Source organism: Panicum virgatum, chromosome 3N (assembly GCF_016808335.1).
Source record: "Panicum virgatum strain AP13 chromosome 3N, P.virgatum_v5, whole genome shotgun sequence".
NCBI lineage: Eukaryota > Viridiplantae > Streptophyta > Magnoliopsida > Poales > Poaceae > Panicum > Panicum virgatum.
The window spans coordinates 17,763,649-17,904,490 of NC_053147.1; the positions used below are offsets into that span (position 1 = coordinate 17,763,649).

Sequence of the window (140,842 nt, forward strand, 5' to 3'; positions counted from 1 at the left end):
CCCCGACGACGGTGGCATGGTTCACGGCCTCATGCGCCGGTGCATGCACGGGACGTACTCGCGGAGGAGTTCGTGAACGACGCCGTACAGTTGACCGCGAGCAGGGCTTCTTGCTGCTGCTGCTGACGCCGCCGCTGCGTCTGAGCTTGCGTTACACGGCCGCGAACAGGTTCTCCAGTCCAGGCTATACTGCCATTTTGTTTATCATTTTCCTCTCGAAAGTAATTTTTTTTTCTCTCTTGACGTTTATTAACGGAGAAGGATCTGGTGGGTGCACACCAATGTTCCTGCGGACTTCCAAGACGCTACAGACAAGCAGCAGACTAGCAGAGTGAGGAACGACCAACCGTACCTCATCCCCTTTCAGGTGCGCACGCGCTGAATCGGACCTGCACGACGAGGACGTTGATCTCTCGCCCGTCGAAACTGCAAAGCACACCACACCAAACCTCCTTCCCCTGCACCGTGCATGCGCTGAGTCTAATACTCTGCTTCGTCCAACTATCTCTCCTACTAGCACTAGTACCAGCAGGCTGGAGCGTCCTCGAAGTTGACCAGAACTTGTCCGAGGGCGCGGGGGAACGGGCGGTGAAAGTGTCATCCGCCCTGACCGGGAGGTGGGAGTTGACGGGCGCGGGTGAAACAAGCACAATTTTGAGGTTGGGGACTTGGGGTGCGGACTGCGAAGGTTCATCCGTTAGTTACCCGCGCGTTCCCACCACGCGACGCGCGAGAGGAGAAGTCTACGCCCATCCGTCCAGGCGTCCACACCACATAGGCACCGCAGGCCCGCCGCATTAACCACGCGCGCGCGCGTGCCCGCCCGCGGGAAGAGACTTGCTTCCCACGCCTTTTTTTTTCTTTTTTCTTTTTGGCTTTGGCCTCCGGTGTCTGCCCGTTTTCCTAATTAATCCACCCCGCGCGCCGCGCTTTTGCCGCACGCCAAACATCTTCCCCCATGTTCTAAACTTGCAATCTTTAAAACACGAAACGTGGGTCATTCTCTGGCACGAGACTGGGCCACGTCTATAGTAAAAACAGAGCCGTTGGATCGGGCACGAACGGCAGGAAGCATCCCTGGCCGACTCCGCCCTCCAGCTCGGCATGCGCCGCAGGCTGCCTGCTTGCTCCTGCGCTGCACGGGCGCCGTCCTCGTCCAACAGCCACACCGCCGCCTCCATCCTGTTCCTGGGCGCGGACGTTGCAGCCCCGGGCTCGTTGGCGGAGGATGCGGCTGCACCGCAAGGAGCCTGCTCAGGGAGGATTGGAGCCAGCGGACGGAGCAGCGGAATAGCCAGCGCGGGGAGAAGAGGCGACGCATGGGGACAGAGGCGGGGGTTGCTAGAAGACGATGGGACCACCGGCAAAATCCGCCATGAGCGCCCATCCATGAACGGATTGCTTTAGCCTCGACCTCCGCCTCCGCACCAGGGAACCTCCCCCACCCCTCAGGCGGAGCCCTCGTTGATTGCAGCGGCTCGCCGTCGACGCAAAGAAGCCACCGTCGCCGCCATGGCCGGCCCTCATGGTAAGCTGACCCACCCGGCCCCTCTTTCCTTAGATTCGTCGCAGAAATGGAGCTGCCGTGACCTGGCCAACCTGACGCGCCCATCGGCCGCTCGCGTTCGCGGCCGAAGTAGCCGGAACACGGCCATCGACGCCATGGCCGCGCCACCTGCACTCCGCCGGCCGGATGCCGCTGCCTGGGCTCAAACCTGCAACCTAGGCTCAAACCGAGCAAACCTATTGGGCATGGTTAGTCTCGTTGTCCCCCGCCAGCTCGCCGTCCCTCCTCTCTCTGGTGGGGCGACCGTCCTCCCACCTCATTTCCGGCCTCTCCAATTCGCAGCCCCCTCCTCCCGCCCGAGTCGCACAGCAGCGGCTGCAAGGAGGAAGAGGACATGCCACATGGGCACCACACGAGGTGGCAGGAGAAGCGGCGGTACACACCGAGCATCAGACTCCATTGCGCCTCTATCAGCTGCTGTACACCAAGTGCTCAATCAAATGTCTGTGAGACGGATCTTTCATCTTGAGCTGCTGGCTTGGTGCCGCTCTTCTCCATAGGCACTTTCGTATGCTGCTCTAGGAAACATATAAGCAACTGGCCAAGCCTCTTTTCGCTGCGAGATGCGCTTGTCTGAAGAAGATGAAACAAGCTAGCTAGTTGATGCATCCTAACACTTCTGCATACAACTGATTTTCCAAATCCATAGAAAAAATAATGGCGGATCACAAAATTTTCAATCTTGTCATAAAGCTTTACTATGTGCTACTCTCCAATCCGAAATTACCAACCAGAACATATTTAAGATTAATTATTTCTAATGCTAGGACAAGTTATAGAGAAAAATAAAATGCTGAAAGCACATATATTGGCCACTGGTCTACCCATTTCTTCCAAGTTATGTGGAATAGCTATGTGTGTCCCTTGGGCATGATTCAGAAAAGCTTACCTATTATTCATGTTGAAGCACTGATTGATTCAAGTTCTGGAGATGAGAGTGCCAACAGTTGACTGTGTCATTAAGCATGGAGGGCAAGCAAATCCGATCTGTCAGTTGTGTCAAGCAAGTGATGAATCGACAATACACCTTATGGCCAAGTGCTCATATGGAGAAGTGTGGAACATGGCGGTGGCATGAATCAACCAGTGATCCCCCAACTTAATGATGTGCATCAAATCAAACAATGGTGGCCTGAAACGACTGCTGCAAACAACATGCAATCACACGTGCAAGTCATCATATACACAGCGCAGAATCTACGGAAGGAGCTTTGTCGGCGGCTGCTCGAAAACAGGACACAGAGGCCCTCATAGTTCCAGAGGTCATCATGCCAGACCTACAGAACTTCAGTTTAGTGCACTTGGAGCAGGAGTAATCGGTTGCCGTTGTACATACGCATAATCTTCTTTTCTTTAGCTTACCCAAATTGTAATTATTTTGCTTCCTGCTATAATGAAAAAGTAGAGCACCTGCTATTTTCCTAAAAAAAATTCTGATAAAGAGGTTGCCACTGCCTATTATTTGATTCTGATATCATATCTTTGTCCTATTTATCCTTAGATTTTGTTTTCTTGGAGCACTCTTGAGATTAATGTTAGTTAATTTGCTCACCATTTTTACCAAGAAATTATGCTTCTGCATTTAAAAGGAGATATACATACAACAAAGATCAACAAGAAAATATTGGACTCTTGCTATCTTGGCTCTTTGATTGGCAAGTTTATTGGAAGTATTTTATTTGTCACAAAATCAAATGTAAATACCTTATTTAATTGGACAATTCCTCACTTCCGCAATTGTAGATGGTGTAAAGTTTTAGGTGATCTATAATCTCAATTGTTTGCAAGTTGTACCAGAAGAGAATAATTATTAATCACAAATTTTCTGCAAATGGCCAGGTCCAGTTGGCGCGGCAACGCCGCGCCATAGGTTTTCTAGTCCTCCCTAATCCCGGGCCCCAAGCACGACTCCCTCCTCCTATATATATATAAACGCACCTGCCACCATCCACAAAAATACTCAGCACGAGCGATATAGCCAGCTCGAGACAAGTCAGGAGCCACCGGGCCAACAGAAACCACCACCACCAACAACGAGACGCAACAAGCGAGCAAGAACCAAGAAGCTAGCGGAGGAGGAAAGAAGGGTTGGCGGCGATGGCCGTGAGCAGCGGGAGGTGGACGCGGGTGCGGACGCTGGGCCGCGGCGCGTCGGGGGCCGAGGTCTTCCTGGCCGCCGACGAGGCGTCCGGGGAGCTCTTCGCGGTGAAGGCGGCGCCGGCGCCGGCGTCGGCGGCCGCGGAGGCGCTGCGGCAGGAGCGCGGGGTCATGTCCGGCCTCCGCTCGCCGCACGTCGTCCCCTGCCTCGGCGGCCGCGCCGGGCGGGACGGGTCCTACGAGCTCTTCCTCGAGTTCGCGCCCGGCGGGACGCTCGCCGACGCGGCGGCGAGGCGCGGCGGGCGGCTCCCCGAGCGCGACGCCGCCGCGTACGCGGCCGACGTGGCCCGGGGCCTGGCCTACGTCCACGGGGCCGGCCTCGTGCACGGGGACGTCAAGCCGCGGAACGTCGTGATCGGCGGCGACGGCCGCGCCAAGCTCGCGGACTTCGGGTGCGCGCGGAGGGCCGGGGCGGCGGGGGCGCCGATCGGCGGCACGCCGGCGTTCATGGCGCCCGAGGTGGCGCGCGGGGAGGGGCAGGGCCCGGCCGCCGACGTCTGGGCGCTGGGGTGCACCGTCATCGAGATGGCCACGGGCCGCGCGCCCTGGAGCGGCGTCGTCGGTGACGTGCTCGCGGCGGTGCGCCTGATCGGGTACACGGACGCCGCGCCCGAGGTGCCCCGGTGGCTCTCCGCGGAGGCCAGGGATTTCGTGGACAGGTGCCTGGCGCGGCGCCCGGGCGACCGGCCCACGGCGGCGCAGCTGCTCGAGCACCCGTTCCTCGCCTCCGCCGACGCCGCCAAGGGCGAGTGGGTGTCGCCCAAGAGCACGCTGGACGCCGCATTCTGGGAGTCCGACAGCGACGACGAGGACCAAGACGCGTCGTCGTCGCAGAGCACCGCGGAGAGGATCGAGGCGCTGGCCTGCCCCGCCTCCGCGCTGCCGGACTGGGACGCCGAAGAGGGCTGGATCGATGTGCTCTCCACATCCGGCGAGGCGACCGCGCCGGCCGCCGACGGGGACAGTTGCGCCGCCCGCGGTGCCGGAGGCGAAGAAGAAGCGAGCGCGGAGGCCGAGCCCCGCGACATTGATGCGGACAGCGGCGACGGCGCCCACAATGCAGGAGGAGCTGACGGCCCAGCTGAGCACGAGAGGCACCACCTGTGTGCGCATTCACCAGTCTGTCATGACCAAATCCCATGTAAACCACTTTGTGACACATACAATGCAATGAATTTTGATTCCGCCCAAATCTTGCTCTGTCCATCCCCATTCCTAGATTCAGAAATTCGTGTTCGTTCGAAGGTGCTCTGTCTCTCCGGCGTAGGAGGGTGCTCGCGCGAACGACGTAGTCCCGTTTTCACACGTAGCGCTGTAAAATTCACTGTAGCCGTGACTGTGACTCTGACGAGGAAAAAGCGCGCAGGAACCCAGCGGCCAATCCCCGGCCCAGCTTTGAGCTTCCCTGCCACGGCACGCGCCGAAGGTTCCAACGCGGAGGAGTCACTCGCGTCGACACGGAAAAGCGCAGCGTCAGCGAGGACGCAGAAAGGGTCCTCTGTCTTGCCATTCCGGGGCCCGCCGGCTGTGCTTAGATCCGTAAAATAGTGGTAAAAAGGGTTATATACTTATATCGAACACTGTAACACACTGTAGCACTTTTTATTTTTTTGGTAATTGTTGTCCTACTATGACCTAACTAGGCTAAAAAAATTCGTCTCGTCGTGTACATCAAAACTATACAATTAGTTTTTTTATTTACCTACATTTAATACTCCATGCATGAGATAAAAAATTTGATGTGATAGGTGAATAGTAAAGCTTGGAGAGAGAAATTTTGGATAAACACAGCCGCGGTCAAAAAAACCTCCGGACTCCGTAATCGTAACCCGGGGGGTCCAGGAAAGGCCACGTGCGAGCCGGCCGCCGGCGATTAAAAAAAAAAGAAGCCAGCAGAGGTGCCCCTTTTACAAGTAATCGTCGCGTCGCGTCCTCCGGTTGCTTCCTCCGGTGGGAGATCCCGCCAGGGGATGGGAGGGAGGAGGAGCCGAGGGATATCCAATATCCTGCCGTGAGCGCCCGGCCGCGGTCACCGCTTGCCAGTGTGCCGCGGACTCCTCGCGCCCTTCTGGAACGGTGGCGTGTCGTGTCGGCGCGGGATAAGGGAGCTGGAGATGGACGCAGTTATAGTGCGCACAGTGGTCCGTGCCCACCCGACGCCGAAGCGAGGAGACCCATGCCCACCCAGCTGCTGAGCCGTTGGATGGACTTCAAGATTCGCGGACGCCCCATACCTAAGAGATGAATCGTCAATTAAAATAGTCATAACCGTGCGCAAATGAAAAAGCGTTCACACGGAGCCTCTGCCGCGTTCACACAAAAGCTGGACCACTGTGGCGACAGGTCATCACCTCTCTCTAGATCCTTCTACCTGCGCCGGCGTCTGCTCTCCTGTGCCTACATCTTTCCGTCTCCGTTGCCCCCATAGCAAAGACACCTCGAGAAAACAAAGAATGGCGAGCGCAAGCAGTGGCAGAAGCTCAACCCGATCCAGCGCTTGTGGAGGACGCGGCGGCGATGCGGATCGAGGAACTTCTTGGTCCCCTATTGCGTATCTGGAGGGGCCCCTGGAGTATAAACCAGCCGTGTACTGCAAGTGCAAGAAGAAAGCGCCGAGATGGATTTCCTGGAGCATTATGAACCCTGGGAGGAGGTACTATGCCTGCATCAACCGCCGGGTAGGTGCTTTACCTCCTGTACGAGAGTAGAATTTGGTTGTTTTCCGGTTCAACCAAAATGTTGAATGTAGATCTGATTACTACAGGCGGGCGGATGCGATTTCTGGCAGTGGCATGATGAAGGCAGCACTACCCCATTCGTGAAGCAATTGCTGATAGATTTGAGGGACAAGGTTTGGGCTTTGGCTAAAGAGAACGCAGAACTGAGAGATTCTTTTGCTGACGCGAGATCAGGAACGGAACAACAGCTTTTTGGGACACTGCAGTGGACTGCCTTGACGACAGCTCTAGCAGATAAGGAGTCCGAAGTCTTTTCATTAACTGGCAACCTGAAGAAATTAGAAACCCAAAGGCAATTACTAGTGGTAGCAATAATTGGCTGTATGTGTATTGTTGTGGGCATGCTGTTTACTTAGTACGCCCAGTAGCAGATCGAGTTGGCTTAGTACGACGAGCACAAAAAAATATGAGCATGGACTTTAGTAGCTGGAACATGTAGCAGATGCAGGGGTGGCTTTAGTGCTGGTGAGTAGCCAAGTATATGCCTAGAAAATTTAGGGATGTTATGACAATGAACATGGTATCCGTCTGATCAAATTTGTCTAAGTTGTTGTCGGCAACGATGCCCTGTCTTATAACACTGGGCCTTCGTTATAGCAATTCGAGTGGGCATAACACATTGGCTTTGAAACAATGTTGTAGGTGCGAAATCCAGAAAATGTAGAATTCGTAACATGTAGCTCTTGTTTTTTGCTTTGAATACAACTAGCAGCATTCATTGATGGTCCCCCCCCCGGATATTGGCATATGTCTGCCAATAATTGTCTGTAATGACAGACAAGATCCTACCCTAATTTTACTCATGGAAAACGTGGTTTAGTATAAACTGGGACATATCCTAATTTCAAAAATGATGCATTACTTCCAATTTGTTCCCAAAAAGAAATGAATGTGATATTTGCAATTAACACATAACACAAGCAAGCATGTATAGAAGGCTAGAAAAAAAAGCCTCAAGTTCCGCCAGGAAAGGTGACTAAAAAAAACGTTGGAGGCAAAAACATTATCGTCAGGAGTTCCCATTTTATATTGAACTTATCTCTTATTCCTGCAGACATCATTTTCATTAAAGAATTGAGGAGCAATCTGTTTTTCGGCCTTATATATAGAGTTGTTAATATAATTGGGCATATATATATAAAGTTGTTAATATGATTAGCCATATATAGAGACTTGTTAATATGCAGGGGTTCGGGTGGATGCGGGCGACCATGATGTGGTCCAGCATGACGTTGACAAGGTAACCCACTACACCATTCGGTAACAGAATAATAAAATCCACACGAAGATAGTTTAATTCCATTTCGTCCACGGCAAGAGTATATGCCTCTGATGGGTCTGGAATGGGTCTGAGATGTATTGTTGTAGTAGTGATGGTAGAACTTCACCCAAAATTTGAATGTTGCACTTGTAATTATGTCAAAAAAACCCGGAAAGGGACGGTAAATATGGTCAAACATGAGATTCCATAAGTAGTGTTAATTCCTCAGGAAGAAAAAAGGAAAGTGTGCATCGAATCAACTATTTCCAAATGCGTTTCATAGAAAATAAAGAGCAGTGCACCCCCATACATATGAGTACAAAGGCAAAATGGTGGCATTTTAACATTATGGCCTTATTTGTAGGGGACGTCTGCGTAAATTCTAATTGCTGTAGTCAATAGAACTCCTCCAAATATAACAGATTGAAAATGATTGTTCACTCCTACAAACAAACCAAACGGCATTTTATAAAGATTTGTCCTGTACGTGGTGTCAAATGTTATGGCATCTCCAAACTGCTCATAGTCACTTTTGTTCTTCCCCGTGCACCATAACATTGACTGAAGCCTCCCATCTGTATCAACTCTGAATTTTACTGACATTCCTGGGTCTGCATCCTTCATCTGCTGCAGAAGCTCAATTGTCTTGCCCAAATCATTTCTCATATTTTCCTGTGACAGCTTAGCACACACATTCCTAACTGTTTCTTTTCTTAATGGCACTGCATCAACATTCCCACCAGCACCAACAAGAGAGCACACGCGCCCTATGCTTAAATTGTTATTCCTTAGTTTCCTAATGAAATCCTTTGTCAATGCATCTATTTGGTTATGAGAATTCCACTGCTTATTTTCAGCATAACTATCAGACAAGTCGTGATTATGTTCCTTAACAACTCTGCTGATATACCAACCATGATCATGAGTCCTTAGCAGCCTTATCATTGCCGGACACCCTCTGCGACATGTTCTTGTGCTCCCTGCCGTGCTTTGCCCCTGCATTGAAAAAGCAAATTGTCTGTTTAATACACAAACACAACTTAAACTTCGCAACAAAAAAAGAACCTGTAAGTTGTCGATTGTCACCTGACATGAGCAAACAATATCTTGCCTTGTCCGATACTTGTTTGAATTTTTCCTGCTCCTTCCATACCGAACCCCAAAACCAATCTCCCAGGAATACAAGTTGTAGAAGTCCTTGGCCTCCTCACAACTGTTAAAACTGGTTCCTACAACTGGCTCAAACACGGATTTGTTACTTCTCCCTTCACCTGCTCGCAATGCTTTGCTAACTGCACTTTCTTCCCAGGGTGCAATTCTCGCATCTGGACCACTTATTGCCCTCCTACTACATAACATGCAAAAAACGAGTCCATGACATCACCCCAAATCCAGCAATTTACTATATTAGCTCCCAATTACCATACCTTATTTTCCATGTACATGATCCCTCTTCCAACGTCGAGTTCACAATAACCTCATGACCGCCCGGTTCACCATCCCTGCTAGCCTCTGCCATCCCGATTTGTCCTGGCTCTTCCATATATCCCTTGTGTAGATTTGATCTGAAGAATCGCTTTGACACCGTCCTCTGATTGCATTCATGCAATCATCATCACCAAAATCCTACTTTACCCAATGATGCAAAACCGGAAAAATACTCACCTCTTCAACCGGAAAAACTGCGTCGAGCAGCTCGTCATCTACATCCTCGACGACCCCGGCGTCAGCCGCGTCTTGCGCGAGGCCGGCTTCTCCAGCGCCGAGGTCAAGGCCAACGTCGAGAAGCAGGCGGTGATCTCGTCGTCGGAGCAGTCGTCGAACACGGCAAACAGCGGCGCCAGCGCGTCCCCGAAATCGCCTAAACAGGCCAACAAGGAGGCCAGACTAGCAATTGTCAACGCGTTCCCATTGGGAATGGACACGGTTCTCACTTCTTTGACTTTTGTGTCGTCCACCAGGAGATTAAAATTACAATGACAAGTTAGTACTCAGTAACCTCAAAGGCGCAGCGCACGAATCTTAGCGCGTCGATTTGATCCCAGCCTTTGGATACCGCGTGGGCACGGGCCGCTGTGCGCACTAGAACATTTACGAGCTGGAGATGGCTGCTGGCTGCGCTGTAGGATCGCCGCCGCCGCCCCCCGTGCTTTCCAACGTTTTCCAGACTGTGAAAGGGGTTATCCGATGCCCGGCAGCTGCTGGGTCCACACGGCACGCACAGCGCGCCGCCAGCCGCGCCCGCCCGATCCCGCACCGCGAGCGAGCGAACGGTGCGCTCTGCCCTCCTCGACACCTCACTCGCCCTGGCGCGCGAGATCCTCCTGCTCTCGCATCTGTCGTCACCAAGACGCAAAATGTGCGACGCGATTGCCGTGTACAGTCTACAGTGTGTGGTCACGCTGAGCCGTACCCCAACAGTTTGGCAGATGCGTGCGAAAAAGCTGGGTTTTTGATAGCTAGATATTTTTTTTTGAAGAGCATAGCTAGATATAGGATATGGTCGCCATGCGACGGCGGCGCGCGGCGGCAAGCGCGTCGGACCCGGCATGGGCGCACCGGGCGAGTACAAGTGGACGGCGCCGCGCGCCAGGCGAGCACGCACACCGCACAGGCCTGACGTTGATCCGCGGCGGTGGGCAGAGAGCGCGGAGCGAGTCCACGGTCCACCACCGTCCACGGGTGACCGGGGCCATGCGGCCGATGCGCATCTGCCGCCTCCGGCCGCCGCCTCCTCATCTGATGATCTGATTGCCATTCGTATCTACTACCTGAGTGGTGGAGCCCGCGGCTTTTGGATTCCTTCGAGCGCTCCTCAGGCTGATGACTCGCTCGCCGCCCCGCTATGGCTTTTTCCCCGGGCGGCTTTCTGTTGCTTTCGCCGCCTTTCCCCTCCCTTCCAAGCAACGTAGGGGGGCGCGGGAGCGGGGTTAAGGAATCTTCAAGGGCCGGAGAGAGAGATCCGGACGGTTAAACCCGATCGCCGTCACGCGTCGCCCCCTCGCCCGCCGGCATCACTCATGAGGAGAGTGTGCGCTGGATTACGCGGCGGGGCAGTCCCGGATCGATCGATCCCGTGACGTGACATGATGATTCGTAGTACCAGGAGCGCTCCAGATATTTTGTTGTTTTTGTTGTGCTAGAGTGCGGCTAGGCAGCTGAACGCTTCTTGCGAGCCAAGCAAGGCCAGGTACACCTGGTGGTACCTGATAGGCGAGCTAACCTTACTACTACTAGCTCGTGTCAACTTGCAATCAGTAGCCAGTCAAGCAAGCACTGTACCGGTAATAGGGTCTTTAGTGTAAGGGTCACAGAAACTTCCATCACACTGTAGAGTGCAGGTACTTCCATAAATCCGCGATGAATCTTGGCAGCCGGTTAAGTAAAGCTTACTGTTCCAGAAATCAAGCTACAGTAATTGTTTATATGCCGTTGAGGAACAGGGGCGTCGCTCTGAATTTGCGAACGCTTCCCTTTGCAACAACAGTTGACCCTGACAAAAATATCCCGAGTCTCCATACCAAACGAAAACGTCCCATCCCATGCAGGGCAATCATTAGAACCCACGATCCCAAACCGATCGCTAATGATGAGCTCGCGACTAAACAAATCCGGTCACTGATCGCGTACTCCTACTTACCGCGGGGGGGCTTGGATCCCGGCGAGAGATTGACCAGCTCATCAGCTCGATCGACCGGTTGGCACGGCGAGCTAGCGTAGCCGGCCAATCATGAGGCGGCGAGCTAGCTAGTCGACCGGCACGCCGCAGCAGCACCCAGCATGTGTGTCGTGGTGGCGTGCAGCCCACCGAGACCGAACCGGCGCATTTTTTTTAAAAAAAAATTGGCGTGTGCCGTATCTCCTGGATCGCCCGGTATCGATCGGTAGGCCAGCGGCGCCGTGCCAACTGGATCGGCGAGCGCTAGCGTCGCCTAGCTGCTGCGTTTACGTGTTCCGAACCACGTCTTCCCGCTTCGCTTCGGTTCGGTTCGGCTCGTGAGCCCCCACATGGCTGCGCGTCGCGCTGCCCACATGTCGGGTTGTTTTTGGCTGCTAGTTTTGGGTGGTGTTGGGACTTGGGACTGGAGGAGAGACCGGCACGGGAAGAACAACGACCGACACAGGCTGATGATCTCACCGGTGTTGGTGCCATGGTTGGGCCTGCCGCGGCATCGTCAGGCTGTGTTTAATTCGCGAAAATTTTTAGATTTGAGTACTCATTGTTATTTAATAATTAATGTCTAATCATAAACTAATTAGGTTTAAGAGATTCATCTCGTCATTTACAGTTAAACTGTGTAATTAGTTATTTTTTCAACTACATTTAATATTTTATATATATATCCAAAAATTCGATGGGACGAGTTGGCACGCAAAACTCGATGTCCGAATTCATCTGGTCAGAAGAGATCAAAATGCATTTCTTTTTTGTTCTCCTCCACTGAGGCCTGCCGTTACGCGCTTCTGAGTAGACCCGTCGCTCGATCCTGAACTCGCTTCCAGCGCCGTTCAGAAACATTTTAAACTGACCGATTTTTTTTTCTGGATCATTTGACGAGAGCAAATGCAGAGTTGGGTGTTGCGATCCCATCTGCCACACCGCTGTTCCCTCACGTTCACCAGCTCACCCCAGCGACGCTCGCGAGGGGGACAAGTGTGCTTTCCACAACGAGAAAAGGAGGAGAGCGAGCGGCAACAAACACTGGCTCCGCCTGCGCTTCACACCTGTCAAAACTGGCAGGCAGTCTACTCCACGGCCGAATTGAACCTACCCCACCTGTACTTCGCCAACTCTCGGGCACCAGGTGCGCCACCCAGGTGGCAGCACCAGCACGCCCGGGCGCGGCTGGGAGAGAGAGCGAGGCTGCAGCCTAGCGGTAGCGAGGTTGGATCAACCACGGCTGCTGCTGCTGCTGCTGCTGCTGCTGCATGGCTTGCACCTCGTAGACGTGGCGAGATTCGTGTTGCGATGAGCATGCCGTCCGACGAGAGCGGATCACTACGTGGGTGCCTAACACGGCGCGCGTCCAGCTTTAGCTTGTCTTCAGAGAAGTCTCGATGTGTCACTGTGTCTCGATGCGTGTTGGACAGAGAAGTCTCGATGTGTCACTGACTCTCTGTGCTGCCACACGGCTTGCTTCTTGCCTCGATGCACGACCGGACGGTGGTGGGACTTCACCACATCGTATCTGTGTACATGTAGGGTGGGTAATGAGCCATTGCTCTAGTGGTCTCTTCACAGCCCAACAAGACTCTTAAATTATTTAATTTAAAATTATATAAGATTAGAGCACTGTCCTTTTAAACCCCGGCTTTTAGATTTTCTAATTCAAAATGTTGGGCCCTTTACCACCCCTATGTACATGTTTCGGCGTGGCTCCAGCACCTTGTACATGCATGTTTGAGCAGACCCGGCCTAAGAACAAGTTTTATACTTCCATAATATACTCCTAAATGAATATCACCTCCTGATTCCCTACTAATTGGGTGGTTGGATTTTGAGTAAATTTCTTGTATGCCATTAAAAATTCAACTCATCCTCTCTATACCATAAAAAATTAAGATATCTTTTGATGCCACTGATTTCTGCTTGTATTGAGTAAAAAATTAGATAGCATTAGACTCAGAGGCACTTCAGATATTTTACCACTTGCTTTGGAGAATCAATTCAAAATAATCAGAATTACCAAATATCCAACTTATTCAAATAGTTAATTCTCTAGACAGCTTATTTATCACAGAATATTAGTTTTTTGAAAAGCGATCCAGATAAGCGGAAATAAACAATCCTTAGTTAACAACAAAAAACATACAGCTGCGTGGACAAGTTCTGCGTGTATTCAGTAAAAAAAATAGATATCATCAGACTCAGGGGCACTTCAAATATTTTACCACTTGTTTTAGAGAATTGATTCAAAATAATCAGGATTACCAAACACCCAACTTATTTAGATAGTCAATGCTCTAAACAGCTTATTTATCACCGAATATAACTTTTAAGAAAAACAAGATCCAGATAAGCGGAAATAAACAAGCCTTAGTTAACAACAAAAATCTTATAGCTATTGTCCTCGTGTACTAAAAAATGTTGTAGCAACCAATAAATAGCAATAATAAATATTGTAGTATCCCCGCGGTTCTATTTCTTTCTTTGAATAATTATTTTTCATTCTCGGGCTACGCGACGTTGCCACCAGGAAATAGTTGCAGAACCTGTGAAGCTTCCTTTCAAAACCGACACGCGTAGTCACCGCATCCAGTCCGAAATAGCCATCCGCCCTCGTTTTCCGCTTTGCCCTGCCCGCAAAACCCACGTTCCGAGCGTCCCACGCGGCCAAATATCTGGACCGGCCGCGGCCGGGACCCGCCCCGCGCGGCCCACAGGTCAGCCACCGCACGTGGAGAGCCCGAGCCCCCGACGCCTCCCGCTTCACCGCATTCCTCACGTGCTCTGGCGAGCGCGCCACCGAACCGGAACCCGCCACCGAGTCGGGCTGGCACGCCACCGAACTCGTCCCGGCCTCCTCCTCCACCCACGCTTATAAATACGCGGCCCGCGGCCGGGTCGCCGGCATCGCGCCACGCAGACGCGAAATTCCCGAGACCTAAGCGCAAGCCCCCCAACGAAACCGAAAGGAAATCCAGTGAGGGATCACGAGTTCCACCGAGATGGCGACGGACGCGGGCAGCGGCGGTCGCCGCCTGACGCGGCTCCGCACGCTCGGCCGCGGCGCGTCGGGCGCCGTCGTGTCGCTCTTCGCGGCGGGCGACGAGGGCGAGCTCCTGGCCGTCAAGTCAGCGGCCGGCGCCGCGGGGGCGGCGCAGCTGCGGCGCGAGGGCGGGATCATGGCCGCCCTCCGCTCGCCGCACGTGCTCCCCTGCCTCGGCTTCCGCGCCGCCGCGGGCGGGGAGTTCCAGCTGCTCCTCGAGTTCGCGCCCGGCGGCTCGCTGGCCGACGAGGTGGGGAGGAATGGGGGCCGCCTCGCGGAGGCCGCCGTGCGGGCGTACGCGGCGGACGTGGCCCGGGGCATCGCGTACCTCCACGGGGAGGAGTCCGTGGTGCACGGGGACGTCAAGGCGAGGAACGTGGTGATCGGCGCCGACGGGCGCGCCAAGCTCGCGGACTTCGGGTGCGCTAGGCGCGTGGGCTCCAAGGGCCCGATCAGCGGCACGCCGGCGTTCATGGCGCCCGAGGTGGTGCGCGGGGAGGAGCATGGCCCCGCCGCCGACGTCTGGGCGCTGGGATGCACCGTCATCGAGATGGCCACCGGGCGCGCCCCGTGGACCGACCTGGACCTGGAGGACGTGGTCGCGGTGGTGCGCCTGATCGGGTACACGGACGCCGTGCCGGAGGCGCCGGAGTGGCTGTCCGCGGAGGCGAAGGATTTCCTGGGCAAGTGCCTGAGGCGTGACGCCGGCGAGCGGTGGACGGCGGCGCAGCTTCTGGAGCACCCGTTCCTGGCATCCGCGGGCTGCGGCGTCAAAGCAGAGGACGCGAAGACCAAGTGGGTGTCTCCCAAGAGCACTCTGGATGCCGCATTTTGGGAGTCGGACGCCGACGACGAGGACGATGAGATGCCAGAGAGCGTAGCTGGCAGGATCAGGGCATTGGCAGGCCCACCCTCGGCCTTGCCGGAGTGGGAATCCGACGATGGTTGGATCGAAGTGTGCGGCGGTTGCTCTGAACTTTCTGACGCCGCGGCCGGTGGCCAAGAAGTGAAATTTCCAAGCGCGCAATGTGAATTTCCCAGCACGGCGGTGGCGGCATCATCGGAGCAGGGGCACGGTGAAGTTCCTGATGTTCCATCCGTGGCTGCGCCGCCAGCCGAGACGACGAGCTACGAAAACTTCTGGGGGGACGAGTCCGAAGCAGAGCTGGAGACTGAGCCTTTTGGCGCTGACTTGGATGTTGGCGATGATCCTGTGCACAATGTAGGCGCGGGCGATGCCTATGTGCATCAGCAACAGCTAGATTTTCATGTGAATTTCACCAGTAATCCAATTGTACTTCATATTGGTATTTCTGAAGAAATAACAAAAACTTCCTTTTATGGTCATATATATTGCCCCCTTTTCTCCTCCTCCTCATTTCGTCTTCAAATTTGCCCCTTTACTGCCCCCAACCTGACAGAATTAGGAACCATCGAAAAGTATACAGGAACATTTCATCGAATCCTGCGAGGATCTAACAATTTCTCCTTTGAAGTTTGAAGTATCCGCACACAAAACCGTATCCACATGAAATTGAACTGAGATTAGTAGCGTGAACTCGATGCGGCATCACTGTCCTGTAGAAGAACGATGACCTCTAACAATAATAACCGGCCTATCCTATCCATTCGCTGCAGTAACCGTTTGAGCGTTCATCCTGGGAAGGAACGTACGAAGTGACAGCAACCGTGACCCGAATCAACGCCTTTTCGACAACTCACAAATCCAACCCAACCGCATCTAATCCACACCTCCCCATGTCCAAACCCAAAGCAACACCCAACCCCAAAGAGCTTGGACAATCTCACGGCAACTTTGGGGGGTGGGGGGGGGGGGGGGTGCGTTGCCGACAAATGTGGCAAGGAGCAACACGCCCGCGGCCCTCATCATCTCATCACAATTCACAGGTGTACGCTGCAAACACAGCTCCGTCCATTAGCTCCAGAAAGGCAGAAACACGCTCGAGCCCCTGGCCTCGCCCCGCGATCGTGTCATGTGGCAGCATGGCGTCGCCGCTCGGTCCTCCGGCTTCTAGAGTTTTAATTTTCTTTGTTTTCCCCGGCAAGAAAACGCCGGCGCCGTGGACGCGGGGCCGTGTCCGCGCGCGACGCCGTCCAAGTGGCGCGCGCGCGCGCGGGCAATCCCCAGTCGCCACCCCTCCCTACTAGCCTGCAGCGAGCCAGCGAGACCGCGAGAGGAGGGGTTGAGCCCAGGAGCACGGCAGCAGGCGTACACGTTTGCTAGGTTGTTGGAATGGAAGGAAAGCGATCCACCAGGACATTTGTCCAGGTCCTCTGGATGAGCTCGCCAATGACCACGTGTGTGAAACAAAACAAAAGGTCTCCTTTTGGAGCTTCTCCAAGTGCTCGTTTCTAGATCGTTTTTTTCCTCCAGCCAGTGATCTCTTTTTTGTTGGCACCGTTTAACTTTCTCCCGTTCTAGACTAACCGTTTACTGCTGACAATGTGTGTCATGCAGGAGTAGTACACCGTATCTAGATGTCGTACTAGTGCCATTTACTAGTAAACCCAACGTTTTCTGGCGATCAGTTGACCTGCAGCTAAATGCTACTCCTACTAGAAAACGAAAACGAATCGGGCAGGATGGAGCGGTTCAAGTCTTGCGTTCACTTCGCACACGCACCAACTGTCACTGCTCACGTGCCGTTCCAGAGTGGCCCTCAAGAAACGGGTAGGGAGCTCGAACTGTCAACAACCTTGGCATGCACGTGTCAGTGTCACTCCCCCTCGCCTTTGCGCTTTTGATCGATCAGCCTGCCTTGTGCTTGAATTCTCGAAAAGAACTTTATTTGAACCAGTTCGTTCCTTGCTCCTTAAGGGAGATCGGTTTGGGAGCAGTAGTGGTGCCCGTGGCCTTGCTGCATCTGGACTCTGGAGACCTGTACAGGTGTACTAACTGTTGACACCCAAAATTGGCACGATTCATGTTTTTTTGGACAATCTGGACAGACCGGTCAGACCTCTCTTCTAAACTGGTCAGACCGGTCTAGATAAGTTTGTCAAATTGCCAAATGGACTACACCATTGCGTAGATCTCGTCGAGACTATAGAAATGCATATATAGAACGTCCAATTTGGAGTCCGGATGAGGGAGTTATGCCTCCCGGAAGACCTGCACCCCGGTCTGACCGGTCCAGAGCGGTCAGACCTGTCCGGAGACCGGTCAGACCGGTCCGAAATGCCCAATCCGAGTTAGGAGTTATATTTTGACACGGGATTTGATAGGGTTCCGACTTCTAACGGGTACAGACCTCCCCACCCTATATATATGAAGGGCCACGGCCGATTGAGGGTAATCCCAATCGAGTCACACATTTATCCTTTACTTTTTACCTCCAAACCCTAACTTTTTCAACCCCATCTGCTGTTCTTCGCTCGTCTCTACGGCGTTCGAGGATGTTCTGAGCAGGGTTCACCAAACCGGCCGGAACCGGTCCGGTTACCGCGGTTACCGGTCTAACCGGCCCGGACCGGTTCCGGTTCCGGCCGGTTTTAAACCGGCCCAAATTCAAATTTTAAATTTGAATTCTAAAAAATGGAAAAATCCCAAAAAAACCTTAAAAATACTTCAAGTTGCGACGAATTTAATGATGTCAAATTTTTTCAAATATTCGTTCATTTAGTATACTTTGCGAGCATTTGAAGTTAAACAAAAAAACGTGCATACAAAAATATACAAATACAATGTAAAAATAGTACAAAAAAGAGTTGGAGGGTTCATTTAGGCTAAAACATGTTATACAAACATTCATTTAGTATACTTTGCGGATATTTGAATTTAAACAAAAAAAAGAAAAAAATTAAATTTAGCGTGTTACCAGTCAAACCGACCGGTTACCAGTCAAACCGACTGGTAACCGGTCAAACCGGACCGGTAAACCGGTCTAACCGGCCGGTTAGCCGTTCGAAACCGGTATAACTACTGGTTTTGAATTCAAATTTGAGTTTGACCGGTTTTTACCGGTAACCGGTCAAACCGGACCGGTTAGCCGGAACTAGGCGTCGGCGGTTCGGTCCAAACGGTCGGATAAAAAAACCCTGGTTCTGAGTAGCCTGCTGATCTCACAGCAACCCTAGATTCACGAGCTCCGACGGGGTCCCTCCCGAGCTCATGGTTCTAGGTCTTCGCCGTCTTCCTGGAGTACCGGTCTGACCGGTCCGCTATACCTAGGGCTGGGCATTCGGTTCTAACCGAACCGATCTCGGTTCGGTTCCTCGGTTCTTTTGAAAATTCGGTTCCAAGAAAATAGGAACCGATCGGTTCTTTTCAGATATAGGAACCGACAAATTTCGGTTTCGGTTCTTTCGGTTCGGTTCCGGCTCTAACCGAAAGAACCGAGTGTTCACAGAATAAAAAAAAGATCTCGGGCAGTCAGGCGGAGGGAGCCACCGCGGGCTCGCGGCGCCGGCGAGCCACGCACGCGCTGGCCGCGCGCCTGCTGGGGCCTGGGGTGGCCGCCGCAGCCGCGCACGCGCTGGATCCGCGCGCTCCGGGAAGAGGAGGTCGACGGAGGAGCTGAGGAGGTGCGTCGTTGGGGTCTTGGGAGAGAAGGTGCGAGCGGCCGAGAGCGTCGTCCTCTGCCTCCTCCACTGCAAGACCTGCTGCCGTGAGCTCCTCCGGGGGCAGGCGCTGGGCGTGGGCAGCCGGGGTCGGCGAGCCGCGAGCTCTGGCCGGTGGGCGGTGGCGAGCGAAGCCCAGCTCTGAGGGCGCGCGTGGTCGGCGGGGGGGGGGGGGGGGCGGGGGGCGAGGGAGGCCGGGGGCGGGGGTCTACGGCGGCCGGGGGCGAGGGAGGCCGGGGGCGAGGGTTTGCGGCGGCAGGCGCTGGTGGTCGGGGGTAGGGGATGCGGCGGCCGGCGCTGGGGTTGAGGGTTGGGGATGGATGCGGACGTCAGTCGGTGGCTCGGTACGGGGGCCTGTGACCCTAGTTTGCCTTAGTTGGGCCGGTGCTGGGCTTGATGATTTAATGGGCTGGGGTGGATGTGCATTAGTTTGGTTCTTTCGGTTAACCCGGGAACCGAACCGAATTAACTGAGTAAATTCGGTTCCCGAGAAGAAGGGACCGAACAGGAACCAAAATTACTCGGTTTCGGTTCTTTCGGTTTCGGTTCTCGGTTATTTCGGTTCGGTTCTCGATTAAATTTGCCCAGCCCGAGCTATACCGGTCTAACCGGTCGGCGCAGGGAGGCTGCTGGTGTTGATCGTTTTGACGATCTTGCTGCGCGTTCTAGCGTGTTCGAGTGTGTGACCAGATTTTGCGTCAACACACTTTTTGGCGACTCCGCTGGGGACAGATTAATCTAGTTTTTAAACCGATCTATTCTAGTTCTAAAAGAAGATGGGCGTCATCACCAACCTCGACGAAGGCAACATCTCCATATCTATCGAGGAACTCAGCGAGGAGGAGCGCCAAGAGTACTTGGTGGTCAGGGAGCACTTCAAAGCACAATTCTTAAAGGGATTCAAGAAAAATCAGCAAGGCCAGGTCACGAGGGTTCAAGACTTTGTGATGCCCTCCTTCACGCTCAAGAATAAGCAAGTCGAGGTAATAAGCAATGTAAGCACTTCATCTTCCGACTTGTTATCCAATTATCATCTATTATGGATAAAAAATTGCTGATATATATAAGCCCATGAATGATTTAAAAGATCAAATAGATATCATGAAAAAAGGCAAATCCGTAGATGATAATTATGCTTTCCAAACTGCTAATTCATCGGCTACGCCAGCATCTGTTCAAGAACCACTATATGGCATGCCGACGAACTATTTTGCTGGGCAAACATCACCATTGCAGCTGGTACAGTCGAATGCGGCTGGACTGGTCAAACCGGTCCAACAGACTGGTCAGACCGGTGCGATGGTGGTCAGCCCAGTAACATCTACACCGAACACGTCTACTCTTTGCTCGGCAATCCTTAGCCGAACCAATGAGATGACAAATTATGTGCAGCCTTCTCCTTCACAAGAATCTGGTTCTCCACATGAACCGATTTTTGTTAATGTACATGAAAATTCTGCGGGACATGCACCGATAAGTTCAGTTCAGAGGATGGTACAAGATAATCCTATAGAACATCGTCTTACTTCTGTAGCACAAGCATCCACGAGTGGTAGATGCAAAGCCGATCCCGCTAGGTTAAAAGAGGATCCGGCTAGCGCGATGAAAACTAAATTCGGTGTGGATATAGGTAATTCTATATTATACCAAAAGCCATATCCTGCTGAATTTGATTTAGTTTCTTTTCCTGCTGGTTGGTGTGTTCCTGATTTTGAGAAATTTAGTGGTGATGATAATAGAGCACCTTGGGAGCACATTGACCAATATATCTTACAACTAGGAAAAACTGGTTTCCATGAGGCTTTGCGCATTCGCTTGTTTTCATTATCTTTGACTGGAACCGCTTTTTCTTGGTTTTCTTCATTGGCCCCGAATTCTATTCAATCTTGGAATCAGTTGGAACGTAAGTTTCATGATCGTTTTTATAATGGGCACAATGAAGCTAAACTGTCGGATTTGGCATCGGTTAGGCAAGGCCAAGATGAGCCTGCTTCAGATTACTTCCGAAGGTTTAAAGATATCAAAAACCGATGTTTAAATTTAACAGTTTCTGAAAAGCAATTGGCTGATTTGGCTTTTGATGGTTTGCATTCTTATTTGAAAAAAGAACTCGAAGGCTTTGAGTACCACACTGTTAATTATTTGCACATGAAAGTCTTGAGTTTAGAATTTAGACTCCAGAACACAAAAGATGTCCATAATACTCATCGGTCCATACATGTTGATTGTAAATCTGATTCGGACGATGAGAAAAAGGATGTTGCTGAATTCATATGGCCATCAGATGCTAAGCCATGTTCTTGTTCATCGCTTAAGCCGATTCCAAAGAATCGGCAAGAACAAGCTCGTTTCACTTTTGATGTTTCTAAGTGTGATCATATATTTGATGAATTGTTTATAAGTGGAAACATCAAGTTGTCTCATGTCATACCGCCGCTTGAGGAGCTGAAGCGGCATGCATATTGCAAGTGGTATAATACTTTTTCTCATGCAACTAATGATTGCAATATCTTTCGTCGAAAAATCCAATCGGCCGTTAATGAAGAACGATTGGTAATGCTTGAGGTAAAAGATGACAAGACATCATTCCCTGTCCATACGATTGATTTGGATAATGTCAAGGTTCTCATTCGGTCGGAACAAGCCGAAGGAGCAAAAGGGGAAAATATTATCATTGGTGAGCCAAGGCCGAAAAATATCAATGACAAGATTCAGGCTAGGGAAGTGACGATGGAGAAGACTCCTGATGGAAAGGAGTCACTAAAGATCACTGTCAAAGCTTCAAGACCCCGGGGGCAAGAAAGTTGCTCTCAAAAGACGAGTCGGCCTGCAACTCAGGCACGACCGGTCAGACCGGTTGCCTCAACCGGTCAGACCGGTCAGACAAAAGGTCGGCCCAGAACTTTCAAGCCTAAGCGCCCGGATGGAGGTACTCGGAAGGTTAATAAGTCGAAGGTGCAGGGGAGTTCTACAAAGCAGAAGCTCACCTTCGCTCAGCTACTGCACAAGTACACAAAGGCCGTTCCAAAAGACCGGCCACTAAAAAAAGGACCAAGTTCACCTTCACGTCAAGGCAAGCATTCTTCTCCTAGGGGAGAATCCAGCAAGCGTGCACTACATTATTCCCTTCTCAGAAGGTGTATGCTACTACGCTGTCGGCGTCACCGGCATCGGGTTTTTCTTATCCTACATGGGGGCATGAAGGAATTTGGATGTATTGTTATCCAATGCTATACCCACCATCTCACCATAGGGAGGAGGATCACAGAAGACCTGTGTTCGGCAAGGTTGCACGACCAGTGCATGACCAATTGAGATCCAACCAATCAGGTTAGAGGCGGCAGCCTGCACCGGTCAGACCGACCGGTCTCATCAGAGGCCGGACAAAACTCATTCTCCAAGACAGGTTTACCGTGTCAAGGAGAAGAAAGAAGAGGTACAACCCACTATTGATCCAGAGAAAGCTAAAGCCGATGATATTGTGCAAATCGGCAATATCAAAGTGGTTGTCAATGATGCGGGTACAAGACCGATCGTTTTTGGTAAATCGGTCAATCCTTCTATTCAAAGGCCGATCATGGCTAATGATCATGAGGCTAGCAGCAGTAACTCGACATCAAAGTACTTTCAACCAAGATGGTGTCCTTCGGGGTTGACTCGTACTCAAAGAAGGAAGCTGCAGTGTCTACATGCTCAGGAGAAGAAGGAAAAAAGAGTTCAAGAGGCTGAGGGACAAACAATCCGACCACTACAGACCAATGGTCCCTCAAGCCAAGGTATGGAGGGTCAAAGCAGTTGACCAGCCAGCACGACCGGTCGAACCGCCTCAGGAGATCGGTCTGACCGGTACAAGTGACCGGTCTGACCGCCCAGAGCAACCGGTCAGACCAGTTGAGGTTGCAGTAGAACAGAAAGCCGAATCGGCAATGTCTGTTTCGGTTCTTTGCGATGGAGAAACACCGCTAACATTCTCGGTACAAGGTAATGAGGAGCTAGTGGATCATGAGGCTACACCAAAAGAACAGCAATATGAAGCTCGACGACATTTAAGTGCTCGAGGGGCAAAATATTGGGAAATGATAATTTACCTCATGAAGTTTCTATGCAGCAGATCAGTTTGCAAGGGGCTCTCAAGACTTTGATAATGTATTTGAGGTCTTGAGCTGGTTGAAAATTGCAACATCAGTGGATAAAAGCCGAATTAGAAGTTTTTCAATTCGAGCTAGAAAATTAGCAAACTATTTGTAATAAGGCATATTGATGCTCTTACTTCTATTCTTCGGTTAAAGAATGAAACCGAATTTACTTGGGGGGCAGAATAGCAAGAGGTCTTTGAAAAGATCAAGGTTTATTTGTCTTCACCACCTGTGCTCAAGATGCCTAGGAGAGGGGTTCCTTTCAGGCTTTATGTGGCTGCTGAAGACAAGATCATTGTGGCTGTTTTGACTCAAGAAACCGAAGACAATGAGTATGTCATCACTTATATAAGCCGACGACTTATTGATGCGGAGACAAGGTATACTCTTACTGAGAAGTTATGTTTGTCTCTCTATTATGCTTGTACTAAATTGAAGCATTATCTACTATCTAGTACTTGCATAGTAGTATGTCAAACCGATGTTCTCAAGCGCATGTTACAAAAGCCGATTTTAAATGATAGAATCGGCGAGTGGGCTTATGCTTTAGTTGAATATGATTTGGCTTGTGAATCCTTGGAATCTATGAGAGGCCAAATCATAGCGGATTTCATTGTTGAGCATCGGATTAATGATAAGCATGCTTTGGGAATCGGCTATGTTACTTGCACACCACAGAATTATATTTCGATAGATCGGTTTGTGATGATGGTCAAAGAATTGGTGCTGTCTTGATTTCTCCAAGTGGTGGTATTCTGAGTTCTCAAACCGATCAAAGGAGGATTGCATAAATAATCAAGTTGAGTATGAAGCCCTCTTATTTGACTTGGAATTTTTGCAATCTACGGGCGTGAAACGTGTTGAAACCTTTGGTGATTCACTTCTGATGGTGCAGCAAGTATTCGAGGTATGCTAATGATATAATGGATATTTAAATGCATATCTTGACAAGTACCTCGATATTATTTCTTCCTTCAACGAATTTGTTATAAGATATATACCAAGGGAAGAGAATGGACAGACTATTGCTATGGCTAAGCAAGCATCTGGCTAATAAATTATGAAGAAATATTTTCATATTCAAAAGCCGATGCAAGCAAAAGCCAGGTTGCAGGATCTGGACGAACCGGTCCGACCGGTCGATGCTACCGGTCTGACCGCCTAGACCGGTCTGACCGGTCATGAGACCGGTCTGACCGTCCAGACTGCTGGAGACACCAATTCGGCTATGAAAGGTGATTCATCACTAAAGCCGAAGATCAGGACTAGAGGGTTCCTGTAATCTCCTATCTAAAGATCTTGGTCGCGGTGTAGAAAAGGATATTTGGTGGATAACAGTTAAAAATGTTTTAGTCAACGATAAGCTCTATCGTTGAATAGCCGAATATTTATTTCTTAAACGTTTGAGCTCAGATCAGGCCAAAGTTGCCATGAGGAACGTTCATGAAGATATTTGTGGTATACATCAATCGGCTCCAAAGATGAAGTAGTTGTTTAAAAGAGCCGATTTGTACGAGCTTGCCATGATGTCTGATTCTTTCAAGCAGTATAAGGGATGTGAAGAATGTTAGTGGTTTGCCCACTGTGTTGATACATCCTATTATCAAATCATGGTCGTTCCGAGGTTGAGGATTTGGATTTCATTGATTAAATTAATCCTCCATCTTTAAAGAGTCATTGCTTCGTGTTAATTGCTACAGATTATTCTACTAAATAGACTGAAGTGGTTCTTTTGAAGAACATGATTCACAGCCGAGATAATTTATACTCAGGCTTATCCTACTTGCACCAGATGACATGGTCATACACACTATCGTCATTGAAAGCAAGAGGTGATTAGTGCGTAGGTGCTTCTCATTGTTCAAGTGTATTTTTGGGCTTTGAGAAATGTTTCTTGGCACGCAAGCTTTACCAAGAAACAGGGGGCATATGTTGACACCCAAAATTGGCACGATTCAGATTTTCTGGACAATCTGGACAGACCGGTCAGACCTCTCTTCTAAACCGGTCAGACCGGTCTAGATAAGTTTGTCAAATGGACTACACCATTGCGTAGATCTCGTCGAGACGATCGAAATGCATATATAGAACGTCCAATTTGGAGTCCGGATGAGGGAGTTATGCCTCCCGAAAGACCTGCACCTCGGTCTGACCGGTCAGACCAGTCCAGAGCGGCCAGACCGGTCAGACCGGTCCGAAACGCCCAATCCGAGCTAGTAGTTGTATTTTGACACGGGATTTGATAGAGTTCCGACTTCTAACGGGTACATACCTTCCCACCCTATATATATGAAGGGCCACGGCCGATTGAGGGTAATCCCAATCGATTCACACATTTATCCTTTATTTTTTACCTCCAAACCCTAACTTTTCCAACCCCATCTGCTGTTCTTCGCTCGTCTCTACGGCGTTCGAGGATGTTCTGAGTAGCCTACTGATCTCAGAGCAACCCTAGATTCACGAGCTCCGACGGGGTCCCTCCCGAGCTCTTGGTTCTAGGTCTTCGCCGTCTTCCTGGAGTACCGGTCTGACCGGTCCGCTATACCGGTCTAACCGGTCGGCACAGGGAGACTGCTGGTGTTGATCGTTTTGACGATCTTGCTGCGCGTTTTAGCGCGTTCGAGTGTGTGACCAGATTTTGCGTCAACACTAACAACATCCCGGAGAGGGACCAGACAGACGAAAGGCAGCAGGGCAGTGCATGGCCACCAAACTGTACCCACAGCTTGCAAAGTCTCAAGCCAAGCTTGCAATTGCGTCCATGGTCCAGATAGGCGCCACGCCGCAGCCGCGTGCGGCGCTCTCGGCTCTTCATTTGCTCTGGTTTGACGAATACCATCATCACCTAATCTGACTTTCTCAGAAGGTGGTTGAGTCCCCGGGATCTGAACTAACGCAAACCGCCGGTCTGATCATCAGGCGTAAGGCCTGCGTCAGGCGTCGCGTCACCCGGCGAGGTCAGCAGTTCTCATCAGGTCAGCCCGGCCCGAGAGTTCTTGGAACCACGGCGCCAGTGCAGGAGGTCCCGTATATCTTCCCTGCGTCGTCAGCGCTTAACTAGCATCCCCTGCTGTTGACGGTGGCCGTGCGTGGCGCACAGAACAGAGTTACGGGCCCTCTTCGTCTCCCGTGTCCTTTCTCCTCTGGCAGCTTTCCAAGTCAATCCCTTCTCGTTTCAGAACTTTCCGGCCGGGTCATTCCTGGCTGGCGCGGTGCACCGTGCGAATGAGCGTCCGCCGGTGAAGGTTGAACCAATACCCGTAGACTAGTGTATTTTTTTCCCCCGGTCCATAAAGCACGAGCTTATAGTAGTGTTGCAGCACTATGCCAGTTACTATCTTCCTGAACTGCGTTGGTTACGAACGTTTTTTTCTTTCTTTTTCTTTTTTTCTTTTTTGAGAATCGTTGGTTACGAACGCTGGGTCGGTGGGTGTGTGCTGCAGGCTGCAGAATGGTCTGAAAGTCTGAAACCGTCGCCTTTTGCAGCCCGAAATAAAATTACTGTCTACGACACACATGTCCTTTCCTTTTCTTTTCCTCCGTGCTTATCCGGAGCGGCATCTCGTTTTGCATCTGCCCGTTCTTCAGGAACAGCCAAACTATGGTGAGAATGTTATCCTACTTGTGCGTGTTGAGGCTGGCAGTGTGAAGGTGGCAGGTGAAGACCGGCGAGTCAAGTCAACCGTCAGGTGCCGGGTTGTGGTAACGGCCGGAGGCAGGCAGCACGGACTCGCTGACCCTGGGTTCGTTGTAGTTGTAGTTGTAGCCATCAGGGTCATCACCCATGAGCTCACATTAGGGTCGCGTTCTCGGTGTCTTTTCTTCCGTGGAGTTTGCAAATGCGAGCTTGCGAACCTTCGTTTGGCCTGACCATCACTCGTCGACGGCGGAGGTCGTAGCTACCGCTACTGCGGTAGGGAACGTGTTTTACGTGGTCTGTGGAAGTACATACATGCATGCCGTGTCTGAATCAGCAACCCTGACACTTCAGACGCAGCGGTTCTCTGCCTGCTGTTGGCAAACCGAATTCGGTGCTAGATGCAGAGTCTTTCTTCTCATCAGAACTTCGTTATGTACTGTTGTTCAGCAAAAGGGACTTGGTATGGAAGTGACGATCTTGCCCTTAAAAGGAAATTGAAGAACGATGGCTCGCGAATCAAGAGCCTAGACTTCAATTTTCAACTTCAAAAATATAAAGTATTTGACAAAATGTGGACATGTATGCAAAGCTTTCTTTTCCCGTTTCTTTTTCTTTTTTCTTTTTAACCAGAACATGTATGCAACGCAAGCTTTGGTGGGAAGAAGACGGGCCAAAATTCGGAACCATTGCGAAATGAATTTGCAAGGCCTGCTGCCGGGTTAAAAGTTGAAAGGCTATACCCGATGAGAAAATTGGAGGAGAACCCAACAAAGTTGGATATACATATACACCATACAAATGATGATTATAATCCAATAAGGAAAAATATGATCTACTCCCTCCTTTCCAAAATATTAGTCGATTTGACTTTGTTCCATGTGCATAGCAAAATTTATGTACCTAGAAAATCTAAAACGACTAATAATTTGAAATGGAGGTGCATAACAAAAATTATGCATCTAGAAAAGCCAAAATTACGAATAAATTAGGATAGAGGGAGTAGAAGTTGGATTATGGGATTCAAATCTTCATAAAATGCAGTAGAAAAAGAAATATAGGCACATCATGATAATAATAATAATAATAATAATAATAATAATAATAATAATAATAATAATAATAATAATAATAATAATAATAGGATTAGAAACTACTCCCTCCTTACATATTTATAAGAGATAGTATAATATAGTACGTTCTCCTAAATAATATTTTGACCATTCATTTATCATGTATTATATTATTTATAGTTATAAACTTATAATTATAGTAAAATATTTTGATTACTAATCCAATCTTATAAAATTGCACTATAAAAATAAAAATTAATAATCAAATTATTGACCAAAAGATCGTAAAATTTAAATTTTAATATGCGTGTGCACCTTCTAAATAAATAGATGGAGGGAGTATATCATGTCGAGCGCAGAACTGGACCATGGTGTGTTTAATTCACTTTGCATTTTGCGTTTTTCAAGGGAATCTTCAACATTTGAAGTACTAAATGTAGACTAATCGCAAAATCTCGTCTGTAAACTATGAAATGAATCTAATGAGTTTAATTAATCCATTATTAGAGCATGTTTACTGTAGTATTACTATAACAATTTAGTGTCCAATCACGTCCTAATTAAGCTCATTAGATTCGTCTCGCGATTTACAGTCTATTTGTGTAATGCGGTTTATTTTTTGACTATATTTAGTACATTATGCAAGCTATTTATAAAAATTTTACATTTTACCTTTAAAGCATCTAAACACGGCCCAAAAATGCCGTACGACAATTAGCCCTTGTTCTACTGGGTGGGTTCAACGCGACCGAGTTCAACCGAAACCACAGGCCACTCGTTCCTTCCCCAGCTATTGTAGGCTCCTCTCCCCCCACCCTCCCCGCCGAACACGCCTCCCTCTCCCTCCATGCAGATCAAGGCATCCTTCCACCGCAGCTGCGCCCCTCTCCCTCCTCTGGTCGCCCTCGTCCCCCCTAGACTGGCGTGGAGTGGAGATCCTTCGGAGTTCCGATTGGTTTCTTCTCTTGCTGGTGAGGAACACGGGCTTGCTCCGATTGGGTTGTGCATTTTGTGATTCTGTTCTGCGGAGTCTTGTTTTTGTTTTGAACCCCCAAATCCAAATCTTTCGTTCTGCCCGGAATGGAATTCGTGCTGCGTGGGTGATTACTGTTGCATTCTATTTCATTTTTTATTTGCATTATAAGCGCAGCATTGTTAATCTGTTCTCATGGAAATGTCAAACCGTTTCAATAACGTTTCAGAAAAAAAAATGATGCCCAAGATTTGAAGGATCTATATGCGCAAAATCACATATTTGTTATTGTGATCAAACTGGACATATCGTATTGTTATTCACTGTATAAATTTCTCTGATATCATTGAGAACGACGTTTCATGTCAATTTGATCTGAATCCCATATTGTGATGCCGAGACCCCAATGTTACTCTGGATGTGCAGTTGCAGGCGATCCAGACTCAATTCCTGAAAATATATAGGATGTTGACATGTTACTGTTTAGATGACACCAGATGATAATGTGAGTTCCAAAACGCATTCCTTTTATTCTGTTTTGACTGAGCACGTGCTTGTGTGCTAAACAATTGGAAGTATAACACATACACCTTTTTTATGTCCCCAAGGCCCTTATAACTCTCAAGAAAGGCAGCAAGCTTATCAAGTATAGCCGGAAGGGAAAACCCAAGATTCGTGAGTTCAGACTTTCTAGTGTAAGTTCTTACGTGCACTGTTTTATAATACAAATCTTAACTCCTCAAATATCTCTTTACATTAAAGAAATAACATCCCTTGATGGTTCTGCATTACAGGATGAAACAACATTAGTTTGGTATTCCCACAACAAAGAGAAGTGCCTCGTACTATCTTCTGTTTCTAGAATCATTCCTGGACAGAGAACTGTAAGCCGAAACACCACCTTACAGTTACCAAAGAGTTAGATGGTTACTTTGCTGCTATGCAGTCACAATTAAAGTTTTTAATGACAGAAAAATATTATGGCATAGGGTCTCAGACATTTCAAATGGACATAAATGAATTCATCTTTTTTTGCCAGGCTGTTTTTAGGAGATTTTTACGCCCTGAGAAGGACTACCTATCATTTTCTCTGATATACAAGAAAGGCCAACGTTCCCTTGACCTGGTAAGATGTAGATGTTTTGCTCTCCTTTTTTCTAACGAAGTAGTGGTAAAAACTCGGTGTTAAGAGAAGGAGGCCATGAGAAGCTACCTAGTGCAGCTGGCTAGTGTCCTTGGGAAAGAGCTAGCGGACCAGGGTTCAAATCTGTGGGTACCTCGATAACATGAGGGTTCAAACCTGAGTGTTTGGCAAAATGTGGGTACCTCGATGAGAACTAGTTGCAAGTTTCATTGAGTTTTTGGCCAACCAGGGTCTGGCGCCCCCTATTTTAAGACAAAACCAGGGGATCTCATTTTCCTGTGGTCGAGTTCTTTGGGTATATCTTATTCTATGATGTGTGGAAGACATTAGTAACATGGGATTCTAGCTGATCTACAGGTTTGCAAGGATCAAGCTGAAGTTGAAGTCTGGTTTTCAGCACTTGAGACACTCATTACTTCTACTTCAGGCCGTAAAAGTTATTCGACTGATGGTCCAGGTGATAGGTTATCAGTTTCTGATGTGAGTTGGTATTCTTGAATATTGGTCACATTGTTTAAAATGAAATCAAATATGTTATAATTTCTCTCTATGCGGTCTAGTTTAAGTATTTGTGATTGGATTCAGATTTCATCACAGTAAGCTTTATTTTGAAGTCTAGTTCTTTGAAAAGCCAGCACTAAGATGCCTGAGAAGCTGCATTTGTATTGTATTGTGGCACACACATAAATCATGGCATTTTATCCTACTTAATTTTACAAGGTTATACTTGTTATCTAGAAGAGACTAACTTAATCGTGGATGCGATTTATGGCTGTCAGACAAAACAAAGCATGGAGACACCGTTTGGTTCTTATTTCTTCTGTGTATTAGCTAGCCTCTAATAAACTACTGTTACTTAGTTATTGTTTATCCACTTAACCTTCTTGTTTCAGCTGGACTCTGCCTTACCTTTGGTCAAAGGTTGCAGAATCTTTGAACTAAATGTTTCTTTCCTTTTTCTGTTCAGGAAGTATCACATTACCAAGATAGCAATTTTTATGATACGACAGTAGATATCGCCTCAAGTATCACACGTACTTTTAACTCTGGTAGTTACAGCACAACCAATTCTGTCAATTCAGCAAAAGCAGATGTTGGATCGGATCGTGCAAATATGCTAAGAGCAAGTACAGACGGTGGCCGCATTAGTATTTCCAGCAGTGTTCCTAGTTCTTCAAGTCAAGGTTCTGGACAAGATGACATTGAATCCCTTGGTGATGTTTATGTGTGGGGTGAGGTCTGGACTGATGTGATCCCAGCAGAGGGATCCTCAAACTATTTGTGCTCCAAAGCAGACATTTTAGTTCCCAAACCTCTGGAATCAGATGTTGTTTTGGACGTACAGCAGATAGCCTGTGGTTCCAGGCACATTGCTCTGACTACTAGGCAAGGAGAAGTATTCGCATGGGGTGAAGAACTTGGAGGGCGGCTTGGTCACGGGACTGATGCAGATATTAGCCGTCCTAAACTTGTTGAAGCCTTAGCAGTTTCAAATGTAGAATATATTGCATGCGGGGAGTTCCATACTTGTGCTGTAACTGCCTCTGGTGACTTGTACACTTGGGGTGATGGATACTACAATGCTGGATTGCTTGGACATGGTGCCGGAACTAGCCACTGGCTTCCAAAACAAGTCTCAGGACCCTTAGAAGGGATTCAGATTCTGTCTGTTGCATGTGGCTCGTGGCACTCAGCACTGACCACGTCAAGTGGGAAAGTTTTCACCTTTGGTGACGGGACATTTGGTGCTCTTGGACATGGGAATCATGAAAGTGTTGCATACCCAAAGGAAGTCGAAACTTTGAGTGGATTCAGAACAATGAAAGTAGCCTGTGGACTCTGGCATTCCGCAGCAATTGTGGAGACCAATAATCAGACAGGCGTGAATGTGGTGTCCAGGAAGCTATATACCTGGGGTGCTGGGGACAAGAATCTCCTAGGTCATGGGGATAAAGATGCTAGGCTAGTTCCTACATGTGTTCAATCTATCGTTGATTATAATTTCCATCAGGTGGCCTGTGGACATAGTATGACCATCGCCCTTGCTACATCTGGTCATGTTTTCGCAATGGGAAGCTCTAGCAATGGTCAACTTGGGAATCCAAAGTCTGATGGTAAACAACCTAGCCTGGTACAAGATAAGTTATCAGGTGAATTGGTTGAAGAGATCGCCTGTGGTTCATGCCACGTTGCAGTATTGACTTCACGAAGTGAAGTATATACATGGGGGATGGGGGCCAATGGAAGGCTGGGGCATGGTGGTGTGGAAGATAAGAAAAAACCAACCCTTGTGGAAGCATTAAAAGATCGTCATGTTAAAAGTATAGCATGCGGTTCAAATTTCACTACCTGCATTTGTATACATAAGTGGGTTTCAGGTGCAGATCAGTCCGTATGCTCAGGTTGTAGGCAACCATTTGGCTTCACAAGAAAGCGACACAATTGTTACAATTGTGGGCTTGTCCATTGCCATGCATGTAGTTCAAGGAAAGTACTGAAAGCTGCTTTGGCACCTACTCCTGGCAAACCACATCGTGTATGCGATTCATGCTTCATGAAACTGAAAGCTGCAGAGACCAGCAGCAGCAGTTCATATCACAAAAGGAATGTCAATGCCCGTCGATCCGTTGATAACAAAGACAAGTCAGAGAGGCCAGACATAAGGCCTTCCAGGCTTGCAACAGGATCACCAGCAGAACCACTCAAGCAAGCTGAGACAAAAGCAGTTCGAAATGAGATAAAACCAGATCCCATGTCCATGATGAAGGCATCCCAAGCTCCTTCCATGTTACCTTTTAACAATCTTGCTTTTGGTGGAACATTTGGTCCAGCTAGTCTAAAGCCCATGGCAATGGCAGCTGCAGTGCCAATGGCCATGCCTGTGCAACCATCTCCTTTCACAAAGAAGCCAAATCCACCTGCAGCAACTCCTCTCTGTGGTACTGATAACTTGAAGAGGACGAAAGATGTGCTGAATGAAGATATAACAAAGTTGCAATCTCAGGTCTGTTTTAGAATACTGTATATTTTGCCACTTTTACCATGTTTAGCCGGCGCTAATAAATTTATTGAACTTTTAATAGGTTAATAAATTGAAACAAAAATGTGATGCCCAAGAGGAGCAACTGCAGAAATCGGAAAGAAGAGCTGAAAATTCTGCCTCTATAGCTGCAGAAGAGTCTTCTAGGCGTAATGGTGTCTTGGAATTCATTAGGTTTCTTGACAATGAGGTACAGTATTAAAATAGCTCTGCATGATAGATAGATAGATACACAGCTCTTGAGCTTGGATGATGACATTAAGTGCCTACCCCCTACCATGCTGCGTGCGTACTTGAGACCCAATAGTCTACCCTTTTATTCTATTCCATTTACAGTACCAAGACTTCTATAATCCAAATAAAATACAAATAGGGGTGTGCTTTAATGATGTTGAATGTTGTGAATGAAACAAGCATAATGGTGAAAGCATTTATTGTTAACTTGGAACATAGAATAACATGAATCAATATAAGCTTTGTAGTAGCTCAAAAAACAAGGGTCGTTTCCCTGTACATGTTTACCGGATCTGTCTTGGATGATGCTCACTGTATCACGTCCGGTCATTCTTCAGCTCAAGAGTATTGCAGATAGGGTGCCCAGTGATGCTGCTGACAGCTTAAAAGCCTTGCAAAGCCATTCAGAGAGGTTTCTTACTGGGCAAGGTATTCATCCACCGGAAGTCACAGGTGCCGATAGACATGCTACGGCACATCAGAGGTCAGCAAGCATGGGCAGTCTGGTTTTGTCTCAGGATGGCAGCACTGGAAATGCTGGTAGCTCGGCCGCTTCCTTGACGAGTGAATCTCCATGCCACCGTATCATGGAGAACAGCTCGAGAGCTAATGGCGACTTTGCGCCAAAGCTTAATACTCACGGAGAAGTGCAACTGATCGAGCAGTTTGAACCAGGGGTGTATGTGACACTCATCCAGCTGAGAGATGGTACCAAAGTATTCAAGCGTGTCAGATTCAGGTAACCTAGTTGCCGCATACCCTCGTTCTGTACATGGCATTAATGTCCGAACCTTCTCAGGTCCAATCACTTTCATAGTACATCCAAAGCACTCCATAACTTTCGCTTTCATAGTTTCCAGGAGCTGATCATTTACTCTCCTTGTTTTTCCCCCCACGATCAGCAAGAGGAGATTTGCGGAGCAGCAGGCCGAGGAATGGTGGCGGGAGAACCAGGAGAGAGTGTTCAGGAAATACAGCCATCCGACTAACTAGGCGTCATCCAACACAACATCCCGGCATCGTGAAGAAGTATGATCATCCACCTTCTGAGCTTGGTTGCAGACGAGCTATTGGATGATGGCGCTTTGATCGGTGCTTGAAGGAAGCCAAGTCCTGGCACGTTGATTCGAGCATTGCTCCTGCGGCTGTGTTGCGGTGTTATAAATTACTAGATTAGATTGTGAACTGGGAATGAAGATACTGACATGTGTGTTCATCCTTCTTTGCGCCTGCTTTACCGAACATGGCGGTTCGTGGTGCCTTTCCTGACAAAGCGACAGTAGCTTGCTGTGAAACCTTTCTTCACACCTCAGACGATTTGCTGTTTTTCGCAATTTTGATATCCATTCATCCTTTTGTTAAGCCTAAGGGTATATATAATGTTTAAGGTAGTACTATTCTTCAAGCAAATGCATGTATGCTTTAGTCAATCTGTGCCGCCACGTGTACGTACTTCAACTTCGATCATACGTTTAGTCCCGCATCGGCCGCGCAGGTGGGTTTACCGCCAGATATAACGCGCGACTCGGAGACCTCCGCGCGGTTGCTAGCACATCTATGGCTGGGCATTTGGGTTACCCGAAAATTTCGGGTTAAGTTTTTCGGGTTTTTAAAATTTTGGGTTCTGAAAACTGCAATCCGAAATTCGCTAGAAATAATCAAAACCCGAAAATTCGGGTACCCGACATTTCGTACAGGCATCGCCGGTGAGGGGAGGAGTGGATGGGGGCCGTGGGCGGTGGCCTCGTCCTCTCCCCGTCCCCGCCCGGATCTCGCCTCCTCCCCTCCCCATCCTCCGCCGCCGCGAGCACCGGTGCCGGGCTGCCGGCCGGGCCTCGCCTCGTCGGCGCGATGGACGGCGGCGGGGAGCCGCTGCTCGTGCCGTTGGGCATGGGGCGGCGGGCGATGGCGCGGTGGGCGGCTGGGGCGGCGCGGCGCGGGTAGATCGGGTATTTCGGGTACCGTGGCCCAAAACCCGAATTACCCGAACTAATTTCGGGTACCGTGGGCTGAAACCCGGATTTGGGTTCGGGTTTTTCGGATTCGGACTTCGGGTATCGGGTTTTTTGGCCAGCCACAAGCACATCTCATCTCATGTTTGTAATCTGCCCGGTGGCGCCTCCCGCAAAGGTGCGCGCCACGCCACCTCGACCTGCGGGTACTAACACAAATCTCATTGGCTAATAGATTCCGCTGACGATGGAGGGAGATGAATATGATGATGGCTCTCCAGCCCAACGCATAGGCGCCATCCTGCAACAGGTACCGTACCTCAGAGAGGGAGAAACCATGGGTAATTTCAGGAATTCGCTAACCGATGAACAGGCAATTCCTTTGCAGGCGGCAGCCTTTTTTTGGTGGTTCTGGTTATCTTTTAAAATTTTGTTTGTTTCTTATATATATGTACAACAGAATTGATTGAATATTTCCTTCTTTTTTTTGTATTTGAGTGCTCGTGGCCCACGCAGAAATTTTGGTAGTTCCTGGTGACGTTGCCAGGGGTTGCAAATTTGATTCGTGCCAGCGCATCGGATTTGATGAATACTCCAACAACTCCGATGAACTGAAAACATGACAACAGCCCTGAACGCACCAAGCACTCAACAAGTCGTACACCGCGGCAGATGCAGCACGCAGCTCAACTGAAACGGCAGCACACAATGTATTCATTGTCAGCACGCTATCGGCTTTGCGACGATGCAACCATGATTACAGCTACAGCTTAGGCTAGCGCAAGTGCTAGGTACCTCTTCACAGGGTAGAGCATACAGTACAAAACACCTTGGCCTTTGGGCTTTCGTGTCCTAGCTCGTCGAATGTGTAATAACAGACATGAAGAGCCCGAAACATGAAGGGGCCGAACGGCACGCCTATTATTTACTACTATCAATTACACACTTGAGACTTCTACGGACCAACAAAATATACATACATACAACACATTAGCCGCAATCCAATATACACGAACGGCTCTGCGTGTCAAGAACAGCTAGCTGCTCCGCGCCCAGCTCTTAGAAGCAGAACTTCTTCTTCTGCAAATGCCATGCACATACAAGTGACTAAGATTAGATGGGGCAGAGAACCATACTAGAAAGAAGTCATATATGTACATCTTCAATGATGGAAAAAAAGGAATTGAGCGTGGGAGATCTGTAACGTACACGGAATTTGATCAGGTCTTGCTTATCAATGTACGCGAGCAGCTCGTCCTGTCGCATCAAGGCATCATAGAGGGCCTGATCATGGATATGGTTTAGATAATTAGTTCAGAACCTCGACACCTTATTTGTAAAAAAATGGAAAGAAGTCTTTCCATGTAAATGCAACAGATGACATCGTCTGTAGAGTAACAGCCAATTATAGTTCTGTAGTTTATGTTGTGCCGACTGAGACCAATCAAGGACATAAAACCTGCAACTTTGAACAAAATAAGCTTACCTTCTTTGTGGAAATTAACTCAGCCTCCAATGCATCCACACGGCGGACGGCTGCATTGAGCAATTCTTCCTTTTCAAATGGCATCTCAGACGGCTTTGTCTCAAGCACCTGCACCTTGTCCTCCAGCTCACCTAGCCGTCTCAGCATAGATGAAAGCACATCCTTTTCTGTATAGGATGGGGCAGGAGACGGAGGTCGGAACTCCTCCTTGTACTCCAGTTCTTGAGGATACTCAACATGATAGTCATCATGCTTAACAGATTGGTTAGAGATCCTTCTAGCCATCTTGCTTGGAACAGAACAGAGCATGGCAAAAAGGGTCATGACCAAGACCGTCAGCCACGTGATTATTTGAGCTCGAAGTCCTTCGAATGTGCCAGGCAAATTTCTCAAGGAAAATGAACCTGGTGGTGTGAGAATATAAAGGGTTTAGTACACAAATATAGAAAATAGCTTTGTGCATATGCAATTATGTATCACATGTTGCTGTAATTTTGAGAGCTACGTCCTTATACCAGAGGAAACTTTTCGGTTGTTTTGTAAGCTGGGGCCTTTGAAGTGCCTTCTTGAAAAATGAAAGAAAAGAACTAATCGATCAAAGGATGCAGCTCAAAATTGATATGAATGCAAGCACATTAGCATAATGATTAAAATGTCAAGGATTGACAAGTACATCAACCTGTAGCTACTTTTGCTAGTTAATTATCTATCCATAAATAGTTGAGCATCTTGGGTGGGAACAAACATGGACTAGGAGTGGATATAAGTTTGAACAAAAGTCAAATGGATACAAGAGCTTGACAATAACTATATAACCACATAGCATACCAGAGGAAGAAGCTTGTAGACTAGCTCTGGGACTACCCCATCCATCATCAACAACCTTGTCCACAACAGGAATGCTTTCAATTGAAGCATGAGCAACAGATGCTGAAGCATGTGCGGGCAATTTTGACTGGAGATAGCAACAGAGGTTACCCATCAATAACTATGCAATAACAAAAGTGGCAATAGCATTTTAAAGAAAAAGGACCCAAAGTTACATTCCATACATGTTTGGAATGGAAAGCATACTGGGTTAAAAACTTGTATTGCTAGGAAAAGAAAACGTTTACAAAATATTACTCAGCATAATTTAGTGACCTGTCATCAATAACCTTTTGGCCCTTGGTGGTGTTTATAGCCAAGATGTTACTGATGCAGATTATTTTAGTCATATCATTATCAGGTTTTTAATCATACACTAAGGGTTAGCCACTTGCCTCCTCGTGAACAGGGGTCAAAATAGGGTGTGTGATCAGATTCCTTGACGCCGTAGGAGATGTTACGTCTTCCACTTCAGACCCAGATTCAGCAGATGCATCACTGCCTTTTCTCTGCTTCAGTAAAATAATGGAATAAGTACTGAGTGAGGGTTGAGAATCATGTCTCTAAAAATTTCTAAAGTAAAGCATTTTTATAGACTTACAGCTGGGTACTCTGGCCTAGCATAACTAATTATCTTTCCATCAGTGCTGGATATAGTCACAATTTGCCTTCCGTAGTTTGCCTCGCCATTGAGAACTCTCTGGAGATATTCAAGATGCATCACTTTAGTACTAAGACGTTTTTCTCTAGCTGGATATCTCATCTGGAAACATCTCCCTTTTATTCTCTGATGTTTAATCATGTTTATTTTTCACAAGATTGGGGGTCGTTATGGCAGGATATTTATTACCTTTATTATTTCGGGATCCTTCCAAGGACCTTTGTCAGATTTTTGACAACCTCCATGTTCATCACACTTGCATTTACCACCAAGAAATTCCGGCAATTCACTGCATGCATGTAACTAACAGAAATTAGGATGGAAGCCGCCAACACAAATGTATGGCCAAGAAAAAGGATACTGACCACTCATCAATAATTTCAAGCAATTTATGTTGGTACTTATTCCCAAGAACCTTCAAGAGAAAATGAGAAATGATGAAGGGTAACTATAATGTGTATAAAAGCACTCAAGAAAGATGCAATCAAATCATTGCTTAACAAAGCATTACATACATGAATCTTGGAAGCAGTTTTTGGATCAAGGAACGATTTTATTGTGTTCCATAACATCTTGAAGCCTTGGCCAGCATTAATTATATACATTCGGCACAATGTCTGTAACAGAATCCAAAATGCTTTAGGAATTCAACAATGGGCCAAGATAAATATAATGACAAGAAGAAACTTTGAAGTTAGTAAAATTATACATGGAAATATTTCATTGAAAAAGTTTCAGATGCTGGACTGAAATTTGTCGGGATATCTACCTCTGGGTAGTTATCACCGTCGATCTTCTGCAATCGTGCGACTAATTCCCTTGCAGATTTCGAGAAGTTCTTGAAACCCTTCATTTAAATAAAAGAAGTCTAGAAATATTAGTGATGTGGCTTTAAATATAATGAACGATATTTTGCTATGACATAATGTGACATACCACTCCTTGCACATCCAAAATAGTCGTAGAAGAGTCTATGTATTTTTTTGCAGTAATTGAGCAAGCTGGAAATCTCATCTGGAAACATCTCTCAAACTCCTTGACATGGTATCTCACATACCGATCGATGGTTGTTACCTGCACTAGCTTGTTTGCATCAACTTTTCCTATTAACTCTATGTAGATAGGTCTACCCTCTTTATCCACCCCATGATAAAATTGTGGGTAATACTTTGTAACTTCATCTAACTCGGTGTAGTCAAATTCCTGAGGTGTAGAAACCAATAAGGGTCAAAATACAGAAGTTACTCCGAGCAAGACTAATAAAGATGACATATTTTGATACACCATCTATATTTCAGCTTTACCTCTATTTTGTCGGTCCCGAATTCCTTCCTCCACCTAAGCATGTCTGACCACATATTCTTTGCTTTCTCAACATCAAATTTCCGCGCTTTTAGGAACCTGTAATGTGAATGAGATCAAATGAGAATCCCACTCAACTAAGTTGATAGCCAATTTCTTTCTAGACATGATCCCTTAAGCGCATAAAGTTTATTGGTGCAGACTGTGCAAGCCTACGAAGTTTATTTTGGGGCTATTGGGAAGGTATGTAAGGGGAAGAATATATGCAGCGTAAAGATAAATCAAAACCTGTGAACAAGGAACTCCCTGCTCTTTTGAAGGTTCTTTGAAGGAAAAAAAACTGAAAAAAGTAAGTGTTGTACCTCAACATCATGTGATAATCATCATGCTGTTGTGGCAGCAAATCCTCATCAATTAAGCATTGCCGAAATGTCTCGACATCTTGGAGCTCTTTAATATCCCTTATGTCCTTGATGGAATCCCTAGGTTCATTTTTCTTTTTGCTTCTCCTTCTCAAGGAATGCCTGAATTTATTCCCCGCATTAATTGCTTTTTTCTTGAAAGAGCCAATTTTAGTCTTCTTATCTCCTTCTGAGTTGTCTGCATCAGATCTGCTCTCTTTCCTTTCATCGTTATGTACAAGACCTTCAAAACATGCACATGCTGTCTCAATTTCCCATATCCATATCAAAACAAAGAAAGCTATTTTTTTTTGAAATAACAGTAACCGATAGTTGGGTTCGACTAGACAGCAAATGATGCTTTACAGGTAACTGGAACTGTAACCCGTCTGTTACATCAATGCTAATCCGGAAAAGGGCAAGGGGTTAATACAGGTATTAACTTATTGGTTTGTACATGTTACAGGAATTGATACATGTATTAACTTATTGGTTTGCACATGTTACAGGAACATTGCTACATGTCGATTATCAGCATTCAATGACTTGGGTTCAAGTTTGTGGTTATCCTTGATGATTAGAATCGAGAACCAGCTTCGAGCATCAGCTATAAGGTCGTCTAATGAGACCAGGTAAAATTCAGGCAATTGGCAAATAACATACTATATTGATTTCTCCCCCCTGTAACAGAAGTAGGTTGGGGTTTCTAGCCTCAAAACCAATAAATCTACAACCTTGTATCAGCAATAATTCTTATGCCTTGCGGACTCCGGTAATAGCATCTGCTAATATATCAATTATTTATCTTTCAAAGAAAGAAGGGAGAAAATCGACAGCATCTGCTAATTCGTTGGGAATCGATTCATAGTGTCCCAAGGGAAAGAAGCGCTCATACTCACATGGCCTAGCAAATCGATCGAGGGGTCCTGACATCCCCTCCTCCGGCTCCAAAATCGGTCCTCCGAGCAAGGCCCAACCTCAAAATCACCTGCAATCGGCAATTTGTGCGAAAAGCACTGTGATTAATGAACTGCGCGGCAAACGACGAAAATCCAAACTATTTTCCAATCAACATGTTTGATAAATTGGTGCATGGGCATGGATAAAGCAGCTCGGAGGATTTTGTGGGGTTCTTACCTGTTTCAGTTTTGGATTTCGGGAGCTGATTTTGTCCAGGACCAGGAGGGAGACCAACCTCTGCCGCTCTGCATTTTAATGGGTGGGAGACTCGGGAGGGAGAAGCGAGGAGAAGGATTCCAATCACTTCTCAAGTGGACCCGGCTCATAGACTCGAACCAGTCGAATGACCGAGCAACTGTAGGACGCCCCTGTGTTCGGTCCATGGACCAAGCTCACCCAGGTGTCTCTGGAAGCGTATAGCGGCCCGATTTCGGGGGGCCCACACGCAGTGTCTGCAACCCGTAGACCGCGTTCAAGGAACGTGTGCCCGTGATGTGACGCGTGGACGAAAGTTTGGCCAGGTCAGACTTGATTTGTTGGAGGCGTTGGACAACTCCTAAGCTGCTGATTGTTCCATAATCATTATTTGGGAATGGAATTCTACCTGCATCCAAAATAAAATATATACGATGCTACTTAGGTATTACAGACCACTTCAGTGCTTCTATCATTTTTATTTTTGTGTGTTTCAAGATGTACTTACTTTATGTCGTGTTACTTTGACCGATGTGGTTATTTTTACCTTGGTATAAAATTTTGCTGTTTTTCTTGATCAGTTGTGACTGCTGCCATGTTGCTAAAATAGTACCGAAAATTTAGTTTGAATTCTTGACCAGAACAACAACAAATTTTGTCTGCCAATACATACTGGTTACCTTACATTAATTGTCGCCTGTTCTTGAACATACAAAGAAAAAAAATGCTAATATGTGGGCATGTGGTCTGCTCGCAGCTCATGATCATTTCACCTTGGTAATTCATATTTCAATCAGGCACCGTAACTTTGAACTCTGTTCCCGTGGCATTAATTCCCTGATAACTGTCAGTACGGTAGGCTGCCATTGTGCTCCCTTCGGCTACAGAACAAACAGATAAGCTACGGAGCTGATTGACTGCTCGCTGGTATAGTGGTATGTGTTTTCTGCTGGCATCAACACAGCACAGTGACCAAACAAATGGGCAGATCAATGGGGTCGGAATCGAGGAAACTTTTTGTCCACGTCTTCCATTGAACCTATGCTACCTACCTGAGTATCTTTAGTTGTTCCACTGATTGCAATCATACGTGAACCCACGTTAAAGCAGGTTTTGGCTGTCATCAGTCATCACCTCACAGGCTCACACAGGAACGGGGTTGTTGGTAAATCAAACAAGCTTGTTGTGTGATCTGATGAAAGCCTGGAGCACATAAGGATTAAAAGAGAGCATATGCTTTGCTATAAAAGATGTGTATAAATATATTGTAGGACCGAGCAAGAAGCACATGCCTTGACGGATATGGCCAAATTCGGCTGAGTTTTCCCACCACTGGTTTTGTTTATAAAACTTGCTCCTTTTCCCTTGGTGGCAAATGGCAATGGCAGTATAGTCCAAAGTTTTGTGAAAGCGATAGAGGAAGTAGAAAAATCCTACGGCGAATTCGAGTTTAAAATAACCCGGTGGGGTGATCTCGTGGTTTTTGCCGGTGATGGAGACATGCACAAACGATATGATTGGTCGAATCTTGCAATCTCGCTTCAATGTAATGTCAACGCTTGGCGTTTTGATCTATGAACCAGCTTCCTGGCAGCAACCGAGCTGTTCAAAGCCACGTACCCGTACAATGATTAATAAATTCTGCCATATTTTGACACTATGATATAGGACACTTCCTATCTACTAACAGCATCTAGCAAAATCATTGCTCCATTTGTCTGAATAGAAAGATTAAAATGACCGGTTCCAACAAAGATTGTTTCTTTTGTTTTTCAAATGGGAATTAGGAATTTGGCTTGTGATACATGCATAGATACAGCCACACAGGAGACAAAGAAGTCCAGGAACTTTTCAAGGAATGGTAGGTACTCATCAGAAAATAAACGCTTGCACCTGTTCGCCATAGTGGTGGTACACGCAGAATCCACTAGAAAATATAATTATAGGATATTTACCTCAAACGAAACACCGACGATTTTAAATATGATCATTTGTCTGCCGTTAGCTTGAGGAGGTTAGGGGGTCCCTGTTGGAGCAGTTGCAAGCTTGCAGCTTAATCTTTTTGTCTGAGAACACTTAATGAGGGTGTTAATGCAGCTCACGAACATCAGATCGGGATGGTTGACCCTTTAGCTTTTGCTTGCCAACCAGAGATACATCATGCATAGCCGACTACTTGTTCTTTTACTCTGCATTTTCAAGGGTGCAATACATAAAAAGAAGCATTGCGACTGGGGACAGGCAGCTTCTTCAGCTGACACTACCCCCCTGATCAGCGGCAGGACAGTTCAGTTCAGTGGGCATTTGCATCGGTGCAAATTGATGCTTGGTAATGTTCAGTAGCAGTTCTGTAAAAGATGAATGATAGTGCATCGGGTGTTACAATTTACATTGCATTGCATCGGGCGAGCAGCCGAGCAGGTACATGATTAACAAAAAGGTTTAGGCACAGCTGCCATGCCGGAGATGTTCAGGTCAGAGAGCACTCAGCGTTCCATTAGCAGCTGTTGAGAGATAATGCTATCTGCAAGGAGCAGTTCGTGTTCATCCATTGTCTGATCATATCTGCTCGGATGTCCGCGGCGTGCTGGCAGAACAGCGGGAGGCCGCCCCCCGCGGCCGCGCGCCGGGGAGAGTGGGCAGCGGTGTCCAGTGCCGGCGGCCGGGTCATGGAGAACCAGGCGATACGAGTAGCCCCCGGCGGCGGCGTACTTGCGCGCCAGGCCGGAGCACGCGAGCAGGGGCCGCGCCTGCGCGAGTGCGAGGTGCGGGTGGGGCCGGCGGAGGCGGTGGTGGAAGGGCGACTCGACCTCCGCCTTCCACCCACGTGAGACGCGGCGCGCCGCGGGGAGCTGGTCGAACCCCAGCTGCAGCAGGCACTCCCAGGCCAGGTCCTCTGGGAGCCCCAGGTCCCGGGATGAGGTTGCCCGTGTCCAACGGCTCTAGCGCGGCCGCGGATCAGGAGACGAGGCCGAGGCCGAGCGGCACGGTGAAAACAGAGGAGATTTCTTTTCCTCAAAGGGCATTTAGGTCTATTCCCCTTGCCTCATCTATTACTCTAACGGTGATTCCTAACAGGAGTGACGGTAGTGTTAAATAGGCAACAAAAACTGGACTTGCCTTGAGGACATATAGATCAGAATTCAAATTTGTGTGTCAAATAGACAAGCCCAACAATTTTCGGTGTCAAATAGGCAATTCTCTCCAGGATGAAAGAGAGGCTGGTCGGCAGATCTGAATCAAGGCCAGAAAACAAAGGAACACGAGGACGCACCAAGCAGCAACGGCCGGCGGCGACACGAGGACGCCAGGACGGCATCTCGAGGAGCGACTACCGCCGTAGGACAGTGCAGAGTTGTAGCTCTGTCGTCTCTGATTGCTCATGCGGCCGCTTCTTTCTTCGTCGTCGCGAGGATCTCCCCTGTCCACAGCCCCACTCTTTCCTCGACAGGAAGGCCTGGCCCAACCCATTGCATCTGTTCTCTCCGGCACGCGGGCTTGTTGCACACCGTCACGCGGGCCGATCGTGCAGGCCTCATTTTTATTTTTATATTTTTCGAAAACATTTTTTACAGAAATATATTTTCAATTTTACAATTTACAGTTTTGTACTCCTACCGCCCTCCAGGGGGCAGCAGGGGGCCTGCCGCCCGGCAGGAGGGCGGCAGGGATTTATATGTAAATAAAAAAAATTATTTGCGCGGACGCCCTTGGCGGGAGCCTGCCGCCCCCTCCACTGGGCGGCAGGGGGCCTGCCGCCCGGCAGGGGGGCGACAGGCTCCCCCGCAAAATTGCTGTGGCCATTAGATGTGTTTTAGATATGGATACAAATAAAAACCATTAGTAAAGAACATGAATATGAAAAGTATAAGCTAGCAATTCACACACATACGCAAATGAGAACGAAATAGGTGATGTATGAGAACGAAATAAGTATAACATGATGACATGTCCATAACAAAAATACAAAAACAGCTAGAAGCACATCCTAACCACCCCGACCACCCCGGCCATGTCGACCTCTTTTACGCTGAGCGTGGACGTGGTCTGTAGAGTAGGTGTGTCGCTCTGGAGGCCCTACGTCTCTACCTGGACGTCCGGTGGGCACAGGTGTCTGGAAGGTAGTATCGGCCTGCGGGTTAGGTGTAGAAAATAACCAACTCCAATCTTCGAAGTTCGCCTCAAAGGTATCCTGTGTGGGCCCTATACAGTAGCAATTAAGATATCTTAATCATCGTCTTATAAGTCATATATTCGGGTACATATTCATCATAAGTATCTATTGGTGGTGAATACGATGAATGACCCATATCAGAAAGCTGGTGGTGTGATCCTGTAAACCGTTCAAATTATTTAAAATATTCATATAAATAAGAAGAACATGATAAATTCGGGCTACGGATTAGGTAATTACCTTGCGTTCCTTCTGCTGTCGCCGTAGGGTAATATGCGTTCCTTCTGCTGTCGCCGTAGGGTAATACGAAGAAGGTCCCGCATCATATAACTGTTGTGATCCTATATGTCAATACAAAAGGAATTAGGCGGCATACCACAATTAATTGAAATTAAGATATCGACTATATGTTTACCGAAAGGTCGTAGTGGTGCCTGTGTTGGTTGAAATGACATCCCTGCAGCTGGTGCCATGGTACTAAACTGAGTCCCTCCGTGAGGTTGATAAGGTGGGTGTGCATCACCTGTATGGACTGAGAATTAATTGTTGGCTTCAAAGTAGGAAGTCAGTAAGTATCATCACGTACCTGGATAATGCTGCTGAGACCAATAAGGTGTTTGGGAAGGCTGATGCTGTGTGGGACCACAAGGAAACGAGGTCGAGGCTTGAGACGAACCATACGAGTCATCGTACGATGTCCGGCTACCAAAGGCTTCAAGCATGGAATGGGCTCTTTGTGAAACTCGGGTCCAGGCCTACTCTTGCTCATTCCTATCCATCATAGATCCCGCTCGAATTCTCATCAAATTCGCCCTGGCATCTACGTCCATCAACCTGCACATTTCAAACTGCAAGCAAGAAAAAGAAAGACATTAACACTATAATCCAAAGTATTTGAAAAGCGATGATAACTTTGACTCCCCGCCCCAGCTAATGCCTCATCCCTATGTCGTGCGTAGCCATCCTGTGCTGTCGCAACATGCGGCTGTGGTTGCATGTCAGCATATATCAAGCGGCAACGAGTCTGAGGCTGGTACCAGCTCAGGTACACCCTGTACGAAGCCTCCGTGTGTGCAGGGGTCGCAAGCGCCACGTTGTTCTCTGCTTGGTCCCAGCCATCGACCCAAGGCTGCACCCTTGTCACCCACATGTTGGAGAAGGGTTGCCCAGTCCTCGATAAACTAAATATTGAAAACAATTTAGTCAAATATGATTAGTTAACTATATAATGCATAGCCACTGAAGTAGTATATGAATTGTTACCTGTGGTCATGGCGTTCGACCCGATCCAATGCTGACGGCACAAGATACAACTGCCTTTGACCGAACTGTCTCCTGACTCTGTCCGGGCAGTGAGCCTCAATGTAAACGTCGTACACTAATGCTGTAGTTGTCATCCAAAAGGCCTGGTCCTGAAAGCAAACCGAAGATATCCCGATCGGTGCACGAGTGTTTATAGCCAACTCGGAGTAGGGCTCCCACACGACGTCTTCAGGTGTCAACCGATCAAACTCAGCCACAAAATCAGGATAGGCCCGACGAGACTGTACGTGGGCCCATCTCTTCTGCACAAAATTAATAATAATATGTACAAATAAGAAATACAAAGAGGGTGAAACAAAGCAACAGAATTGCCAACAGAATAGTACGAGTAGCAGTCATTTCCGTACCTGACGAGCGTACCAGAGAGTCCCCATGGTGGGCCTATCGTCCTCGGTGTCACCGTACATATCCAGCTCATACGGTGAGTGGTCGACAAGCGGGCGACCAATTGCTATCCTCTCGTACGACCAAAGCTGTAGCAGAATCGGACATCCTGTAAGAATTGCATTGTGCTTATTTTGCACCGATGCCTTGCAGAGGCCACGGTACGTGACTGCAAGTACCGCTGAACCCCAACTGTATTGAGGCATTTCCTCCACAGCTGCCTCTGCGATCTCCTGTGCGTAAGGCACAAGCACCCTATCCACATAGGCCCCGTGTGAGTTGTTGAACATTATATATCCAAACAACCACAATAGGTATGCCTCAAGGGATCGAGTGACGCTATCATCATCAGCATCATGTGCCAAATTGTCGGGCTGCATAGATAAGATGAACATTTATGAGTACGAGATCAATTATAAAATAAAACCATAACTGCACTAGTCAAAAGCATAACTCTAACATTAATAATAACAAAACAAAGTATGTACCTGGAACTGCAGGATCCATGCCTTGGCAGGCCCTGTTGCTTTTGGGTGCTCTTCTACATCAATCGCGATGTCAATATTTGCAAAACACTCTTCTAGATCGTCCAACCACGTAGGAGGGACGACGCGAGGCCCTACGGCATCCCCACTGATAGGAAGACCCAGCAGCATCGCAACGTCCTGAAGGGTCGGTGTCATCTCCCCACAAGGGAGGTGGAAGGTGTTTGTCTCAGGCCTCCATCTATCAACCAGAGCCGTCAGTAGGGACCTGTCCAGCTTTACTGAACCACTCTCAGCAAGACGACCTATAGTAAGAAGACCAGCCTCACTCAACCTGAAAAATAGAACGATCAAAGGTAAGTACATTATGTACGAAACGTATACGAAACAAACGTATTCTTAGAAACATAATCCGACGACATATCACCTGGGCACCCATCGTGGGTCAACAGGAACAAACTCCGCTGGTGGACGTGGACGCATCACGTTAAGTTTCACGCGCTGAACCACTGCAAGGAAGGACCGGTGCGACGAGTTTATGACTCTGTCAAGTAGAGCTGGCGCATCTTCGGCCATACCTAACAAAAAAAATATAAGTTTTCTCATTTTCTACAATTTTTCTGCATTTTCTACAATTTTCTGCATTTTTCTACAATTTATCTTAAATTTTCTTAAACTTTTCTAACATTTTCTTCTATTTCCTACAGTTTTTGTACAATATATTTTAATAAATATATTTTTCTAATATTTTCTAAATTTTTCTGCATTTTCTACAATTTATCTTACATTTTCATAAACTTTTCTAACATTTTCTTGCATTTTCTACTATTTCTGACTATTTCTCGAATTTTTTTCTCGCATTAAACAACTAATCAATACCACAAAATTGGTTGGTAGACCTAATTGGCTTTTCTTAAAACTAATCTTAATTCTACCTAAATTATATTAAAAACATTACCTAAATCACTAAAATATCATTAATGCTGCATACACTAATTATAGAATTAAACATACAAATAATTTAGATCGAGAAAGTTGAGAAATATTTATTACCTGCGATTACGATCCAAAATCCGGCAGGGCTTCGCCGTTACAACTCCCTCCCTCACCCCTCCTCTCTCCCTCCCGCTCTCTGGATGTCGTGGGAAGCAAATGAGGGGGGAGAGAAGCCTTTATACAGTGGTGGGGAGCCTGCCGCCCCCCTGCCGGGCGGTAGGCCCCCTGCCGCCCAGTGGAGTGGCGGCAGGGGGCCTGCCGCCCGGCAGGGGGGCAGGCTCCCGCCAAGGGCGTCCGCGTAAATAAGTTTTTTTTATTTACATATAAGTCCCTACCGCCCGCCCGGCAGGCCCCCTGCCGCCCCCTGGAGGGCGGTAGGGGTACAAAACTGTAAATTGTAAAATTGAAAATATATTTCTGTAAAAAATGTTTTCGAAAAATATAAAAATAAAAATGACGCGATCGTGCAGCCCTGCGGAGGAATGGCGCAGGAGTTTCTTTTAGGAAAGGAAAAACTCTTTTTTTTGCCCTCCCTCGACTTTGAGCCGAATCTACTTTTCCTCCCTGGACCACAAAACTATCCGTTCAGCCTCCTCAGACTCACAAAATCGTTCAAATAACCTCCTGAGCGGTTTTAGGGTGCAGTGGCAGCGGTTTTTCTATTTTTTTTATTTTTTATTTTGACTAAATCTTTGAAAAATCACAATAAATCACAAAAAAATCATAAAAGAGAAAATCTAATTTTGTTGAACTCCAAGTAAGTAGATCTCCACATTGAACATATTATATGATATACTTTAGTATAATTTTTTTTGTAGTTTTAGATATATGATTTTTTGTAATTAATTTATAGTTATAGTCTCCATCATCAAATTACGATGAAAATTTTATGGTGGTATAATCATTATATGATTAAGATGTAGTAAACAATTTATGATTATCGAATCATGTATGACTGAGTTATTGATTTATCTAGGTTTAACTATAAATTGGTCTAGATTTATCTAGGTTTATATAGATAAATCTATAGCTCAGTCAAACATGATCCAATAATTATAAAAATTTTACTCTAGCTCACAGTGTGCACGGGCCTCCAGAGGTGCCGAGCGCCTTCTCGCAAGCTGCCGGTGCGGTGACTGGTGCTCACAGCGGCGCAATGGCCAGGCGGTGCGATGGCTCGCGGGGGTACGACAGCACGACGGCTAGGCGGTGTGGTGGTGCGGCTGCGCGGCAGCCAGGCATCGCAGCGGCAAGGCGGAGCGATGACCAGTCAGCTCTGCGGTACAGAAGCTAGGCGCCAGCAGAGCCCTCTTCCAAGATCTGATCTGAATATTTTCGGGCCACGAGCCAGCCCGCGAGCTGTCGGGCCAGACGTCGGGCCGACACGGGCCAGAATTTCGAGCCCGAGGCTCAGGTCGGGTTCAGGCCAGTAGAAAAACATGTTGGGTTTCATTCAGCCCGACCCGAACCCGCCCTGGCCCGAGATTTGATCAGGCCTACTACGGCTCAACAACCCCACGCTACTGCTGTCATTGCATTTTATGTCTCTCTTATTCCCCCTAAAGTTTGTCTATTAAAAATATTTTATCGGGTCGGATTGGATTTTTTTGGACAGGTTGGGTCGGATTTATCGGATCAAGTGGCCCGTGATCAGTCTTGAAGTGACATGGAGTTCGAGGGTTAATATTTTCACAAGAAATATTGGTGATATTGAACTAATTATATAAAGTCTACAATGTCGATATTTCTCCATCTTGGATTGCCGTACACCTACTGGATCCAGACCAAAAGTCCTAGGCAAGAGCGCTTTGATGTTTACTTTGGGTTAAATGAAAGGTGGCAATTGAGGAGAATCGCTCTCGTTAAATAATGATTGAGTAATATGTGACTCTCACAATGCTTTCTTGATAGAAGCATGGTGGTGAGAAAGCAAGAGCTTGTAGCATATGGTTTCACGCAGAGACCTTGATATGTGAAAATTATATTTCTACATTTGATCATGGCAGATCTTTAGAATTTGATGGATTTGGATACATAAGTTAATGGACTTCGTGTTAGTAATTAAAATTGCAACATACATCGTGTACAACTCAAGCCAATGCATGATTTGATGTAGTCAGTATTTGTGGTACACTAATTGGGTGAGTTCTTCCTCTGAAGGTGTACTCCCAACAATGGTTGTATAGATGTGTTCGTATTGAAATCCCGAATGGATTTTGTGTCATTTCAATCACATAGTTAATTATGCAATCATCTTATGATGGATTATGAGATTAAGATTTGGGCAAAACCAAGTCAGACTTAAGTCTCTTTAACTTAACCATCCATCAGTACACCAATATATGATGATATTGGATGATCATATCCATCAGCTCTTATGATCGTTTAGTCCCTAAATATGGATTGTTATAATTTTGTCCCTGTGTTTGAACGTAGTACCAACAAAGCGCTCATGTATTTTGCAAGTTGCAACAGGTCTGATATTGCATTTTGCTAGCTCAAAATAGCGCTACTCCAATAAGACCTTTGTGGCAGAAGTTAGAAGATATCAATGGATATCTATGTGGTAACTTATCATTGAATGAGTTCTATAGGATCATAAATGGATATGAAGATACTGCACAACTAATCTCCGTTAATGCGTATCACTGACTGATGTCTTTGTGATAGAATTTTCATAGAGGTTGCATAGACTCTAATGATTATTCTCACATATCATTCAGAAATGTAACATATGTATGTTTGATTTCATTGAGGGATCATTGTGATCACTAACTTTATTTATCAAAATATGGTTACTTGTATTGCTTGGATGCAAACAGGTTATGTGAATGCAATATTGCATTATCGCTCACGAATGGTTAATCCTTATGTATCACAATACATTTAAGAGATAAATACGTGCAAATTAGATATACGATTATTTCGCAAATTTATGATAAAGTCTCTACCATATTTCACACTTGGAAAGTGTTTGTTGAATTGGTACGTGATGACATTGACATTTGTAAGGTTCAGGGGGAGTGTCCTCCTAATTTTACCTATTAGGTATTATATTGCACTCTTTTTTTTATGAGTATTTTCCTTGGGGTTTCTCATATAAAAGTTTTTAATGAGGCAATATCAATACAAGAAAATATATCATATCTTCTATTTTCCTCCACGGGGATTTTTTGAGGAAGATATTCAGTATATATTAAGGATGTGCATTGCTCTCAAGAACCCTTCCACCCTTTGGGGTTTTGCAAATAAAGCCCTGTCCTTTACTAGATTTACAAACAAATCCTCTGCTGTATAAACTTAATTATAAATAGGACCCTACCCTTTTCCCGAATAACCCAAACCTTTCCAGAAATTACAACCAAGTCCCTTCCATTCCAAAAACAATTCGCAAATGAGCCCTCGGACCCCTAATTAACCCGTTAACTTATCATTTCAGGCGCCAAAACAACTCCGATCGACCCGAAACTTTGCCACGCCTTTCTAATATAGTTTTGGGCCGTGCCATTAAGAAACCACCCAAAAATATCACTCCTATCTCCATATCTTAATTATTTCTGATTCGAGCTCAACGGTAAAACTTTTATTTCTTTTTCTTGATTGTGTGTTTGTTTGTTTGCGTCGTAGACCACGGTGTGAATGAAGGAGAGTCCGTTGACGAGCAGTACTGCGAGCCAACGAATGAGGACCAGTTTCGCGACCCCGAGCCTGAAGGACATAGCTTCGACCAGGACCTCCCCGAAGGATTCGAAGACGGCAAGTTCAATCCCATCCTTTGATGCATGCTTTTGTCCTAGTTTTTATAAACACAACCTATTGGCCTGATTTACAAAATTGCATATGTTTTGCTTGCATGAAAATACAGTTGGATAGCCACCCCTTGATTTGTGATAATCATTCCTTGACCTCCTAGATTAATGTCTGATCTTGCTTGGACGTTAATCGATACTAGAATGCTTAGGACCCGATACTTTATACCACTTGTTTTATAAAGAAAAGGGTGTGTGTGTGGGAAGGGATAAAAGTGGATTTTCGAAAAGATAAGTCTAGACGGGATGGATGACATTTCTGTGTGATTTGTTGTTTGGTGTGCTTGTGCCTGTGTGGCAGAGCAAGGAAGGGAGATATCCATCTTGTCACCCCTAAGGACCGAGTTGGTGTGTCATCTCACCTAACTCCACTATCGTGCAAACCACTCGACCGCTGTATGGGCAACGGCTTAGCATAAACCCCACTAGTTAGTCTGATAGCCATCAGGAGAGCTGAGAGCAACGGGTAACCAAGGAGAAGGGATTAGCTCTGTGTGACTTATGCCCCGATTAGAACCTCTGTGATAGGTCGATAACCCCTTGGCGCATCCCGTGATGGCTAGTCAGGTCTAACTAAGGTGGGTAATGGCTTTGTTGGGATCTGCACCGACACTAAAGTGATCGAGTTGTGGTACCCCACTTGTGGGTAAAGTTGCACACCTCTGCAGAGTTAAGAATCTATTAGAATAGCCGTGCCCACGGTACTGGGCAAGTTACGGTGTGGTCACATAACTAGTGTTTTTTGTGGGATGGGTTGGCGTGAGTTGTTTTGGAAATGTGTCCGGCAGTTGTGCCGTGTGCTACGGCGGATGAGGAGTCCGGTAGCAGTTTAAAACTTGGATCCTGTGTGGATCAACCCTTCGTGTTACTCGGTACAAGAAAACTAGTTTTGGAAAATGTTTTTTTTTCAAATGAACCCCTACATAAAATATTACTTTCCGCAAATCAAACCCTAGCCTTATCCTTGATTTACCCTGTGCATTATATTTTGTTTATACCCCCTCCGTGGGTGTGGTTGGACTTGCTGAGTACGTTTGTACTCACCTCATTCTTTATTTTTACACAAGAAGATCCAGACTTTGTACCCGACGACGTTGAGTAGGGGTATCGTCCTGTACCCAGCCTTGCTTGTGGATTAGGGTCACCTGCAGGAGTTACCGCATGGCGCAAGACTCTGATGATTTTCTTTTTATATTTAATATCGTTGCGTGTGTGTGGATTGTAATCCTCGCGATAGTGGCGCTCCTTTGCTCACTACCGCATAGAGTTGTACGATAATGAACCATCTGATGTAATAAATGTGTCATCAGCCTCCTGGGACTGATGTTTGTATCACATTTAAGTCTTCTCTTATGAGGGACGCTTCAGCTCGCCGTCTACTTCAGCGACCGCGACTTTGGCTTCGCCCTCGTCGACAGAGTTCGGCTCGAGGGGCTCGCCGTCTACTTCGGCGACCGCGACTTCGGCTTCGCAACTTCGGCTTCGCCTTCGTCGACAGAGTTCGGCTCGAGGGGCTCGCCTTCTACTTCGGTGACCGCAACTTCGGCTTCGCCTTCGTCGACAGAGTTCGGCTCGAGGGGCTCGCCTTCTACTTCGGCGACCGCGACTTCGGCTTCGCCCTCGCCGATGGAGTTCGGCTTAAGGGGCTCGCCGTCTGCCTTCGGCGAGCGACGACTTCGGCCTTCGCCCGCGTCGGTAGAGCTCGACCCGAGGGGCTCACTTTCTACTTCGGCGATGATGACTTCGGCCTTCGCCTGCGTCGGCAGAGCTCGACCCGAGGGGCTCGCCTTCGACTTCCGCGACGGCGACTCCGGCTCGCCTCTCTACTTCGGCGACGACGAAGAGTGATCCGAAGATGCGACGAGACTCATCCGGCGCAAAGGGTGAGAGCGCCCGGAAACCAAGACTCTAAAGTCATAGATGGATCTGGGTCACTTCTTGTAAATTCAGCTACTGTGCTTTGTTGTATCCATCAAACCAAAGTAGACGAGGGGCTACTGTTGGGGGAATGGTCCAACCCATATTGTAAATGGGCCTCGTATGATGACACAAGGGTTTATTTGTAAATATTGTATTCATCGAGGGACCGGTGCCACATCGTCTCTTCCTATATATATATATATAGCTGACTCAAGAAGAAGTCAAAGAGGGGACTCTCTCGTTTTTTGGGAGCTCGGACACCTGCTCTCAGGCTTCCTTCGATGATCTCTTTCTCCATCTCTACTTGGTGGCATCTCCTCCCCCCAACACTCCACACACACACACAACACGACCGCACCGCGTCCCGTCACCACGACGATTCTCCTCTCCCTCCTCCCCGAGGTTTTTACATTTTTACCATTATAACGAATTGCACTCATCAGATTATCACTATTACGATGGCACCTACATCTATACCATAAGAGAGAAGTTTGACTTACAAATTTACCACATTTGAGGATGTGGCAGCCACGAGGCCGGTCCACGCTGGCGCTGAGTCAGCAGGCACCGACACCGTTCGGCCCCCGTTACTGGGCGCTGGGCTCGGTTGACGCCGCCGCCGCTAACCCTATCCGGCCGAATCGATCCCCCCCTCTCCTCCCACTTCCTTCCGCCGCAGTCTTCTTCTTCCTCCTCTTGCCGCGCTGCTCCTTCTTCGCTGCTCGCCCCGCCGCCGCCTCCAGCTCCCCTCCCCCCGTCCCTGCGCCAAGGTGGCCATGTCCCCTGGCCTTCCGTGACGGATTAAAGGTATGTACCCTTAACTCGGCCACGCGGTGCGCCATGATCCAGTTTGCATTGGACTTAGGGTTAGATATCATGGACGCCAAGTTTGTGTTGGGCCTTTGCATTCCTGGGATGATCGTTTTCCATTGTTTCTTTGGCTTCTGATGTAGTGGGAGAGGTGGTTGTGTCGCAATGGGTAGCAGTGAATGCCCTCCTTGGTAAGTTCGTACTGAACAGAACTGTCTAGGATGAATTTAGGAGTTGGTCGCGTCTAATTCCTCATTTCTTTTTGATTGTTTACCCTGATGCCAGGATCGATCCTGGCAATGCGTTTAGACTAGTGGTTAAGGTTGCTAAGTTTGTGGCTGATGGCGAGTACGGCCTAGTTGATATGGCCGAGCAGCAACATGACCTATGGCTGAATAGAAACTGCAAGTATTCGTTGGCCCAATTCCACGATGAGTTAGCAACAAAAATAATCTGGGGGCCATCTCAAACACTTGCATTGTGGGTTCTTGACCAAGATACTGGGTCTAAGTGGAAGATTAGGAGGGATGAGCACTTTGACCAGATGATTCGGGACAGATGGAATGAGAGGTTGGCTGTGATTGCAGTAGATGTTGTGACGAAGGATGGCTACACTGAAAATGCCAGCTCAGGTGCTTCAAAAGGTAGATGTGTCTCTGGTGTCACTAGTGAGCGTAATGGAGGACAAAGTGCTGATGATGCTGAAGGTTATGGTGATACCTACAGTTCCCCAGAACAAGCACCTACTGATTTGCCTATAGCAGTTGACTGGACTACTCTAACAGTAATAGGGCAGGCTGATTATGATGGTCTTGCACAAGCCGTTGCTGATGAGGACAAGGTTTATGAGGCAATGGGATTTGAAGATGTAGAGCCAACACCAGAAGAAGGTACAGAAGAGGTGCCCATCCCAGGCATGTCAGCAGAGATGCATGCTGATATGGAGGAAGCCGCTGTTAATGTTGATGACACAGTCCATGAAGAACCAATGCATGAATGGGATAGGGATAATCCAGAAATGAGTGTTGGCACATTGTATCCCAGCATGAAGGAGTTCAGGCTAGCTGTTAGGCAGCATGCAATAGTTCATGAGTTTGAGTATGATACTGAGCATTCAGACAAAGACAGGTTCAGGGCTAAATGTTCTGCTGTTGGCTGCCCATGGATTATTAGGGCTAGAACCCAACATGATGGCAGTGTCAGGGTATAATTTTTTTTATGTAAATAAACTATTTTTTTGAGATCATCTCTGACATTTTGTTTTTCAATATGCAGATTCAAATTAATCAAGGGGACCATAATTGTGCATCTACCCAAAGGGTTGTAAGCAAGATGGCCAATATAGGTTGGGTGGCAGAGAGAGCAATCCCACTTCTCAAGAGGGACCCACAGATGGGGGCAAAAGAACTCCAAGAAGAGCTTAATTACAAGTACTAGATTGAGATACCATATCAGACAGTGTACAATGGTAGGCAGAGTGCAGCTGATAAGCTTTTTGGTAAGTGGGATGATTCATTTGATTGGTTGTATAGGTTTAAGGCTGAGATAGAGTTGAGATCACCTGGGAGTGTTATAGAGATAGCTACTGTCACTGACCCCAATGATGGAAAGATTAGGTTTAGCAGATTTTTCTGTGCATTCAAAGCAAGTATAGATGGCTTTCTGAATGGTTGCAGGCCTTACCTTAGTATAGATTCCACTGCACTCAATGGGATGTGGAATGGTCACATGCCAGCAGCCTTAGGTTTAGATGGCCACAATTGGATGTTTCCTGTGGCATTTGGATTGTTTGATTCAGAGGACAAGGAAAATTGGATTTGGTTTATGGAACAACTTAGAAAGGCTATTGGTTCCATGGATAAGCTAGCCATCTGCACTGATGCATGTAAAGGGTTGGAATCATCTGTGAAGGCAGTGTTTCCACATGCAGAGATGAGAGAATGCTTCAGGCACTTGATGGATAACATGAAAAAATACTACACTGGTGATGTGTATGATAACATGTGGCCTGCAGCTAGAGCCTATTCAGCTCACAAATTCAAGTACTTCTTTGATAAAGTCTTGGAAGCTAGTCCAGATGTGCAGAAATGGCTGACACTGCACCATCCATTTCTTTGGGCTAGAAGTAAATTCTCAGATGACATCAAGTGTGACTATATCAACAACAATTTAGCAGAAGCATGGAATTCTTGGATTAAAGAGCACAAAGATCTTCCTGTGCATTGCATGGCAGATGCAATAAGAGAGAAGATAATCATCTTGTTTGCCAAAAGAAGGAAGATTTCTAGAGCTTTGCCACCTGGTATACTACCTGGGATTATCCATCAACTAAATGCAGCATCTAGAGGATTAGGTCACCTAAAGATTTCCAAGGGCCACCCAGACCAGGCTGAGGTTACAGAAGTCTACAAGGATGAAGAAGTTAGAAGGCATGTGGTGTACCTATCTCAAAAAATATGCACATGTAGGCAGTGGCAGATAACTGGACAACCATGTCCACATGCCTTGGCTGTGATCACTAGCACTAGGCAACCAAACATGGGGAAGTTTGTTGACCACTACTACTCAGTGCAAAAGTTTTAAGCAGCATATGATGGCATAATTCCAAACATCACAGACAGGAACCAGTGGCCTGAGGTGGATAAAGGGTTCAAACTGTACCCTCCATGCCAGAAGAAGAGAACATGTGGAAGACTGAGAAAAAATAAAATCAAGTCGGCTAGGGAGACAGGTGGTAAGGCAACTAGGCAAGTGAGGTGTCCTAACTGCACAGAGCTTGGTCATAGGGCTGGCAGCTGGAGATGTCCACTGACCGGCACCAAGAAAAGGTTCTTTCTAATCTTTTTTTTTTGTGTTTCACCTTGCCATATCATACTAAGCTGATGCTATCACTAATGCAGAAAGAGAACAAAAAAGACCAAAGCCAAGGCTGGGAGGAAAAAAAAGCAAGAAAGATACTGCTACTGAAGAACCAACAACAACTCCAAGGACCAGAGCAGCTGTTGCAAGAGAAGCAGCAGAAAAGGCAAGGAAAGAAGCAATGGAAGCTGAGCTCAAGGCTGCATCAGCAAGGGAAGCAGCAGAAGCAGCAGCAAGGCAAGAAAGAGAAGCTACAAGACTTGCAGCTTCAACATCACAAGGTGCTGAGGAGGAACATGTGATGGCCTTAGAAGTTGTACTCCCAGAAGCCACTAATCAGACAACAACAACTAGGAGGTACTTTTTGTTCTGAAATGCAACAACACTTTTGCAACACATGAACCATTAGCATAACCATTAGCATAACTTTGCACAGGTCCCTATTTCCTGGAAATGCTCTGGAGGTTGAAGTGCAAGCACCTAGGAAGATGACTCCAAAGAAGAAAAAGTTGGCAACTAAGGTGAAGAAGACACCTGAGAAGAAAGGAGCCACAAAGAAGAAATGACCAGCCTCACTCTTCTTCTTTTGCCAAAACAATCTTTTGAACGGCCAAAACTGTCTCTTGCATGGCCTTATTATTATGTAATGTTAGGCACAAACCCACTTTGTTGGAGATGCTAGATGATGGTCTGTAATGCCACAAAACAATATGTATGCCAACAATTGCTATCTAATGTTAGGGATGTTATGGACTCAAGTTGCCAGAATATGTTTCATTGCAAATGGTTCATACATCAGGTTCATTGCAAGAGATTCATACATCTGGTGCATTGCAAAAGATTCATACATCAGATAATGGTTCATACATCAGGCTCCAACAAACACAATGCTCAACTCAAGCCATTACAACTGATCTCACAACTATTGCTAACACAACAATGCCGAAAACAACAAACACACAATTCATTTTCCATGTCAGATTCTCTAACTTCTCTAGCCTACTGCGGTTCTCTTCCTCATCGTTCATGCTGCCGTGCGATCCTTCTTCCACTTCTTCGATCTGCTCACACTTGATAATGACAATCTTCTTGAGAATCAGCTCATCCAAGTAATCCTTCTGAAATCGGTAGAAGTCACAATACTTCGGATTCTGCAAACACCACCAAATCGAAACTGTGATGCTCCAAATCAAATCGCCAAACAAACTAACATAGAGGGATGGAGAAACTGACCCCATTCCTCGGACACTTGAAGAAGGTCCGCCCGTTGTTGACTGTATCTTTCTTCGCGCGAAGCTCGATCACACGGGCTAGGCCGCAGTCGGGGCATTCAATCAAAGGAAGTCCAGATTCTTTGCCGGTTGGATACGCCACAGCATGCACGCGCGTTGAGCTACAGCCGCGTTCCTGCCTCCTCCCTGACCTACTAGCGCTCGAAGACTCTGCCCTGTCGGACATGGCCACCTTGGCGCAGGGACGGGGGGAGGGGAGCTGGAGGCGGCGGCGGGGCGAGCAGCGAAGGAGCAGCGCGGCAAGAGGAGGAAGAAGAAGACTGCGGTGGAAGTGGGAGGAGAGGGGGGGGATCGATTCGGCCGGATAGGGTTAGCGGCGGCGGCGTCAACCGGGCCCAGCGCCCAGTAACGGGGGCCGAACGGCGTCGGTGCCTGCTGACTCAGCGCCAGCGTGGACCGGCCTCGTGGCTGCCACATCCTCAAATGTGATAAATTTGTAAGTCAAACTTCTCTCTTATGGTATAGATGTAGGTGCCATCGTAATAGTGATAATTTGATGAGTGTAATTCATTATAATGATAAAAATGTAAAAACCCCCTCCTCCCCTCCCCTCCCCTCCCCTCCCAGGCGACGATCTCGACCGCATCCCACTTGGCCTGCCTTCCTAGAAAGCCTCCCCAAATCCGGTGATCCTATTCCTGTTCCCCAATTCCCCCGGAACTTTCTAGAAGGCCGGGACAACCCTGGTACGGAACCTCCTCTTCCGGATTGATTCACCGATTCCTCGCCATTACCCTCTTGGCGCTAACGTCCGTCGGTGCCTGTAGCTTCGGAGCTGCCGGCGGCGAGATCCAGGGGGCTTCCCGCCATGGTGAAGGAGAGCGCCTACTACGACGTCCTCGGGGTCAGCGTCGACGCGTCCCCCGCCGAGATCAAGAAGGCGTATTACCTCAAGGTTACTCATCCCTTCGCTCCGCGCCCCGCCGCCCCCTTCTGGCTGCCGTTGCCTCCAGTTGCATGTAATGGTGCGGGTTGGTAGGTAGCTATTGAGCCCGCCTTTTCTCAATTGCTGGGTGCCTGTTTTCTCCAGGCGAAGCTGGTGCATCCGGACAAGAATCCTGGGAACCCCGACGCCGCACAGAAATTCCAGGTAGGTTTTCAGTGTTTGATCCGTTATATACCGTTAGCTGCCCACTGATGACATGGTGTGTCCTTCGGAAGATAAAATTCTTAGAAGATGGAACCAGCGAACAAAGGGCAATGCATATTCCTATGCGCCATCGAGGCTATCTGGCTCCGGGCTAGAAGTAATCATGAATGATGAATCTTCTGAAGCTTTTTTTTTCGAATTTTTCTAGGAATAGCGTAGTTTTGCAGTGGAGCATCTATTCTTAGTTGCCATGGGACAGAATTTGGTTATTACCATCTAATAAGCTGTTAGCTACAAACGTCTCTGATGATGCTTCATTTTCTGAATGGGGTCAGGCTGTTGCTTCTCACTGGTCTGGTCTTCTTCAATTTAATACCGGAATCATTGACTGCATTGTACATGATTTACTCTTTGGGATGGATCATCTCTCCTTGGTTTGCCTGCTACGAAATATTGAATTACATTGCTTGATTTTAACAGGAACTTGGGGAGGCCTATCAAGTCCTAAGTGATCCTGGGAAAAAGGAGGCTTATGATAAGTATGGAAAGGAGGGTATTCCCCAGTAAGTCATGAACTATATCTGAGACTTGATAAATAATAACTATATATTTTCTGTGGAAGAGGTGGCATGTTCAATGATTATTCAAAATGAAGTGATCTATCTGGTTTGGGGCACAAAATATGACGGGGCTGATGATTGATAGATACCATCAAAATTCATGAGCTATATAAGAGTGCCTGCTTTAGGGAGGAAAACACAAAGCAGAAGATTGGCTACTGTTTGGAAGCTCAATTGCAATCGTGCCATTCTTTTTGAAACATAAACTTTTCATAAAATGCTAGTACTTCTATTCAAAATTTAATGCAATTACTTGTGCCTTGTTCTATAAGTTGTTTTCTTACTCAATTGCTTAACACCTCATTCAGGGATAACATGGTAGATCCTGCTGCTGTATTTGGGATGCTTTTTGGAAGTGACTACTTTGAAGATTATGTTGGCCAGCTTGCTCTAGCATCTATAGCTTCAGTGGAAGTTGATGAAAACTCAAACAGTCAAGAGGCAAGAGCAAAGGTTCAAGAAAAGATAAAGGTATGTTCCTTCCTGCTATTTTTCCGAAGCAATTGCATTAGAGTATTGTTCGATTTAGGATCCAGATCAATACTTATAAGTTGAACCTTGTTAAATTTTCTATGGTATAGGAATTACAAAAAGAAAGAGAACAAAAGCTCACTCAGAGCCTAAAGGACCGTCTTCAACCATATGTAGATGGGAGAAAGGAAGAGTTTGTGAGCTGGGCCAGTGCAGAAGGTCGGCGTTTATCTGAAGCAGGTATATCATGCGATTTTGTGTTTGTTTTCTGTCCCTACCATTATGTGATGTTTTCAAGTGGACCACATCTGCTTCTTGTGGATGCTTCATTTCGTTTACCCAACATCAAATAGACACAGTGTATTTAGTCTCATTTACATAGATCATATCTTTTATGGGTCATGTAAACCTGTAGAGGAATATAGGACACCCTATTGCCCCACCGCAGTGATGGTGGTCCTCTGATTTTTTTATCTTATTCATTGAACATTTGATATTTCAGTATTGGCTTTCCAAGCTGCTAACTTGTTTCAAACAAAAATTTCAGCATTTGGAGAGGCTATGCTTCACACTATTGGGTATATTTATGTGCGGCAAGCAGCAAGAGAACTTGGAAAGAGTAAGATTTATATGGGTGTACCGTTCATAGCTGAGTGGGTTAGGGACAAAGGTCACCACATTAAATCACAGGTTAATGCTGCTTCAGGTACTTCCGAGGACATCCTTTAGTGCTTTGTTTAGATCACAAGGGGGATCATCCCTGATAATGAGTTTCTTTTGTAGGTGCTATCTCTCTAATACAACTCCAAGAAGGAATGAAAAAGATGGAGGGAAGTGAGAACAATGAAGAGGAGCTTATGAAGAGTTTCGAGGAGAAAAAGGAGGCCATGCTGAGTTCACTATGGAAGATTAATGTGGTTGATATTGAGTCGACGCTTTCACGTGTCTGCCAAGCGGTAAGCCCGAGTGACCCCGGGTTCTTGGATCAAACATTGCATGTACATGCCACTACGCGTATTGGAATTAAATTATGATCTTTGGTGTTCAGGTTCTGAAAGATAGCACGGTCCCCAAAGAGGTTCTGAAGTTGCGAGCCAAAGCCTTGAAAAAACTTGGGACAATATTCCAGGTACCTTCTATTCTTATTCTGCTGCTTCATCTACTTTGCTGCGAGCCATAAAGCTTATGACTCGTCAGCTTTGGATTAATCTTTCATCACATCTTGTCTCTAGTTGGTTTAGTACTTCAAATCTTCAATAACAATTTTTCGTGCAAATTCAGGGTGCAAAGTCTCTCTACCATCGTGAAAACAGCCTGCGCGTCGAAACAAGCACAGATAAACAGGCAACGCCATCACAGTGAAACCTGGAAAACACCCATGTAACAGGAGATTTTGGTCATTTGTTTTGTTAGGGTTTCGCCTCTATCTGTTTGGCTGTTTGCTAGCATTCAGACAGCGCAGATCGTTCCTGATATTTCCGGTGGGTGTACGAACCTTTTTTTCCCTGTAGAAAAGTGTGAGTGGTGAACACGAAGCAGTGAACTGCTGTTAATGCAGCGTCACAAGTTGTAGCTCGTTTTCCCCTTTGAATGGTAGCATTGCACTAGCTATTTTGCTAAGCCTGTTTGGTCCATTTCACTCTGATGTAGTACGTCCTCGCCGTCCCGCGCCTTTGAGCTTTGCTCAGGCCAGCATGGCCCGACCGCGGCGCCTGTCCAGGGTGCTCGTAGTCGTAGGTGTGGCTCGTAGCTTTCCCGGACAGCCTCAGGGACAGACGGACAGTGGACGCAGCCGAAAGCCCGAACCACAGGCCTCTACTCCACGTGCCGCGGACCACGCAGTGCTTGCCCACGTCCGGCGGGGCACCACGTGGCAGTGGCCTTGGTCCATACACGGGCCTGGCCGCCTGGTGGTGGTAGCGGCAGCGATGGGCGTCGCCGGAGCTGATCGCTCGGTGCCAAGCTGGCGGCATAAGTGTAGTGCAGGGCTTACCGGCTTACCCCCTTGCTTACACCCCAGCTAAGCTCCATCATGGCCACGCTATGTGGCTCCTCGCCTCCCATAAATAGCCCTGATTAGCGCGCACATGAGGCTGCCGCCGCCGGGGTGGTTTGTCCGCCGCGTAATCGCGCACATGAGGGCGCCACTCGCCGAGCTGGCCCAAAAATGATGCCCGCAAAAGTAGGCCTCGGCCTTCCAAGGCTCAGCGCGGCCGAGATCGCCTGGCCCCGACGCCCTCTACGTCGCCGCCCCCCTCACAGCTCAGCTCCCCCTGCCCGGCGCGGCCGGACACGTCCTGCCTCGCGGCGAGAGCATGCATGCCGTGCCAATATGCCATGCCCATGCCATGGCATGGCGACCGAAACGCACGCCTCCATGTCGCCGTCAGCGCTAAGTTTCCGATCATCTGGCCCTCGTACTGCCGTCACTGGTGAAGCCTTCTGGAAACGGAGCCGAGACACTGCCATTAGTCAACAACAGTGAGGCCACTTCAATTTCTCCTCCTCCGGGCGCCCTCAACGAGAGTCCCCCTCCGATCCTAGTACCGACTGACGTGACGGCCTCGCCTCGCCGAAAGGGACCCCTGCTGGGGAGGACGAGTCGTCGCCGGGAAGCCAATGCCGTCCGTCTTCAACGAGCTAGGCCTAGGATGGATGGGGAGTGCTCTGCAAGCATTCCTCCGTCCGCCCGCGCCGTCGACGGTGGCCGGAGGAGGCCAATAACGGCGGCCGGTTAGCAGGCCGTGTGCGTTGGCATGGCCGCCCGGCGGCGGCTATCTTCGATTGGTTCTTTTTTCCCCTCTTTCATCAGGCTGGGCAGTAGGGCGCTTGCGTCAGCTGCAGCTACCTTCCACTCCGGTTCCGTGAAACGCAAATCAGGAAGAAAAAAAAAGGATAAAGCGCGACAGCAACCGGCGTAACGTAAACAAGCAAGAACCGTCGGGGCCTCGCAACTCATCATCCACTCCAGCACGAGCGGGGCGAGAAAAAATATCAGACAAGTATAGGGGGAGTAAAAGATTCAGAAAGGTTCATGTGCTTTTTTTCTGTGGTAGTAGAAAGTGAAGTGCAGTGACACAAGGAGTAGTATACAACTGCAGGTTTAATTAATTTATTCTTTACAGGAAAAAAAATCTTTGTTTATAGTACGTACACAATATTCTCGTATGTACCACTGTCTGGCTGTTCTTCTGACCAAGCAGAAGCAGGGTATGCAGAAAAGGTAAGGGGGGAAAAAGGAGTGTGGTGTGGGCTATAGAAAATTAACATAATGGTGGTTACTACTAAGTACAATCCCTAATCTTCCAATGCATCTTTCTTCCTCTTGTGTGTAAAACGTTGGGGAATGGATCGATAGTTCAGGGAGGCAAGGTGAATGCAGGGCAAACGGGGAAAAAAAAGGAGAGAGAGGATCAGAAGTATTCCAAGTTGAAGTCGAAATGCGCCAGGCTCTGCTCTTGGCCGCAGGGCAGCGAGAACTTGTGCTCCAGCGCGTCGTCGTCGTCGTCCACCGCCTGCTCCCCGCCGCCGTAGCCTCCGCTGCGCTGTTGCTGCTCCAGCTCCGTGTACGGCTCCGGCTTCGCGGCGCCGCCGCCGGAGGCCCAGTGCAGCACCTCGCTGTCGAGCACCGCGCTGCTCATCTCGGCGCAGGTCCAGTTGCTGCTGTTGCTGGAGCTCTCCCCGTACCCCAGGTTCTCCGACACGTCCAGCACGCTGCTGTAGTCGGCGACGAACCAGCCGGCGTCCGGGGACGCCTTGCCGACGCCGTCGTCGTACGGGCCGCAGTACAATGCCGCCACGCCGGCCGCGCCCAGGTCGAAGCCGAAGTCGGCCAGCGGGAACGGGTCGAACACGGCCGGCTGCTTCTGCGCGAGGCCCTCGTCGGAGTCCCCGGCGGCGGGCTTGCGGTCGTGGTCCACGGCGCCGGCGCCGGCGCCGGCGATGGGCTTGTGCGTGCTCGGGTCGATGCCCCGCTGCCGGAGCTTCTTCTTGAGGCAGCTGTTCCAGAAGTTCTTGATCTCGTTGTCCGTCCGCCCCGGCAGGTGCGACGCGATCTGCGACCACCTGCATGGATGCGCCGAACAAAGAATTCTTTTAGTTTTAGCCAGTTGATCATCATCAGGCCACGAACCACATTGCGGGGTCCGAACCGAACGCATTGTACCGACCTGTTGCCGAGGATCTCGTGGAGCGCGAGGATGAGGTCCTCCTCCTGCTGCGAGAAGCTGCCGCGCTTCAGGTCGGGGCGGAGGTAGTTGATCCACCGCAGGCGGCAGCTCTTGCCGCAGCGCTGCAGCCCTGCACGCAGCAGAACGCAATTCAAGCCAAGGCGCCAATAGAACAGTGCAGCTAGCTAGCTAGCTAAGCTCAATTGCTTGCCTGCGAGCTTGGGGACGGAGCTCCAGCACCCGACGCCGTGGCGGATGATGTGATTGTACAGCTTCTCGTCTTCCTCGGGCGACCAGAGCCCCTTGCGGAGCTTGGGCTGCACGCCGCCGCCGCAGGAGAGCCGTCCCATTCTCTGATCCTCTCTGTCTACTCCGACGACGGCGACAAACTAGAAGCCGGGGCAACGTCGGGGGCCGTTGCCACTTGCAATGGCGATCGGCGGGTGCGCTGCGCTCCTCCTCTGTCGGTGGCAGCTGCTTGTGGCTCGCTCTATCTATGTGTGGCCGGGGGGTATATATGGTGAAGCGTGCGTACCAAGAACCGGCTGCACGCTCCGGTGAGGTGAGAGAGAGAGAAGCTGAGCAGCCAAGGAGAGGCTGCGATCAAGTGGTTTCTAAGCAAGGTGCAGTGCGCCCTCTCGCGAGCGCGCCAATGAATTGGAGCTTAAGATACCTCCCGTTCCGTTTTGTGAGAGATGGTGGCGGCCTTAAATAGCGCCGTGCCGTGCTCAGCGGGGGGGGGGGGGGGGGGGGGGGGGAGGTTTTCTGCCTCGCAACGGCAGTGGATCGGAGAGAGAAAAAAGAGGGGGGGGGGAAGAGAGAGCCTTCTCTCTCTTACGGTGTTTGTTGGCGACGTGACTTTGCATTTTGTTTCCTCTTTTTTTTTTCTCTCCCCCTGTTTAAGAGTGACAAAAGCTCTGGTTATGGCAACTGTAAGCCATCAATGCCCCCGCGGACTCGCGGATCACCTCGCTCTCGCCGTGGTACGACGCCCCCCGATTAAAATCTCACCGCGTCACGTTCCCTTTCTCTCCCTCTCTTTTTTTTTTACTTGCCTGACTTAACCACCGCCATCGAATCGGTCGAGCCCCCGACCTCGCAGCAGCAGCCGGCGGCGGTCACCCTTGTGCTAGCTAATCACGTCGCTAATCCCCCATCGGCCTCGCGCGATCACGTCGCGTTCGGTGCGAATGGCCCTGCCGACCTCCGCGTCCCATCCCATCCGCACGCCGGGGGGGGGGGGGGGGGGGACACCGCCGATCCGACGTGGGAGAGATGAAACGGATGATGGTCGCCGGCGCGGCCGCCGCGTCATGCACTCCGGCGACAGCGGCCGGTCGCCGCCGACGACGGTTGGGGTTGCACTGTCGCGCCGGAAGAAATTTCGGGGTTGGAACGTGGAATCATCCGTGATCCGTGTCAGCCGGTGTTCGTTCAGAAAAGGAAATCCGCGTCAGCCAGTCGTTTTTACGGCTTGCGTGGTGGATGGAGGCCGGAGGCGGCGGCAGCAGCAGACCAGCAGCGACACCGCGCGGATTTAACCGCGCCGTTAGCAGATTTTTACTGATGACCTCGCTGCAGTTGAATTTGAGGGAGAGAAATTTATATGGCAGGAAAGACGCGTAAGGTAATTTCTGCCGTTGTGAAGTGCAGTCATTTTGGGATATATATGGAAAGGCGGCGGCGTCGACAACAGTGTTCAGAAAAAAACCCTCACTGGACACTTCAACTCTTCCTTTTTTTTTAAACGTGCTAGTTGTTCGTCAGTATTAGTACTAGGGATTATTGTAACATCACTGTTGCAAATCATGGATTAAGTAGGCTCATTAGATTCGTCTTAAAATTTACAACTCATATGTGTAAAAAGTTTTGTAAATAGACTTCATTTAGTACTCCAAAATAGCAAGATTTCTTTTCAAAAAAACTGGAATTTTGAATTTTGTAGGGGTCTAAACATGGCCTAGGTATGCATCACATTTGTTGACCCTGTTACGTACTTCAGTCTTGAAAAAAAGAATGACCTGGGTGCGTGTAAAGAACACTCCATCAATGGCATCGTGTAACCCGTGTCGGTCGTACACACTGGCCATCTGATACTGTCGGTGTGGAATTTGCTGTCACCGGAGGAGAAAATGAAGCAAGTGAGAAGCTGAAAGCCCTGAAAGTTACTACCGCTGAAAAGCGTGGAAAAACACATCACCGCGGTTACTTGGGTTGCAGGCTTGGAGCCATGGGCAGACAACACAGGGTCGCCGGAGGGCCCCAGCGCTCCAGCAGAGCCATGGCATCTCCGGTCCTGATCCTTGTACTTGAAGGGAAAAAGGAGGAGAGGGACCTGCACCGGGCGGCGCCCCGGCCCCTGCGCGCAGTACAGATGTTGCGCGAGCGAGCCCTCCGTCGACGGTTGCGGTCCGATCGTATCCATCTACTCCTGCGATCGCAACCACAACGGGAACGGGGAAAAGGAAAGAAGCCGGAGAAGAAAGCAAAGCAGAGAGCAGCCCGGCGGCGCACGAGTCGCCCGTACGGCACTGCAGGTGTGGCCGTGCCCGTGCGCGCCGCTTTGCCCCGATCCAGCTGCCGTGACGACCCATCGATTCGCCAATCATCCGGCCGGGAAAATTTAATAGAAGCCGCGAGGTCCAAAAGGCATCGTGCCGTCCTGCGCGTCGGAGATGGAAGGCGTTCAAGTTTCGCACGGGGTTGGTTGACGCATGCATGTTTCGCCGGTGGTAGGCCCGGCCAGCCGGCCGTTCGCTACCTCCTGCTGGCAACGACGATCTGCTAACAGTTCGCGGCGCACGGACGGAGCCATCCAAATTACAGAAGAAAACTAACACACCCCCCCTTGGCGTCCGTACACGATGCTGCTGCGGCCGCTGAACATGCACGGATGGAAGGAACCCGGCGGTCCTTGTACAACTAGCGTGCAGTTAACCGAGCGATGCAGTGCGTTGCATGTCTGCGTGTGCCACTGTGCTTTATTTGGTGGTGATGCATCGTCGATCGCATGTACAAAACACACACACACACAACTTGCATTGTGTGCACACTGGCGCCTTGCTGCCTGCCACCACTAGATGCTGCCATGCCGTGGTGCACGTACTAGTGCGTAGCTTGCGGAGCTAATGGCGATCGAATGGTAGCGTCCACTAGCTAGCACTAGCAGCAGTTGCCGAGACCGAGAGAGCGAGCGAGAGAGAGGCTGGGGCCGTGAGGTCGAGGTGGCTTGCGAACGCCGGCCACAACCGCAAGGGCGCGCGGAGGAGGGGATCGAGCGAGGAAGCGTGAGCCGGAGAAAGCGAACCGAACCTACTATAGCGCAGCCAGCCACCACGCCGTTCCTCGGCGCGCCGAGCGTGTCGTCGTACCACACCACGGGTGAGTGCGGGATGGAGCCGGAGCGCGCGTTAGGTGGCCGGTCGCGGTTGCGCGGGCGCCCCGGCCCGGCCGGGCATGGCCGCCCGAGGTCAAGCTTGGCCTCATCACCAGCTTGGGCATGCATGCCGGCCGCCCGGCGCGACGACGGGCACACGCGGTCGCTTCGAGCCTGCTCCAAGGCTCGGGCGATCGGGTACGTACGAGGTACGCCTGCGTGCGGCGGTTGGTCAGGCCGTAGCCCGTAGCCGCGCGCTGCATGCATGGCGACTGCTGACACCTGTTGCTGCACTCCTCCTCCATGCACGCACCAACACGTCGCGGCGCCGCGCCCCAGCCGTTCGTTTATGTACGGCGTACGCGCGGGCCGCGCGCGCGTCGTCGGTCCCCGTTCCGCCGTTGGCGTACGCCCGGCTCGCGTTTGCGCTACTCCATCGCTGGCGAGCGGGCGAGCAAGCTCCCATGTTGGTGGCGCGACACCGACGTGCACGTGCATGCGGCTGCCCGGCCGATCCGTGTGCCTGCACCTAGCTAGCGCGCGGCCGGATTGGCCGTACGACGAAACTGATCGAACCCGTGCACGGATGCGTGCGAGATCGAGCTTTCGTCAGATAATATTAATGCAAGATCGACAAACGCTAGGTGATCGATGACAGGCTCAGCTGTTGGAGTAATGGGCTTGGCCCATTACTTCTAAAGCATTAAAAGAATTTAAAGCCCACTATTAATGCTAGGGAATCAATGCTTAATTTCGTACCGAGAATTGAGGAGGATCTCAACCGACTTAAAAGGTGGACTTCGTGTACACCACTTGTGAAGCCGGTAAGAGGAGGATGGTGAACCACACGCGCGCGCTCGCTCGCCTCGCCGGGCCGTGGCCGAGGCGCGGCCGGCCGGCCGGACGGGCAGTGCGCGTGCGCGGCCGGACGTAACGTGCAGGTGCTGGTGCGGTGTGATGGCTATTTTGCCGTTGACAGCAATTAATCATGCGATTAAACGTGCAATTAAATCTGTAATTGATGGCCATAACCGCATCACCTAAATGACTCTGATGGTGTCCAGGTTCAACGATCCTGAGCACCTGAGTTACTATATAAGAAGTGCCATTCCCCTCATCCATTCTGCACTAGAGCACTGAGGCAACTCGGCTCCTCTCTTCTCCCTCTCCAGTTGCAACAACTGAGTTCCCCAACGCTAATTTCTGCGCGCACAGAATTAGCGTGAGCAGGCCTCCGAAACCTTGCTCGCCTTGAGATCCTGCACGGGATAGGCGGGCAATCAGGTTTTTGGGTAACGCTTTAGCGTGACTGCTCAAAAATACAAAGGCTTTGCCCGATTGAACGACTACTTCCTGGTGGACGAGCCAAACGACTACGTCGACTACATTCTGGTGGCCGAACGACTACGTCGACTACATCTTGGTGACCGTTCGCGGGACTGCACTGCGAACTTCTTCCTGCACCGATTTAGTTCGACTACTTCGACTGAGGCCAACCGAGTAGATGTCTACTCCAGTTGGTAATAGCGCAGCCAATGTCTCCGGCAACGGCCCCGCTTTAGGGTACTCTCTGAAACTTTGGTTATTTATATTGTTTATGCTTATCTGTGTGATAAGTATAAACATATTCACATGTTTTATTTTACTCCTTAAAGTCATAGAAATATTGCTAGTTTATACATTTAATTTTGGAATTAAATTGTGCCCGAAATTGCCTAAATTTCTAACAATCCAAAAACCTGATTGTGTTAATAGGCTTTCGGTATCTAGCTTTGCTGCATCAATCAAACCACCACCTTTTGATGGTTCAAATTACAAACGTTGGCAAGAGCGGCTTATACTATGGTTAACACTATCGAGAGTGATCCATGTGAAAGAGGGTAAGGCTGAACAATTCTCTCCAGAGGAAGGGAGTGCGTTCGATGAGGCTGATATCCTCTTTCGAGGCTTGATCATTAGTGTTCTCGGTGATAACCTGGTGGATTCTTATATCCGGCTGCCAACTGGCAAAGCATTGTGGGATGCTCTTGAGGCTCAATATGGAGTATCTGACGCCGGGAGTGAGTTGTATATCATGGAGCAGTTCCTTGAGTACAGGATGGTCGAAGACCGTTCTGTAGTGGAACAGGCTCATGAAATACATACTCTGGCAAAAGATCTCAAAAATTGCAGCAAAGAGTCCCCATGTGTGTTACCCAATAAGTTTGTGGCCGGAGGTATAATCTCTAAGCTGCCACCTTCTTGAAGGGACTTTGCTACTTCTCTAAAACACAAGAGACATGAGTTCACAATAGATGGACTCATAGGGACTCTTGATGTTGAGGAGAAGGCGAGAGCAAAGGACATACGTGGGAAATGAGTTGTTGGTGCTTCAAGTGCCAATTTTGTTCAGAAGAACAACTCCCACAAGAACAAGAAAAAGCCACCGCAGAACCAACCAAAGACTAAAAAGACAACCACTTTTAAGAAGAAGAAGAAGACGGGAGCTTGCTATGTGTGCGCTAGTACGGATCACTTTGCTGCAAAGTGTCCGAACCGCAAAGGCAACGACTCCGCCAACATGGTTATTAGCGAGCCTGGAGGAACTTCGGGGTACGGTAATTTATTACCTACTGTTCTTTCAGTCTTTGGTTCACCCGAGTGGTGGGTTGACACTGGTGCTAATATTCATGTTTGTGCTGATGCTTCTTTGTTCTCTTCTTACCAGACCGGCGGGACTTCCTCCTTGCTGATGGGGAACGGATCACATGCGCGTGTTCTTGGTGTTGGTACGGTAAATCTGAAGTTTACTTCGGGGAAGACCGTGCAGCTGAAGAACGTGCAGCATGTCCCCACCATCAAGAAGAATTTAGTCAGCGGCTCTCTACTGTGTAAAGATGGTTTCAAATTAGTCTTTGAGTCCAATAAATGTATCTTGTCTAAGTTTGGTACTTTTGTTGGAAAAAGTTATGAAAGCGGAGGCTTGTTCTGTCTTTCTTTGTCATATGTTTGTAATAAAATTGCATACAATGTTATTAACGTTGATGAAACAAATGTTTGGCATTCGAGGCTTTGTCACGTTAATTTTGGTTGTATGATGCGCTTAGCTAATTTGAGCTTAATTCCAAAGTTCACTTTTGTCAAAAATTCTAAGTGTCATGTATGTGTTGAATCAAAACAAACTCGTAAGCCTCATAAGACCGCGGAGGCAAGGAGCTTGGCACCCTTAGAATTAATTCATTCCGATTTGTGCGAAATGAATGGAGTGTTGACAAAAGGTGGTAAAAAATATTTCATGACTTTGATTGATGATAGTACTAGATTTTGTTACATCTATTTGTTGAAGTCAAAAGATGAAGCTTTACACTACTTTAAAATCTATAAAGCTGAAGTAGAAAACCAACTTGAGAGAAAGATCAAAAGAGTTAGGTCAGATCGTGGTGACGAGTATTTCTCAAATTTATTTACTTTATTCTGCGAGGAACATGGTATTATTCATGAAAGGACGTCTCTCTATTCACCTCAGTCAAATGGGGTTGCCGAAAGAAAGAACCGCACTCTAACGGATTTGGTTAACGCCATGTTAGATACAGCGGGACTTTCCAAGGAATGGTGGGGTGAGGCTATATTGACTGCATGTCATGTCCTAAACCGTGTTCCTACAAAGAATAAAGAGATAACTCCATTCGAGGAATGGGAGAAGAAAAGGCCAACACTGTCATACTTACGTACATGGGGTTGTTTGGCAAAAGTGAGTGTGCCAATAACCAAGAAACGTAAGCTTGGACCTAAAACTGTGGATTGTATCTTTCTAGGTTATGCTATTCACAGCGTTGGATATAGATTTTTAATAGTGAAATCTGGAGTACCTGACATGCATGTTGGTACTATAATGGAGTCCAGAGATGCTACATTTTTTGAAAACATTTTTCCCATGAGAGATGAAACAAGTTCATCTAGGCAAGGGTTCATCGAGGATGATGGCTCTGCTGAGCCGATAGAACACAATGAACATACACTTGTAAAAAATCCTGAGGAGGATAACAATGATGCTCCGAGAAATAGCAAGAGACAAAGGACTGTAAAGTCTTTTGGTGATGATTTCATTGTATACCTCATAGATGATACACCCAGAACCATTGAAGACGCATATTCATCTCCTGATGCTGACTATTGGAAGGAAGCAGTAAGGAGTGAGATGGATTCTATTATGTCTAATGGAACCTGGGTGGTCGTTGAACGTCCTTATGGATGTAAACCGGTTGGATGCAAGTGGGTGTTCAAGAAAAAGCTTAGGTCAGATGGTACTATTGAAAAGTACAAGGCTAGGCTTGTGGCCAAGGGTTATACCCAAAAAGAAGGAGAAGATTTCTTTGACACTTATTCACCAGTTGCCCGATTGACCACAATTCGAGTGTTACTTTCCCTGGCAGCCTCTTATGGTCTTCTCGTTCATCAGATGGACGTTAAGACGGCTTTTTTCAATGGAGAGTTAGAAGAGGAGATCTATATGGATCAGCCGGATGGGTTTGTATCAAAGGGTCAAGAAGGAATGGTTTGTAAGTTGTTAAAATCTTTATATGGTCTCAAGCAAGCACCTAAGCAGTGGCATGAAAAGTTTGATAGAACTTTGACCTCTGCCGGCTTTGTTGTGAACGAAGCTGACAGATGTGTGTACTATCGCTATGGTGGGGCTGAAGGAGTGATTTTGTGCTTGTATGTGGATGACATACTGATCTTTGGCACTAGACTTAATGTGATTAAGGAAGTCAAAGAGTTTTTATCTCAAAATTTTGAGATGAAGGATCTGGGAGAATCTGATGTTATCCTTAATATAAAACTGGTAAAAGAGATCAATGGTGGTGTGATTCTTACACGGTCTCACTATGTGGAGAAGGTGTTAAGTCGCTTTGGTTATAGCGACTATAAACCTGTCTCAACACCATATGATGCCAGTTTAATTCTTAGAAAGAACAAAAGGATAATGCGAGATCAGCTGAGATATTCTCAGATCATTGGTTCATTAATGTATTTAGCGAGCGCTACAAGACCTGACATCTCGTTTGCTGTAAGCAAACTGAGCCGGTTTGTTTCAAACCCGGGAGATGATCATTGGAAGGCTCTTGAAAGAGTAATGCGCTATCTGAAGGGGACAATGAACTATGGAATTCACTACACCGGGTACCCAAGGGTACTAGAAGGGTATAGTGATTCAAATTGGATTTCTGATGCTGATGAGATAAAGGCTACAAGTGGATATGTGTTTACACTTGGTGGTGGAGCTGTTTCCTAGAAGTCTTGCAAGCAGACCATCTTAACGAGGTCAACTATGGAAGCAGAACTCACAGCATTAGATACCGCCACTGTTGAGGCTGAGTGGCTTCGTGAGCTCCTTATGGACTTGCCGATAGTTGAAAAACCGTTACCGGCAATCCTAATGAACTGTGACAATCAAACGGTAATTGTCAAGGTGAATAGTTCAAAGGATAACATGAAGTCATCTAGACATGTGAAAAGGCGGTTGAAATCTGTCAGAAAATTGAGAAACTCCGGAGTTATAGCCCTGGACTATGTTCAGACGGCTAAGAATCTGGCAGATCAGTTTACAAAGGGTCTTTCATGAAATGTGATAGACAATGCATCTATGGAATTGGGCTTGAGACCCACGTGAGTCATTCTATAGTGGAAACCTGTCCTATGTGATCGGAGATCCCGTGAATTAGGATGGTGAAACAAACTAAAGTCTGACTGTGAGAAGAGAACCTTTGTGAAAAGGGCTCATTCCGTGTATAAGGTGCATTTCTCTTCTAATCTGTATGGCAGGTTGGTCTATATCTTAATGTGTGTCAGGTGGTTTCTTTTAAACAAATGAGTTGTTTTCTTGAAACAAAGATGTTGTCCTACAGAACATCTGAAAGGAACACACCTATATGAGTTTGACCACTGGTCATGGTCTATGAGAATTGGGTATTCTCTAGAAACTCATGAAGGGCCTGGAGTATGACTTATAAGCTCCAAACCGCGGGGATGCTTTTGCAGCCTAGTACCAGTGTAGGGCTCTGGTCAAACTTGTTTGCACAAAACTGGCAATTCAAGACATAGTCCATTGCACAGTTGTGAATAAGTATAGCCTTTATCCTAGATGGAAGTTCAACTTAACAGTCTCTGTCGAATACTGGTATATCAAAGAGGGAATGAGGGTATTTCTAGTGTGGCTTGAATTTCTTGGTGGGGATTGTTGGAGTAATGGGCTTGGCCCATTACTTCTAAAGCATTTAAAGAATTTAAAGCCCACTATTAATGCTAGGGAATCAATGATTAATTCCGTACCGGGAATTGAGGAGGATCTCAACCGACTTAAAAGGTGGACTTCGTGTACACCACTTGTGAAGCCGGTAAGAGGAGGATGGTGAACCACACGCGCGCGCGCGCTCGCTCGCCTCGCCGAGCCGGGCCGGGCCGGGCCGGGCCGTGGCCGAGACGAGGCGCGGCCGGCCGGCCGGACGGGCGGTGCGCGTGCGCGTGCGCGGCCGGACGTGACGTGCAGGTGCCGGTGCGGTGCGGTGCGGTGCGATGGCTATTTTGCCGTTGACAGCAATTAATCGTGCGATTAAACGTGCAATTAAATCTGCAATTAATGGCCATAACCGCATCACCTAAATGACTCTGATGGTGTCCAGGTTCAACGATCCTGAGCACCTAAGTCACTATATAAGAAGTGTCATTCCACTCATCCATTCTGCACTAGAGCACTGAGGCAACTCGGTTCCTCTCTTCTCCCTCTCCAGTTGCAACAACTGAGTTCCCCAACGCTAATTTCTGCGCGCACAGAATTAGCGTGAGCAGGCCTCCGAAACCTTGCTCGCCTTGAGATCCTGCACGGGATAGGCGGGCAATCAGGTTTTTGGGTAACGCTTTAGCGTGACTGCTCAAAAATACAAAGGCTTTGCCCGATTGAACGACTACTTCCTGGTGGACGAGCCGAACGACTACGTCGACTACATTCTGGTGGCCGAACGACTACGTCGACTACATCTTGGTGACCGTTCGCGGGACTGCACTGCGAACTTCTTCCTGCACCGATTTAGTTCGACTACTTCGACTGAGGCCAACCGAGTAGATGTCTACTCCAGTTGGTAACAGCGCAGCCAATGCCTCCGGCAACGGCCCCGCTTCAGGGTACTCCCTGAAACTTTGGTTATTTATATTGTTTATGCTTATCTGTGTGATAAGTATAAACATATTCACATGTTTTATTTTACTCCTTAAAGTCATAGAAATATTGCTAGTTTATACATTTAATTTTGAAATTAAATTGTGCCCGAAATTGCCTAAATTTCTAACATCAGCTGCCCGGTATACGGTCGCCACTTGCTCGGCGATCAGTTTTGTCCTCGTTTCGGCGCAAATCCCAGCTGCAAAGCTGCTCGTCATCAGGAAGGGAATGTGCATGGCGAAACGGTTTGTTTGGTGGATTGGGAGTTAGGGCAGTCCATTGCTCGATCCTATAGATATCTCTATCTCCCGGACGACGACGACGAAGCACGCGCGCAACCATGTCTGCTAGCTAGTCCGGCCCCCTGGTGGCCCGTAGTGGCTTTGCTGTCCTGCTAGCCAATTCCTTTGGCGAAGTTTGAAGCTACATACTCGATCCTACTTCACCAAGGTAGGCGCGCTTTCGTTGTCCGATCGAGTTGGTTACGCACAGCAGCGAACGAGCCGTGCAGGTGCGTTTTCAAACCAAACAAAAAGGCACGGCGCGGCGAGAAACGGGTCGTCGTCGCCACTGCTGCTGCTGCTTACTTTATTAATTGTAAAGCGTTCCTATACTAATCATCTCGTCCAAACGTGAAAGTTGTCGGTTACTGACCGGTGAGTGCCTCCACTCATACCCAAATGACTCTGGCCTCTCCCGGCCGCGCGAAACTGGACCTACTACTTGCTAATGATCTCAGATGCAGGCCTGCGAAATGATTCGGAATTGATCTAGCTCGCGACCCACGGTTGAGTTTGCATGACTGACACCTATTCCCCCGTACAGCACCAACTGTATCGGAACCGGTAATCATTTCCCTTGTCATGTTGTAACTTCACTGGTAGCTAGAGTGGTGGCTTAGTCTGTTGACTGATCGATCGATGACTCGAGTGTGTGCCTTTTGCCGATCTCTTCATTTCTTCAAGAAAACTCCTGCACGTTTGGTACCTGCACATATTGTTGACATGTACAATAATACACGCACCATGATGCAGGGTAAAATACTATTCAATTTTTTTGAGATTAGAGCAAGTATTATAGTGGGCTATAAGCAGACTGAATGCTGAGTGAAAAAGAGAGAAAAAGAGAGAGGAGAAGTGGGCTGTAAACTTACAGTCAGTTTTGACACAAGAACAGAAATTTTGTGAGATAGACAAGTGTGCCATATATTAGTAGTGGAGAGCTAAGCTACTATACAAGTGGGCTGAGAGATGAGCTGCAAAAGCTCTTGTAGCCAGCAGGAGGCTAAATCATTAGCCTTGCTCTTACACAGTACAACTCAGACACTCACAACGCATGTAAACTCACACACGTACACCAACCCTACCCCTATGAGCATTTTCGAAGACTAAGCCGACAAATTCTCGAGATTGACGAAGTCACTACAGACGCCTCACTGTCGACGGGAACGTCGCCTACCACTGAAAGCACAAAACCGTTAAATCCCAGATAATGTAGCAACTTGTGGCATTCTTTATTAATTGCTATAATGTTATTACTTACTTTTAAAATAGACAACACAGCAGGTTACACAAGTAGTGGTATAGTAGACGATAAAAGAGCAACAAAATAACACAAAAAAGGGCCTAGCGGACATGATAACGTTATTATAATGACTAGACTACGTCGTATGCCGAATCTACGGAACACGTATAATCCCCACTCGATTAGCCTCTGCAAGTGCATGTCCCTATTGTGGGAGATTAAAAAAAAATCCGGCTACCTAGAATCTTACTCGAGGCCCTGATGATCTTGACTTGCCTCCTCTAGAAAGGAAAGGGGGAGAGTGAGAACGAGAGCATGGAAAAGGGACGGGGCATGCATCATGCTGGCTCCTCTTTGAAGTTATGCAAGCTAAACACCATGTATGAATAATTAAATATATACATATTTAAACAAACAAATTCCGGATCATGCAGAAACTATTAAATACGAGCAGCCACATGTTGGTTGTTTATGAATCCATGGCGACGACGGAGGTTGGTGTGCAGCGCCATGTATATGGCCGTTGCCATCACAACAGATAGCGTGATGTGCACTTGCCTTGCGCGAGTAACCTGCATGATTAAGCCGTTCGGTACAATGGCCGGCCGGAGAGGGGTGGCGTCCGTTCAAGCCATGCAGAACCAAACCCTGCACTAATGAAGCTAGCTAGCTCACCTAATTTAATTAGACTGACTTTTCCTACAGGGCTATCTACAACTATCTCTGCACCTTTTTATTAATATAATTTCTCCCTTGTTGGTTTGTTGTTTCGGCCAAGGTAGGTCATGATAATACTCAATTTTTTTTATTTTTTTAGAAAAGTATATATTTGAACAGGAGCTACTATTCAAATGTAGGAGTAATCTATATGTCATGTACTTGCAGACGTACTGATATTTTACTACATGTCCATATACTAAATCGGACGATATTCTGTTCAAAACGCTACTAATAATATTTGGCTTGCCTCGCAAAAAAAAAATATTTGGCTTGCACATTCTTTTCACTTATGGGAGTAGTAGCAGGCTACTTTTGGCTTGTCAGACAAATCGTATTATATTCCATAACCAGTCAATCTAGAAGGGGAATCAACCCCTTGTTTAATTGCAAAGTTTAAAATTCCAAAAAAAAATTCCAACATCTGCATGGAGAATTAAATCTAGACGAAATAAAAAACACATTGCACAGTTTGCCTATAAATCGCGAGACGAATCTAATGAACCTAATTAGAAGTTAAATTGCTACAATAATACTACAGTAACAACCTCTAATGATGGATTGATTAGGTTTATTAGATTCGTCTCGCGATTTACAGACGAGTTATGTAATTTATTTTGTGATTAGTCTATGTTTAGTACTTTAAATGTAGGAAGATGTCCTTTCAAAAATTTTACACAGCGTACTAAACAAGGCCCAATTCCGGGGTGATGATCGAGCTTACCGACAAATCATTCGGGGGCTTGATTCCCCAGCTGTTGAAGCTCCTGTTTCCAGAATCTTGACGATTGTATGCGAATATCTGGACAACAGGGCCGGAGCAGATTTTCGTACTGCGCCACTAGTTCACTGACAGGTACAGCTTAGGCATAACTTAATCAGTAGTACAAGCCTATATAGCTAATAATGACTTGATTAATAATGTAAACCGCAATCGATCATTATGGAGATTTTTTTTCACTAATAAGAGGAACAATCACAGCTTCCTACGAGTAATTTCAAGTCAAAAAGAAGATCTTCTGACAAGCGGCGTGCAGTTTCTTCAGAGCACGGCGTCATCCAATCGGTGACGAAGCTCCGACCCAACTCGTCCTCGCGCTGCTCATGTTCTTCCCCGATGCGATATTTTAGAGGTGCCAATGGTATCCATTAGGTGCCCCTCCAGTCTTTACTAGTTCAAAATTTTACACTAAATCTCTAAAACCATATCTCAATTTACAAAATTAATATAAAACTTTGAACTAGGGAAAATTGGAGGGGCACCTAATGATACCAATTGGCATCCCTACGATATTTCCCCCTTGCCCTGCGGGCCGATCGCACGGCGCCACCTCGAACCCGAGTCCCCGGCCGTCACCGTCAGGCTCCGGTCGAGGCCGGGCATCATTATTACTTCCCAGTGAAAACTGAAAAGGGCCCCAACAACCTCAAGTAATCTCTCGCCGGATTACGTTACCCCATCAGCCTCTCCCATGCAGACACGAGCAAAGCAATATTCCAAGGTGCATGGCGGCCGAGACCGACCCCTGCGGCCTGCGTGCATGCCGGTTGCTTGCCATGAAATCTTTCCCTGATGCGGACCGCCGCTTCGGTCGTCGTTGCTGCTGTCCATGTTCGGGGCTGCAAATGGAAATGAAGCACCCGCAGCGGGTGACTCAGCAGCGCAGGAGAACCGAGCGCCGAATCGCCAGTGCGTCATCAGTCAGTAGCAGTTGCCCCTTGCATCCATCAGGCACAGGAGCTGGGGACTCGGCCGATGCACACTGCACAGTGCTAGCAGCTAGCAGCCTATACCATGGCCGACACCTGCTGCCAATGGACAGGATCATCTGGCCGTAACGTACGTAGCACTGCAGACACGAGTGAGGATGATAGATAGGGGGCGGGCGGCGGGCGACAGGGAACAGCACGCAGACTTCTCCCTGCAGATTGGGATTGGATAGGAGGCACGGCAGGCAGGGCGCGGCAGCAGGGGGACCTCGCTCGGCTCGGCACGCACGCAGACATCCACCTGCCCCCTTCCCGTCGCTGTTCCTCATGCCGCTGCCCGCGTGCATGGACAAGGGCGTGCGCTGTCCATCGTGGTGTCGCCGGCGCTTTCAGGGCGCTGCCGCTGATCATGAGCTTGATGAGCCAGCCGGGGGGCAGCAAATGATCGCACGTTGCTTTCCTACATGGGGAGGCGATCGGATCGACCGATCGTCTATGCCTAGCTCGGTACGCCACCCCAATCCCCATGCGGCGGCGTCTCCTCTTTCTGACGTGGGCGCGGCGCGGTGGCGGGGCCCGCGTGGCGAAATCGGGAGGTTGACCAGTGAAGTGTCGGCAGCCCTGGGCCTATGGCTGGCTAGCTCGGGCTGGCCGGCGGTGAGCTCCGCAGTAGTCTTCGCCTCTTCGCCACATCCTTCTCCCTGCCCTGCGCACCTGTCGTGTCTTCTCCTACCGAGCGCACCGTGATAAACACATGACATATATGGCATAGGGAATGGATCGCGTTGATCTCGTGCGCTCCTCCCGATCAACTGATGCGCCGCCGGCCGAGCTCAGTCCACCGTACCGCGCTGCAGGCAGGCAGGCAGGCAGGCGGAGGTCGTCGGTCGCCAGGCTCGCGGCTCGCCACCGTGCGCGACACCGCAGAGGACCCGTGCACGCCACTCGGGCGGGCCTGGTGATCCAATTCGTCAAAGGTAATTGAGAGGACGCCGACCTGCTTGTTCCCCCGCGGAAAAGGGTCGATCGAAACTTTGTAGGGAATGGAAAAAAGGGCGTGGAAAAACCGTGGCCCTTCGTGCCTCGATAGCTTTGCGCTCGTCAGCTGTAAGCCGCCTCGCCTCGCCGGTCGGACTGCCACCGTACCTGCTCCGTCGACAGCTTGTCGCGTTCGATCGGTGACGAGCGAGCGCCCGCCGGCCGCCGGCAATCCGCAACAGGCACGAAATGCTCGTGGCCCATGGGGATATCGATCGGTATCGGCCGCACGCAGACGCAGGTCAAGGCGCCCTGGGCCACCGGCCACGCCCGCGGGGGAGGGGACAGGGAGGGTGACCTGCTAGCCAGGGCCTGTGCTCAGGGAATCGGGGAACAGCGAGCTGACCGACCCGCTTGGACGTTTCCCAGCTGGCCTCGGTCGTGCGTGGTGGACGATGCGAGGAAGCGAACCAACGATCCGTTGCTCCCTCCACACTTCCATCGATTCTTGATGGACCGTGAAGAGGAGAAAGAGAACGAGCACCGATGGATGGGCCATGCATGGACGACGCATTGTTGTTGGGTTGCAGATCGTGGTCACGGCCGCCGTGCGTCGCATTGACTTGAGTGGCACGCTAGGTGTGGTTAGAGGGGGGTAGTGCGACGGCTGCTAGCTAGGACCAGGCCCCTTCGTACGGGAAGGAGCGCCAGGGCAACCAACTGAAGCATCCGATCTTTGATCCTCTCCTCCGAGGCTCTGACTGACAGAGTGTCACTAGTGTCTAGTGCTGCACCTCGTCAGGGCACGGCCTGCATCCGTCGACTAATCAGGGGAAGGGCAGGTTCAGGGATCGATCTCAACCCCCAAGCACGGGTCCCTCTCGTCCAGAGAAGAGGTTTTTTTTTTTTTTGCGAAAGTCCAGAGAAGAGTTGAGTGACGAGGGACCAGACTTCTGGCGGCGACGCTGCCAAGTGCGTCCACCTTGCGTGAAATTCAGAGTTCAGTGGAAGAAGAAAGCGAGGCAGTGTGGTGTGCAGGTGCAGCATTCAGAGATAAAACTCGCGTCGCATGGCATCTCTCGCTTCTTTGTCACAGCGCTGTGTCTTTTGTGCTCGTGTGTGTCGATGTGCCCACCATGCTTGCTTTCTCGTGTTCACTCGCTGTACCGCATGGGCCCGACGACGGGTGCCCGTGTCCCCTTGCCCTGTCGATCCCTCCTGCTGCCTTGCAGCGCGAAAAGGATGCCGCACGCCTTCCAGTTTTCCTAGCTACATCGTCCGTCCCCTTTCCCCTCCCCCCGGCCCTGGCCGGGCCTCGACGACGTCAATGGGCAGGCATCGTTGTAGCTTGCGCGTTCCATGAAGGCGACGCGACGCGCCATTGCCCTGTCACCTCCTTTTCACGATTTCTACGGGCGCACACCTGTGCCCCCCGCCGCTGATGCCGGGCGCACGGCGCCTCCACGGCGACGCGCGCGCCGTCGCACACCTGGCGCGCTCGCCGCCGTGGGGTTCCTGTCGGGGGAGTAAAGGCGACGCGCGACGCGCACCGGGCCTCTCTTTCCTTCGGGCTTACAGTAGTGCTCCATCTCTCTCTCTCTCTCTCTCTCTCTCTCTCTCTCTCTCTCTCTCTCTCTCTCTCTCTCTCTCTCTCTCTCTCTCTCTCCTCTCTCTCTCTCTCTCTCTCTCTCTCTCTCTCTCTGCGTGTTCCTCGTCTCCCATAAAGAGAAGGGAAAAGCCAGCGGAAAGGCGGGGGTACACGTAGGGCCCGGCGAGATCGGCACCGGGGCGACGCGAGGGAGGAGACCGGCGGCCGCGCCCGTCGCAAAAGGCGCTGTTGCTTGCGGGGGCTGCCTGCGATGGGTTGCGTTGCAGGCGAGATCAGTCGGACTCGGAGCTCGCTCGCTCGCCCGGCGCGCACGATGAGTAGCTTCACGGCAACGGCGATGTGCGTGCGTGCGAGCGAGCGTGGTTGGTGGTTAGGGCTAGGCGCGGCAAATGCGGGCAGGCCTGCCTGGTCGGGGAGGGGAAATCCGGATTCGTGATGGGAATTTGGATCTGGGTGTGCTGTGTGCCTCTGCTGATCTGCATAGTTCCATGCAAGTCCTGACTACTGATTACTGTAGTTTGGCCGCAGGTTCATATAGGGTTTCACATTGGAATAAGCCCGATGTCGAATAGACAAATACCTGAATGTGTTTCGTCAGATGTGTTGCTCGGTGACCACTATTCGACCAGCTTTAGCTCCGTTTCTTTTAACCACTGTTTTCGGTCTTGTAATACTGTTGCGGATGCTTTAGCCGCGATCAGTTACAATAGCTCCGACAATGCCTGCCTTTATTGGGAGGTTGTAGCAAGGAAATGGTGGCCGGCCATCTTGCCGTTTCCTTGGTTTAATGGAATGAAATTATTCCGCTTCAAAAAAATAAAAGAAAATGGACAAATAGTCTGCGATCATTAGCCCAGTTCTTGTAAAGGCCCAACATTTGGACGATCCTTCCGTTGGAAGCACCACAACAGGCTGTAAGCCCGTAACTTGTAACAGGCCCCCTTATGTATACTTTATGGGCCAATAGCAGGAACTCTCGCAATTCACACGGACAGGCCTTTCACGGACCCAAATAAAAAAAACCAACAATCAACTAGGCCCAATATAGTAAAACGGCAAACCTTACCGGGCATGGCCCATGACAGTTGGCACGACCAGCTGCCCTTCCGATCGGAGATCACAGCAAGCAAAGCAAGCGCACCAGGGTGCCGCGGTGGATTCCCCCTCCTAATGGGATAGTGAAGATTAATGTTGATGCAGCTTTATCCAAAAACTCAAGAGGGGTCTCAGCTGCCGCAGTTGCCAGAGATGCAACTGGAAAGTTCATGGGAGCATCGTCTGTGGCAATGCGAGGAATTGTTGAACCAGAGACCACGGAAGTTCTGGCCCTTAGAGAAGGCTTGGCATTAGCAAAAGACCTCTCACTCAACCGGGTTCGTATGGCGAGTGACTGCTCCAACACAGTACGGGGTATGACGGGAGGGTCCACTATGGGAGCTTATGGCCAAATTATACAAGAACTCACAGAAGACGCAAAGGCATTCCCGTTGATGGAGTTCGTCCACGAGCGACGACAAGCAAGCCACGACACACATGTTCTGGCGAGGAGCTTCTTAGCTAGCTCTTTTGGTCGGCATGTATGGTTCTTTGATTCGCCAGATGGCGTTTGTAACTCTTATTTGGTTACTTAGTAGAGTGTGAGAAAACCCTAAAAAAAAAAGAGCTGCACTTCCGTGCTATAGTGAAATGTTCGTGGCTAGTGGGGAGGTAGGGAGCTATAGGCTGTGGTAGTAAAAACTTGTGATTTCTTTTCAGCTGATGATGGCCTTTCAGATAAGAAGAGCATGTGCCTTCAGGCTTGAGCTGTGAGCGTGTTCCAACTAGAAAGGTGCTTTTTGTAGTTGGTCATCTTTAACATTTTGCCTGTAGGATTGGCAGCCATAACAGCCGGGAAGTGACCTTGGATTGGGGTCAGTTGCATCTACCAAGTTTTGACTTGCAATACCTAGAAGAAGATTTCTCGGAAGATGAAGTGAAGGCTATTGTGCAAGATATTGCAGCTGAAAAGGCGCCGGGCCCAGATGGGTATATTGGGGCTTTCTATAAATCGAGTTGGACAGTGATCAAAGAGGATGTGTTACAAGCTGTCAACTACTTTTACAGCAGACATGACCAGCATTTCAACCTGCTGAACAATGCACACATTGTTCTGTTGCCAAAGAAAACTGTAGGAAAAGTAGGATGCGTATAATATTGTCGATTATATTGCAATGAGCCCCTTGGGCGGTATATATAGGAGTACAAGGCTTGGAGGGCAAGACACTTCACCTAGAGATAAGGAAGGCTATCACGGGATTACATCAATCCTAAACTACCATATCTGCAGTTGCCTAATATACTCTAACATCCCCCCGCAGTCGTAGCAGTAGCAACACGAACGGTTAGACTGGAGAACAATGGAGACGTATCCCCCCTGCAGTCGGAACGCCGATGCGAAAGCTTTGACTGGAGACTCATGCAGATGATAGCCCTTTAGTGCCGTAGTAGCCGAAGTCGAGGTGGACGTGGTCCAAGCCGTGGAGGGGGCGCGGGTCGAAGCGTCGTCGAGGTGCTCGAGTACACAAACTCAGCAGCTTCTTGCCGAAGATAGCAGCAGGACGGTGCGGCGGATGATGATGGTAGACGGCGCGGTTTGCGACTTAGGTCACGCTCAGGACAGGGGTGGCGACGGGGCAGGTTGCAACAAGTGTCGCGCTCAGATCAGGGGTGGCGACGACGTCTTCCTTCAGGAACATCGGCGGCGATGTCCGCGTGAGAAAGGCTGTAGGCGCGGAGGCGGATTGAGCGCCTGCTTGATGAAGACCGGCGGCGAGTGGCGCTACTGCCTGAAAAGGCGACGACACCGGTAGGGTGGCTTCATCACAAACGTCGTTGCTACAGCCTAGAGGGCGCAACAACAACCTCATCCTTCGGGAGTGTCGACGATGAACGGCGACGAATGGCACGGTGACGCAAACCCGATAACGAATCGGGAAAAAAACCTAAGAAAAACACACAGCAGACGAACCATGGATACATTCTCGAGGTACCCCTAGCGGTGCCCCTCCCCCTCCCTTATCCGTTCCCCCCGTGGTCAACATGGGCAGAGAAGAAAATGAGAGAGTGGGCCGCCGGCGCTGCCTTCTCGATTCCAGCGCCGCGGTGGCGTGGCGGCGGGCCTCCGCCTCCAGCAAGTGGATCCGCTCCAGGAAGGCGCGGATTGGGACTTTGGGGGCGGCGCCGCCGTGGAAGGTGCGGACGAGGCCGGTCTCGACGGGTCGGGAGGCGACGGTGGCGAGGAGCTGGGGAAGCCGAGATGGGGTGGAGCCCCCACGATGGCACGGCCCGCCGGCGACGGCGGAGGAGCGACGTGGTGGAGGAGCGTGGAGGCCGGGGCGAAGCGGGGTGGCCCCGCTGCAGCTCGTCCCAGCGGCGGATCTCGTCGGGTGGCGCCGGAATCGACCAACGGCGCGGTAACCCGCCCCAATCTCGCGGCTCCGATGGCGCAATGGCCTGGCGCACCTAATGCCTCCTCCGCAGCCCGCGCACAGGGCAGCGACGGCGTAGGAGGAGAGGGCCAGCACGTGGCCGCGTGCACGGGGGGAGTCGGCATGGAAGGGGCGACGAGGGAGCCGACGAGATCGCATCACCACGGGAGGTAGGTCCTTCTGCTGTGCGTTGACGACGATGGCGGAGATCGATCTCCCCGGGGGCGGCGTGGCGGCGGCTGCAGAAGCGGAAGTCTAGGTCGAAACCCTAACTCGTGATACCATGTAGAAAAGGTAGGATGCGTATAATGTGGTCGATTATATTGCAATGAGCCCCTTGGGCGGTATATATAGGAGTACAAGGCTTGGAGGGCAAGGCACCTCACCTAGAGATAGGAAGGCTATCACGAGATTACATCAATCCTAAACTGCCATATCTAGAGTTGCCTAATATACTCTAACAAAAACTGATGCTTCTTGTGTGGGAGATTACAGGCCGATCAGTTTATCTCACAGTGTCACCAAACTGATCTCTAAGTTGTTGGCAGTAAGACTTTCGAGTGACTTAAACAGAATGGTGTCACATGCACAGAGCGCCTTCATAAAAAAAAGGAGTATCCATGACAATTTTTTGTATATGCAAAATCTAATCAGAGCTTTGCATAGGGCTAAGAAACCTACTTTGTTCTTGAAGTTTGATATAGCCAAAGCTTTCGATACGGTCAAGTGGGACTATTTGCAGGAGGTCCTACAACAGTTTGGGTTTGGGAACCGTTGGAGAGCTTGGATCACAACTTTATTAGGCAAATCTTCATCAACGGTGCTGTTAAATGGCATAAGAGGGAAGTGGTTTAGCCATAGGACTGGTTTGCGCCAGGGGGATCCTTTGTCCCCACTGCTATTCAACTTAGCTATGGAACCTTTACAGCGGATGCTAGACTTAGCAACTGAGCAAGGGTTATTATCACCAATCCGGAATATAAATGCCAAGATCAGAACAAGCCTCTTTGCAGATGACGCAGTGATTTTTCTGAACCCGGTTAGTTCTGAGGTGCAGGTTGTGGCAAGAATTTTGGCTTCTTTTGGTATGGCGTCTGGCTTGATCACCAATACTGACAAGAGCGCGGTGTACCCAATACGCTGTGAAGGATTGCAAATTCAGCAGATTATGGCTGCTTTCAGCTGCCCAATCAAAGAGTTTCCTTGCAAGTACTTAGGATTGCCTTTACACGTCAGGGCTATTAGAAGAGTAGACATTCAGCCGTTGATCGATAAGGTGGGAGGCAAACTGGCCAGCTGGAAAGGAAATCTGCTGAATAAAGCTGGGCGTTTGAGGCTAATCAACTCAGTGCTTTCTTCTTTACCAACTTATTTTTTAACTGTTTCCAAGCTGCCAAAATGGGCAATTAAAAAAATAGATAAGTTGAGGAGGAGTTTCCTGTGGAAAGGAGTGGCACAAACAAATGTCGCTCATTGTCTAGTCAATTGGAGCAAAACGATGCGGCCCAAAAAGTTCGGTGGCCTAGGTATACTGGATCTTGATCTCTTCAGCCGGGCATTACGGTTAAGGTGGCTTTGGTACCAGTGGACAGAACCTGATCGCCCATTGGTGGGCTCGGAGCCACATGTGGATGTAGTGGATAAGCAAATATTCAGAATCAGTACGGTGGTAACTCTTGGCAATGGAGAAACGGCATCTTTCTGGCAATTGTCCTGGTTAAATGGGGAGGCTCCTATGGATCTTTTTCCTGACTTGTTCAAGTGGGCTTGGAGGAAGAATCAGACGGTCAATGAGGAGCTGCATGAGCAAAATTGGACTAGGGGCCTGTGGAGAATGCAAACAGTAGATGAAATGGCAAGCTTCGTGCACCTGTGGGACGCAGTTCATGAAGTGCAGTTGACAACTGAGCAAGACAAAATCACTTGGCGGTGGACGGCGGATGGAATTTACAGTGCCAAATCAGCATACAACTTGCAGTTTCAGGGGAGCTATAGCACATTCAGAAGTGACACAATTTGGCAAGCTGAAGCTGTAGGAAAACACAAGTTTTTCGCTTGGTTATTGGTGCAGTGCAAGATCTTGACAGCAGACAAGTTATTGGCCAGGCAATGGCCTTGCAATCCAATTTGTTCACTCTACAACGTTGAGCAAGAAACAGCAGCACACCTCATTTTGCATTGTTCTTTTGCACAGCAAGTTTGGGAAAGGTTACAGAGCTGGACAAATCAGCTTATTCAGATACCGGCTCAAGAGTTGGAAGTAGTGGATTGGTGGGAAAAAGAATTATCCCAGCTGCCCAAGGTCAGACGGCTAAAGGATGCATTGATGATTTATGGAGCCTGGAATATTTGGAAGGCGAGAAACAAGTATGTCTTTGAGCAGCGATCTTCGACACCGGCACAAGTTGTGCATGACATCAAGGAAGAAGACAACTGCAGGACTTTGGCCTGCGGGAGACCAGAGCTGCCCAAAGTTGTGAAGCCTTTAACCTTCTGTAACAGCACAAAATTTAAATATAAATAAAATCAAAATAAATAAATAAATAAATCAATGGTTGATTTGGTCTTTATTTGGCTCTTCTCATACTTTATTCATTAATAACCCTCCTTGAGCATGTTTAAAAATGTTGCTAAAAGACGAGTAATACAATAAATTCTCAAACTTTTACATACAAATCATAAAATACTAGATTAAGCTTGATAGGTCTCTAAATGTTTTTGAATAAATTCTATTTGAGTTTGAACCTTGGTTTGAATTCAAAAAAAAAAAGAAAAGCTTACCTCGGCTTGGGCCGAAACCCAACCCAGCTCACCTTCCCTCCTCCCTTTCCCTCTGGCCCAAACCGGCCCGTGGAGCCCAGCCGGCCCACCTTTCCTTCCCCCTCCCTCTTTTCTTTTTTCCTCCACGCTGGGCCGGCCCGCTCCTTCCGCACGGCCCGAAACAGCCCGGCCACTTCCTCCTTCCCCGCAGCGCTGCTGACCCACCGGGCCCGCGCGCCACCGTCACAGCGTCGTCGTCGTCTTCCTCCCGCGCCGCCCGCTGCTTCGCTCGCGCCGCCCGCCGCATGCGCCAACGCCGCCACTGCTCCCCCGCGCCCCGTCATCCACCAGCACAGCACGCCCGTCCTCCTCCGCCATGTGCTCTGCCGCCTCGGTCTCAACCTGCTCCCTGTGCCGTCCACCCGCGCCTGTAACATCCTGGGTGTTTAAAGAGCTAATTAACAACACAAACCTCAGTCATGCTTCTTAATTATAGCAACTATAGTAGAATGCCTGGTTATTTGTGTGGCAGAACCACCTGAATTATCCCGGCTCAAGTGCGCAGGGCATCAGCATAAAGACAACACTAGCTCAAATGCACTTCAAACGGAACAATTCTTGGTCTGTCGGGTAACGTCCCGATACAACCACCGGTTCTCGGATCGAACAAGCATACCCCGCACGAAGGCGAGTCCAGAGATGTTACAACCACAAATTTTACAACACAGGCATAATACTGATTACAAACCAGTTCAAATCATTATTACAAAACCAAACGTAGTAAAACAGTTATACAAGCCTTAAGTGTAAAACTTCAGAGTTAAAACAACGGAAGATAAAACACGACGGCTACAACACGTCGCAAAAGTATACCAGGCTAGCCCAAGCATGGTATCACTCGTCAAAGTCATTGCCGGCCGAAGACGTATCCCACTCGACGAACCAGCCAGGAGGCAAAGAGCATGGATAGGTCAAGCTAGCGACCTGCTCTTTGAAACTCATACCTGAAAAATGGTTTCAACAGCAAGGCTGAGTATTCTAATACTCAGCAAGACTTAACCATCCACGGGTATACGTAGCCCACTTTAGCTAGACTATGCATGGTTTTGTGAGGCTCTGGTTTTCCTTTTGCTGAAAAGTAATAAAGAGTAGATCCTTACTTTCAAGTTTTAGCTTTTAAGATTCTAGTTGATTAACCATTCTATGTAAGCAACTACTATCCAATCATGGTAGAAAACTAAGCAAACATCAAGATTGATAAATAATATTGTTGCTCTTATTACTCTGTGTGGCAAAGAGATCAAGCAGTCTCATTTCATCGTGAGAGGCAGACGATTCTGAATCGAAATTCAACCTTGCAAGGTAAACCTAACACACACGTTTGGAACACCGTCGGGTCATTTCCAAACAACCGTTTGCCTTTCTTTCCAGCTTGTGGATAGGAACACTCTCCCGACTACAGGGCTCCAAGGCCGAACCTTGTCCCTTGAAGTCGTAGTATTGCGCAACATAAAATAAAACCTATCCCTAAGAGAGAGTGTCAGGTATATCCACTCCCCGGTCCAATCGGTTACTAGGCTTACCGCGTACCATATTTGCGACATGTGGCTAGTACGTTCAAAAACTTAACCAGCACTACCACACACATGGGCAATCGTTTATAGAGTAGTTAAATAACAATTCTAACTACACAAGGCATCATGATCAACAGCATAAGAAAGCTATATTAACATCATAAACAAGTGGGAATGGTTTCCTATAGCAAGCAAACTATGGTTGGCTAACAAATTAGTCACTCAGTGCACATTTAGTAATAAAATCAGCAAAAATTACTTTGAATAGAAGGTAAACAGAACAAGCTATCCTGCAAAAATCATGCCAAAACATGAAGCCATTTATTCATAACAAATCAATCATTCAGATCACACCTAGAATAAGATTGAATTACACAGGTTAAGATAAAGCAAAACAGAAGCTCAAAATTTAACAGGAGGTTGACAAAGAAATTAACTAGCTACTATGAATTTTCATGATTTTATCTACACAGAATTAATTCTGAGAAAATAAACAAAACAGACATCAGATTAGCAAGATTCATTTTTAGCTCCTGTTCTAGTCATGAACTGGGGCTCAAACTTCATGTACAAGCTAAACTAGTCAAAAAATAACTCAGAATTATTTTCATGATTTATCATCAGCATAAACTATTTATCATAATTAAAGTCTACTAAACATGGATTAAATCAAATAAATAGCTACACAAGAGAACTGACCACGAAATATTTATAGCAACACTAGTGTCATATAAACACTACACCATAAAATTTTCAGAGCAAGACATGGTTTCAAGCAATAGTTAAGAAAAAGATAAAACAACTAGTATTTATGCACCTAGTAACATAAATCTAATTTTCCAGTAAAAAGTTTCAACTAAAGCCTACCATATTATGATTCTATTGCATAGAGATACACTCAAGAATTCCAGAACATCAAGATTTGCTAATTTACGAATTTCCTACGAATTGATATTGAATTTCAAAGTTCACAGAAAAACATAGCAAAGAAGTCCCTATAGCACTATTCAACTGAGTCTATGACTATTCAAAGAACCCCCTGGCGTTTCTCAAATTCTAGCAGGGAGGTCCTTGCCGAGGTTAGAGAGGGGCGCGGGGTTTGACCAGCCGATTCCGGCGTCTAGGCTCACCGGCGACGAGGGGTAGGTTGGGGAAAACGGAGTAGAGTCCGAGGCGCTTCTCTGGATGCTCTTGGGCCGCGAAATGAGAGCTGGAGGAGGTCGGTCCACGGTGAGCGGTGGCCGTTGGAGCTCGGAGCACGGCGGCAGGGTGGTTCCCGTGGGGTTTGGGCGAGGCGAAGGGGCTGGGAAGCTACGCTAGGACGAGGCGGAGCGGATGGTGGGGTCGATTGAGGGTGGGGAAGGGCGGAGGAGGGGGTTCGACGGTGAGGTCAAGCTTGCCGGGGTTCGAGCGGATGGCAGCGCTATTCTGGGGACTGTAGTCGGGGAACTAGAGAGGGAGCGTGCCGAATAGAGTGCAGGGGTGCCACTGGTTCTGGCGCGCGCGCGCGAGATAGTGGTCCGGGGTGCTGCAGCGGGCTTGCCACCGCGGCGGCGATGTGGCGGCCGCAGAACCTCGGCGGGGTGGCGTGGCGAGGGGAGGTCCAGCGCGTGGGGAGGTGGGTCCAGGAGCTTGTGGGGCGCCACGTGAAGCGGAGGCGAAGTTGGAGTTGGCCGGGGGCGACCCAGCGCGGCGGGCGGCGCTGCAGTGCGCCGGCGGTGAAACAGAGCAGGCGAGCAGACCGGGGAAGGGGAAAAAGGACCTAAGCGCAATTTCAAAAAATTCCAGGGACCAAACTGTAAACCAGCGATAACTTTTAAAATAGGGCTCAAATGAAAAAGTGTCCAACATGAATGTTGTTCAATTTTTCAATATCTACAACTTTGATGTTGTGCAAAAATTTATTTGATCAAAGATTCAAGAGCTATTTTTGAAAACATAAGAGGGATTTTGAATTCTAGGAATTTTGTCTTTTTCAATGCAATTTCACTTCAAACTTGGGCTGATTTGAAAAGTTTCCTGCCAAGCAATAAATGCACTGAATTTTGCAAAAGCACCCTCCACAAAAGCTATAATTTCACAACCTATTCAAATATAACTATAGAAAGGACCTTGCATAAAATCATAATTACACATATGACCTTTATATTTACAAAAAGGTCCTTTTTCAAGCAATTCAAGCATATGATGCATACAATAGATACACAACTACTGTGCAGACACCTAGGGTGTTACAATTTGCTTATAAGTGCATGTGTGTGTGTGTATGTATGTGAATGCTCATACAATAGTCATTTCATGTTTGGAACCTTTTTCTGCTCAACTTGTCATGAGGTGTAGATTTGAAAGTGCACTTATAAATTAGTGCTTTTAAAAGTGTGCATCAAGAACCACTTGCTTTTCAACTTTTAAACACTTGAAAGGTTTAATTCCAAACCCTAGTTGTGATGGTTTTAAAATAACTATTCAAATTATAGCTCAAATGAACTTTTTCCTAAAACCAAAGTTGTAGAGTTTGGAGTGGTGAAAAACTTTCGTGTTTATGATTTTTCAAGTTTCAGCACAAAATTTGAAGAAAACTTTTAATTTTGCTTTGAATAGGACATTAATGCTTTGGTTTCAAAATTTTAAATTTTAAACCATGATTTAATCTTAAAATGAAGTTTTGCCTGAAACAAAAGTCGGAGGAAATCAAATTTGAACAACTTTCGTTCTTGTAATTTTTCGTGTTTCAATGCAAAACTTTGAGAAAACTTTATTTTATAGATTGGTCCCTGAAATTTTGTTAATCACATTTCAGCCCCCGGACCCCCTCCCTTCTCTTTCCCCTTCTCTGTTTCTCCTGCGCGGCAGACTGCCGCCGCCGGCCACACGACGAGTACCTCCCCGGCGCCCCTGGTTTTGTCGACACCAGCCTCCCTGGTTTCTCCTACGCGCGACACACGCCCCGCCGTCCTCTGCACGCCACGCGGCGCCGTCCAGGCCGTTCACGACGCCAACTTCGATTTCTCCTCTTCCCTACCTTGCGCAGAGCCCAGGCCGAGCTCTCCCCTGCGCTCAGGAACGCCGCCGCCGTCCGCCATGGCTCAAAAATGTATTTTGCTTCACCTCCTTTTCCTTTTGACTCACAGTACTTCCTCATTGCTCTTTCAGCTGCACCCATCCCTTTCGGGCTCCGGTAGTTAGCACGCTAAACCCTAAACCCTATACACAAAAAAAATATGTTTGAGCTTTGCCGGTAGGATAATAGAAATAGACAATATGGGCTGTCTAGTTTTTGCACAATGCATCTATCTCCATTAACCTTTTCTTCCATCCTCCATTACAGTTTCGTTCTGCTATTGCAGCAGTATCCATGTTGACAGCAATATTGGTGTTTCCAGACATTTGCACCGGAGCATTTCTTTCCCCCAATTAGTTAGTTCACCAGTTGAATAAAATGTTTCCCAGTCAATCTGCTCCAAGTCTTCCTCACTGGGTATTGAGCTTGTGGCCTCCACTGCCCCAAATCTTCACAGGCTGTTTCTCCTGTTGTTGTTCTTTCAGTCATTGTCTCCTCAGTTTCTGCTGTGCACTTTTCACTCTCAAATAGTCCACTGTTTTCTCTGGCTGTGTCAAAGTATGCAGTATTATTTAAGCAGGTTTCATTTCCATGCTCTTTGCCTTCACATGACAGTGGAGTGTTGGACCATATATACGTTCAGTTGATCAGAATATGAAACACAATCATACACGGTGACAAGGCATCGTGTGTGTGTTTTTTTACCATGCAAAACTTTATTTTATTGAAAGGAATAAGAGCAAGCTGCAATGAGAAGTCGCCAAATTAACCTACTGTGTTCGGCAGGCTGGAGCTGGAGGCTGGAGCTGGAGGCTGGAGCTGGAGTGGTGTGAGAGAAAAACACTATTACCTGGCTGGTGGCTGGAGGCTGGAGCTGGAGCGATGTGAGAGGGAAATACTGTAGCGCTGGAGGCTACAACACCAGCCGAAATTCACAGCCCAAATTAAACTAATCAATGGAGAATTAAAATGCGCCGTCATAAACACCAGCGTTCATGAACATAAAGGTAATTAAACATACCAAAATTAAACATGATGCCATCACCTGATCTGTCTAGTACGGATCAGCTATGGACAGACGTCGTCAGGTCAGGGGTCAGGAACACACACACAACAGCACCGGCGCCCGTCACAGTGTTCTAAAAAGGGACAGCCGTGTGCGCGCCGGTGCAGACGGCGGCCTTGACAAGACCGGTCCGGCCAACTCCGTCTTCTTCCTACCGGCCCGCCAGCAGCGACGCCACGAACCGGCCGAGGTCCCTGCTCACCAGCGCGTTCGACTTGACGGAGCTGTCGCTGGCCACGGCGTCCACCAGCTTCCTCGGCACCAGGCACTTGCCCTCCGCGGCCAGCCGCTCCTGCACGCTGCCGCGCACCAGCAGCGCGTGCATTTGTTCCTGCGCCATGGATGGCACCTTTTCATTCTGCACGCAACAAGGATGCACAAGAACAGGAATTGTTAGTTGGTGACCCCGGGTGAACGAATTCCGATATTGATAGAGAAATAAAATGTGGCGAGTTATTGATTATACCTCATCGGTTGAGCCGACGGTGCGCATGAGGGCGAGCACGCCGACCTGGGCCTGCAAGAGCTTCACGTGGCGGGCGGCCTCCTCCAGCATTTTGGCGGTGTTCATCTTATGGCCGCCGGGGATCAGCCGCGACAGCTCGGCCGTCTTCTCGCTGATCCGCTTCCGGCGCTGCCTCGCCGCGGTGCTCTGCACGGGCTGGGACACGTTGCCCGCGGCCTTGTTCGCGTCCGCGACGCGCACCAACGCGGGGGGCTCCGGGAGCTGCGGCGGTGGCAGCAGTGGCAGTGGTAGGACCAACTCGTTCGGGGGCTCCGGCACCTGTTGATTGCCTCCGCCGTTGCTCTGCTGACCGGCGCCGATGCGCGCAAGGCCGCGCCACGCGCCGTCGCCGCAGGTGCGCTGCCTCTTGGCGCAATGCCGCTCGACCTTGCCATCGCCGTCGCCGTGGATTGGCCTGAGGAATGCGTCGTCGTCATCGTGAGGCGGGAGGCTGAGGAGGTCGTCGAGCGCGGCATTGGCGGGGTCGAGCGGGTCGTAGACGAAGCCGAGCAGCGCGTCGGTGACCTCGGGGTGGACGTCCTGGAGGAAGCTCATGTCCGGTAGCCGAACAGCGGGGCGGTTCCGCAGGACAGGGGGGTCAAGGGGAGGAGGAAGAGGAGGACGAGGAGGCGGCTGGCTGCTCGAGTCGGTCGGTCGGGCCCCTAGGCGGGGAGGTAGCCGAACAGCGGGGCGTTTCCGCAGGACGGGGAGTCAATGGGAGGAGGACGAGGCGGCGGTTGGCGGAGGGAAGTGGGGGGTGTTGTGACTGGGTCGCGGGGGGCCTCGTCGCTGTCGCCCTATCGCGGCGTGGACGGGCCAAAACGGTTTGGGCCTTTGGGATGCTTCGGCCAGCGCTTTTTACTTTTTTATATTAAAAAAAAATCAAAATTTCAAAAATATATGTTCGTTTTGAAAAATTTCAAAAATATACCTCGGTCGCCCTATGTGGGGCGACAGGCCCTAAATGTATTTTTTTTCTTCAAATTTGCAACGAAGTCCCTAGTCGGGGGCGCGCGCGTGCAAGGGGGGCCTGTCGCCCCCCTCCCCCCCTCGGGCGACCGGTGGGCCTCGTCCACAGGCGCGACAGGGGGGCCTGTCGCCCCCCCCTCGGGTGACCGGGTCATGCCCCTCTATATAAGCATTCTACCCCCATTCCCTCCTCATTTGAGCCCAAAAATTTCACAAAAAATCCAAAAAAAAAAGAGAGGTGTGAGGAGAAGGGAAGCGGCGAAGCCCTGCCGGATTCCGCACTTGTGATCTGCATGTTAGTACATTTAGTTTATGTATTTTTCCATTGGTATTGTAGAGTAATTTAATTTAATTAGTGCTATAGTAGAACCATTTAAGTAGGAGTTTAATGATACTTTAGTTACGTAGTAGTAAATTAGTTTAGAAAATTAGTACTACGTGTTTATTATTACAATTGCAGTACTATTAGAGACGTGTTTATAAATTAATTACGATTTAGAATAGAATTTCGCATATGCAGTATAGAATTTGAGTGTCATCACGTAGTTATGAATACTTATATGTTGTAGTTGAATTCCATACTTAGTTTTTACGGATTATTGAATAAGGTAGTGAAGTAAAGAGTATAACTCGATAAGTATTCTGTGATATACAGATATGTCGAGCAAGATGCAGTTTCAAGTATTTTATGGTGACTACAATATTTTGTATGGGCCAAATGGAGTAGACATTTATGCCTTTAAGTGCACATCTAGCGCCATAGATAAATCTCTGGAAATGAGTTTTGGTTCCATATGTAAGTGGCTGCAGCGTGGGTTCCGTGTTGATCCGTTGACACATGTGATGACCGTCCAGTCTCTTGCTAATTGGTTAGTTTATGTTTCGTATTTCGGTTTCTACATGTCATGACGAAAGACACGAGCGTACGCTAACTTCCGCATTTCATGCGTAGGATTCTACCCCGATGCGGGCGCCGGACCTTCTTCTTCCTCCTTTCGACCTGGTACATAACACTCTCTCAATGCACTCACTAATTTACCACGCAATATATGTTGGTTTACGTTTATATGTTACGCAGGGTTTGTTTCGAGTACGTTCGTTCCAGATAACGAGGGTTTCACCTTAGACGAACTCGACAGCCTGACTCCAGAGTCACCTGGCGCGCACGGTGACCCCGATGTCTTGGGGTATTCACAGCTAGGAGGAGCACCACTTGGAATCTCTCAGCAGCAGACACCGCAGCCCCTTTTGCGTCCTGAGCGACAGGTGAGGTCTCCGGATCGTCACACCTACTCCGAGGGCCATGTCCGTGGCCAGCAGAGGGCTAAGAGGGTCCGACGCCCTAGGAGTGGTTAGATATATCCGATGTTTGTATCTCTGATGTTTATTTGTAATGAGATAGCTGTGGACCGCTTATTTGTATCCGATGTTTATGATTGTGGTAGTTTACTTGTCATTTGTTTCTATAGATACTATTGATGTGAACTTGTTATGTTTGTGGGTTCCATAATGCTCGTGAAATAAGGGAAGTTCTTGTGAATTTTTTCTGTGATTTAATGAAGGACAAGTTATGTGCGGTAGGAGTTAGCGGCCGAGATCCCGCCGACGATGATGACGACTACCGCATACAGTGTAAACTTCGTGACACGCTCGAATAGCTCAAAATAGGGACCATATTGTATCTAGCTACGAGTACGAGATCACAGGTTGCCACTGCTCAGCACGGCGATCACGGGTTTCCCAAATGTCGCATTGTTTGCCCAGACATACGTGACAAAAGACGACAACCCAATAGCAGTGCCCTTCCACCATTTCAAAAAGATGTGACAACATAGCAACCACACCAGCTCACCTTCAAAACAGTCTCTCTGGCGAGAACGATGAACCTGTCATTCTACAGGGAAGGTCTGTGGTGTGTAGTGGGGAAGGCGGCATCTAGGCGCGATCGACCGAGCGGCAGCAATGCAGTGATGTGAGTCTGCATGCACTTAGATGATCTACATGCACAGAGATGCATCGAGTAGTCATTTCGAGAATCGAATCTAGTCTTTTCAGTGTTAGGTCAGCTAGCCTCTTCACTGTGTTGTCATATAGGCTTTTTAGGTTCATTTACACTCCACACTCCGGGTATCAGACATTTGTGCGCCTATAAATACTCCGAAGTTTGTGAACTCCCAGCAACACTCAAACATCAAAGCTCATTGTATACCCAATGTCTGGAGGTGGGTCTAGCGGGAAGAATTACTACGGTTTTGGGAAAGGAAAAGAGGAAGAAAGGGAGACCCCATAATATGGGAGGGGCCTCTTGGGCCTGATTCCTTTCCGGAACCAGTGTTTGAGTTTCCGCCACAGCACAAGAGTGAATTTACCAATGAAACTCCTCTTCGACAATACGATAACCGTAGAGAACCGTGGTCAAAATGCAGACATGGTGAGGACTGCTTAGTGCATATGTGCACCGACGGGATGGATGGCGGTCGGCGTTTCTTTAAATGTCCACACGCATGGGTAATAATCGGTTGTTTCATTTCTTTATCTTCAATGAGACACTTTATATGAAATTTGTTTTGCAGTCTTCCAATGCTCCAGAAAACTGTAGTTTTACTAGGTGGGTTGATCTTGCACCAATTGATTCGGTTCAGAAGTTCATCGAGTACCTCCAGATAAAGATCTTTGATCTGGAATGCAAGGTGAACCATTATGAGTAAATGAGCGAGGGTAACAAAGACGACGAAGATGATGATACCAGCAATGCTGCCGGTTCACAGGATAAACCATGCACTATTCCTTACTGCAACTGCCCTTGTCACAAGAAGAAGGGCCCTGCGCCTCCGGCACCACCGCCTGCACCACCTGCAATGGGTGGATACTGCGGAGAAGGCTCAACACAGTTTGCTATGTGGGGGTACGGCTACTAGGAGTACCCTAGTGATAGTGACATGCTGCATCGTTGTGTTTGTTGTGTGTTTTTTTAAATTAACTAAGGCTTGTTAGGTTAGTCTAGAATCTATTTACCGTAGTTTGCAACGGGTTCTTCCATGCCATTGCATGTGTGATGTGTGTTTCATTACCGTTATATTATGATGTAAACTTGATGGTTCACATTATGTAATACATTTCTTAGTTCTTATTTGTTATCGTTATATTAATTAAATGTGTGCTTCTTAGTATTCTAGTGACATGGAAAGCTCCGGAAATATTAAGGACAGATTCAAAGATTTCATAGATTCCCGGCTACAACTGCAAATTAATGGTAAAAGCTACAACACACAGAGTCAAGCTCTCAACTGAAAACATAAACAACTAATTGCAGTGGCATGTGCACGCGACAAGGTAATTTCTTGTTGCATCTAAACCTACCATGGCTTATGGAATGTAAAATGCCGGGATTACATGGTACTACTCTCCTAATTGCTTCGGGCCCGGCTTCCTTCGCATGGCGTGCCCTCTCTTGCTTTCTCTCCCTGTCAGCTTCACGTTCCGCCGCCGCCTTACGATCCACCTCCTCCATCCTCTTGCGGATCTCTTCTTGCTATTTCTTGCGCTTTTCCTCTTGTTGTTCCTCGTGCTTCATTCGGCGCCAACGTTCTGCAGCCCACCTTGCTTGTTGTTCCACAAAGTCCTTTGCCTGCTGCGACTGCATGGTGTCGAACCACTGCATAAAATCACAAAAAAGCGGAGGAGACTTTGTCCTACAAAAATTAGAATCATAACTCAATGTTAGGTCACAAAGAAAAATAGCGTCTGTTGTCCTGCTACCTTGGCCCGGTCTTTGTCGTATCGCTTAGATGGATCATATTCGTAGTTCTCACACATAAAGAACCTCATGCCGTAGTCATCTCCTAAAACCTCAGAATGCATGAACTTGCATAACGAACCATAGAAACACATTGGCACATCAATTCCTTCGGGTATGGTGGCTTCACACTTGCTCCACGGAATGTAGGTTGATCCCGACGAAGACATTAGCGCTATAGTGTGGTGCGCCAAATGACGAAAAATGATTTCAATAATACACCTATCGTATACCAAATCGATGCGTGAAAATATAGGTACTGTCATAATTCTATTGTCTTATGCTGCAATATCAATAAGGTACTGTCATAATTCTATTTAATTCATAATTAATTTAAAAACAAGTCTGTAATAGTACTGAAATTGTAATACTAAACGAGTGTTCTAAAGCACCAAATCTAATTCAGCTAATCCGCTAATAGAATTAAATTGTTATACAATATCAACGAATTCATACATAAGTTACCGGTAGATCACAAGTGCGGAATTTGGCAGAGCTTCACCGCTTTTCTTCTCCTCACCCCTCTCTTTTTTTCTGAATTTTTAGGCTCAAATGAGAAGGGAATGGCGGCCAGGGCTTATATAGGGTGGGAGACCCCTGTCGCCCCTGGGGGGCGACAGGCCCTGTTGCCCATTGGAGGGGCGACAGGCCCCCTCCCCCGGCCAGGGACCTCTTTGCAAATTTCAAAAAAAATTACATTAGGGTCCTGTCGCCCATTGCTTGGACTGGAGGCTGCAGGAGGACGGCGTGGTGCTGGACAGTAACTCGGCTAGGTGGTCACCGACCGTGCATCTGCAGCTTCTGTGCCCCTCCTGCTCCTTCCTGCTCCCTATTGCTGGCGCCATCAACCTCCCATGGACGACGCCCTCATTGTGTTCGATCAAATGGGCATGGCATAAAGGTATACATTGTTTTCTTTTATCCCCCTTCAATTCTGCTTAAACATCTTTACCAATTATGTTTTGCATATTTATTAAGTCCAGAGTTTAGTAGAGAGATTGACATAAGTTCAATGAGTTTAGGACAATTGCAAAACACTTACTAGGTAATTCTAGGCACACTGTTGTTGAAAGTAATGCAATCTCGCGGTTGTGACCGTGTCATTGTTGTTGTGGTAGCTAACAGAATATTCTAGATAGAAGATGGAGTTTGTTGTTTAGATGGATATCGCTGGCTACCAACAACCTTGTAATCTTGTTGTGTACTCTCCAAGGCATTTGCCTATATTAACAAGCAATCGTGGCAAGCCAAGATAGGGCAACCACGTTCCATATATTCTCACATGGTAATCAGAGCATCTTCTTCCTAATACATCTACAACCTTCCAACCCTAGCCATAAATCCTCCTCCAACTCGGCGCCATCTCCTCTCGGTCCTCCTGTTGCCGAAAAGCTGACTAGGAACAACTTTGTGCTATGGAAAGCACAATTCCTTCCGGCGATCCGGGGAGCCCAACTGATGGGTATCCTGGATGGATCGTCACCTGCACCGCCCAAGGTCCTCTCTGTCGAGAAGGATGGCAAGGCGAAAGCGAAGCCCAATCTAGCATATGAGGTGTGGATGGCCTGAGATCAGCAAATACTCGGCCACCTCCTCAACTCCATCAACAAGGATGTGCTGACACAAGTCGCTACTCTGACCACATCGGCAGAAGTATGGGCGACACTTGAGGGAAGCTTCGCCGCTCACTCTCGTGCGCGGGTCACGAACCTGCGTCTGCAGCTCGCCAATATGAAGAAAGGTGACATGAAGATGGCAGGCTACCTCGCCAAGATGAAGAACATCAGTGATGAAATCGCATCTGCCGGTAAAACGGTAGATGCAGATGATATAGTTGGGTACATTCTTAATGGCCTTGATTTTGATTACAACATGTCGCCTTTTTGTAGGCCAACATTCAGCACCGTATAACATCGCCGAGCGAATGGCTGTCCTATAGAACTTACCTTTTAGCTTTTGTGTCACCCTCCTGTCACAGAGGATGCCTGAAGCTTAACACCATTTCAACCAGCCAGCTGAGATTCTATGGCTAACATGTTTGTTATAATTTAATTGATACATTCACTTTGAAAACAATAATTATTTATTTAATGTTTGCCGGGACATGCATATATGATCACATATTATTTTTTTATTCTTGTTTTATTATGCTGTCGCTTTCTTCATTTTTGAAACAACTCACATAGACCATACCTTGTATGTCTCTGAGGAAAAGTCAGGAGACGGAGACCATTTACAACAGTTCTAAGTGTACTTGAATGCCTTATCGATAGAACTCTGCACAAGTAAAAAATCAGAAGAACACGTGTGGTGCGCGGCGAATGGAGAAACAGTAGCCTTGAAAAGAGCAGGTACCACATGCGTGGGCCTTCTTTAACGAAACTTATCCGTGGCCCAAATAAAAAAAATCAGAGGATCGGTAGGGGAGAGAATTTTCTGCGACATATGGGTAGTAGGATATAAAAAAAGAAAAAACATTTGCTAACATAGCGCAAGGCAGCCGCCAACAGGGCGATTTTTTATTTTTTTATTTTTCATTTTCGTTTTTACAAAAATATATTTTTGTTTTCGAAATTAACAGAAATATACCCCGGCCACCCCGCTGTCGGGCGGCCGGGACCTGGTCGCCCGGCTGCGGGGCGGCAGGGGTTTTTCAGCAAAAATTTTCGCGGAGAATTTGCGCTAAGGCCCCTAGAAGATCGGTCGCCCGACAGCGGGGCGGCCGGCCCCAGAGGTCGCCCGGCAGCGGGCCGGCCGGCTGCCCCTCCACTATTTAAGGGTTGGCTGCCCACCATCCCTCATTTGCATCACTAAAATTCTAGAAAAAAGAAAAGAGAGGGAGGAAGGGAGAGATGCGAAGCCCTGCCGGATTTTCAAACCGGCGACTGCAGGTAACCAAAATTCTTCTACGCTTTACAAACAGTTTATGTTGTAATTATTTTTGTTGACACAGTAGATTAGCAAGCATTTTAATACAAGCGTTGATACAGTACATTAGCAGTCTGATTGCGCACTTGTGATTGCCAGGGCTCAACACCATGGCATCCTCAGGATCCACCTACATTCCGTGGAGTAAGGTGATGGCAACAGTCCCCCAAGGAGTCCAGGTACCTATGTGCTTTTGCGGATCCTTGTGCAAGCTAATGAAATCAAGGGTTTTTGGAGACGACTTTGGCACGAGGTTCTTCATGTGCGAGAATTACGAGTATGACCCGCCCAAGCATTACGGCAAGGATCGAGCAAAGATACTACAAAATACTATCAGAGTTTGTCACTTTCAGATCTGGTAATGACTTCTAACATGATTTGGGAAAGATTCCACCGCCTCTATGTGATTTCGTGCAGTGATTAGACACCGAGCAATCTCAGCAGGATAAGGACCACGTTGAGCGTCAAGCAAGGTGGGCTGCACAAAAGTGGCAACGAATGCTGCATGAAGAACAGATGGAGGAGAAGCGCAAGAAAGACCAGGAAGAGATTCAGAAGAGGATTACAGAAGTGGAACGTCAGGAGGAAGAGGAACGTGAAGCTGATAGGCAGAGGAAGCGAGAGAGGGCCCGCCGTGCTAAGGAAGTAGGGCATGAAGCTATTAGGAAGGGAAAATATCCCCGGTGCACTCAGTAAAGCACCACCATGTAATCTCGGTATTTTACATTTCCTAAGGCATGTTAGGTTTACTCACAACACGAGGTTATCGTGTTGCAAATGCCACTGCTTTTCATTGTTCAAGTACCTAGTATTACGAACGCCTTAGGCCTCTGCTTTGTAATTGTAGCATTGTTTACAAAATTGTATTGCAAACCGAAAATTTATGGTTCGTAACTACCCTTCTATTTTCAGTACACTACATTCAGTGAGCGATCTAATTCAACCAACCTACACATTTAGAACTGCAACCAAGAAATCTTACTACACAAATACCTTCGTAATGTTACATGCTACGATCTGGTTCAAATATATATCCATACATGACGGAATGTAATTACCACATACAGGTGGGAATATATATCCATACATCTGGTTCAAATACATATCCACACATAACGAAATCTAAACGCGACGGGCTCCAAAATCCGGAGGCAATCCATCAGTGGGATTCCCAGAAGGTCCAACCTCAGCACCAGCATTATCTTCATGCATTTTAGGGCACTTCTTGTAAGTGTGACCGTCTGCTCCACACATGTTGCATCGTTTTTTCTTCTTTCCTGCCTCAGACTCATCCATTCCATTACGGATACGAAGTGTCTGCCGTCGACCTACCCCTCTCCTAGCATCTGGATTGGAAATGTACATTGGAGAGATATTTGGTATAGTGAATGATCCCAGACTGCCTATGCCATATATCTCATGGCCCCAAGTGTGTAAAGCGGTTTCTTTTCTGTAATATTCTGAAATAAAAACCCCAGGTTCCAACCCAGATTCTGAACATGCCGCAATGACATGGGAGCATGGGAAGTGAAAAAGATGTGGCTTCTTGCATCTGCAAAAAAACCTTGCCCTCCGGCGTTATCAAGCAATTCTGAACGACCCTTTGTCTGCGGACACCCTGACTTGTCCTGTCCTTGCATGAAACCTCAAAACTTTGATCCTTTATGTCCATGGAGACCACTCTGTGATATTGAGTCTTTTCAATCTTTTCTTTCATGTATTTAGTGACCCTATTACAAAAAAAACTACTCCTGGATCATTAAGTAAGACAGCAGCTGCCTGATAATGCTCTCTGAAGTACCTTATGCATCCGTACATGATGAATTCAACTATGCCAACAAGAGAAAATCCACGAACATGACACATTACCATATTATAACACTCTGCGTGGTTGGTTGTCTCGATCCCATATCGACGCCCACCAGTGTCGTATAGAATTGATCACTTCTCCTTAGGTGCATCCTTAATCCACTGTGTGAAAGGTCCGCCGCCTGAACGTCTCCGGCTGGAGGTTGAGGCCTGTTCCTGTAGCAGCTCGGCGCACATGTTATCTAGCACCTGCCACAAAGCATCAAACTTCCGCTGCTGATTCTAAGTGCACAACCTCTTGAACAAATTCATAAGTTCCTTATTCTTGAAGCGCTCATAAAAGTTTGCACCCATATGCCTTATGCATCACCTACTCACAACATCTGGCCATAGAGGAGGTTGTCCTCGACTTCCTTCATGTAGTTGCCTTGTTGTTGCTATAAGACCTGCATGCCTGTCACTGATGAGGCAAACATCTGACCTTGCAGCAACAACGTGAATCTTCACACGTTCAAGGAACCAGTACCAGCTCTCTGTGTTCTCATTCTCAACAAAAGCAAAGGCGATGGGAACCACCTGCTTGTTGCAATCAACTCCAATCGCTGTCAGTATTGTCCCCTTATATCTTCCTGTCAAGAAAGTGCCGTCGATACACAGAACAGGAAGACAATATATAAATGCCCTCACACATGCACCAAGGCAGAAGAAAGCACAAAGCAGAAACCCAGGCCCCCCATATAAACTCGGTACAATGTAGGTATCAGTCGCGCTTCCAGGATTTCTCTGCACAATTGCTGACAGCATGTGAGGCAGATTATCATATGATGCCTCATATGTGCCGAACCTCATCTGAAACACCTTTTGTTTTGCCCGCCAAGCCTTTGCATAGCTGATTTTGTATTGAGAACGATCGTCTATGTCCCTAATTATCAATTTTGGCTCATAATCAATTTTGTCGAGAATCACCCCATACATCTTCTTGGCCACGAAAGTGGATGTGATGTTACGGTAATTTTGCGCAACAGCAGTCAATCTGCATGTATGTGGTGTAACAATTGAACACTCCCAGTGTGTCTTGTACTTGCCCTTGTAGGCATGTACTTGCCCTTGTAGGCATGTACTCGCCATGTACAATCGCCATTGACACACTTCACCTCATATTTTTTGCTGCTAGACTTCACAACTCTGAATTCCTTCCTCAACGATATAGCCCAAAGCTTCACAGCATCCTTCACAGCTTCAATGCTAGGATACTTTGCCCCCTGCACAACCTCATTCTCTTTGTATTCGTATTCATTACCACTAATATCCTGTATCACTGGATTTCCAAAACCCTTGTCTCGCCATTCACCTAGCAACGGGTAGTCCTCATCGTCTGATGAGTCCCCACATTCTTCCATCATTCGAGCCTACTGGTCTTCATTCTCTACAGCTTCCACTATTCTAGGTATCCGCTCCCCCCTCATCAGCTAAACCTTTCGGCTCAGGTTGAATGACATGCACGTTCTGATCTTCTTTTTCTCCTACCTGATCAGCTATACCTTGCGGCTCAGATTCTATGACATATATGTTCTGATCTTCATTTTCTTGTTCCATTGATTGGTTCATATGAGATGATGTACTTGTGGACCCTTCACCGAAATGACCTGCCTTCTGGTGAATCTGAATTAGCATTGCAAGAGGCCACCCACGGTCAAGAGCTGCTTGCATGTAAGTCCGCCATTCTTCGCTGTTTGTTATAAGCATCAACTCCCAGAAATCCCCTTTAGTTGCCCAATTCGTCACAGTCTGAACGGTTAGTAAATAGGTCTTTGGATTCACATTGAATATCTCGTGAAGCCATTTGCGTATGGAACCAAAACTCCTCTCTAAGGGTTTATCTATTCCGCACTCTCTGCGTTCAAAAGCTGATAGATCTACTCCATACGCATCATGAGAAATATAGTAGTCACCATAATGAACTTGAAAACAAAACTTGCTCGACATATCTGGCCACACAATAATGCTATTCATTAAACTGATTGCTAATCTACTGTGTCAACAAAAATAATTACAACATAAACTGTTTGTAAAGCGTAGAAGAATTTTGATTACCTGCAGTCGCCGGTTTGAAAATCCGGCAGGGCTTCGCCTCTCTCCCTCCCTTTTCTTTTTTCTAGAATTTTAGTGATGCAAATGAGGGGGGCAGCCAACCCTTAAATAGTGGAGGGGCAGCTGGCCGCCCCGCTGCTGGGCGACCGGTCCTCTAGGGGCCTCAGCGCAAATTTTCTACGAAATTTTTTGCAGAAAAACCCCTGCCGCCCGCAGCGGGGCGACCAGATCCCGGCCGCCCGGCAGCGAGGCGGCCGGGGTATATTTCTGTAAATTTCGAAAATAAAAATATATTTTTGTAAAAATGAAAATGAAAAATAAAAAAATAAAAAAATCACCGCCAACAGGCCGTAACTTGTGTAACAGACCCCTTACGTATACTTTTTTGGGCCAATAGCAGAAACTCTCGCAATTCATACGGACAGGCCTTTCATGGACCCAATAAAAAAAACTAACAACCAACTAGCTAGGCCCAATATATACGTACTGTGTCTGTGTCTGTGGACGACACGAACGAGTTTTTGTCCAGCACCACCTTTTGAGTGTTACTGTAACGTATAAGCTGCTCCTGCCCGTACGTACCCCAATCCAAACTCTATGTGACTAATACCTCCTTTGATCTCACCATCGATCGTGCTACTACCCATATGCGCATCGGTCTTGATTCCAATCCTGAAAAATCCGAACTATGAATATTCACCGCAAATAGGGGTAGGTGGTGCCGTGGTGTAGGTGGAGCAGGATGACAATGAATATCTGAAGATAAGTTGGTGCAACCAGCCAAGCATAATCTATTTAGGATGAAGCAGGCCAGGTCAGGGTCACTTGTTTCTATCTATATCTATATATATATATATCTATTATATTATTAAAGGAGTGTTAGAAGAAGCCACCACATTCGCCGAGAGGGTCTATAAATTCCCACATTAATCTAAAAAGGAGAAGGATTTGCACCGTTGGATTTTATGAAGATCTAACGGTTCAAACTAACTCAAGAGTCCATATCAAATACGATTAATAAATAGCTAATTTCGGATTTAAAAAATTAAGGAAAATTAGGACATGGCAAAGAGTCCATGCTGAATACTATTAGTAAATAGCTTAATTCGGAATTTAAAAAAAATAAGGAAATTAGGGCTTAATCAAAGAGTCCATGTTGAATACAATTACTAAATAGGAAAATTCTGAATTATCAAATTAAAAAAATAGCATTACCACTAGATAAAAATTAATATTAGCTGAATAGTTAAATTTAAAATTAAAAGTATTAATTCTATTATATTATTAAGGGAGTGTTAAAACAAGCCACCACGTTCGTCGAGAGGGTCTAGAAATTCCTACGTTATTCTATGACTGTCCAACTATTGTCAGTTGACTAATTTTTTAGTATGTCATATTGTTAGTACCTGTTAAAAGTTTTGCAAAAGGATTATGCGTTCTGTACGATTGAAGAAGAGGGGGGCATGGGTAATACATGAGATTGATGGAAAAACATATGTTTTAGAATTAATCTGGACTATTAATACCTCTTTGCAAAGAGATAATGTTGACTTGAATTCCTAGCAACTACGGGAAGCTAGCAGCACGGTGGTCGCAGGCAACAGGCTGGCAGAGGGAGCCTCCGACGCGATGTGCCCCCGGTGTCGTGGCACTGCCCCGACGTGAAGGGATGTCGAAGATGGATGGGCGGACGATTTCATGATTATGATGGAGTAAAGAAATGCGATGAGATGTCAAATACAATTAATAAATAGCTAATTTTGAATTTTAAAAAAACATAACAAAGAGTTCATGCCAAATACGATTAGTAAATATAGCTTAATTTGAAATTAAAAAATAAGAAAATTAGGACTTAACCAAAGAGTCCATATTGAATACAATTACTAAATAGGGAAATTCGGAATTAAAAAATTAAAAAAATTAGCATTGCCACACGACAAAAAAAATTATTATTAGTAAATAGTTTAATTCGGAATTTAAAAAAAATAAGGAAATTAGGGCTTAATCAAAGAGTCCATGTTGAATACAATTACTAAATAGGAAAATTTTGAATTATCAAATTAAAAAATAGCATTACCACTAGATAAAAATTAATATTAGCTGAATAGTTAAATTTAAAATTAAAAGTATTAATTCTATTATATTATTAAGGGAGTGTTAAAACAAGCCACCACATTCGTCGAGAGGGTCTAGAAATTCCTACGTTATTCTATGACTGTCCAACTGTTGTCAGTTGACTAATTTTTTAGTATGTAATATTGTTAGTACCTGTTAAAAGTTTTGCAAAAGGATTATGCGTTCTGTACGATTGAAGAAGAGGGGGGCATGGGTAATACGTGAGCTTGATGGAAAAACATATGTTTTAGAATTAATCTGGACTATTAATACCTCTTTGTAAAGAGATAATGTTGACTTGAATTCCTATCAACTACTGGAAGCTAGCAGCACGGTGGTCGCAGGCAATAGGCTGGCAGAGGGAGCCTCCGATGCGATGTGCCCCCGGTGTCGTGGCACTGCCCCGACGTGAAGGGATGTCGAAGATGGATGGGCGGACGATTTCGTGATTATGATGGAGTAAAGAAACGCGATGAGATGTCAAATACAATTAATAAATAGCTAATTTCGAATTTAAAAAAAAACATAACAAAGAGTCCATGCCAAATACGATTAGTAAATATAGCTTAATTTGAAATTAAAAAAATAAGAAAATTAGGACTTAACCAAAGAGTCCATGTTGAATACAATTACTAAATAGGCAAATTCGGAATTATAAAATTAAAAAAATTAGCATTGGCACACGACAAAAAAATTATTATTAGCCAAATAGCTAAATTAAAAATTAAAAGTAAAAAAAATTGGCATCAAATATGATTAATAAATAGATAAATGCAAGAACTAGAATAAAAAAAATTATTGTTGATGTGTGTAGTGATTATGAATCATATTAAGAAGAAAAATAGCTAAATAAATAGTATCAAATGCAATAATAAAAATCCAAGTTTGAGTTTCATGGCAAATAAAGTTAATAAATACTCCAAATTAACGAAGATCTAAATAGTATTTGTGTATAGGATTTACACCATTCGATTTAATGAAGATCTAACAATCTAAATTGGACAAAAGAGTCCATGTCCAATTTAATGAGATGCAATATTTTAAACTATCAAAAAGTGTCTGTATCCAATTAAAGTTAAATACAGGGTCCGCATGACATAAAAACTCATGTCACCATCTATGTCTCGCATTAACCTTCCTTAAAGATGCAAAAAAAATGGTAGCAGCATAAGCGTGACAATACGACCATAGTTGTATTGTATTGGTACTATTGAAAGAGATAATTGCTTTGAAAAATCTTTGGAACACCCTGCACTACGACGCGACCATAGTCTTTGCCCGAGATTCCGAATCACAACTTTTTGAGTCTCAAGAACGTCCTGCAGTACATGCAGCTGTATGAAGCACACTGGATTCTACTCAAAATCATTGCCGAACTCAATCAATCCATTTCTTCTGGAGCAACCAAACATCAAGATAGGGACGAAAAAATAATGATGATGTGCTGAGTTTCACATATTGCAATCTATTGCAAGACCATCGGCACCTTATGATTGTAAGTGTGGGTCAATGAATACGCAGACGAATCAATGCGACAGAAATATCCGCTAAAGAACCAATGCTTTCTCCAAACAAGAATTATTATCATAAATATTGCATATTTTTGAACAACTTTAGTTATACAAACTAATCTGATGGTGGTCAACAAAGAATTATAATTCTATGGGCATATAAATAGTTCCATACAAGTAATAATCACTGAGATAAAGGGTAAAGCACCGAAACCTACAAATAAATGTGACTATTATTAGCTCAATCTAAATAGATGCATGGGAAAAATCAGAGAGTTAGTAATGTGAGAAATCAAATAGCATAGATAATTATTAACATTATTATCTCCATCTAATCTTCTATAAGTACACACTAGGCATGGAACACAAATGTGATCGATACCTCTAAAGAAGTATAGAGAAAGAGAAGAGAAAAGGATAAAGAAGCACCAAGATTGAACGGGTAAGGAAGGTAGAAAAAGGAGAATAGAAAAAGAAGGCAGGAAAAATGAGAAAATGAGGGCAAAAGAAAAGGACAAAAGTGAATTTATTGGTTTAGTATATAAATAATATCATTAGAATGAGAAAAATATTAAATTATAGCCATGTCATGTTGGACATTTGACATCTTTCATATATTCATGAAAAAAATAGAAGAAGTGGTTCTACCGAACGGTTTTCAAAACAGCTCTATATCCATAAGAAAAGCTGCTCCATCAAAGAAGTCACAACTGGAATTATTTTAGCCACAGATACAGGCCTGAAGTCATACTAATCTATCTCAAAGTCGATTGCCTACAGTACAAAATCAAATGATTCAAACAAATGTACGTTGTCGAAGCTCCTCTTCGCTCAGAAAAAAAACCTTGAGGCACAATACTAAACAGAAAACTTCTCCATTAGATGCATCGGATGCGATACACACTAATCGATTTCAAATATACCGAGAAAAAAATAGAAGACAGAGAAATCAATAAAAATTGCTAGAGAAAATGGAAAATAAAGAAAAGAGTTAGAAACAACAACAAAGATATATATGGAACTATCTATCACCAAGATGACAAAACTCTAAAGTAGACCAATATATGCAGTCATATGGGCTAAAAACAAATAAATTGTGCAGTAACCAAAGTGGGAAAAATAATAATAGGTTCGGTTAAATAAAAAATTTAAAACATATATGCATTAACATAGCACGCATATATATAAATTTTGCATAATATTTATTTACCAAAGCCAGCAGGAGGTCTCAACTTATTTTTTAACATAACTTTTTTGTCTAATCCATGATCATTTTTATTTCGCTCCGATGATGAGTTAGGTCTAGATCTGCTAGATGCTACTTAAGTGCTCTAACAACTACACTAGATATATTTTCACTAAATATTAATCAAAATATTGCAAGATACAAATCGAACTCCAACATCAAGTTACAGATTGTTGGCAAACATAACTATCAAATACATATAAATATATTTCATAATTATAAAAAACTTTATATGAATACAATTATGTACAATTTGCTCCGTATTCAAGGTGACCCAAAATTGAATTCAATCCTCTAATTTAGATTTTGCAGGTTTAAGTACTAAAATATGCAACTATAATATAGAACAAAGCAACATAAAAAATGATGATTGATATGAACTCCTATGCATAGAAAGCTGTAAGTAGTATAATATTCAACAAGAGCAAATGAGACGTAAATAAATTACAAAATACATCTCTTCTGTCAATGTAAATATTTTTAAAGAATTAAATAAAAAACTAGCTACCCACGCTATTAGCGCGGGACATCTTGCTAGTTATATATATCGATGGCCTGTAGTCATCCCACACGCATACTACTGTGCCAGTAAATATCTTCGCTTCCCCACCGACGGCGTCGCCCTCCGCTCTCTAGCTTCCTCCTCACCTCCCAGGCGCCGGTGGCCTCCTCCGGCGAGCCAGCGAGATAGGCGGGGCCGGCCAGATCCGGCGGCCTCTTGCTCGGGCCATGGTGGCGCCAGCCAGATCTGGCGGCCTCGAGCTCCATGCGGCTACGGCGAGCGGCGGGCGCGCGGCCGGAGCGTCGCCTGCGGGCGCGTGCAGTAGCAGCTCCCCACCCCCACCCCACGACGGAGCAGGGCCCCGCCTCCGACGGCGGGCCTGCGCGCGGGGCGGCAGAGCAGGGCTTCGCCCCCGTGGCGGGTCTCGCGCGCGGCGGCCGCGTCCTTGTCCGCCTCGTCGACCTAGGCGCGCACGGGCTCCTCCACCGCGTCCTCCCGAGCTCGCCTCACCGGCACGCCTCCAGCTTGGTCCTCCTGCGGCGGCGCCCCTGCTCGAGTCCCGGGCCCTCTCCGACGCGCCGCTCGCCGCGGCGGTCTTCCGTCTCTTTGTGGGCCGGCTGGCCGACATGGCGCGGCGCTCGCTCTCGGACCGGCGGCCGTGGACGGAGCTGCTAGACCGCTCGGCCTTCTCCCGCCCGGACTCGCTCTCCGAGGCCACCTCGCGGCTGCGCCGCAACCTCGGCTACTTCCGCGTCAACTACGCCGCCATCGTCGCCTTCTTGCTCACGGCCTCGCTCCTGGCGCACCCCTTCTCCCTCCTCGCCCTCCTCGACATCCTCGCCGCTTGGTGCTTCCTCTACGCCTTCCACCCCTCCGACCAGCCCGTCGTGCTCTTCGGCCGCACCTTCACCGACCGCGAGACGCTGCTCCGCCTCGTCGTTGCGTCCGTGCTAGCCTTCTTCCTCAGCACCGTCGCTTCGCTCATCATCTCCGGGCTGCTCGTCGGGGGCGCCATCATCCCCGCGCACCGAGCCTGCCGCATGCCAGAGGACCTCTTCCTTGATGATCCCAGCGCTGCGTCCAGTGGCAACACCACCACCAGGCTGCTATCCTTCCTTGCGTCGCCCAGATCTGGGGTTTGACGCCTCCACGACTGGTAATATCCAGTCAAATCAAAGTCTTAAAATCGGGAGAGCTCTGGCCCCGTAGCTGCAGCAGAGAGCTTGTGGTTCCTATGGTACTTAACTGTGAGTAGCTATGGATATGCGGATCTGATTTTAGTTCTATTTTGTGTCTCCAAATGTGCAAAGATCTGCTAGAGCTGTACTTCTCTTACATTTCACCAGAAGCTATACTGTGGATCTACATAACACTCCTATTTGACTCTTCATTTTAGAAGTTCTTCATTTTAGGGATTATGTTAACTACGAAATTAAAGAACCACTGCAGGTATACACCTTGAACTAATCTGCACATCATAAAAGCTTGTTTAATTAGCTTTTCCTGGTATCTCACTCACCATTTCCTAGCTGATTTGGTCATGGTTTCACATCACACCATATTAACTCACAAATGCTCACCTCTTCTTTTTGAGTTTTTTAGTGCCGTGACAATTGGGAGCAACTTCTGGAGAGCATCCCAATAATATCTGAGAACAACAGGGTTGCTGATTCAGCATTTGGTCCTACTATGAAGGTACTGTCATCTTTAGAATGTGACCTTTTGTGTTTCTCCTTTTTGTACCACTATTTGTTTTCAGGCGATACAGTGTTTGTGTCTAACAGCTGCACTAGCATTTCATCTACGTCACCAGTTCGGTACACATTTTCTTACAAAAAAAGCTATTTGACTGTGATTAAAGTATAAGTTTCTTGCAGAAGTTTATCATCATCTTATTCTGTTGGTGTTATCTGTTTCAATAGACCAATTTATTCTGACCATCATGTTGTGTGCGGGTAGTCAGGTTTTTTGATAAACGAAATTGTTTATTTGATGGGTGGAAAGGAAACAAATTTATTCCAGCTTTCTTTACAAGTGTTGACACATTAATTGTCATTCTCTATTGCTTAGCTGCTGGTCATGGCTTTCCTTGAACAAAAAAATGCCTGATAGCTGATAATAGGCATGAAACTGACTTTGAGAATGGCAGAAAAAAATAGTACAACTGCCAGGCCTCACATATATATATATATTATTTTCTAATTGGTTTATTAAAAATGGATACTCTTAATGCTGTGTTATTGGTGCTTTGCAGTTCTACCATCCTTGGGAATAAGTTCGTTGCCTGCTAGGTAAGCTTAAGTTAGATCAAATATTTGAACTGGAAACAAGGTTTCACTCAGTTTTAGTGGTATTATGAGTCTGTGTACGTAACACATAATCATATTTGGCAGGTCCCTTCCATTTTTCCCTCTGTTAATATTGCACCTTACTTCTTTTGGAGCCCTGCAGAGCTATGTGTTCCTGCTACTGCTGATGCCTTCCTGTATAAATGATTTTGTTGAGTTCATGCCATTTAAATCCTTGACCTCAATATTTTGTGTTGCCACGTACTACTGTAAATAATATGTTTACTTATGCTGCAATTATATCAATTTGCAGTGCTTGAGTCCTTAAAAAAGTAGTGTCTTTTTTGTTTCTTTTCTTCTCCATTGTTGTATCATTTTCAGTATACCTTTTCCAAAACCTATTATGTTGCTCTATGTTGTTCACCTTCACAGCAGAGTACCTATTTCCATCATTCGTCTCTGATCCACCTTTTGTTACGTGAATTTTAGGACCGTTATCTTCTTCATGTTCTGAATGAGAGGCGAGAGCATGATCATGATCTTTGTGTGCACCTGTGAATCTACTAGGCTCCTTGCTCTCATGTTAAGGAATCTTGGTTTCAAAGCTATGTCTATCAGTGGCCAAATGAGTCAGATTTACTTTCTTTGACTTAAATGTCACACACAGACAACTACATGATTATTTCATTTAGTTGGCTAGACCTCTGTGAGGTTTTACATGTCTTCTCTATTTCTTCCCTTACTCTCTAATTTTTTGGTCCATTTTTCTTTGTCAGGATAAGGGGTGCTTTGAACAGGTTGTAAGCAATCATAGGGGTCTCTGGGTGGCATCTCCATAACAGTAAGTTCTCTAACTAAAAGAAAAAACTATGCTAATTTGATAATGCATGATTCTGTCCAAGCAAGGATTTTTTGTGAGTTAGTTAAACCTTGAATATATGTTCTAACACCAGAAAAATCAGCACCAGCATCAGTGGCTATTAAAGTTTAGCTGCCTACTGCTACACCAGTTTTGCACTTAATTTTTCTGTTGTCAGCCTGATTGCTTCTATAATGCTGGATGGATTAATTTTTCTGTTGGCAGTCTGATTGCTTCTATAATGCTGGATGGACCGAAGATATGCGCGAAGTTGTTAATTTTCTTCATCAGGAGTATCCAGTGGCTCCACTATTCACTGTTGGGACAAGCATAGGTGCCAATATTGTAGTGGGTTGAGTTTCTGCCTCCCTTCCCCTTCCTGTGGAAAATTTGCTGCAGCTGTATGTAATAGCTTAAGCTTATTTCGATTTTGTCATGTATGTTGCCCATTTAGGTCAAGTACCTCGGAGAAGAAGGTTAGAGCACCCCTGTAGCTGGTGGTGCATCTACTTGCTCACCCTGGGATCTGCTGGTAAGTGACGATAGTCAATTAATCTAGCAGAGCTGCATCCTTATTTTTCCCTCGTTTTACCATAGTTCTTTTGTGCATTCGCATTTTGGTTTGCATCTCAACTGTACTAAGCATGTAGTTTCCAAATACTGTTACTTCTATGCCCATTCACTTACGCATTACCTTCCCTAATTGTCTTAGTTAACAAGCTGCAAATGATGCTCTTGTAGTACTTCAGCTTACCAACACTACACTTTGATCTCCACTGAAAATGTACATGTATATTTTTTAATATGGCAATAGCACTCCAATTATGCAGGTGACCAACAGATTTATTTCACGCAAGCTTGTGTAGCGATGTTATGACAGAGCCCTTGCAATTGGCCTCAAGGGATATGCAGAACTGTATGTACATGTTAGGTTCTTCCCTACTAAGTTTTATGAACCATTTTCATTGCTTATGATCTGTCTCTACCTTTATGTTTTCCTACTGAGTGCTGACTAATGTGTATTACTTACTGAAGAAATCCTTATCTGGTTGCCCATGATGCTTTGCCTCTCAACATCTCTACCATTTAGAAATTAGCGTTACTTCTTCTATGTGTAACAATGCAAATGAATAGTGCAAGATGGAATCTATTTTTGTTCCATACTCAGTACTTTTCCCATTGTCTTACTTTTTTGCGCTGCACTCCTGCCACGAATACATCTGCCCGATGGCCCATTTACTCATCACTGTCGTCCACATGCTCGAAGCTGCATGGTGGGTTCTTCAATATATCCTGGTCGCTGCGTACCAGTACCTTAGTAACTTGAACCTGCACGAATAGCGCATGCCACTAGAATACGATCCTCAGCTTTAAATTTATTTCCTCATGTACTATGCAACCTCCTTCGTGCTCAAACAAATCACACCTCTTTTGCACTTGATGAACACGCGCGCCAATGGCGCGCCTCATGCACTAGTATATATGTTAAAGCCGCACCGCTCCTCGAGCTGTCGGTTGGCCACGACAATAAAAAAAATTTACTGCGTCCGATTGCAAATCTACGACTCCCATTTCACCTCACCGGCTCCCCCGTCACCCCATCCATCCTTTGCTATTACGGTAAAAAAATATCCCCCTTCCAGACCTTTCTGCTCCCCCGACACCACTCTTTAATCACCTTCCCCCGTGAGGAGGTGGTGGACAGCCGGCGCTAGTGGCGGGAGGACGCAGCGTTGGCAAGGTGGCGCCGGCGTCGGCCCGCCGCCAGACCAGGCGCTAGCTCGCAGCCGGCCCTCGTCATGGCGGCCCGCCAACCCGCCTCCTCTGCACGCCTCCGCATCGTCTCGCCGTCCCCGTGCGCCCACGGCCTGCCCTCGTCGCGGCCGCCTGCCAGCTCGCCTCCTCCTCCACGCATCTTCTCGCCGTCCCCCCGTGAAGTCGTCCGGCTGCAGTGCGCTCAAGGAGGCTGAGGCTCGCCTGTCTGACGTGCCCCTCATCACGCCCTTCACCATCACATCCTTGCGCCTTGAGACAATCTCCAACATCGCCGTGCACGTCAAGCTCCGCAACGGCGCCGTCGGCTAAGGGGAGGTTGACCTCCACCTTCCACCCGGCTCCTATGAGGATTGAGGGCACACACCGGCCTGCGAGTGGCCAGCCACGGCCATGGCTGACCTTGGGAATTCCAACGCAATGTGAGTTCGCTTCTTCCCGGTACGACCCTTGAGCACCACCTCCCCAATTCTCCCTCTCCCATTCTCGCTGCTGATGCCTCTCACTTCCGTCTTCTTCAGTGAGCAGTGAATGACGGTTGTGATTCTACAAATACGTTGTCCTCCTCCTGCACTCCTTATGATTCAAGTGCATACACCTTGTCAGCAGCTTCCAAAGTGTTCGACAGAATGCTTATGAGGAGGCCAACATGAAGATAGTAGTTGTTTCATCTGCACATAAACAACAGGTCTACCTGACTGGTTAGAATTTTCCCTCTACTTTGACTGGTTGTTGGTTCGATCTATACGATTTACAACTTTAATACTTTATTGCTTATGCTCTACTACTTCCACTGGACTGAAGTTAATAAATGAGAACTAATTTGTATTGCCACAGGTACATTCATCTAGGACACGAAATTCTTTTCTACTTCACCTCCTATTGACCTCTGTGCTTTAGTTTCCTTTTCCCTTTGGGTGGACAGAAGATTGACCCAGTGTGGAGTGGTCTGATTTGGGAGAGGAGCAATTCGATGGGAACGGGGCTGGCAGTCTAGCAAGCCAGTAGCTCAGTGCTTGCATCCTGTAGTGTAGCCACGGAAGCATTCCTCACAACTGAACAACAACATCCAGGTTTGCATATTATTCAGATTTCTGACACATGCTTACACAACGTTTTGCTACTGCATTTAGACAGCGCAATATGTCATGAGATTTATGTATTTTAGCTACTCACCGTATATCGTTATATTTGCAACAAGAAAATTTTTGTTCTTTAACTTATAGGGTCCTTCAACATTCCAAAGAACCTCAATTTCTCTTTCTGCTTTATTTTGTGCACTGCCTGGGTTTTTCATCTTTATTGCTTAGTAGATCAAAATGACAAAGACTCTAGAATCAAGTTATTTCCACCATTTATATCATAAGCGTGCTATGCCTTGCAACATCATTAAATCCATTTGCTTTGCATCTATCGCAGCAAAACAAGATGCCTAGGTGATAGATAAATGATCCTTTCAGGAACATTGGTTCGGAGCCTTCAAGAAACAGCAAAGCTTGCTACTAATAGTGTTGCCTTTACCAAGTTGTAAGGGACTGCTTAAAATTCTAAAATGGCTAGATCCCCTTTTAATATTTTAAAAATTACATGTCATATATTTTTAAATCATTGAAATCTTTATAACAGATTTCTAATAGTTTGAAATTGATGTGCAGCACATGTCTGATTGAAGCTATATAGAACCTCAGTGGCTAAAAGATTAAGGATGCCTTAAGGTAAATTATTTTTCATGGTTGAAGTATTTAGATGATTTCTGTTCACATAGTAAGTTGCTCCCTTTTAGATACAATGTGGACTTTTTCATCATTTATGCTGTGCAAAGATGAAATAGATATGAATCTGACTCAAGCCAGCTGTTGTAATTTTCTGAAAAATAGACTTCATTCCGCAACATAATTATTTCTACAGAAAAAGTTAACATGGAACAAAGGAAAAGTGGTTTGTCAACCATATTGTCATGGTATATATTTTTGCTGTCATTCCTGAACCTAATTTCTACAAGGACCAAAACAAAGGGTTAGGTTTTTAATGGTTATGAGTTTTATAATTTCATTGTTGCCTCATTGAAGTATTTGGGTTACGAACCTCAATCGCTTTTACAAAATATTGTTGGGATTCTCATTGGAAAGTATTATGAATTAAATTAGATACTACAAGTGCTAATATCGGAAGAGGTAAAGTGCTAATATTGTAAAGTAGCATGAATTAAATTATATACTACAAGGCTAATATTGGAATGGCCTCTTCCGATATTAGCACTTGCAGTATCAAATTTAATTCATGCTACTTTCCACTTGAGAACAAAGTGCTACTGCCTCACATAGTTAATTTGCCACCACACAGGTGATAGTGAAAGGTAGACTACAAGTATGGAAAGATTTAGCTTTACACTTGATAACTTTGTGGACGACTGCATTGCCATTACTAATAATCTAACAACTGTACTACTCATGGTACTGGCAGAAGAGTGAAAAAAGTCTGGTGCTACCTGTAGTGTCTAGAACGTAACTTGGTAAGCTTATCTTGCTTCTCCTCTTTTTTTTTATTTATTAATAGACAATGCTACAAATAGCAATTGATTGTTCGCTCATCCATGCTGCATATTACTAATTCCACTGTTTGCCCTTACATCTATCAATAAATAGTATGCAGTGTACACTATCTAAATAGTATGCAGTGTACACTATCTAAATATATTACCTATAATTCCACTTTTTTTTTTCTCGAACACGCAGGAGAGCTGCGTATCTTTGTATTAAGAGAGAAATAGTCCAATTACAAACACATCACCTTACCTTGGACTACAGTAAGGGATGCCAATGTTTTAGAAAAACAAAAAATTACAAGCAACAAGAATTTGGGACCTGACCACCTCTAGACCTCCTTTAACTAGATACTGCAACTCCCTCTAGGCTCAGGGTAGTAAGCCCTTTAGCACCAGAGATTTGCCATAAGTGAAATTCATCCTTAAAGGCCTGGAGAGCTCTCTGCAAATTTGGTGCTGCACCATCGAAGATGCAAGCATTCCTGTGCTTCCAGATGATCCAAGCTCCAAGGATTACAAGAGAATTGAATCCCTTCCGTAACTGCTTCTGTAATTTTTTCCAAGATTTCTTCCACCAATCTGCAAGAGAGCTAGATGTGCGACTAGGAACCAAATGAGTTAGGTTCAGTGGCTGGAGAACGCTGAACCAAAATTGCCGTGCAAACACACAAGTAGTGAGTAGATGTTGGATAGTCTCATCTTCTTGGTCACACAGCGGGCAGCAGGCAGGGTGAGGTAGTCCTCTTTTCTGCAGACGATCAGAAGTCCAACATCGGTTACGAATGGCCAACCAAACAAAGGTTTTGCACTTGCTGGGTGCCCAGGATTTCCAGAGCCTCTTCCAAGGTTCAAAGCCAATGGCTCCTTCAAAAAAAACTCTGTATGCCGATGTAGTAGAGAATTTTCCTGAGGCTTCAAACTTCCAGTGATGAATGTCTTCCGTGTCATTTACAGCAAACTCAGCGAGGGCATCCCAAAGCTCTAAATATTCCGCAAGGCCCTGCCAACTGAGGGCTCCTCTTATGTCTGACACCCAGGAAAGCTCAATCATAGCATCGCTCACAGTTCTAGATTTTCTTAATCTTGGTGGTACAACCTTGAAAACATTAGGTGCCAGATTCTCAATACTGCAGCCATGTAACCAACGATCAGTCCAAAACAAAGTGTTCCTACCATTGCCCACTGTAGTCACAACTGACACGGCAAACATAGCAGCGGTGTTGGGGTATGTTGGAACTTCCAGACCAGCCCATGGACGGTCCGGTTTAGTCTTCTCAAACCAAAGCCATCGCATTTGCAATGCCCAACCCATAATTTCTAGGTTATGGATTCCTAGCCCCCCAAGATCGAGAGGTCTCATGACCTTTTCCCATGCCACTAAGCAGCTGCCACCATTGATCTCCTTCCTACCCTTCCACAAGAAACTCCTCCTGATTTTGTCTACTGCTCGGATGAACCATTTAGGGACTTTAATAGCGATCAGCAGATATATAGGAATGGCAGTTAGGACAAATCTCACTAATACAGCCCGGCCTGCCAAGCTCATCAGAGAAGCCTTCCAACCAGGAAGTTTGTTGGCAATCTTCTCAATCCAAGTCATCAAGTCACTGCGTCGCAACTTTCTATCCGAGATTGGTAATCCCAAATAAGTGATGGGGAAAATAGTTGTTGTGCACTGCAGGGTGTTGTTTACAATCTCCACCATTTCCCCATCACAATGAATTGGAATCACACAACTTTTCTGTAAGTTAGTCTGCAGTCCAGAAGCCTCACCAAATACTTGCAGAAGTTCCTTAGTAATCTGAAGATCCTCTTCCTCTGATCTAATAAAGAGTGCCACATCATCTGCGTATAAGGACATCCGCTGACCAGTAGAGAGGAGGGGTAGGAGCAGGCCTTCCGCTTCAGCTTTCAAAAACAGACTGTTTAGAACATCCATGACCAAAATAAACAGCATGGGGGAGAGGGGATCCCCCTGCCGAAGCCCTCGCCGATGATTAATGAAGCCTCCCGGCTCTCCATTTAGAAGAACTTGAGTTGAGGCTGATTGTAAGAGATTAGAGACTAGATTACGCCATGCAGCTCCAAAGCCCAAATGTGTTAATATCTCTAGTAAGAAAGCCCAATCCACTGAATCGAATGCCTTGGAAATATTGAGTTTCAAAAACAGGCTTGAAATTTTTCGTCGATGTAGGATCTTGATGGTCTGCTGCACCAACATGTAGTTATCATGAATGCACCTGCCTCTTATGAACGCACTTTGATTCGAAGCGACCAAGCTGTCCAGCTGAGGAGCTAGGCGATTTGCCATCATCTTGGTAACCAGCTTTGCGAAGCTGTGCACGAGACTAATTGGACGATAATCCTTGGCTTCAACCGCATCAGCTTTTTTGGGGATCAGTGTTAAATATGCGGAGTTTAGCAGCCCCAGCATCCTTGTATCACCTTGCTGTAGAGTGATAATCGCAGCCATGAAATCAGCTTTGATGATTGACCAACAGGACTTGTAGAAACGCCCAGTAAAGCCATCCGGCCCTGGAGCTCGATCAGCCGGGAGTGATCTGATAGTTGCCCAGGCTTCCTCTTCTGAAAATGGCGCCTCAAGTTCTGATAGGTCAATTCTGGCTCTGTGAAATGTAGCCAGGTCAAGAGTAGTAGTTCTGGATCTTGCAGTTCCCAATAGACCATCAAAATGCTCGAAGAGGATCTGGTGTTTATCTTCCTGAGCAGTGGCTACCCGGTTACGATCTATTAGTTTGGAGATGAAAATTTTCCGCTTACGGAAACTAGCTTGCTTGTGGAAAAAGGACGTGTTTGCATCCCCATCCTTCAGGTAGCGAACCCGTGATCGAAGCCGAGCAATCGTTCTTTCGAGAGAGGCAAGTACTAAGCAGTGCCGCTTGAGCTCACATCACAGCCAATTCTCTTGTCCTGACATAGCACGGTGATCTTGTGCTATCTCCAGGTGATGTAGAACATGACGAGCAAGGGCGAGCTGTGTTTTTACATGCCCAGTTTGCTTCTGACTCCAAGATTGCAGAGCTCTTGTGAGACGTTTCAGTTTAATGGATATTCTTTCTAGGGGGCAGCGGCACTGAACAGGCTGGTCCCATGATTGTTGTACCGTCTCATGAAACTCCGGGAGTTTTGTCCAAAAGCTTTCAAAGTGAAATCTCTTTTTCCCTCTGATTCCTTCCCTAAGTCCCAAGATCAGCGGGCAATGATCAGACATTTCACTGGCATGGCTTTGTAGGATGTTCTCTGAATAAATGTCATCCCAATCATTAGTACAAAGTACTCGATCTAACTTGACAAGAGTAGGGGACTCTCTCTCGTTTGACCACGTGTAACGTCTTCCGAGCAAAGGGATCTCCTTTAACTCCATCTCATTCACAAAACGACGAAATCTCCCCATCATTGCTTGATTAACATTCTCATTGTTCTTGTCCTCAGAGCAGTAAATCATGTTGAAATCACCTGCCAGCATCCACGGTCCAGGGCAGCTTGCTCGCACCTCTCGTAGTTCATCCAAAAAGGCTACCTTTTCAGCATCACTTTGGGGGCCATAAACTCCCGTAAGCCACCAGGGAGGGTCATCCTTGCTGCTGAGCAGAACTGACACCGAGTGGCGATGGACTCGGTGGTGGTCCACCATGAAGGTTCCTTCTCGCCAAGCCACCAGGATCCCACCTCTTGTTTGCTGTGCTGGTAGATACACAAAATTAACAAACTCCTGACCAAGAAAGGAGGACACATCTTGTACCGAAATATGTGATAACTTTGTTTCTTGAAGGCAGACCACTGCAGGCCGAGACTCATCAACCACTTTCCGAAGGTTATCTCTTCTAGTCTTGTCATTGAGACCACGTACATTCCAAATAAGAATACTGGATCTATCCATTGGATTAAGGTAGCACTGAGACCTGGCCACATAGCAAGAATGCCTCTCAAGCAATAATTACAGGATCGGCTACAACACGAACCTGATCCTCAGGTGGGACATCCCATCCAAAAAGAGCAGAGAGGGTGGTCAGATGATCCTGACCAAGAAGATGATTATAAAATTTTGTATATTGATCAAGCGCTTCATCCGAGATCCGTCCTTCCTCATTAGTTAGGCCAAGTTTTCTGCAGACAGTAGAGGCTGAAGCTCTATCTGTTTCAGGAGGTAGTTTAGCAATTCGGCGGCTGCGACGTGGTAGGCTGACAGGTCCTGCCGTTTTTGGTCTTCTCTTCTGGACAATCGGGGCAGGCAAGAGAGATTCCACCGGTTTTGAAACCTTGCTAATAAACTCGGCCACCGGGGTAGACGATGCTGCAGCTTTCTGTGGCGTCCGGCTGTAGACGATCAGGTTGTCCGGAAGAACTCTTTGGGATAACCCCATGCTCATAGTGGTCGCGGGTGGAGTGGTGGTCGAAGACGCCTCCTCAACAGCCGCACCCGCGGTGGTCGCAGGGGCCGGAGGTGCGTCCTCCGAGGCCGGACACCCGGCGGAGCAAGTGTTGATCTCAGGCGGGGCCGGAGCAGAGTCGGGGACCGCCGCCGCCGTCACCGTGGTGGTTGTAGGAGCTGGAGCCGCCTGGAATTCGCGAGTTGTCGCAGGGGCCAGAGATGGCTCAGGCGCAGCCCTGCAAACGATGGCCGCTGGAGCAGCCAAAACCCCATCAGCAACCTCAGCAGTGCAGCCAATGGTAGTGGGGGACTTCATTGCCTCCGCCACGATGGTGGTAGATGCAAGGGAGGTTGGTGCCTCTGCAACAGCCGCGTCAGTGGTGGTCGCCGGTGCTGGTGTCGTCAATGCCGGCGGTAGCACCGCAGCAGCAGGATCCAACGTGGCAGTCACCGGTTGTGGCCCCGGCAGGGCAGTACTGGGCGCCGGAGTCGAAGCGAAGCGCTCAGTGACAGGGGAAAATATCGAGACGTCCGTTGCCGCGAGATCGTCAAAGATGGGCAGCCCAGCCGCCGCGGCAACTTCGTGCCCAGCGCCCGCAGCACCCAACGGCTCGGGGACATTAATATCCCGCGAAGACTGGGACGCGGTCTCATGCACAGGACACGAGACATCGCCTAGGGCCGAGTCCTCGCACCCGGTGGCCGGTGGACCCAGCCGTGAATGCACCGGGATACGGTGGGCCCTTTCCGAAGGAGCAGGATCGCTAACAGCCTTCGGCGCCGGCGAAGGGGAAGAAGTCGAGCTGTGCCGTCGTTGCTGTCTGCGGCGCTGGTGATCATCGTCCGCCGGCAGAGGAGGGGGCGGGCGATTGTCCGCCGATGATGGTTCCCCGATCCGCTTCGTAGAGATTTCGACAGGGTAGACGAGAGTACGTTGCTCGTGCGTCTCCCCCCCAGATGTTGGCTCCGTAATCACAAGGTCAATCCCCGGAGGGATGTCCCTCGGGTTAGAGCACCAAGCCACCAGGCGAAAGACATCTCTTTGCACATTCGTCCTATGGTGAAGGCCGCAAGGAAGGCAGCAATCACTGAGTAGTTGTGAAGCCGTGTCCAGATCCCATGCATGCGCTGGGATTCCTCTGAGCTCAATCTCCGTAGCAGAGGGGAGATTTCCTGCTGAAGCGAGGAGGAACCGCGACCAACGCATGGCATGCAGACGCCCAGACGGGATGATCAGCGGCCTTCCGTCGTTGAGAATTGTGGTAGCCGATAGCTCATCAGGTGAGACCAGGAGGAAGCTAGCAGGGCCCAAGGGGTACAGGGACAACAAGCGTTCCTCGATCTCGAACCGTTGAGCGACAGCAGGTAAGATGGAGTTGACCAGGCCGCCGGGATTGTCAGCGACCACCGAGAGGACGAGGGCCCGCCCGGCAAGTTCTTCTTCCCGCCGAGTAATGGCAACCGAGCGCTTAATCACACGATGTGGCCTCTGTTGCTGGCCGACATCGGTGATCCTGTGATCGTCACCGCTCAAAGCAGGGGAGGGGTGAACGTCCAGGGCTTCAGGATTGAACGACGGCTGACCGCGGCTTCCACGGCGCGGACGATTGCGAGCGCGCCGACGGAGCCGCACAGGGGCGTCGCCGTTAGCTTGGGTAGCTGCCGCCGTCGGCGCAGTGTCCGAAGGGGTCGCCATGGTAGCTGCCGCCGCCGGCGCAGTGTCCGCCGGGGTCGCCATGGTAGCTGCCGCTGCCGTCGGCGAAGCCACCACCGGCCGCCACACCAGCCTGGGGGAGGCGGTGGCCGGAAGAGCCGCGCGCCGATCGGGGCAGATGTAGGACATGTGGCCCGTCTCGCGGCAGCGGAAGCACCGAGTGCTTGACTTGCAGAACGCTGCCCGGTGCCGTGAAGAGAAGCAGTTGAAGCACTTCCCTCGGAGGTCGACCGGAACGGGCCGAGGAGGTCGCCGCTCGGCGCGACGTGCAGCCAAACGCATCTTCCGGCTAACCGCGGTCACCCATCCGTCGGCGTCAGTCCCCGGGATTGACGACCGGCGGGCTTCCAGCCGCACCACAATCCGAGGCCCTGCATGCCGAGGAAGGTCCGACGGGGACGATGGCGTCAGGCACGGTGGGGTAGTGCATGCGGCAATGCCGTGCAGTAGCGCCTCCTTGAAGGATAACTGAGAAGCACCGCCGGATTTTCCCGAAGGAGGAGTGTCACGACACCAGCGCTGGGCCTTGCTGCGCCCAGTCGGCTCGCAAAAGGGTGTGTTCCGCGCCGGAGAGGTGGTGGGGGTGGCCACCGGGCTCGGAGTGAGCGTCGGCGGGAGGGGAGTGGCCGCCGGGTCCGAGATGAACGGCGGCGGGAGGCTGGTGGAGGGGGCGACGGCGTCGGGGAGGAGAGGGGGTGGGGGAGGCGGACGGTCCATTTCACACCCGTTCCCTATAATTCCACTGAAGTTATAGATAGTAGAAAGTTCCTCTGACAGTATCTCTTATGATACTTCTCTTTCTTTTTTAGGTTCTTCTTTTTTTTCATTACTTTGGTCTTCACTTTTTGTATTTGATTAATGCCTTCTATATACCTTGGTCACCATTTTCTTATTACAAAAAATAGAGCTGTGTGAAGATCCAGATATGGTTAGAGAAGCCTTACACTTTAGGAGGGAGAGAAGGCTGGGGCTAGTCCCCCCTATCCTAGCTTTAGTATTGTTATGTGTAAATGCACTTCTCTGTTTAGATTCCTGCTGTACAAATAAATAATATCTTCCCTGCTTAGATGTTCCATTACAAACATATAAATTTGATATTTACTTCTACCGGGGAAAAAAAATAAGAAAAGGACTATTTGACATATAGAGAATATATTAACACTTCCAGGTGAAAGCTTGCTATTTGACATAGTATTATCCTTCTACTGGATAGATATCTCCGTAATATATTGCATACCATCTCCATTTCCTTTTGGTTTCGGACAGAGAAATACCTGGGAGGTCCCTCGCATCTCTGGTCCTCCACATGTCATCCGTGTTCAGCAATAGTGCTCAAAGTGAATTGAAGGATTTTAAACTGAACGTAAGCAAGGGCATGACTTAATTCGGCATCTTCTATTATTGATGCCAACTCATGGCCTGTTTTGTTTGCTCAGTCGTATTTCAACTATGTAGGAGTTTTCTACAAAGTGTTATCGGTATGCAATGCTATAACAGTTCTTGTCTCTTCACTATCCACTATGAAATTGTATTTTCTTGCTGAATGTCCATGTATACTGAACCACATATGTGAAAAATTTATTACATTGTGATGTGTTGCTGAATTTGCAAAACACAAAGATTTTTTCCCTTTGTGCAAAACACACATTGTGATTGTGGCAGCTGACAAGGGAGGGTCTGCAGGATTATAGCTTCTTGTGCTTATGGCCTATAGTTGTACCGCAGTCACGGGTTATAAAACTACTGCTATGTTTACACCATGCCGTCCCCCACCATGGTCTGAAGTAATACATCATATGTAGCGTAATGGTACATCAAGAGATATATGAGTAGTACTATAGCACGCAGGTCTCACTATACCTTAATTTACTAGGTGATGAAGATACTGAGTGGTACTATTACCAGAAAACTGGTCTATGGTTGCAGGCAGAGGGTTTTAAACGGATTGTGACAATGTTCTAGTGCTCTATATTGTGCCGAGCTGCTCTACAAGACTACAATGGTTGGAAGGCTGCTAGAAAGTTACTGGACTCAACAGCTGGCGGGAAGTTTTTCCAGCGAAAAGCATATCTCCGATCGTTCAAATCAAAAGATGATATCCTCCCACTATTTATCATAAAAAAACAACAGCATCGTCATGTTTCAGACAAGTATGAATTAAACTGAATTCTGCCTTCTACTTCATGAAAGTCATATCACACACTGTTTCACACTAATCAAATGGAAAAATCACTTGCAGGTGATCTAATCACCGCATGATATTCTACAACCACCAGAAGCTCCAAAAAATTAGAGATGCTACATAACCTACTATCCGCTAGAATATTTATGTCTAATAACGTTGTGCTCAGCTTACTTTTGCCTTGATCAGACATCAAAGTAATACCTAGCTATATAATTTATTAATACATAACTGATTACAAATAAATGCTACTGTCACGTGGTACTTTAGCTTAAAAAAGTCCGGGCGCGCCAAAGCGCGTGCAAAGTACTTGTTAATTTTAATACCCCAACAAGGCACAACTTCCGGTTTCGGTTTACATCCCTGGAGTGTGACCCATCGAATGGAGTTCTAGCTAGCCTACTGAACCGAGATGACTACCACACTGATTCCATTCATCATGAATAGGAACCTTAAAAGGGATTGTCTAAGCATCGCTATCTCGAGGTGAACGTGCATGCCACAATAATAAATTTTTAGGAAGGTTAAAATCAAGTCAAGCCACCTGTTATTAACATAGCAAAAAGTGCTTTGGCTTTCAGCTATACTTTTCACTTCCATATTGAGTGGAACCCACAAGAACCAAAATTAAATGCAATTCCATTCAACTTTCTCTGTCATGAATTCTACATGCGTGTTGAAACGCTGCCTTGCATGGACCCATGTCACTGCTACATACGAACATTGAGTTTTATATTTGTGGCACCATGCTCAAATACTCATACCGTAATTTATTTTGTAATCAACCACTAGCTATTTGTACTAGCATAGGTGCATTTATTCCAAACATGATAAATCTGAACCTTAAAATGCGAGTGTCTAAGCATCACTATAGATAGGATAGAGGTGAAGATAGACGAATCACAGATCAAATTTAAGGAACATCGGATCAAATTTAAGGAACATCGAAACCGAGGAAATAACAACCATGGTGTGTAACACATCTAAGCCGACTTACATATTGAGTATGGAATCTGAGAACTAAAATACAATTATATATTGTCAACTTTCTCCCTCATAAGTTTTACATGTGTGTTGAGCCACTGCTTTGCGTGGACCCACATCACTTTTTTTTTGACAGGAAAACCCACATCACTTATACTTACAAAAATCATATGTTTATTTGTTGCATGAGTGCTAAAATACTTATCTTAATTGTAATCAACCAAAGAAATCCACTAACTCTCGACCCTCTTTCATATCTAGTTCAACATGTTGAAAACTAAAATATAATTTTGATAGTCAACCTTTTTCCTCATAGTTTCTATACATGTGTGGACCCATATGTAATATGTCTATTTTCTTGCATTGGATGCTTACATATCGATACCATAAGTGTTACTAACCACTATTCATACCCCAATTGTAATGGTGGTAACCACCTTCTCTAAGCCTTGAATCAATTTCGATCATGATAAATCTAAACCTTAGAGGATAGTATCTAAGCATATTATAGATGGGACAGAGGTGAAGATGCACTTATCGTCTTATTGCATTGAACATCAAAACGTGAGTAAGCGCTAGCGTTTTGGTAGGTTGCTAAGGAAGTCACGCCACCAGTTTTCACTACGCCGAAAGCCCCTTTAATCGGAGGGTGCCGAGCAAGTCACGTCACCAGTTATCAATAGAGCAAAAACTGTTGTAGCTTTCGGGTTCTTTTTTTAATATCTCTAATGGGATCCAACCCAGAACTAAAATACAATTCCAACCAATTTTGCAGCCCACAGTGCGCGTGACTCGGTGCTTCGGGAGGCGTGTATCCACATCCACGTCACTACCGCTCATAGGAATAATTTATTCATTTTATTACACGTATTCTCAAATAATAACCGATTTTATACATTTGTTTAGTCTGTAACCTAGCCTATAACCTCTTCAACGTACAGTAAGCGTGCCCCTTAAACAAAATATGTCCAACCACTTTCGTAGCGACCATACATGTAACATGTGATGATGCGGATGTGTGCTATCAAATGCTTAGCTAGAAAAGTCCCGTCACGACGGCGTCAACCCGATCTCCGATATCTAATTCTAATCACGTGGCCACCCAGCTAAGATATTCTGACAGGGGCAACCGCATCGCGAGACGATGCTGGAACCAAATCTGATTCAGAGCTTAAAAAAACCTCGGGCTCGGGGGCTCTAGGCGCCCCATGCCTTGCCGCCACCAACCCCGAGAACCTGAACCCGGGTGGCAGCAGATCTGGATCCAACACGCGTGCCGCGCCCGCGCCTGTTTGGTTTTGTTTCCCTCCGTCGTCGTCCCCCGTTCGTTTGACCTTGGTTTTTTCAGCGTGCCAGTGAATAGTGATATTTTGACTGTGGTGTCAAATAAAATCAGTTTACAAAACCAACTTCAGAATCCCCGTGCTAGACTACTAGAGTAGACCTGGGCATCCTCCGGGCCGGGTCGGGTTCGGGTCGGGCCAAAAAAAGCCCGGTGTTTTTTCTAGCGGCCCGTGCCCGACCCGACCCGGTGGCCGGGCCGTAAAATTGAGCCCGCACCCGACCCGACAGCCAGTCGGGTCGGGTCGGGTCGGGCCGGGCCTATGTAAAATGTCGGGTTCCTTCGGGTTTTTCGGGTTTCGGGTCAAAATTTTTAGCCCGTGCCCGGCCCGTCAGTCATACCGGGTCAAAAATTTTGACCCGAGCCCGCCCATCAAACTCTTCGGGTCGGGTCGGGTCGGGCTATTTTCGGGCGGGTTGGGTCGGGTCCGTCGGGTCGGGCAGCCCATGCCCAGGTCTATGCTAGAGACCCTGAAGAATCTAATGAGGCCTTTGACTGTGCGAGTAGAGGATGGTTACTGTAGCATTACTGTAGCAAATCATCGATTATTTACCGTTATTAGATTCGTCGCGAAAAATTACACCAATTTCTAAAAAAATTTTACAAATAAATTTCATTCAATCCTTCATGCGGGGAAAATTCTCTTCTCGCTATAGGATTCTAGCGCGCATCCAAACAAACAAGAACTTTGTCCCTTGGCCCCGATCCAAACCAACTCCCTACTCGCGCTCGCGCACCACCACTCTGCCCGCCTGCCAGCAGTGTCGCGCTTAGACCTGGGCATCCTCCGGGCCGGGTCGGGTTCGGGTCGGGCCAAAAAAAGCCCGGTGTTTTTTCTAGCGGCCCGTGCCCGACCCGACCCGGTGGCCGGGCCGTAAAATTGAGCCCGCACCCGACCCGACAGGCAGTCGGGTCGGGTCGGGTTCGGGTTGGGTCGGGCCGGGCCTATGTAAAATGTCGGGTTCCTTCGGGTTTTTCGGGTTTCGGGTCAAAATTTTTAGCCCGTGCCCGGCCCGTCAGTCATACCGGGTCAAAAATTTTGACCCGAGCCCGCCCATCAAACTCTTCGGGTCGGGTCGGGTCGGGCTATTTTCGGGCGGGTTGGGTCGGATCCGTCGGGTCGGGCAGCCCATGCCCAGGTCTAGTCGCGCTCGCGGCTCGCGCCGTGCGTGCCCTCCCGGTCCCCTCCAGCTTTGCCGTCGCCGTTGCCATCACCCCCACCCCCGCCCCCGCCCTAAATAAAGCCGCGTCCCGCGTTGCCTTTGGTCTCCCCCACCACCCCCGCCTGCGCAGCAGCGGCGTCACACTCGGCTCCCCTCCCTCAATCGCTCTCGCTCCTCGGCCTCGGCCCCCGCCTGCTTCGCCGGGGAGAGGAGGAGGCAATGGCGGCGGGCGGGAACGGCGCGGCCGGCGGCGGCGCCGACACGAAGGCGGCGTTCGCGCAGATCTACAAGACGCTCAAGGAGGAGCTGCTCGCCGACCCCGCCTTCGAGTTCACCGCCGAGGCGCACCAGTGGATCGACCGCGTAACCATCCCTCCGCCCTCCTTCCTTTTCTTTCGCTGCCTCCTGGCTTGATCCTTGTGGCGCGGGGGGTTCCTTGCCCCGTCGCCGCGGCAGAGCGAGTCCTCCCCAGGCTCCGCTAGATTCCAGCCCGGATCGGCGGGCGCTGTTTGCCCGAGCGACGCCGGGCTCTTGTGGGAGTAGAATTAATTTGGTTTTGCACGTGGACGTGGGCGAGTAAATGAGGAAGAAAAGCGCTGGATCACGGGTAAATAAATGAAGCAGGATTAGTACTCTTGGAGCTGCTTACTACTGCTGCTTAGTTTTTACGTGGGCTGGAACGGATCAGCAAGTACGGACTGAAAACTTCCCCTTCAGTTGAGCAGGGTTGACTGCTCTGCTGATGCCAAACGGACGTGAACTGCAGCTAAAACCACAGCCGAGCTCATAAGCTCTGCAGTTGAATGTAAACAGTAGTACCAGTAATTAATGAATATAGACACTTAAAGGCGGATATTGGGTCTTTATAAGCAGACTGCTTACGGTTAGTTCTGTTAGCTAGTACTTTTGATGTGCGTCGCTTATTTAACGTTTTCCTCATCTTCTCCCTTGAACAGATGATTGACTACAATGTACTTGGAGGTGAGGAGATTATTCCGACTTGCTTACTTTTACATCATATATGGGAAACTAGTTACAGTTCTGATTCATAGTTGTTGTTCAATGGCAGGAAAGTGCAACCGTGGGCTCTCTGTGGTTGACAGCTACAAGCTGTTGAAGGGTGCTGATGTTCTGGGCGAGGAGGAGTTGTTTCTTGCTTCCACTCTTGGCTGGTGCATTGAATGGGTAATGTTTCCCTCTTCACCTCCTCGGTGTTGTTACGAACAATAGCTAGCTGTAAAGCAACCAGAGCTGACCAAATCTCTTTTGTATTTACAGCTTCAAGCTTACTTTCTGGTGCTTGATGACATCATGGATGACTCCCACACTCGCCGAGGCCAGCCATGTTGGTTCAGGGTGCCTCATGTTAGTTAAACAGAATTCTGAATATTCTGCTTGCCCTTTGTGTAGTAATTTCAATGCTGACCACTTCCCAATTCTTGTCTGTTAAGTAATATCTAAGATGCATTCTCTTATGCAATAGGTTGGCTTCATTGCTGTGAATGATGGGATTATCCTTCGCAACCATATTTCAAGGATCCTGCGGCACCAATTTAAGGGCAAACCTTACTACGCTGATCTCCTTGATTTATTCAATGAGGTAACTCTGATGTACATCTATATATAGCCCAAGCTTTAAGATTATCACAAGTCCTAATTATGTTTTTTTGTTTTCCTAGGTTGAGTTCAAGACAGCTTCAGGACAGCTGCTTGACCTTATCACAACTCATGAGGGAGAACAAGATTTAACAAAGTACAACATAACAGTGTAAGTTAATACCCAATGACTTTCGGACATCCTTTGTTTGTATATTCAATTATCACACGAACAAAGTATTTTTCTCATATTGTTGTGCTTAGCTTTGCAGAAATGCATTTTTTGTATTCATTAGCATATCTTTGTTAATTCTGATTCTGGCTGTAACCTTTATTTAATGTTGATTCCATACAATTGGAACTATTGCAGTCACCGGCGTATTGTTCAATACAAGACAGCCTACTATTCATTTTATCTGCCGGTAATTAACCTTCTGTTTCTATTTTTTTTCATATACTATTTTTCTTGTATACTATTCATTTTCATATACTATTTTTTCATATACTATTTTTCTTGTGATGGATGATTCGGTTAAGAGAGACCTTAAGGATTGGAATATTTCTAAAGAGATAGCTTTGGATAGGAGCGCTTGGAGACTAGCTATCAATGTGCCTGAACCTTGAACTTATTTCTTTCGGGTTTCATCTCTAGCCTACCCTAACTTGATTGGGAAAAAAAGACTATGTTGTTGTTGTTGTTGTACTATTTTTCTTGTGATCTCCATCTAGATGATCAATACAGGCGCATTGTTAGTAACATAATGCTTTAACAAAAGGTTGCATGTGCACTGCTGCTCTCTGGTGAGAATTTGGACAACTATGGTGCTGTAGAGAACATTCTTGTTGAAATGGGAACGTACTTTCAAGTCCAGGTAACGTTTTGTCTGCTCAGAAGAATATGAACCATTCCCTGCCACAAGCATTACTCTCTTTAGCATAATATGATTGTTCCCTTGCAGGATGACTACCTAGATTGCTATGGTGACCCTGAATTCATTGGCAAGGTTAGTGCATTTATGCGTTGGATTAGCTTCAGTGAACATCTTGTCATATCGAAAGTTTTTCTTTTGTTCTTGTTATCTGATCAAGTTTTATATAGATTGGAACTGACATTGAAGATTACAAATGCTCCTGGCTAGTTGTGCAAGCTCTCGAGTGTGCTGATGAGAGCCAAAAGCACATTCTATTTGTAAGTAATCTGCAAACCACTTTCTGATTCTTTTGAGGACTGTTGTCTAAACACTTAATGTCCTGCAGGAAAATTATGGCAAGAAAGATCCAGCCTGTGTGGCAAAAGTGAAGAATCTCTACAAAGAACTCAACCTAGAGGTTTGTCTTTACTTTTTACCATTGATGGTGCTTTGTGTTCATCTGTGGATTCACTGGATTGTTATTGCTTGTTCAAGTAGGGTTACTGTAAAATGATATTTTCATATTATCCTCATTTTGATGGCTGATCTTAGATGTATGTGGTACTGAAATGGTATGGATGAAGTAGCAGCTACATGGCTGCACGTTTTTTGTTACTTCCCGTAGTCCAAAAATACGTGACATGCCCAAACACTAGAGGCCATGACCAAGTCTTGACATTTTGTTTAAAATTTTGTTCCAGGCTGTATTCCAGGACTATGAGAAGGAGAGCTACAAGAAGCTAATTGCCGATATTGAAGCCCAGCCGAGCATCGCTGTTCAGAGCGTGCTGAAGTCCTTCTTGCACAAGATTTACAAGAGGCAGAAGTAGGGTGCTCTTGGATAGGGAGCCAGCCGTTGCTCTATTGCATGCTTGGCGAATAACTGGAGTTCCTGTTCCAAGATGTGGCGCTTCTAGTTCAGAAATTCGATGTAGTATGAGGCACCTTGCTGCTCTGGATAATAACGAGGCAAGATGCTATTTCGGTTTGATGGACCGCATGCTGTAGACATTACATTGGTTGTTCCGTTATTTGGATCCTTTCAGGTTATTTGCTTCTCTCCTTTTTTATATATTTTTTTCTGTTGACACCACCCTTCAAAGTAAATTCTAAGCGTACATCCAGGATAAGCCTCTATTGTTGTCGAGGAAATTAGTAATAGAATCAGATGGAGTGGTGAAACTAAATTGACTTCGGACGCGATCAAGGAAGCCAATGATTATACTTTATGCATGCCTGCTGATGCTAGTCACTCGAGGAAGCAAAGGAGTGTAGGAAAATGCCGGCATCTTGTATGAACTTTATTGGAAAAAAGTGTAGTGGAAACAAAAGTTTCATTACAGGAGGGAACTTTACAAAACCTAAACCCCAGGAGCTTGAGCAACAAACATTACTTCTCACTCTACGGAATAAATTAAAATGATTCTCCAACATGTCCATGTTATATTAGTGATCCCAATAAGGAACCAAGTGAATGTGTTACAGCCTTAGGTGCTTCTTCTAGTCTTCTTCAGCTCGGATGATGCAGAAGTCCAGAGACTGTCAGTATGGGGGTAAATGATGCAGACAACTTTATGTGCGTTAACAATATAACCATACTACAAGTATCTGCTTGGAACTATGTCATTGTTTCCGCAGATGGTAATAAAACAAGTGATATTTCATACATGATGGCTGCCTTTTACACCAAAGAACAAGATATAAACATTTGCTAAGTCAGCATATCTGAAATTCCCCCTTTTTTCCAGGCACCTAAACCTAATTCGATTGGCTGGGAATCCAGAAGGTTAGGGCAGTTGATGCAGTTGCAAACATTGCTCGACGAGGGGCCCACTTCAAAGCTGTGATAGGACCAATATGACTGTTCCAACAAGCAATCTGCAAAAGAAATCTGACATTAAGACAAGCAACGAAACAATTTATATAAAAAGCCTAATTAAAGAAAAGCACCTCTTGTACTGTATTGATGTTCCAAGCGTGCAGTGTTCCATCACCAGATCCTGCAAAACCAAACATATTTCGTTTACACCAATAGCTTCACAATGCAACAGGTAATTGTTGCCAAGGTTGATTCATATGAGCATATAGGACACTACTTTGTGTAAGGAATGTGCCAGAACAATGCTTGCCCAACATACTACCATACCAAATGGTACGATGATAACTACTGCAATTTTTTATTGGTCATTAACACTTGAGAAGCAATATAATTATATAGGTGCCTCAATCATGTTAATAAATATTGATTTTTTTCACATGGTTGGTCATTGACAAAAGTTGAAGGCAAATAATATACTGGTGAATTCTTGTTACTTGCTAGATCTCATCAAAAAAGTAGATCCAACATATATAAAAAGGCAGAGTTGGAGGAAAATTAAAATTTGAGCAATGTTATAGGCCTCAACTGCAGGGAAACTATAAGGGAGGTTTTTCTTATGAACTAGCATATGTACCGGGATGTAGGCTGTGTTTTTCTTATGAACTAGCATATGTACCGGGATGTAGTTCTACCTGAAATTACATACTGGCCATCTGGAGTGAAAGCAGCTTCATTTGTTACATTGGGAGATGGTTCTAAACTAAAGCCACACTTCTGCAAATTACATTGGGGTATTAGCAAAATATCAACAATAGGATGTAAGGATATCAAATGGTAAGAGCAGGAACTGCGCACCACAAGGAATAGTATCTGAGGCAAAAGGAGTCATGATAATTTAACTGACCTTGTCCCCTCCATATGCATCCAGAACATAGATATGGTTGTTAGTGGTTGTCAAAAGCATAGACTTGCCATCATTGCTAAATTTGATGTCAGAAACTTCAGCTGTATCTCCGCCAACCAAGAAAGTATCAAATGGACCCTGAAATTAGATTTATATTCCTGAGATAAATATTTACACCCCTTCCACAAATATAGGATTCTTCCTGTATTATGTTCATTAGGCACCTTATCATATGATCGGGAATCAAATAACTTAATAGCTCCCCCTTCCATTGCTACAGAAAAAACAAGTCCTTGCTGATCATATGCAACAGAAGGCCTGCCTCGAAGTCTTAGTATGCCCTGAATGATAGATGGGTAAACAGGAAACATGAAAGATCTTAGAGGATAATAGTATCTTTCATCTGATAAATGTAAACTAAGCATATATGATTGCTATTGTGAGCTCAAGTTTGCTAAAGATTGGTAGCCAACCTGACAAGCATTTACACGAAGATCCCATATTCTGACACTGTGATCAAGTGATCCTGACATAAAGCTATCATTGACGGGTGACATACATAATGAGACAACCCTGAGATGAATAGGGAACACCACTCAGCATCTCCTAAAAATTTCTTGCTACAAACAAGAAACACAGACAGAAAAACAAACAAACCTGTCTTTGTGCCCTTTGAAGTATCTTAAGCAACGGTTGTCATACAATGACAGATAACGGAGTGACTCTGCAGACTCTAGATTGTATCTTGATGAGCATAAGATAGAACTCGGATGATGAGTAAAACAGACACGGTCAGCACCATGTTTCCTATGATATGTAGTCTTTAGCAACCTGAAACAATCGCCAGCAAGTTCTAGCACTGATTACTACAACTGTTGTAGATAGAAAACTTAAATGGTGACCTACTGAAAACAGGGAACAAAGCAAACTTCTATCAACCATGGAAAACAATAAAAGGACTAGCTTGATACGGTATCAAAGCTGAATTGCTGGATGAGCTGAGGATTTCAGAAAACAATAAGACTGAGCAAATGTTGCCTGACAGCACAAGTACATCACATCTCTAGCAATATGGTCAGCATGACAGAAAAGCAACACGAAGGCACTATCCATGTATATATATATATATATATATATATATATATATATATATATATCAAATGGGTTAAAACCGGCCATCAGCCAACATGCTGCATCTACGCATTGGGTAATTAACTTCAATAGCTTGTGAGGGCTCAGTAATATTGATTCTAGCATGAACATATTGAAAATCTGAGCCTCTTAACGATAGGGCACCCCGTAAAATCACATCTCAACACAAACTGTGCATCGAATCAATCGGTACAGCCAGCCTTTTCCCGACCAGATTTGGCAATCTCACACATCAGACTGAGACTCACATTACAACTATATCAACAAAGTTAGACAAATCAAGCAAGGCAGTGTGCTCACGTAGCGCTAGTGATGTTGTAGAGGCGTATGGAGTCGTCCTCGCTGGAGGTGACGAGGAGATCCTCCTTGCGGTGGAAATCGAGGCAGTTTATTTTCCCGGCCTGGAGCCGAATTCGAGCAGGCACCACGGTGAATTAGTGCGGAGCGGAAACCCTCGAGGGAGAAGGCGAGTTGGCGAATGGAACTCACGTAATCGGTGAAGACCGCGCCGATGGCCATGCCGTGGACGATCTCGTCATCCAGCTGCGATAACGCCGCCGCCATCTTGTCCGCAGTGGTCGCTGCTACAGTCGAGTCCGCCGCCGCCGCGATTTTCGATCTACTCGCATAGTCGCATCAATTTTTTTTTTGATAGAACGTATCTGTATTTAGATCAGGAAAACGTACAAAGACAGAAACACATACAGATACGCACAAACAGGATACACGGACAGCTGTCCCAACTAGCTTGCACAAAGGCCCCTAAAGAAAACAAAATTACAGTGAGGTCCCTAGCCCCTGTGTTTCCCGAAGCCGCCAGAGAGCTCCGTCGCAGACCACCGCCGGCGACGAAGACGTCGCGTCCGTCCTGGCGCAGAAGAAACTCCATCGCCCAAGGGCTTTGAATTGAGCCGCAAAAGATGAAGCCATCGCTGCAATTCCATCGACTGGGGACACACCCCGAGCTTCCCTGTGCCTGGACCAAAGCTCGCCGTCGGCCGACGCCGAGGGGGAATCGAGCTCGATCCACTCTCCATCCATCCGCAGAACCCACAGCCTCCGTAGCATCCATGAAGGTGAGAGACGCCGCCAACTCCATCACCATCGCCGCAAGCCGACGCAGGCGAAGCAACCGGCGACGCCGGACTCCAGAACAAGGGGATCCCAAAATCTGAACCTCCGTCGAGACGCCAGATCTGGGGGACCCCACCCTCACAGACCCCTTACCAGCACCGAAGCATACACTGGCAAGGCGGGGACGAGGCCGGAGGGACTTATTCCACAGCGGGGACGACGCCGCCGCCTCGCCATCGCCGCCCGGACACACCAACCTCCCAGAAGATTCGAAGTAAGAGACCTTACCGAAAATCTTCCGGAGGACCAAAATCCACCTCGCCGTTGCGCCGTCGCCGAGCTCCAGCGAGAGGAACACACGCCAGAGAGGGTCAATCGCCATCTCCTCCGTCCAACGACGAGGAAGAAGGCAGGCTTGACACCCCCGGCGAACTCCATCTCCGCCGCCTAGAGACGGCGAGCACGACCTAGATAGATAACTACCTATCGTATATACAACCGCACGGCAATCCCACGGTCCCCTTCCCTCACCGACGCCCAAACGGCCGCCGGAGCGGAAGGAGACCGGCGGAATCGCCGCCGGAAATGGCGTACTCCTCTTTTTCGCCTCTCTCAACTGTAGCTGGTTCGAGCGAGACGATAGACGTCCAGCTAGTCGCATCAATTTGGTAACGGAGGATTGGAGGAAGATGCGCCACTTTTTCTATGAAACGGAGCCTTGTAGTTGGGCCTTAAGTTTTAGCTAAGGATAGTTGGGCCGTAAGGGCTGTCACTATTTTTTATTAATAATACAGTACAATTTTGAGAAACAAATACTTTCAGGACAAACATATACGGAATCAAACAATTTCCCATGCCAGTCTTCGACTCAAATTCAAATTTGTGAAACACATACTTTCATGACAAAAATACACGGAATCAAATAATTTCCCATGCCAGTCTCTGACTCAAAGTCGCCAACAGTTCTTCAGAAAAAGTAAGAGCCCCTATTACAGCCTTATTCGCAATTCAATGTACATCTAAACATATACTCAAACTGGGTAACCAAAGACTGCTCTCTATATATAGAGAGAGCATTCAATTGAAGCTCAGCCACCTGGTTTTGGTGAATTCTCATGAAGTAACTCATAGTTGGAACTAATATGACGTGACTGAAAACATCAGTAACAGGAACAAAGTAATATATCACCCAAGGCTTAGTTCTCACTCCTACGACGAAGATATATGGTTGACTTGGAAAAGGAATAGGTTGGTTGATGCAGATATCCCCATAGAACTGAGGAACAGGCAGGAACCGGATTGCTGGATGCAGACACGGGCAGGGACACTCCCCGCACAGGAGCTTGTTGCACCAAAAGGCGTACCGGTGCGCCCAAGGTCGGCATACCTGACACAGAGGCAGCGAGAGACCATGTTCACGGCCTCCGCCTCCCGGATCGCGGCCGTCGTCTCCCAGACCGCGGCCACCACCTCTCGGGTCACCATGGCCCGCCCCGCCGCCCGGACCGCAGCCGCCTCCTCCGAGACTGCCTCAGCCTTCGCCTCCCGGACCGTGTCTAGCACCACCACGCCCAGGCACGCCACTGTGACTAGGCCCGCCACGGTGCGCACCTGGTCCGACGCCTCCAGGGCTGCTTTCCTGCTGCAGTGTTGTTGTAGGTCCCGCCACCGATGGTGCTGAACGCTGCGGGCCCAACGCCCACAGCAATGGTGCCCGTAGCCGACCGCCCGCTTGCCCCGTGTGAGGCTGGCGCGTTCGGCCCCGCCGTCGCGCAAGAAGGCATGATGGACGCGGTAGTAGGGCACGTGGTCATACTCCTGGGCTCTAGCGAGGGTGCGGTGGTAGATGCAGAGGCATTGACGACGTCGATGGAGACTGGACCTGGGTGTGAGGGGGGGACCTGTGTCAAAGATGGGCGGGCGCTGGATGACGGCGACTTCGGCTTGTCAGCGCTGACGAGCTTTGGAGGTGCAGTCTGGTGACCAGCGTCGATGAACGGCAAGGTCGGGTGATCAACGTCGACGAACAGCATCTTGGGCTCGGGAGCAGGCAGTGTGGTCGTCCTCCCGGAGTCCAGCGATGGTGTGGTAGTAGATGTAGAGGTCATGACGAAGACACTGATGGAGGCCGGGCCTGGGCGTGAGGGGAGGATGTGT

The 140,842-nt window shown here is 47.4% G+C and overlaps 10 protein-coding genes and 1 long non-coding RNA gene across 30 annotated transcripts; 7 read left to right on the forward strand and 4 right to left on the reverse strand.

The window, feature by feature from the left end:
- The first annotated feature begins 967 nt into the window (after positions 1–967).
- On the forward strand, positions 968–3,041 carry LOC120664756. The gene is made up of 2 exons (XR_005671000.1): positions 968–1,528; positions 2,475–3,041. It is a non-coding gene; the product is annotated as an uncharacterized LOC120664756 (long non-coding RNA).
- Positions 3,042–3,443: 402 nt separating this feature from the next.
- On the forward strand, positions 3,444–7,540 carry LOC120667626 (mitogen-activated protein kinase kinase kinase 17-like). The gene is made up of 2 exons (XM_039947665.1): positions 3,444–4,969; positions 7,517–7,540. Exons 1-2 carry the CDS (start codon positions 3,665–3,667, stop codon positions 7,538–7,540), a joined length of 1,329 nt encoding a protein of 442 aa, XP_039803599.1. The 5' UTR covers positions 3,444–3,664.
- Positions 7,541–8,032: 492 nt separating this feature from the next.
- On the reverse strand, positions 8,033–9,588 carry LOC120667397 (protein FAR1-RELATED SEQUENCE 5-like). The gene is made up of 4 exons (XM_039947479.1): positions 9,389–9,588; positions 9,151–9,314; positions 8,810–9,071; positions 8,033–8,719 (listed from the first exon to the last, which is right to left on the reverse strand). Exons 2-4 carry the CDS (start codon positions 9,264–9,266, stop codon positions 8,078–8,080), a joined length of 1,020 nt encoding a protein of 339 aa, XP_039803413.1. The 5' UTR covers positions 9,267–9,314; positions 9,389–9,588; the 3' UTR covers positions 8,033–8,077.
- A 4,723-nt stretch (positions 9,589–14,311) lies between these two features.
- LOC120667627 (mitogen-activated protein kinase kinase kinase 18-like) lies at positions 14,312–15,934 on the forward strand. The gene has a single exon (XM_039947666.1). The coding sequence runs from the start codon at positions 14,393–14,395 to the stop codon at positions 15,932–15,934; it is 1,542 nt and encodes a 513-aa protein (XP_039803600.1). The 5' UTR covers positions 14,312–14,392.
- Positions 15,935–28,608: 12,674 nt separating this feature from the next.
- LOC120664757 (PH, RCC1 and FYVE domains-containing protein 1-like) lies at positions 28,609–34,613 on the forward strand. 2 transcript variants are annotated; one of them, XM_039944071.1, is made up of 10 exons: positions 28,609–28,831; positions 29,063–29,338; positions 29,442–29,528; positions 29,628–29,717; positions 29,873–29,959; positions 30,335–30,457; positions 30,945–32,981; positions 33,061–33,207; positions 33,590–33,990; positions 34,154–34,613. In XM_039944071.1, exons 2-10 carry the CDS (start codon positions 29,321–29,323, stop codon positions 34,242–34,244), a joined length of 3,081 nt encoding a protein of 1,026 aa, XP_039800005.1. In that variant the 5' UTR covers positions 28,609–28,831; positions 29,063–29,320; the 3' UTR covers positions 34,245–34,613. The 2 variants fall into 2 exon arrangements, with proteins under 2 accessions (XP_039800005.1, XP_039800004.1); XM_039944070.1 differs by having other exon boundaries at positions 29,260–29,338.
- A 1,276-nt stretch (positions 34,614–35,889) lies between these two features.
- On the reverse strand, positions 35,890–41,211 carry LOC120664759 (phosphatidylinositol/phosphatidylcholine transfer protein SFH8-like). 3 transcript variants are annotated; one of them, XM_039944074.1, is made up of 15 exons: positions 41,058–41,211; positions 40,820–40,908; positions 39,882–40,164; positions 39,522–39,618; positions 39,154–39,420; positions 38,987–39,064; positions 38,733–38,834; positions 38,583–38,632; positions 38,407–38,506; positions 38,158–38,256; positions 37,952–38,068; positions 37,518–37,644; positions 36,690–37,093; positions 36,413–36,487; positions 35,890–36,280 (listed from the first exon to the last, which is right to left on the reverse strand). In XM_039944074.1, exons 2-15 carry the CDS (start codon positions 40,851–40,853, stop codon positions 36,263–36,265), a joined length of 1,851 nt encoding a protein of 616 aa, XP_039800008.1. In that variant the 5' UTR covers positions 40,854–40,908; positions 41,058–41,211; the 3' UTR covers positions 35,890–36,262. The 3 variants fall into 3 exon arrangements, with proteins under 3 accessions (XP_039800008.1, XP_039800006.1, XP_039800007.1); XM_039944072.1 differs by having other exon boundaries at positions 35,890–36,283; XM_039944073.1 differs by having other exon boundaries at positions 35,921–36,283; positions 37,952–38,065.
- Positions 41,212–59,667: 18,456 nt separating this feature from the next.
- LOC120664760 (chaperone protein dnaJ 10-like) lies at positions 59,668–62,919 on the forward strand. The gene is made up of 10 exons (XM_039944075.1): positions 59,668–59,813; positions 59,895–60,022; positions 60,158–60,217; positions 60,698–60,780; positions 61,146–61,308; positions 61,419–61,548; positions 61,856–62,014; positions 62,092–62,264; positions 62,357–62,437; positions 62,590–62,919. The coding sequence occupies exons 2-10, from the start codon at positions 59,936–59,938 to the stop codon at positions 62,668–62,670; spliced, it is 1,017 nt and encodes a 338-aa protein (XP_039800009.1). The 5' UTR covers positions 59,668–59,813; positions 59,895–59,935; the 3' UTR covers positions 62,671–62,919.
- Positions 62,920–64,393: 1,474 nt separating this feature from the next.
- On the reverse strand, positions 64,394–66,209 carry LOC120664761 (myb-related protein Hv33-like). Its single transcript, XM_039944077.1, has 3 exons — positions 65,689–66,209; positions 65,478–65,607; positions 64,394–65,373 (listed from the first exon to the last, which is right to left on the reverse strand). Exons 1-3 carry the CDS (start codon positions 65,825–65,827, stop codon positions 64,722–64,724), a joined length of 921 nt encoding a protein of 306 aa, XP_039800011.1. The 5' UTR covers positions 65,828–66,209; the 3' UTR covers positions 64,394–64,721.
- A 45,840-nt stretch (positions 66,210–112,049) lies between these two features.
- LOC120664762 (PRA1 family protein B2-like) lies at positions 112,050–116,300 on the forward strand. Of its 17 annotated transcripts, none has more exons than XM_039944087.1 (7): positions 112,050–113,492; positions 113,589–113,681; positions 114,241–114,277; positions 115,051–115,115; positions 115,359–115,481; positions 115,588–115,665; positions 115,964–116,300. In XM_039944087.1, the coding sequence occupies exon 1, from the start codon at positions 112,214–112,216 to the stop codon at positions 113,126–113,128; it is 915 nt and encodes a 304-aa protein (XP_039800021.1). In that variant the 5' UTR covers positions 112,050–112,213; the 3' UTR covers positions 113,129–113,492; positions 113,589–113,681; positions 114,241–114,277; positions 115,051–115,115; positions 115,359–115,481; positions 115,588–115,665; positions 115,964–116,300. The 17 variants fall into 17 exon arrangements, with proteins under 17 accessions (XP_039800021.1, XP_039800022.1, XP_039800017.1 ...); XM_039944088.1 differs by having other exon boundaries at positions 112,050–113,435; XM_039944092.1 differs by having other exon boundaries at positions 112,051–113,233.
- A 15,026-nt stretch (positions 116,301–131,326) lies between these two features.
- Positions 131,327–134,824, forward strand: LOC120664764 (farnesyl pyrophosphate synthase-like). The gene is made up of 12 exons (XM_039944096.1): positions 131,327–131,592; positions 132,186–132,210; positions 132,299–132,414; positions 132,508–132,594; positions 132,713–132,829; positions 132,909–132,997; positions 133,196–133,247; positions 133,602–133,697; positions 133,785–133,829; positions 133,925–134,014; positions 134,083–134,154; positions 134,438–134,824. The coding sequence occupies exons 1-12, from the start codon at positions 131,449–131,451 to the stop codon at positions 134,564–134,566; spliced, it is 1,062 nt and encodes a 353-aa protein (XP_039800030.1). The 5' UTR covers positions 131,327–131,448; the 3' UTR covers positions 134,567–134,824.
- A 192-nt stretch (positions 134,825–135,016) lies between these two features.
- Positions 135,017–138,323, reverse strand: LOC120664765 (protein ANTHESIS POMOTING FACTOR 1-like). Its single transcript, XM_039944097.1, has 9 exons — positions 138,101–138,323; positions 137,912–138,012; positions 137,117–137,290; positions 136,933–137,032; positions 136,684–136,800; positions 136,460–136,597; positions 136,248–136,329; positions 135,687–135,736; positions 135,017–135,614 (listed from the first exon to the last, which is right to left on the reverse strand). Exons 1-9 carry the CDS (start codon positions 138,173–138,175, stop codon positions 135,495–135,497), a joined length of 957 nt encoding a protein of 318 aa, XP_039800031.1. The 5' UTR covers positions 138,176–138,323; the 3' UTR covers positions 135,017–135,494.
- Positions 138,324–140,842: the final 2,519 nt, after the last annotated feature.

Coding starts and splice junctions, on each gene's coding strand:
- LOC120667626 (XM_039947665.1), top strand. CDS start 3,665: ATGGCCGTGAGCAGCGGGAGGTGGACGCGGGTGCGGACGCTGGGCCGC. Junction 4,970..7,516: donor AAATTCGTGTTCGTTCGAAG/GTGCTCTGTCTC, acceptor TTATTCCTGCAG/ACATCATTTTCATTAAAGAA.
- LOC120667397 (XM_039947479.1), bottom strand. CDS start 9,266: ATGGAAGAGCCAGGACAAATCGGGATGGCAGAGGCTAGCAGGGATGGT. Junction 9,072..9,150: donor TCATGTACATGGAAAATAAG/GTATGGTAATTG, acceptor CATGTTATGTAG/TAGGAGGGCAATAAGTGGTC. Junction 8,720..8,809: donor ATATTGTTTGCTCATGTCAG/GTGACAATCGAC, acceptor TTTTCAATGCAG/GGGCAAAGCACGGCAGGGAG.
- LOC120667627 (XM_039947666.1), top strand. CDS start 14,393: ATGGCGACGGACGCGGGCAGCGGCGGTCGCCGCCTGACGCGGCTCCGC.
- LOC120664757 (XM_039944071.1), top strand. Junction 29,960..30,334: donor GCCAACGTTCCCTTGACCTG/GTAAGATGTAGA, acceptor GCTGATCTACAG/GTTTGCAAGGATCAAGCTGA. Junction 33,991..34,153: donor TTCAAGCGTGTCAGATTCAG/GTAACCTAGTTG, acceptor CCCCACGATCAG/CAAGAGGAGATTTGCGGAGC.
- LOC120664759 (XM_039944072.1), bottom strand. CDS start 40,853: ATGTCAGGACCCCTCGATCGATTTGCTAGGCCAT. Junction 39,421..39,521: donor TCGGGACCGACAAAATAGAG/GTAAAGCTGAAA, acceptor TCTACACCTCAG/GAATTTGACTACACCGAGTT. Junction 38,633..38,732: donor AAACTGCTTCCAAGATTCAT/GTATGTAATGCT, acceptor TTTCTCTTGAAG/GTTCTTGGGAATAAGTACCA.
- LOC120664760 (XM_039944075.1), top strand. CDS start 59,936: ATGGTGAAGGAGAGCGCCTACTACGACGTCCTCGGGGTCAGCGTCGAC. Junction 60,023..60,157: donor AGAAGGCGTATTACCTCAAG/GTTACTCATCCC, acceptor TGTTTTCTCCAG/GCGAAGCTGGTGCATCCGGA. Junction 62,015..62,091: donor ACAGGTTAATGCTGCTTCAG/GTACTTCCGAGG, acceptor TTTCTTTTGTAG/GTGCTATCTCTCTAATACAA.
- LOC120664761 (XM_039944077.1), bottom strand. CDS start 65,827: ATGGGACGGCTCTCCTGCGGCGGCGGCGTGCAGCCCAAGCTCCGCAAG. Junction 65,608..65,688: donor CTCCGTCCCCAAGCTCGCAG/GCAAGCAATTGA, acceptor TGCTGCGTGCAG/GGCTGCAGCGCTGCGGCAAG. Junction 65,374..65,477: donor CACGAGATCCTCGGCAACAG/GTCGGTACAATG, acceptor GCATCCATGCAG/GTGGTCGCAGATCGCGTCGC.
- LOC120664762 (XM_039944083.1), top strand. CDS start 112,214: ATGGTGGCGCCAGCCAGATCTGGCGGCCTCGAGCTCCATGCGGCTACG.
- LOC120664764 (XM_039944096.1), top strand. CDS start 131,449: ATGGCGGCGGGCGGGAACGGCGCGGCCGGCGGCGGCGCCGACACGAAG. Junction 131,593..132,185: donor CGCACCAGTGGATCGACCGC/GTAACCATCCCT, acceptor TCCCTTGAACAG/ATGATTGACTACAATGTACT. Junction 133,248..133,601: donor ACTATTCATTTTATCTGCCG/GTAATTAACCTT, acceptor CTTTAACAAAAG/GTTGCATGTGCACTGCTGCT.
- LOC120664765 (XM_039944097.1), bottom strand. CDS start 138,175: ATGGCGGCGGCGTTATCGCAGCTGGATGACGAGATCGTCCACGGCATG. Junction 137,291..137,911: donor TACAACATCACTAGCGCTAC/GTGAGCACACTG, acceptor CGATTGTTTCAG/GTTGCTAAAGACTACATATC. Junction 136,330..136,459: donor ATGCATATGGAGGGGACAAG/GTCAGTTAAATT, acceptor TGTAATTTGCAG/AAGTGTGGCTTTAGTTTAGA.